The sequence below is a fragment of the Acipenser ruthenus genome, chromosome 1 (genome assembly GCF_902713425.1).
Source record: "Acipenser ruthenus chromosome 1, fAciRut3.2 maternal haplotype, whole genome shotgun sequence".
In the NCBI taxonomy this organism is placed as follows: domain Eukaryota; kingdom Metazoa; phylum Chordata; class Actinopteri; order Acipenseriformes; family Acipenseridae; genus Acipenser; species Acipenser ruthenus.
Genome location: NC_081189.1, coordinates 106,398,958 through 106,522,470, shown reverse-complemented (window position 1 = coordinate 106,522,470; position 123,513 = coordinate 106,398,958). Strand labels below are relative to the sequence as shown.

The 123,513-nt window shown below is 38.6% G+C and overlaps 3 protein-coding genes across 12 annotated transcripts in view; all 3 read left to right on the top strand.

The window, feature by feature from the left end:
* LOC117420682 (huntingtin-like) overlaps positions 1-6,736 on the top strand; it is an 86,714-nt gene extending 79,978 nt beyond the window's left edge. For all 5 annotated transcript variants that reach the window (XM_059033505.1, XM_059033504.1, XM_059033501.1 and 2 more), the window contains 2 exons: positions 165-325; positions 3,351-6,736. In XM_059033505.1, the coding sequence (XP_058889488.1) occupies positions 165-325; positions 3,351-3,564 (375 nt within the window). In that variant the 3' untranslated portion in view covers positions 3,565-6,736. The remainder of the gene's footprint in view (positions 1-164; positions 326-3,350) is intronic.
* A 6,424-nt stretch (positions 6,737-13,160) lies between these two features.
* msantd1 (Myb/SANT-like DNA-binding domain containing 1) lies at positions 13,161-24,537 on the top strand. Its single transcript, XM_034035001.3, has 3 exons — positions 13,161-13,750; positions 21,521-21,805; positions 23,055-24,537. The coding sequence occupies exons 1-3, from the start codon at positions 13,497-13,499 to the stop codon at positions 23,293-23,295; spliced, it is 780 nt and encodes a 259-aa protein (XP_033890892.1). The 5' UTR covers positions 13,161-13,496; the 3' UTR covers positions 23,296-24,537.
* Positions 24,538-28,527: 3,990 nt separating this feature from the next.
* On the top strand, positions 28,528-119,784 carry LOC117421375 (regulator of G-protein signaling 12-like). Of its 6 annotated transcripts, none has more exons than XM_034035691.3 (18): positions 28,528-28,597; positions 31,131-33,161; positions 45,643-45,753; positions 76,468-76,489; positions 93,594-93,763; positions 93,948-94,040; positions 95,020-95,163; positions 95,789-95,968; positions 96,533-96,683; positions 97,656-97,753; positions 100,443-100,643; positions 100,810-100,883; positions 102,325-102,451; positions 103,166-103,262; positions 103,796-103,863; positions 104,503-104,656; positions 105,012-105,611; positions 118,477-119,784. In XM_034035691.3, exons 2-18 carry the CDS (start codon positions 31,272-31,274, stop codon positions 118,794-118,796), a joined length of 4,500 nt encoding a protein of 1,499 aa, XP_033891582.2. In that variant the 5' UTR covers positions 28,528-28,597; positions 31,131-31,271; the 3' UTR covers positions 118,797-119,784. The 6 variants fall into 6 exon arrangements, with proteins under 6 accessions (XP_033891582.2, XP_058889455.1, XP_033891581.2 ...); XM_034035690.3 differs by lacking the exon at positions 28,528-28,597 and adding an exon at positions 29,418-29,555; XM_059033472.1 differs by lacking the exons at positions 28,528-28,597; positions 104,503-104,656; positions 118,477-119,784 and adding an exon at positions 29,416-29,555 and having other exon boundaries at positions 105,012-105,208.
* The last annotated feature ends 3,729 nt before the right edge of the window (positions 119,785-123,513 follow it).

The window sequence follows — 123,513 nt, the reverse complement described above, 5'->3', positions numbered from 1 at the left end:
TGGTATACAGTATAGTTTTTGTAGAAAATAGCTCTGTGTATCTCTACTAATAGCCATACAGCCACATGTTAGTTATTTTAAGCTTGTTTGTTAATTATGAAATTAATATTCAAAGTCAGGTTGTTTTCCTAAAGATCCCTTGTTTTTGCTGTCCTTCCCGGTAGGTATTCCAGACCTTGCATGCTACAGGACAATCTTCCATGGTCCGAGATTGGGTCATGCTTTCTCTCTCCAACTTCACTCAGAGGACACCCGTCTCCATGGCGATGTGGAGTCTTTCCTGTTTCTTTGTCAGCGCTTCAACAAGCCAGTGGATTTCAGCACTGTATCCTTGATAATTCACTATACTATACATTAATTGCTGTCTTAAGATGGTTTTGGAATATTTATTTCACTTTAAACAACAACAAAAGGAAAGGTTAGCACAAAAAGACAACATGCTTCTGAATGGTAAAAATCTTCAGCATTTCAGTATGTGTTAAAACAACATTGCCTTGCCATGTTTCAAGCAAAAACTACGGGTAAATCTGTGGAAAACTCAACTATAAACTGTCTAAATGTAATACTGAACAACAGGATTGAATATTGTTGGAGGTTAATGGAGGGGGGAGGGATATTTCAAAGCTGCACGTAGTGCCAGTGATGCTGTCGCGCCTGCACCTGAGGGCATAAAAAGACTTCTGACACTAACATAGTCATTTTCAGCTTCGGCTGGGGCGTGGTCTAGAGTGGCAGAGGGCGTAGGGCATGTGTAACCCCCATTGTGCACAAATGTACCTACCCTGTGCTACAGGCACCGAACCGCTACCAAACAGCATTGCTTGTCATGTAAGTCTTTAACAAGCTGAGGCCATACGTTGTTTGCTATTTGCATTATGTCTGGGGTTTATCCCTGTGACACATGCAAAACCAGCCTGCCTGTCTAGTACCAAGCAGGCCTTGTTGACAGTCCAGTTACTGTCTTTAACAAGCTGAGGCAGCAACTGTACATTCTTACTGTACATTGCTTGCTGTTTGTATCAAACCTCTTTGTGTTTGTTTCTCCAAGGCGCCCTGCATCTCTAGGAGCTGGCGTTCCCGTCGGAGGACGTGGAATAAGATAGCACATCCCCTGCGGTTAAGCTGTTCCTGTACGGCGGAGCTTATGCCATTGATCAAAAAGGGCCACTGCGGTCTTGCAGGTGCCCAGGTCTACAGAGGGTCTGCCCTGTTGCATTACTGGTTGTGGGCAGCAACAGTATTGTACACTACTGTACCAACCCAGTGCTACCGGTACGAAACTGACCCCGTGCCATTGTGGTACAGTTCTGGTTCTGACCTGCTACCGACTCGGGTTTTACAGTCCCCAATCTGGTACCAAGCAGGCCTTGTTGACAGTCCAGTGCTTATGGTACATTGCTTGTTATTTACATAATGACTGGGTTTTATCCCTGTGACATATGCAAGGCCAGCCTGTCTGTGGACAAGCAGATGCTCTTCCTGCCTGAGGCAGCAGCATGCAAAGGAGGCACTGGTACATGCATTTCTGCGGGTTTTGTGTGCATTCTGCAAGCGTACGTTGGAGAAACGTTTCTCCTGCCGCTCTACAGAGCGGCCTTGTTGACAGTCCTGTTACTGCCTTTAGCAGCTGAGGCAGCAACTGTACATTCTTGCTGTACATTGCATATGCCTGTGTTTTTATCCCTGTGCCTGTGGCCAGACCGCCTCCCGGCACAGAGGCAAGATCCTCAGGCCAAGCCAAAAGGTGAACAGCAGCCCTAGGGGTTTGCAGCCACAGGTCCAAGGCCCCTTCTCAGGGAGCCATCTGGAGTACTGGCGTCGGTGAACCACAGGGCAATTTTTAAAAGGAGCTTGGCAGCTTCGGCCACTTATAAAGGACATTGGCCCTCATTGGAGGCTTAACGTGGTGCTTGAAGCACTTATGAAGTCTCCATTTGAGCCCTTGCATTCAGCTGAAATATTTATCTTTTGAAAGTGGTTTTCTTGCTTGCAATCACATCCACTAAGCGTGTGGGCGAGATGCAAGCATTTTCAATTGCAAAAGCCTGCTTAATTTTTCAGAAGCCAGGACAAAGGTTACGCTTCGTACCAATCCTGCTTTTTTCCCGAACACTATCTCGGCATTCCATGTCAACCAGTCTGGATTTGGAGGCTTCTTCCACCTCCTTGCAGTCTGACGAGGAGCTGTAGCTCCATACGCTGTGCCCAGTGCGGGCCTTGGCGTGCTATGTTGACAGGATAAAAAAGTTGGAGGTAGTCTGCACGATGTGTTGTCTGTTCTGGAACTTGCCCCCTCCAGAAAAGCTCACTGCTCATTCCTTACAGGGGTACGGCAATGTTGTGGGTTTTATTCCAGGGTACATCTGTCAATGACATTTGCAATGCAGTGGTGTGGGCTACTACCCAAAGCTTACTAGGTTCTATCGACTGAATGTCGTGGGTCCACAAAACCTTGGTTTTGGAGCAAGAGTGTTAAGGGTGGCCTCAAGCTCGACCCTTGCACCATAAACACAGAGGTGAGTTCTCCCTCAAGTTTTTAGCCCTCGCTACTTGTACTTGGGTTCCTCAAGGTAACGTGTAATGTGGCCGTTGGCTTAGCCTTGTAGCATTCCATTTGGTCTGCAATATTGCCTTGCGACAGCTTTGGTATTCATACCCATGAGGTAATGGTTACATTTCATACTTGATAGGGAACATTAGCTTATTATTATAACCCTGGTTCCCTGAAATAAAAATGTAACTTAACCTTCAAGGTCGCTGCATTCATTATTGCAGCAAGTCTTGAAGTAAAAATGATGATGATATCAGTGTCAGCAGTCTTTTTATGCCCTCGGGGGCGGGCGCGACTGTGTCACTGGCACTCTGTGCAGCTTTGAAATGTCTATTCAGGTTAGATGGTATCAAAGGATTAATACCCATGAGATAATGGTTACATTTATATTTCAGGGAACCAGGGTTATCATAATAACCCAACGTTCTCTTTCATGCTTTCATATCTTGGCAGCAGAACAATCAGAAATGTATATTCAGTAGTCAAACATTTATTCACACTGTTGAAGGCACTAGCAGAAATGTTTGTCTATTTGACTTTGACAAATTTCCAAAACAATTGCTACGTTGCTTATGTTATTGTTGAGTGTAATTCAAAGGGCATCACAAGAACTGTTTGTTATAGAATGGCTATGTTAAAGCAGAATAAACCAGGAATCCGTTTCTAACTATTTTTAATGTGCAAAATACTCGATATGAGATATGTGCACATACACTGGTGTGTTTGTATGTCAAGTGAATGACCATTTTTTTTTATTATCCATTTATAATTTTTACATTTCCTTAATCCACCACCTTAGCCTTCCTCATGTTATCAGCCGAATGGGGAAATCCGAGCTTGTGGATGTCAGCCTGTTCTGTGTGGTGGGCATGGACTTCTACAAACACCAGATTGATGAGGAGCTGGATCGTCGGGCCTTCCAGTCTGTGTTTGAAGTGGTAGCCTCCCCTGGCAGCCCCTACCACCGCCTGCTCACCTGCCTGCAAACCGTCCCCCAGGTGACTGCCTTCTGAACACTGCCACGTGGAAAGGAATGTCAAAGACTGCTCATGTGAGAGAGACGTTAGAAGTACTTTGCAGCAAGACTCCACTCCACCCCCACCCCCCAAAAGGATTGCCTTTAGTACCATGAAAATATCGGTCTTGGAATATAGCATTGTGCTTGTACTTCTCCCTCCCCCCCCAAGCCATAACCTGCATGGCAAAACAAAAACAAAAAATCAGCACTATACTGTAAATATGGATTTAGTAGATCTTCCGGCACTTTGAATGAAAATACCTTGAAGGTATTTTAGAGCAGAAATAGGACTGATTATCTATGATTTAAAAACAATAATAAATAATAAAAAAAGACTTGGTGTACTACAGTACTTCTATTTTTAGGCAGCTTTTTGTTACAGAGGATGGAACTGACCTTAATTTGTGTTAAGAGAAGGGGCTGTACTGTGTAATATTGTTAAATGATGGATTTGTAGTTTAATATATCTCGCATCAGCAGTGAATAAGATACAGCAGGAAGATTGATTTAACATTCTTTTCAAAGTAAAAAGTTATATATAGCCATAGAAAATCTGTATTTATTTTTTTTAATACAGGCTGGGATTATCTTATGATTTCACTGCAAAATGAAGAAGCGCATTTCCCACTGTTAGCATGTTATAATTATCTCGTCCTGAACCTGCAGTGATGTCATGTACGTGTTTGTATGTAAAATTTAACACACATACTTGTTTAGTTTTTTCTCTTTCTCTCAGGATGTAAGATGTGATAATATTGAATAGAATTGTCTTTTAACTGAATAAGTTCTATATCATGTAAAGTATGTACAATTGTAAAACCTGTGGTGTAGTAGATGTGTGTAAAACAAAGAAAAAAAACTGTACAAGGCCACTTTTTTATGTCTTTCCATCTCCTGTGTTTGCACGTGAAGAGAGAGTGGAGTTGATGATGTGTATTTGGCGTGTTCATGGGTGTGAAAAGTCATCCTGTTAATTCATTCCAGATAAAACTGTTATTTAGCTATTGCCTAATTTAGTACAGCTTGTATTATAACTTGAACAAATGGGGCATATCTTAATCTCATACAGAAATGAGTGAAGGGTGGTTTTAATCAGTGGGCGGGTTACTTTCCTGGGTAAGGTTAAAGAAAAGGCGATTAGAGAAATAAGCATGCTACAGCTATTGCACCAGCTGTTACATTTTAACTGGTTTTTTGGTTTGTTTGTTTGTTAGCTTTTTTTTTTTTTTTAATTTGCAAGCTGAATTATTGCTTCAGTGGCAGTTATATAGAGGCCACAAAATCCAAAGGGAACATTTAACCATTGTAAATTATAAGAGCTATGACACAGTTATTATATTCTTTATGTCCTTTCTCAGAATAGTGACTAATTTTTCCATGTAAGAAGTCTTGCATATCTCACTCACAATAAAAGCACTAAACTCATTTCATAGCAGTGCTCCAAAGCTTTAAATATCTTCATATTTTCTGATGGCAAAAATACACATTCATCTACATTGCAGTGTTTCAGTATAGCAATAACATCAGCAGTAGGGTTTATGCCATTCATCTATAAAGAACTCTATGTGAACAGACATGCTTTTTAGTTTACGCTTTGTTGGAAATAAACACTACAGATTTGATGGCTGTTGAAGACAAATTCAATAACTAGTTCATACTTTCTCTTTCTTAATCCTAAGGACCAGTGCTCTGTTTTACAGTTAACCTTGAAGTCATTAGATCATTTATGTTATGTTAGAAAATGTTTACCTATTTAAAAAATAATCCAAAATCGGTATGGGGCCTGGTTTTGAAGTGACCGTGGACCGTGTACGGAACTTGACATTATCTGATGCATTTTGGAAAGTTTCCATCATTCGAGTGCTACCTGAATTTAAGTAAGCTGGGATAATAAGTTCAGTTGCAAATCATGATAAATATGCAATTAAGGGAAATGCCTTTATTCATACCTGGATGATTGTATAATCTTCATTCGTGTGGATACAGCTACCTTGAGTACATCATGAGAAAACAACTTTTTGTAGTCTTTATACATTTTAGGACCAAACTAGTTATTTATTGTATTCAATATTTCATTCTTAAAGCTGAAGTAAAAATTACAGTTTACCATTGTAAATCTTACCTTTTGAGAAATGTTATCATCTATTTTTTAATGAACTGATTACCCGAGAACAATTAATAGCATTGAAATGGAGACTTTGATATTTTATATAATACATGTTAAAAACCTCACAGGATCCGAGTAGAGTTGTAACTATCCGATGGTTGATGCATTCTTAGCTAACAGAATCTTCTTAAAACTTCCGTGCCCTAAAAAAGCCATAGAACCACATTTAAAAATGCTTTCATACACATACAAATGTCTTCTTTATAACCATGTTAAAGTGTAACAGAACAAGCTGTGGTGTTTAAAAGAAAACACATTACTTACTTGCATTACTCGCCGCATTCTGTGCTGTACGTATTCCTGCAATGACGGTTTGAACTATAATGCGATTTGCAAGTTATCTTGCAGAGGATATAAAGCTTAAATGTTTTACTGATTCCAATCAATAATTCCCTTAAACCTTCTGGTTCATAAGTACTGCATTGGCTACAAGATGTCTTCCTGGTCTTGTATTTGTGCTTAATTGGCATAGTTGGGAACAGAAATATTATATTTCTTCTTCACTTAAATCTAGGTACCTACTCAAGCAGTAAGCTGAGACAAAGTGCCTAAATGTGTCGCCTGTCATCCTATCAGCATTTCTCTGTATGTCATTGTTCATTGCAATAAGTAGTTTGGTTGTTGCTCAGTCCTAATTTTTTTCTGTACAAAGGTATGATGGGCACACTGGAGCCTTTTTGGAATGTGTCCCCTGGTTTTGTTTTCAAAAAACAGATACATGTATAATTTGGATGTGTTATCTTTAACTACTAAGTGATTGAATGATATCACTTTAAAGAATATAACTTTTTAAAGATGTAACTATTTTAGTTTTTTGTGTTTATCATCATATAAGCAATTTAAACCTGAATTATGACACTCCTTTATTCGTGTGTATAAGCTGATTTTTATGTGTTCCTTTGCTTTATTGGTGTACATTTTAACTTGTAACAGTGCAATTTTAAAAGTTTTCAGGAGGTAAATTATACTTTAAAAAAAAGAAATAAAAATGTATGCTTTATATATTTTGTTCCGGTTTTCAAGCTCCCGGATACATTTATTGTTTAATTAGATTTCTCTTTCAAAAGTCATCACACCTGTTAAAAAGCTGTAAGAAAAATGTCTCATTGAAAACCCAGAACTAGTTTATCGGTAAAGCAAGCTTTTTTTTTTTTTTTTGAGACAGACAGCAGAACAATCCTACATCTAGTATACTTTCATACTTCAGTGTTAAACATTACTGATTGGTAAAACGTTTATCCATTAACCTTCATTCATTTTTGACTGTCTAATAAAATGTCATAATCTGCAAAGTCATCTACCGCACCAGGATTTGCACAGTGAATGATTAGAATGCTTAAAGTGCTTGTGAAGAAACTAGCATGCTCTATTGGAATCAGACGAGCCCTGATTTGGGGGATACTGGAGGGATCAGAAATCGGTGAGTCTTAAGGTATCTAGATTAAAGAAATACTGAATTGCCACATTTTATGATTCAGTGTATTGGCTGGTTTCCTAAATCTGGAAAGTGTGTAGGATGTCTAAAGGGTTGTGTAACGTGACAGAAAGAGAAAGGATTTACATGTGTGGGTTGATGAGAGCAGGAGGCTTAGCAACAATGAGGTGATAATGGAGGGTGTGAATTAACATAACAAAGCAAAATAAAATAGAGGCTATCCGATCATTGTATTATTATTATTTATTATTTATTTCTTAGCAGACGCCCTTATCCAGGACGACTTACAATTGTTACAAGATATCACATTATTTTTACATACAGTATTTTACATACAGTTACCCATTTATACAGTTGGGTTTTTACTGGAGCAATCTAGGTAAAGCACCTTGCTCAAGGGTACAGCAGCAGTGTCCCCCACCTGGGATTGAACCCATGACCCTCCGGTCAAGAGTCCAGAGCCCTAACCGCTACTCCAATGGGGCAGCAGTGTGTAGGAGGGAATGCTGTTTTAAACCATGAGTGATAAGAACATAACAAATGAGAGATGGCAAATATAACACAAGACATCTTTTAGAAACTTATCTAAATGATGACTAGTTTCTTATTACTGAATATATAAGGAGTTATAATCCACTGACAGAATTAACACATTGCTGAGCTTCAAAATACATTTTCAAACTGACCAAAATCAGTAACAAATTTTGCAACCTTTCAACCCAAATATCTGTGTAAAAAAATTAATTTTTCATATACACACATATATATATATATATATATATATATATATATATACAGACGTGCTCAAATTTGTTGGTACCCTTACAGCTCATTGAAATAATGCTTCATTCCTCCTGAAATGAAGCATTATACTTGATGAAAGCTATTTTATCAAGTATACTTGCATGCCTTTGGTATGTCATAGAATAAAGCAAAGAAGCTGTGAAAAGAGATGAATTATTGCTTATTCTACAAAGATATTCTATAATGGCCTGGACACGTTTGTTGGTACCCCTTAGAAAAGATAACTAATAATTGGATTATAGTGATATTTCAAACTAATTAGTTTCTTTAATTAGTATCACACATGTCTCCAATCTTGTAATCAGTCATTCAGCCTATTTAAATGGAGAAAAGTAGTCACTGTGCTGTTTGGTATCATTGTGTGCACCACACTGAACATGGACCAGAGAAAGCAAAGGAGAGAGTTGTCTGAGGAGATCAGAAAGAAAATAATAGACAAGCATGGTAAAGGTAAAGGCTACAAGACCATCTCCAAGCAGCTTGATGTTCCTGTGACAACAGTTGCAAATATTATTAAGAAGTTTAAGGTCCATGGAACTGTAGCCAACCTCCCTGGGTGCGGCCGCAAGAGGAAAATCAACCCCAGAGTGAACAGAAGGATAGTGCGAATGGTAGAAAAAGAACCAAGGATAACTGCCAAAGAGATATAAGCTGAACTCCAAGGTGAAGGTACGTCAGTTTCTGATCGCACCATCCGTCGCTTTTTGAGCGAAAGTGGGCTCCATGGAAGAAGACCCAGGAGGACTCCACTTTTGACAGAAAAACATAAAAAAGCCAGACTGGAATTTGCTAAAATGCATATTGACAAGCCACAATCCTTCTGGGAGAATGACCTTTGGACAGATTAGTCAAAACTGGAGCTTTTTGGCAAGTCACATCAGCTCTATAGAAAAAATTAAGCTTTCAAAGAAAAGAACACCATACCTACAGTGAGACATGGAGGAGGCTCGGTTATGTTTTGGGGCTGCTTTGCTGCGCCTGGCACAGGGTGCCTTGAATCTGTGCAGGGCACAATGAAATCTCAAGACAATCAAGGCATTCTGGAGCGAAACGTACTGCCCAGTGTCAGAAAGCTCTGTCTCAGTCGCAGGTCATGGGTCCTCCAACAGGATAATGACCCAAAACACACAGCTAAAAGCACCCAAGAATGGATAAGAACAGAACATTGGACTATTCTGAAGTGGCCTTCTATGAGTCCTGATCTGAATCCTATCGAACATCTATGGAAAGAGCTGAAACTTGCAGTCTGGAGAAGGCACCCATCAACTGAGACAGCTGGAGCAGTTTGCTCAGGAAGAGTGGGCCAAACTACCTGTTAACAGGTGCAGAAGTCTCATTGAGAGCTACAGAAAACGTTTGATTGCAGTGATTGCCTCTAAAGGTTGTGCAACAAAATATTAGGTTAGCGGTCCCATCATTTTTGTCCATGCCATTTTCATTTGTTTTATTATTTACAATATTATGTAATGGAAGTAATCATTAGGGCATCAAAATGGGTAGTAGGAGGAGAGCGCTTGGCTTGCCATTGTTCATTGCAATAAGTAGTTTGGTTGTTGCTCAGTCCTAATTTTTTTCTGTACAAAGGTATGATGGGCACACTGGAGCCTTTTTGGAATGTGTCCCCTGGTTTTGTTTTCAAAAAACAGATACATGTATAATTTGGATGTGTTATCTTTAACTACTAAGTGATTGAATGATATCACTTTAAAGAATATAACTTTTTAAAGATGTAACTATTTTAGTTTTTTGTGTTTATCATCATATAAGCAATTTAAACCTGAATTATGACACTCCTTTATTCGTGTGTATAAGCTGATTTCTATGTGTTCCTTTGCTTTATTGGTGTACATTTTAACTTGTAACAGTGCAATTTTAAAAGTTTTCAGGAGGTAAATTATACTTTAAAAAAAAGAAATAAAAATGTATGCTTTATATATTTTGTTCCGGTTTTCAAGCTCCCGGATACATTTATTGTTTAATTAGATTTCTCTTTCAAAAGTCATCACACCTGTTAAAAAGCTGTAAGAAAAATGTCTCATTGAAAACCCAGAACTAGTTTATCGGTAAAGCAAGCTTTTTTTTTTTTTTTTTTGAGACAGACAGCAGAACAATCCTACATCTAGTATACTTTCATACTTCAGTGTTAAACATTACTGATTGGTAAAACGTTTATCCATTAACCTTCATTCATTTTTGACTGTCTAATAAAATGTCATAATCTGCAAAGTCATCTACCGCACCAGGATTTGCACAGTGAATGATTAGAATGCTTAAAGTGCTTGTGAAGAAACTAGCATGCTCTATTGGAATCAGACGAGCCCTGATTTGGGGGATACTGGAGGGATCAGAAATCGGTGAGTCTTAAGGTATCTAGATTAAAGAAATACTGAATTGCCACATTTTATGATTCAGTGTATTGGCTGGTTTCCTAAATCTGGAAAGTGTGTAGGATGTCTAAAGGGTTGTGTAAGGTGACAGAAAGAGAAAGGATTTACATGTGTGGGTTGATGAGAGCAGGAGGCTTAGCAACAATGAGGTGATAATGGAGGGTGTGAATTAACATAACAAAGCAAAATAAAATAGAGGCTATCTGATCATTGTATTATTATTATTTATTATTTATTTCTTAGCAGACGCCCTTATCTAGGACGACTTACAATTGTTACAAGATATCACATTATTTTTACATACAGTATTTTACATACAGTTACCCATTTATACAGTTGAGTTTTTACTGGAGCAATCTAGGTAAAGCACCTTGCTCAAGGGTACAGCAGCAGTGTCCCCCACCTGGGATTGAACCCACGACCCTCCGGTCAAGAGTCCAGAGCCCTAACCACTACTCCACACTGCTGCCCCATTGTAGGAGGGAATGCTGTTTTAAACCATGAGTGATAAGAACATAACAAATGAGAGATGGCAAATATAACACAAAAGACATCTTTTAGAAACTTATCTAAATGATGACTAGTTTCTTATTACTGAATATAATAGGAGTTATAATCCACTGACATAGAATTAACACATTGCTGAGCTTCAAAATACATTTTCAAACTGACCAAAATCAGTAACAAATTTTGCAACCTTTCAACCCAAATATCTGTGTAAAAAATTAATTTTTCATATATATATATACAGTACTGTGCAAAAGTTTTAGGCAGGTGTGAAAAAATGCTGTAAAGTAAGAATGCTTTCAAAAATAGATATGTTAATAGATTATATTTATCAATTAACTAAATGCAAAGTGAGTGAACAGAAGAAAAATCTAAATCAAATCCATATTTGGTGTGACCAACCTTTGCCTTCAAAACAGCATCAATTCTTCTAGGTACACTTGCACAAAGTCAGGGATTTTGTAGGCATATAGTCAGGTGTATGATTAAACAATTATACCAAACAGGTGCTAATGATCATCAATACAATATGTAGGTTGAAACACAATCATTAACTGAAACAGAAACAGCTGTGTAGGAGGAATAAAACTGGGCGAGGAACAGCCAAACTCGGTTAACAAGGTGAGGTTGCTGAAGACAGTTTACTGTCAAAAGTCATACACCATGGCAAGACTGAGCACAGCAACAAGACACAAGGTAGTTATACTGCATCAGCAAGGTCTCTCCCAGGCAGAAATTTCAAGGCAGACAGGGGTTTCCAGATGTGCTGTCCAAGCTCTTTTGAAGAAGCACAAAGAAACGGGCAACGTTGAGGACCGTAGACGCAGTGGTCGGCCAAGGAAACTTACTGCAGCAGATGAAAGACACATCATGCTTACTTCCCTTTGCAATCAGAAGATGTCCAGCAGTGCCATCAGCTCAGAATTGGCAGAAAACAGTGGGACCCTGGTACACCCATCTACTGTCCGGAGAAGTCTGGGCAGAAGTGGCAGTCATGGAAGACTTGCGGCCAAAAAGCCATACCTCCGACGTGGAAACAAGGCCAAGCGACTCAACTATGCACGAAAACACAGGAACTGGGGTGCAGAAAAATGGCAGCAGGTGCTCTGGACTGATGAGTCAAAATTTGAAATATTTGGCTGTAGCAGAAGGCAGTTTGTTCGCCGAAAGGCTGGAGAGCGGTACACGAATGAGTGTCTGCAGGCAACAGTGAAGCATGGTGGAGGTTCCTTGCAAGTTTGGGGCTGCATTTCTGCAAATGGAGTTGGGGATTTGGTCAGAATTAATGGTCTCCTCAATGCTGAGAAGTACAGGCAGATACTTATCCATCATGCAATACCATCAGGGAGGCATCTGATTGGCCCCAAATTTATTCTGCAGCATGACAACGACCTCAAACATACAGCGAAAGTCATTAAGAACTATCTTCAGCGTAAAGAAGAACAAGGAGTCCTGGAAGTGATGGTATGGCCCCCACAGAGCCCTGATCTCAACATCATCGAGTCTGTCTGGGATTACATGAAGAGAGAGAAGCAACTGAGGCTGCCTAAATCCACAGAAGAACTGTGGTTAGTTGTCCAAGATGTTTGGGCCAACCTACCTGCCAAGTTCCTTCAAAAACTGTGTGCAAGTGTACCTAGAAGAATTGATGCTGTTTTGAAGGCAAAGGGTGGTCACACCAAATATTGATTTGATGTAGATTTTTCTTCTGTTCACTCACTTTGCATTTCGTTAATTGATAAATATAAACTATTCACATGCCTATTTTTGAAAGCATTCTTACTTTACATCATTTTTTCACACCTGCCTAAAACTTTTGCACAGTACTGTGTGTATATATATATATATATATATATATATATATATATATATATATATAAATATATATATATATATATATATATATATATATATATATATATATATATATAAACTTGAAGCGCCTGTATCGGGTAACATAACAATAACAGGGGTAGGGGAGGGGGTGATATTCACAGCACCAAAACAAGAATGAATATATGGTGTTACATGCAGCAGTTTTATTTAGCAGATAAAACTTTACTTTAGAGCTGCAGTCTCTTATTATTTTTTTTCTCCCCATTCAAATATTTAAAATATTTTGTTTTGGAAGGATTTCAATAAATTCCCATGGCAGATGCAGGTTGTCAAGGAAACCAATTCTCTCTCTATCTTTCTCCTCTCTCTCTCTCTCTCTCTCTCTCTCTCCCTCTCTCCCCCCTCCCCCCAGTTAAGAGCTTTAATCTTGATTTCCTGTCAAGTCTGGCCTACTTTATTGGCTTTCAGCTAAAAGCTTTTTGTTGCAGTGGAGAGCTGTTAGGCTGTTACCAAGGCAACTTGACATCATAGTGACGAACTTCCCCACTTAAAAGCTTTTAACCGGATCTCTGAACCACAGAGCTAGGCCCCAATTCCAGGCCTCTTAACTAAAACTATATGGGAAAGACTTTGGAGCTGTGGTGATATAACAGAGCCCTGCAGTCTGGAAAACCTGGAGGCCTGCTCTTTGTGCAGGTCTTAAAAAAAAAAAAAAAAAAAAAAAAAGATTTGCAGTGGCTTATTTTTTGTTTGCATGTAGATTGATTTTAAAAGATTTTGCTGTCTGTAAAATGGCTGATGAAGATAATTTCTGTTATGAAATTTTACCTCAGAATGAAAAACACAGAAGGGCCAGGAACTGGACAGATGCTGAAATGAGGGGTTTGGTGTATGTCTGGGACGAATTTGTTACTGAACTGAAAAAAGCAAAAAGGAATGCTAAAATATATGAAAAAATGTCTAAAAGATTTTTTGAACTTACTGGTGAACACCGTCACAGAGAGGAAATTAAGATGAAAATTACGAACATGACCTTCCAGTACAGGTAAGATGGACACTCTAAATCTTCTGCATGCTTTTTAAACATTGTGTGTGTTTGGATTTTCAGGCAACCCCATGGGCCAGGGCCTATGTTAAATAACTAGATCCTCCTACTACTCTCAAACACATGGTTGGAGGGAGGGGAGTTTCTGCAGAGCAGAGGCAGGAAACATGCTGTTCTGAAATGCAATCTGCAGAAGGTGATGGATAACTTAAGTGGAAGGATTTGTCCAGATTTTTTTTTTTTTTTTTTCTAATGTAAATGTATTTGCACCCAAAATTCAAAATTAAAGTGACAATATTTAAACAATTTTGTGAATGCAAAATGCCCAAAGCCATGTAACATGCACCAGCTAAACCTTCAAAGAAACATCTGAAACAAGGTTTAAAACATTTACTAACAAAATCAGATTTGTTGGAAAAGTGGTTTGTGCAGTATGATGCATGTGTAAATTCTGCTCCATGGTAAGGCAAGCTCCCTCATCAAAGAGTAAGATCAACTTGCATATGTTTTGACAAAACTAATCTTGACAATATCACTTATTTAAAAAAATAAATAAATCCTTAAAACAAGATGCCCACCCAGGTAAATCACATAAGGGATCAATTTAGTTAACTGTTATATATGTCAGTATCAATCTATCTATATTAGAGGACTGTAAAATTATAGCAATCAGTATAATGAGCAAGTAAATATAGATTAACTATAATCTATATTTACAGCATGTAAAGTATGAATTAAAAGCTCATGCAGTTTATTCCAAGTCAGATAAACTGTTCCCAAGGTATGGCATTCAGTAGCTCATTCAATCAGGTGTTACTTCTCTATAAAAGTGGGTCTCCTTTTTATATATATTCACAGTTCTCCCCAATACAATATTATAACACTGTTACTCCAACCAGTTTGCAACCAAATCTGCTGTGTAAGTAAGTCATATGAGGTTCCCTTTCAAGTACGAAATGTAACCATTACCCATGAGTGGCAAGTTAGCGGGGGCAAAGGGGCATTTGCCCCCCCAATATTTATTTTGAGGGGTCACACCCCCCCCCCCAAAGTAAAGCCTATGCACGTGTGTACATTCTACTGTACTAATAGTTGTATAAACATAGCGATGCCATAAACTCCTACAAAGGCACACAACAGTAGCGTGATCATGTGATTATTTGAAGTGAAAAACTTTACCCTGTGAAGAGCCACACGCGAGGAGTAGGCTACAGCATAGCTTTAGCGATCTAATTAAAAAAAAACAAAAAAAACCGTTTCCTTAAGTTATTTATTTTAGTTTTATTTTAATTGAAATGTTATCCAGAAGATAGATAGATAGAAGTGGATAACTCATAAACCTCGGTGAAAAGCTAATGACGGGTCAGTCTCTTCCATGCACTAGCGCTAGTGTTTCTGAAAAGCTAATGACTCGAATGAACCGGGTCAGTCTCTGAAATTTTAGAGGATTCAAAAACAAGTACTGAAATTGCTGCTGCCACTGCCTCCGATGCAACCCAATTAAAAATGCCAATAAAAGCTGTTACCGTGGATGGATTAAAACATACTGGCTCATCTTTGATGAAGGGAAAAATAAAGTTATTCGTAAATCCTGTTCTTTCTGCGAGAAACAGAATATGCTTACATGTTCAACTGTTTTGTTTGTTTCATGGCTTATGAAAAAAAAAAGAGGAAAACTTTGTTAACTTGCTGTACTATTTGTTTTAATGTATAAAGTAGTTTTTGGTCAGATTTGAAAGAATTGTATCGATCTCGGTTAACGCAGGCAGGCGCATTACACAGGGCGAGGCAATCCACACACAGGTGGAGGGCGGGCGCGAACCCGGGACCTCTCGCACTAAAGCATAGCGCCGATGCCGCTGTACAAAGGAGCCGGCTGTTTTGTACAGAGGTATTGGCGCTATGCTTTAGTGTGAGAGGTCCCGGGTTCGCACCCGCACTCCGCCTGTGTGTGTATTGCCTCGTCCTGTGTGATGCGCCTGCCTGTATTAACCGAGATCCCTACAGTATGTATAAATTAACATGACAACACAAATAAGATTCATTCTTATATGGGGGCATAATGTAAAGGGATTTCGAGTAAATACTGCTGTTTTATAAGGATTTCTTTTAACCTGTAGATGGTGGTAATCACATATTCAGTGGAATGGATGGATGGACTAATTTTAAAGACCACCTTAAACTATTACAAGAGGTCCACATGGTAGCATCCTATCGCAACTAAACATGGCGTCGATAAAAAATAAGTTTCATATTTCGACTGGGTTGCGATTGTGGTCCAGTGTTTACAGAAAGGGGCTTGTTAGCAGGAGGTTCCGGGTTCAATCCCAGCTCAGCCACTGACTCACTGTGTGATCCTGAGCAAGTCACTTAATCGCCTTGTGCTCCATCTGAATCAGACATAAAACAAACAACGTCCTATTGTAAGTGACTCTGCAGCAGCAGTTGTGATGCATAAATTCACCCCGAGTCTCTAAGTTGCTTTGGATAAAAGTGTCTGTTAAATGACTAAAATAATTAAATAATAATTTATGTTTATAAAGGAACAACATAAAGGAACTGCGCGCGCAAATCTCGGCGCCATTTTTCCTTTCAAGACTGACCTGCAACAGGAGAGCCTAGTATAGATAAGTACTTGTTACTTTTTTGCCTCTTCGCATTTATTGTGTTTTACACAAAATACATGTGATACTGAGAATAATCACTGTATTAGTTTTACTTATGTGTATTTGTGCACTACAGCCTGTTTGTTACATCCCACTGCAGCCTTGTGCCCCATGTGAAGCCAGTGGTTTGGAAGCCATTTTGGTGACAGCTTTTGCATCACCATTATGAGGGCTGTTTGTTCATTCTAACAAGTAGGCTTCCCTCACTCTCATGTGAGTACTGACTGAGTGGTTTTGTCAGTGGCTTGTACAGGTGGGCGTCCATGTGCATTGCTACCCGTGGTAACTGCGAACCGGTGGACCCGTACAGCACCGAGGTCACCGTACCGACCCGGTGCTAAAGTCACCGAAACGGTACCGAAATGACCCAGTACCGTACTGACCCACGCATGAAGCTATTTTCACGGTCTTCCTCAACTTTCTCTGCCTCTCCTTCTCTTCCCCCGAGGAAGGAGAGACACCATTCCAAGTGATCGATGGACTCAGAGGCAGATGCAAAAGCTCTGGTTTTCCAAGGAAAGGTGCTCGCAGATTTACTGCATGAACATTCAGCACCATCTGCCCCGCCTGTCCGCCTGGGGCCCCAGGGGACTAGGAGTGCTGATTGGCAACAGGAGGATATACTGTCCATCTCCGCCTCTGATGAGTGGGACGAACAGGAGTTGCCGTTCTCATGTCTGAAGGCATGGAGTCAGACAGCACATCTCCTGCGATTAAGCTCTCCCTGTCAGCAGAGCTTTTACCGCTGATCAAGAGGGCCACTGCAGTCTTGCAAGTGCCGTGGCCTAAATAAGGTGAGACAAGGCAGTCGGTCTTTGATGATCAGCCTATCACCTTTCCCATATCCCCCCAGATTTTCTTTTTGAGATCCAGTCATCCTGAGATCCTCCGGCTACAGCTCCTGCTTTTTCCTGGGTTTCCCGGTCGATGGTCACTCTATATAGGGTGCATCTTGCAGAGAAGCTGGGCCTGGCCCAATTTCCACCTGTGGAGGCTTCAATTACTGCTTTGGTAATTGAACAGGCAGTCTGTAGGCAAGAACCTGGCTGCGGTGATAGCTGCATGTAGGCAGCTGGGAAAAAGCACTGCTGTTGGATGCCCCTATTACACCAGACGTCCCAAGTGACCACCCCCAGTGTGCAAATCAATGGCAAACTGGTGCCCTAGGCCCCAGCAGCCTCAAAGACCAGCACAGCCTGCTGAGAGAGGTGGTGTTCAGAACTTTAATAGGTTCCTCTGCCTGGAACAGAGACAGGGGCCTCAAGCTAAGCCATGAGCTATGCAGCAGTTCTAGGAATTTACTGCCACAGGCCCAGGGTCCCTTGTCAGGGAGCCATCTGGATTATTGGCTTCAGTGTACCACAGACATCTGGGTGCTTACTACTGTCCAGACCAGCTACTCATTGCAGTTCAAGCACGGTCCCCCTCATTTTCTTGCCGTTCTACTCCAGGGTTCTATTCCAGGTACTTCCTAGTGCCCAAGCGGGATGGTGGCCTCAGACCGATCCTCAACCTCAGACTGGTCAACCTGTATCTGAGCCAAAGGAGGTTCAAAATGTTGACAGTGCAACAGCTGTTTCAGTCAAATCAGGGAGTTCACCACGGTGGACCTCAATGACGCCTATTTCCACATCCCCATAAAACCAGCGTACAAGAAGTACCTGTGGTTCGCGTATGAGTTCCGTGTCTTGCCATTTGGCCTCTCTCTAGCTCCCAGTGCCTTCTCGAAGTACATGGAAGCTATCCTGACCCCACTGAGACACAAAGGCATCAGAGTGCTCAATTATCTGGACGGCTGACTCGTTTGTGCCAAGTCTCCAGCACAGGCCCACACGAAACTTGTCACCGGCCACCTTCAATGGTTGAGCCTTACGGTGAATCATGTGAAGAGCAGCTCTCACCTTCTCAGACAGCCTTCTATCTAGGAGTGTGCTTGGACTCCAGGTCCATGCTGTCCAATCTGCAGAGAATAGTTGTCTGTTTAGAGTTCTTTCAGCTCAACAGAGCGCTCACGGTAGTGACGTTCCAGAGACTTTTGGGCTTGATGGCAGCAGCTTACCAGACCCTTCCATTGGGTCTCCTGCACATGTGCCCTCTGCAGGCCTGGTTCAACAACAGGGGTTTTCAGCCCGCATTGAACCACTGCCACCTATTGACAGTGTCTCATTCCTGCATCAGCACCCTGTTCTTTGGCAATAGCAGCGAGAGCTTCATGCACCTCTCCAATCTGAAACCGTATTGCTTTGACACTCTCCACTCTGCACTCCCATCGTGTTTCAGAGAGAGGTTTTAACATAAGACCTGATACGTAGTCCTTGAGCAATTTCCAGCAGTGTGTTGACGCAGAAAATAACATGTAAATTCTTAGCAAAACACCAAAATAAGTGCTTCATTGGAGCTCATAGCTGCATTACCAATGACAAGATTCCAACTATGTCATCCACAAGGAATATAGAAAGCCAAAGGGTTCAAGTTCAGAACTCTACGTTGAACACCTAGGTTCTTTCCTTTCATATTGGAGTCTAACCCTAACCTCTACAATCGTCGATGTTTAATCCAAGGCTCACAAGTTCTTGCAGAAATGCTTCTGTAAGACCCCTACCAGTTGTGTCTTCAACAACAAGGAAGCTTAAGAAGTGTTCTTTGATTTGAACACAAGAGTTGCTTACATAAACAAATCTAAAAGTCAGGCATATGCTCTTTGTGACTCAAATCGGGTGTACTATCCAAGATTACAGAAAATTACTTTGCTTTTAAGATGTTTCATCTGGACCAGCTTGTTCTGAATTCCCTTGATCAGGTAGTCTTCACAGATTTCATGTGACATTGCACATCTGATGTGCTCCTGTATTACAGGATCAAATTTAGCAAGAAGCTGAACCAAACCTAGGATGTTGCCATTGCTCGGTTGGTACAGATTGTCACTAGAACCACGGAAAGCAAGATTGTGTTCTGCCAAGAATTGAATGATCGCTACAAGTCTTTCAAACACATTCCGCCACTTTGCTGTTTCTTGGCGAATCAGCCTTTGATTTTGGTCATCGATAGTGTTCAGACATTTCAGGCATAATTCGGCTTCCATCCACTTTTTATATGAGTCAAAGTGACAGGGGGAGCACTCATGTTGACTAAGCAAGGATGATACATTTTTCCAATCTCATAATCCAGAGCCGGTAATATTTATTGTTGTGGTTGAAAATAATTTACAGCAAAAACAGAAGACTGCATTGCTTGAAGAGGAATATACAAGCCATTTCCTGTCCACTTGCTCTCCGTTTCTAAGTACACGCTTATAGTTATTTACTGTAAACCACCAATTGTCATCGGATCAGGGGAAATTGAAATCCATAATTCTAATGAGACCTTTCATAACCAAGTATTCTCGGGTTGCATTATCTATGACTTTTGGCCAGTTTCCAGGGTCACTCACCAATTCAAGTGCTGTGTGGTGTTGTTCTAGCTGTGACCCATCATCATGTACCAGCTGTTTCCTCCAATTGCTGTACATTTTGTGCCACTTCTGATGCTTCTAGATCGTTTTCAGTCACCATCGGTTCTTCACTTTGTATATCACTATTGTACAGTTGCTATAGCTGAATTCGAGTCTGTACTCTCATCTTCCTTGGATTTTTAATAAACTGCACAATTCAACCTTTCAGCCCTTCCAGATACTTTTCCTTTTCCTCTCGTCTTTTACGATTCCGCGAACCGGAAGGTTTTTTAGACTTTTTTTGTTTTGTTATTTATATTTTTGTTCCGTTATTTATACCTAACATATATATATTTGAACAATGTTTTTGTCTGCTATGGGACTAAATCCCACAGTAAAGGCCTGTCTGAGTAGAGGCTGTCCAAATGGATAGCAGATACAGTCAAGACTGCCTATGAGCTAGCGAACTTGCCCCCCAGAAAAGCTCACTGCCCATTCCACCAAGGGCATGAGAACTTCATGGGCTTTATTCCAGGGTGCATCTGTCAAGGACATTTGGAATGCAGAATGTGGACTACTCTCCATACCTTCACTAGGTTCTACAGACTAAATGTTGTGGATCCTCAAAACTCCCTGGCTTTGGAACTAGAATGTTAAGGGCGGCTTTTGAGCCCATCCTTCATGGGCTTTATTCCAGGGTGCATCTGTCAAGGACATTTGGAATGCAGAATGTGGACTACTCTCCATACCTTCACTAGGTTCTACAGACTAAATGTTGTGGATCCTCAAAACTCCCTGGCTTTGGAACTAAAATGTTAAGGGCGGCTTTTGAGCCCATCCTTTCAGCACAGTCAGAGGCGAGTTCTTACTCAATTTTTTAGCCCTAGCTACTTGTTACTGGGGCTCCGAATGGTAGCACTCAAGGCAGCCTCGGCTTAGCCTTGTAGCATTCTGGTTGTCTGAAATCTTGCCCTTGCAACAGCTTGGTTATACTGACCCATTTGGTAATGGTTACATTTCATACTTGAAAGGGAACGTTAGGTTATTATTATAACCTTGGTTTCCAGAAATAGAAATGTAACCGGTCGCCGCATCCATGATTGCAGCAAGCTTTAAGGAAAAATGACATGAGATCTGTGCATGCAGTCCCTTTATGCCCTCGGCAAATAACCTTTTCTATGTAAAAATGTTAATGTGACATGTGCTATGAATTCTATTATTCTCAGTCAAATTACATTACCTAAGTTGTCCATTTCAATGATACAGACCATGCATTGAGATAATGGGGTCTAATGAATTGATTTAAATCTTGCCACCCTTTACATCAATTCAAAAGACCCCTGTGTGTCTTTACAGTATGTACACTGTATGTTAGGATTCACACAATAAAGTTTCATTGCAGGCATTTCCCGGTATGCATCTCAGGTATGTCTTGAACACCTCATCTAATTATGTTTAAAACTTGGTATGGACATTCCACAGCCTTAGTTCTAGAGAATGTCATCTAGGTTTTGATGATCATACGTCCCTGATTGGTTTGATTATTGAAGGCCATACTGTATGTTGAGAACCTCAACTTAATTTATATCCTATGTGGGATGTGTATGCTACTTGATTACCACGTTTGTGTTAGCATGTTTTTGTTACCTTTTTAATTTTGTCCTCCTTCAATAGGAAAATGAAATGCACAAGTGATGGAAAGTCGACCCCTTCTGACTGGCCGTATTTCAACTCCATTGATAATATACTTGCCAAGGGATCAGATCCCAGCAACATGAACAAGTATGACATATTGCACTGTGGACCTTCAACCTCCCACACAAATGCATCGCCATCACTGCCTACCAATTCTCCGCCACCCCACTTGCCTGAATACACAGGGTCCTCTGAAGAAATAGAAAGATACGATGAGGAAGTGGGTTCACAGAGTTCAATCAGCGCTGTGTCTCTGGAGACAAGGTAATAAAAACTAACCTGCTTGATATTTTTGAGGACACAATAATGGATAATTGCAAAGCATATGACAAAGTCCCGCATAAAAGATTACTTCTCAAACTGAATGCAGTAGGGATGCAAGGAAATGCATGCACATGGATTAGGGAGTGGTTAACATGTAGAAAACAGAAAGTACTGATTCGATGAGAAACCTCAAAATGTAGCGAGGTAACCAGTGGAGTACCACAGGGATCAGTATTAGGTCTTATGCTATTCCTAATCTACATTAATGACTTAGATTCTGGTATAGTAAGCAAACTTGTTAAATTTGCAGATGACACTTTGAATGACCTTTGCAGCTGCAAACACTGTTGCAGCAGCAAAGGTCATTCAAAATGATCTAGACAGCATTCAGAACTGGGCAGACACGTGGCAAATGACATTTGATATAGAAAAGTGTAAGGTACTGCACGCAGGCAATAATAATGTCCACTATAAAGATCATATGGGAGATACTAAAATTGAAGAAGGAATCTATGAAAAAGATAGTAGGAGTTTATGTTGACTCAGAAATGTCTTCATCTAGACAATGTGGGGAAGCTATAAAAAAAAAGGTCAACAAAATGTTCAGATACTTAGTGAAAGGTGTTGAATTTAAATCAAGGGAAGTAATGTTAAACACTGTTAATAAATTAATAATCGTATGTAAGGTTGATATTTGAGCTGCAAAGCACAAAGCCTGTATGTTTTGAATGATAATGAATTGTAGTTTCCACTTTTAGAAATGTTTACTATGGTATACCACAAATGATAAAAGCACTGCCAAAGTGTAGTAAAGCATAGTGAAGGCATGTTATACTGAAGGTTAAATGTATTAAAGCACACTAAATGCAAAGTAAAAACATGGCAAAAGCAGGTAAACTGCAAAACCTATTGTGCAAATTTACCCTGCTAATTTCTTACCAGGGTCTGGTGAAGTATTCTTTCACGAAGTATTCTTTCACGTAGCACACATTGCAGACTAAACAACTGCAAATTAACTAACTACAGTCTAAATGCATGCCAAACTTTTTTTTTTTTTTTTTTTTTTTTTACTGGGCAAGCTCCCCAACTAGTTTGTTGATCCGTTGTTGATTTTCTGTAACCTCTACTACTGTTCCCACAATACTCATACACAATACTGACCCCAAGGACCTTTTCTTCTACAGTATATCCCACGTTACTTAACTGTTAATCACAGGATAGATATTTTCATGTCTGTGTATCTTTGCAGATCAGGACCACTCAAGCGAAGGAAAAGGGTCTCCTCCACTCTGAAAAAAAAGAAGCTGAAGGTGATGGAAGCCATGCTGGTTGAGCAGAAGAAGATGAGCAGGGCTGTGGAGGAGACCTGCAGAGAGGTGCGCAGAGTCATGCACCAGCAGAACTTTCTCCAAGTACAGTGTCTGCAGCTCCAAGAGCGCATGATGAACCTTCTAGAGAAAATGATCTCCCCCACCACTCCCCAGAGCTAGCCTCCAACCTCATTATCAGACCGATTTTAATCAAGTGGAGACATCCACATCGATTGTGACTACTTCACTATGCTCACAGAATCCATGTTGGTGGTAGCGTCTCATTTATGTTAGAAGTGACAGATTCAATTTTTTCACCAAGATCTTTGGAAAAAGGGCTGTGCTGAGAAAAGGTGGTTTCAATGCTGTACTGGTTTGAAATGTGTAGTGTTTTTGTTGGTAAGTTGTGAAATGGCTGAAAGCTATTGCACAAGGTGCTGAACATCCCTGTGAGACTTTGAACATACCCTAGGTTTGTCTACTTAGCATAACAAGTACAGTGAGCATGAAGAAATGACATCCTTAACAAATTGTTGGTTTGCTGTAACCCGATTTCTAAAGTTGAGTAGGTAGGTTGGAGAGTCAACTGTTTTGCTGTAATAAAAAAATGATAAACGAGTGCATAGAAGAAATCTTTGGGTAGGGATTAAAAGGATGGGTTAAGGCAAACCAACATTTAAGTTCAAACATAAGAATCAGATTATTTAAAATAAGTTTACAATATAATTTGGTTTCACCTAATTTGTTAGTTCTTATGTGTTTACTTCTTGTTGTAAATAAGATAAAGAATAATAACAAGCCTACCCCTATACTGTAAGTAAATCATGCAATCCTTCAGTCACAGGCCTCTTCTTAATAATGCAATCAATCAGACTACACAGGACAGCAATTTGTTGTCATGCTGTTTTGGAGTGCTACAAATATTTTACTTTTAACGTGAAAAGCATTAGTTTAGCAGGCTATTCTGCTGTTGAATGAGGATCATAGGACTATATATTATTAATCTTAAAACTAAAGACTTATTGCCTAAAAAAAGCCAAAAAAGCTATTTCCGAATGCCAAAGTATTTTAAAAGTTCAACTTCTCTTGATTCTCACTATTCTGGAAATGAAAATAATCCTGCCAGCTATGAGCATGTAAGCAGTTCTGTGTTTGATACTTTGTCTTAAAATAAGTGCATTTTTCAAAATCAAGTGTGTTAGGTACTAATCCCTGCTAGCCATCTACATATAAAAAAAAATGATGCGGTATATATTTTTTTAATACACGAAAACCTGTGCTGTGACTGACTTCTTTCCACTGTGATTGTATTGTATTGCATTTATCACCAGCCAGATTAACACACCTTTTATATCATTAAAATAGACCCCTGTTAAAGGACTGTGTTTATCTAATCCCTACGTAAATTGATAAGACATAAAATATATATATATATATATATATATATATATATATATATATATATATATATATATATATATATACTGTATTTTACCTTGAAGTATGTGATAACACAACAATTTCAGGATGTGTGACCACAACACAGTTTTAAAAAGCCACTTCCACCCATGGAAGTACTATATTGTTTTGTTTTAAAACTGTAAACAAATTTATCAGAAAGTATCGCAACATTCTAATCATAAAGCAACAATGTGGTTTGAGTGTTATTAATAACTTCTGTCATTTGTGTTTAGTTCATGAGAAATGAATAAAATTTAACTTGTCAATTAAACAGTAAAGTTCAGTATTTTACAGCACTGATGTAAGAAGCCTAAATATACAGCCACCTGTTTAATCAAAATGAAATTCCTTTAAGATTGTTACCAGCCACCAGGTGTGATAAATCCTCCCTGTACACGGAAGCTTTTGAGAAAGCTAGCTGCTTTCTCAAATTAATGTTATAATTAATCTTTTTTTTATTACATTTTTCAAGCTATTAAATGTATGAAGTAAAATGTTTTATTAGGTTGGGAAATATTAACGAGTTTATTTAGATAAAAGGCAAAATTCTTAAAACATGAACTACCAGTAGGATTTTGTTGTTGTATAACAGTGAAAACATTCTCACTCTGAACTGCAAACCATTGATTGTACATCATCTTTAGTATTACACAATGCTGTTCATAGATTTAAGATGCTGTTATAATGCTAATGCAACACCAATTTGTTTTTGATTGACTAACGAGTAATTATTAACTACTGGGGAAGGAGTGGTTCTCATCTTAGCTGCACTAATTTGACACCGAAACATGCTACACAGTAAATAAAAATGACATTCCCTTGTACATAATTAAGGAAAGCTGTACATTCCAATAACAGTGTTTTTTTTCTTGAAATCTAGAAAGGATTTCCTTGTGCTGCTTCTGTCTTGCAACATGAAACTGTTCAGCTACTTTGCTCATGGTTCAGTGCTCAACCGCGCTTTTAAGGCCTGCTCACTATTACTGTATTTAATCAGAATTTCTGAATACATGTAGACATTGCTGTCGCCCACATCCTCATCTCCACTGTATCTGAAAACAATCTGGATGTACTTTGAATCTGCCAGTAAGAATGAAATCACCTCACACAAAGCTAATGCCAAGATCTCAGTTCCTTTGCCAAACAAATCTTAAATATAATTGATTTATTTCAAGGATCCATGATAATTCTTTGCTAAATTAACTAACTTCTTACTGCATACTTTACCCTTCTGAGCTCTCTGCTTCATCAGAAACCAGACCTTATTAGCTTTCTTTTTTGTTTCCATTCCACCGTGGTGGTTTTAGCAGCCGATACACAAACATAGCAGCAGGATCTAAGGATGTCTTCTGCAAGTCCTCTGTAGCACAGGGAAGCGAAACGAAAATGTAAGCAAGCATACCTTAACCTCCCCCCTATAGTTTAGTTCTACAGGTAACATTTTACTGGACATACTGACATTTTAAACATAATGCCCAACATTTCAACATTTCTGAAACTAAATGGCCATAGTCTTTTTTTTAGAAATACAAGCTTAAAAAAAAAAAAAAAAAAAAAAACTTAAATCAGGTTTAATTTGATGTTATTTGTATTTGAGGTATCATTTAAATCCATAGTACTGGAATAACTTGATATTTGCCATTAAAATCATACTTTAAAACTGTACTACAGATCGAATACTTGTGCTTGGTTCAGGCCTACAGTATACAGTAACTACTGCAAGTAAAATTATTTAAGTGCAATAAATTAATTAATTCTATTCCAAATTCATATTCTATTATCCTGAAAAAAAAAACTTTTTTAAATAATACATTAGATTTATGAAGTTCTTGTTTATATTGACATTTTTTTCCACTTGATACATTGATCTTATGAGAGTTTGTATGAAGCAAAGATTGATGAGCAGGCCTAAAAGATCACTGATGAAAGTATGGTAATAGTTTTAGTGGTTTTGAACATAGATATTATTTAAAACGTTTGGCACAGGCAATGGCAAATTGTTCAGAGCATATGCACAGAAGTATAACCCTGCATACATTTGTTTTTTAATATCTACTCCTTTATAATATTCTAACTTTGATGTTATTCTCTATAAAAACATGTTGGCCTATGGAGCAATTTAAGTTCAAATAGCAGTATTTGAACTTAAATTTCTTTTGTTAAGTAAAGTTGGCCAATGATAACATTGAGCGCTAAATACAAAATTTGGAAGCTGTTCACCCGGACGCTTGGCTTGGGGGGGCGGGGGGGGGGGGGGGGGGGGGGGTCATATGCTTTATACACATGGGAGGAGTCATATGCAAAAAACACTCATTATCATAATAGACGTATCCCCCCCCTCAACTCAACACGACACGACCATCATGACAGAAAAAATAGACATAAAGAAGCGTTCTTACCTTTGTATAAGTTAGTGATCAGCAGATGTAGTGTCAGCCGCACGAAAAGCACAGCGTGTGGTTTTCACTAACTCTACTGTGCAAAAAAATGAATTTTTTTCTATGGGTAAACATCAGGACGCGGGACATTTGCTAGGAAATCAGGACTGTCCCGATCATATAGGGACTGTTGGCATGTATGATAAACTGCTAAATGTGCTACCATGCAACATAAGCACAAATGACCCATTAGCTGCAAGAATAATGAATAGGGGCCATATGGCAGCTACCATTTCCAGAGAAAGCAGGTAAAGCGTACTTATCTGAGTATTAATTAACTATGCTTGGCAGGACTTCTAAGAATAATGAATATGATTCAAAATAAATAGGACACAAAAGAAAAACATTCAAGAACTTTTTTTGGGGGGTGGGATGGGGGTGGGGGGTTACATCAAGTGAATGTTAGAAAGCCTGTCATTGTGTTGATATTCTCTATGTTACAAAATAACAGCCTCTATGTAGTAGAAATTAAAATCTTGAAGGCTGAGGTACGATCTTTGTTGTTACGGCTCTAATTTCTCTTATTGCTGTCCAGACAGTCTCCTTAAAGTTGGTTTTGAATTTCCTCAGACTGGCGTTGTCTAATTTTGTGTGCCTTTATTGTTTATTTGTAAAAACACAAGAGTGGAGCTTGACACTTTGTGAGCCAGCCACTACATCATCACAAATGTGTGCTTTTGTGCATTATTAGCTACTTAGACCAACCTATTTTCAGTACATTATTTCTTATATTCTGTTATGAGCAAATGACTTTGTTTTTTCAAGGGTTTGGCTGTTTTAGTAAAGGTGTAGTGCCTCAAATGTATTTTACATACTTAAAGATAAAGTGTATTGCTTGTCTCTGTAGGTGTCACCTTTCAAATGCTGTAATAAAAACACCATTTGAAAAAAGGTGCCCCCCCCCCCCCAAAAAAAGATAGTCATACATTCCAGTCCATTCTGTCTCAGATCCACAGTGCCTGTCAAATTGAACATGACTGTGGGGTACTGCAAATGATCTGTTAACATGCACACCAGTTTTTGTCTTATCAGGTAGTCAATTAAAAGTCTGAACAGTAAATACAAAACTAAATACAGTCTGAGTGATCTAAAATGATCACATTTTAATAATACTTAAAATGTGCAAAATACACATCAGCAACAAAATAAAACAGGCTACATATGCTGCAAAATAAGTTGCTACATTAAAAAGACTGATGATGCAATTATTCGTAATTTAGAAAAAGAATCATGTCACTATAACAATATATTTTTCTATTCTAATCTACTGTAAAATGTACAAAAAGCATACAAATGAATAAATAACGATAAATTACTGCTCAACAAATACTAAGGCATCTGTTATTTTTCTGTATCATCTAAATACTATCAACATTTATGAAATATATAATAATCAGGGCACGGAGGAATATAATAAAATTATTTTAAGTAGACTTCTAAAACTGCAGGAATCCCATTCGGTCAACCCACAGTTTTCTGAGGTCACGTGACTGGCACAGTGCAACCGTTGTTGCTCGCTTGTTGCTTCTATTGTTTACTTTGCACGGCGCGCTGGGAGAGACTCTGGATCAGAGATCAATCGGGTATTTGAATTATTAAGACACTAACTACATAGGTGTTTAATTTCTGTGTAAAACAACTGTATTGCCGTAAACGGTTGAGTGAATTTATGTATGACTTTGTTCGATAACTAGTTTATCTTATGGAAAACGATCTTACACTGGCTTAAATTTTTTTTTTTTTTTTTTAAAGAAACTAAAAAAAAAAGAGAGAAAAGGGTACTTGCATCGTGACTTAAGCCTCTTGAATGGACGAAATGCGTGGCTTATTGCTTTGTTTTATGCAATGTAGTTTTTAACAGAATTCCTTTAATTTGTCTACATGAGGTCAGCATACTTTTTAGATGATCACTGCTGGACAACGAATACAATAATTATCTACTTCGTATTTTTGTCAGTTAAAAAAGTATTTTATTGGAGATGTTACACAATACGTAGATAATAACTGTTCCCGATAAAGTTGGGAATTTTGTTATGCTGTCACATGTAAAATAATAATAATAATAATAATAATAATAATAATAATAATAATAATAATAATAAAGCGCATACATATTGCAAGTAGACAAAAACTTGTAAAAAGTCGGTTTTATTAAAAACACATAATTACATTTTATATGCAGTTTTTGCACAGCTGTATGTAACATACCGGTACTTAAACTAAATTATGTGCACACTCAATCTATCTTGATTGTTGACAGAACGAAATTAGACGGTTGAATTTGATCGACATACAGGGTAGCGAATATGATTCTCAAGATACAATGTGGACAATGGCGTTGTTATGGTAACTAGTCAGTGACGCCGTGTGATCCCTACAATGAGAAAGACTAGGCGGGGCAATCGATTTAGCAGGGTAGAGTGAGGTTTTTTCTGGGATTTGGTTTACACAAGAGAAAAAGTTTAGAAAGCTTATATATAAAAATTAAAATCAGCGAAGGTTTAAGCACATTACTCCGAATGCATTTGCATTTAGAACAAGGTAAGACTGCTGTCATTTTGATGTACTATCAGGACTCTGAAATTAGCAAGAAAGCAGATCGAGTAGAAGTAGCAGCTAATTGACGTTAGACTGTTGGAAGTAATTCTTCATAATCGGTATTCTTACCTAATCAAGTTTGAACGCCAACTAAACTGTAATAGAAGTTACATTTTTAATGGTCTGGTATTCGTATCATATGTAGATTTATATATTTATTTATTTGGCTCTTTGAGCTAATATATATATATATATATATATATATATATATATATATATATATACAGAGAGAGAGAGATCGATATCTCTCTCTATATATACATAAATATATATATATATATATATATATATATATATATATATATATATATATATATATGGAGATAGAGATGTATGTGGTTTTATTTGTTTAATACATTTTATGTTTTTATGCGTTTGGCAGAAAACGTATTCTGCCAAGCTTGCGTTTGCTCGTGCACGTCAGTGTACCTGTTGCTGGGCAAAGGTATGTTTGTTTTTGTATTTAGCGCTCAAATTTTTAAAGGTAGACTGCTTATGCCATTGGAGATTATGACATTCCTGGTGTTTACTTACTCCGCTTCTGTCTATTAACTGATTGTCCAGTAAAAGTTGCTGTCTGATCTGAAGTTACTGTCATGCGTGACGTTTTCAGTTTTATTTTACTTTCAGGAATCCCACTTATACAAAGAGTGGTATGATAATGTTACCATAATACTTCTCGCCCGTATCAATGAGTTATGCAAACCAAAAGTGAAGTATGAAAATGTAGGATTGTATAACGCTCAAAATTATATTCACTTACAGTAATAGTAACGACTGGGAGTAGAACATGTACTACATGTTTATGCATGGGCCTAGCTTATTAAATATCTTGCTAATAGATATTTCGATACCACAGTCTCCACAGGCACTATTGCTGGAACACGTTTTTGGGGTTAGATAAACAGGACTCCTACAGTCTGTGTTAATGATGCTTTTAAACTGGTTAGAAAAATCTAAAATCATTTGTATTTGAGCAATGGAATTCCAATATATTTAGATATGAGGTAAAATGGGCAATGCCCTGCACTAGGTGGTTTTACGATCTTGGTAAATGCAAATCCCTAACCCTTTTTTTCCTTTTTAAACTGTCCCAATACTTTTTGGAGGGTAGCTTAGGTAGTTTAGCAAGCAGATTGTTTTAAGATACTCCAGTGTGTTGACATTAAAGTATGCAAACAACATGTTGGACAAATTCCTCCCTGCATGTAACTTAATTTAAAAACTGAACCAGATTTCAAGGGAAATTATATGTAGTTAAATGCATTTTTCTTCAGAATGTGTGTTAACTGTTATAATGGATTTGGTATTTCTCTGAAATTTGAGAATCTAAGAGAAAAAAAGAACTTGAGAATGGAATTTGTATGAAACACAAGGACAGACTGCATTTTTATTAATTTTTTTACAATTTTAAATATAAAAGCTTTAAACATGTAGGTCTATATTTTTTATTTAAGATAGTGTTTTTTTTTTTACCTACCATTAACTAAAATGTTTTTCTCTCTCTTTTCTTTTAAGGTTTTCATTGTGAAAAACATCCTTTCACTGAAAAAATAATGAATATTCAGCGGTTAAGTTGGCACTAGGTGTTGATCTCACAAAGGTGTTAGATTTGGTTGTCCTGCTCTATATTTATAAAGCCCTTGATAGAAAAAAAAAATGTTCAGACCGGGAGAAACAGTGAAGCGGCGACTTAATGTACACACTGCTGCCCGGGTGAGAAGTGTAGAAGTTGCCAGAGGAAGAGCAGGATATGGATTCACACTTTCTGGTCAGGCCCCCTGTCTTCTGAATTGCATTTTGAAAGGAAGTCCTGCAGACTATGTTGGCCTTAGAGCTGGAGATCACGTCCTGAGTGTCAATGAAATCAATGTGTCGAAAGCATCACAAGAAGATGTTGTGAAGTTAATTGGAAAGTGCACCGGGGTGTTGCACATGGTAATTGCAGAAAGTAGCAATCACATTGACTCCTGTTCAAGTGATGAAGAACTCGGTTTCCATGAAACAAAAAACTGGGTAAAGCCTAAGATTGACTCCAAAACTTTGGGGATAAACAGAGCTGAAAGAGTTGTGGCCGAAATGCAGTCTGGAGGAATTTTTAACATGATTTTTGAAAACTCAAGTCATTCTTCTAGTAGCTCTGGGAAGTCTGCCACAAAACCAAGACCATTGTCAGAACCTGACTTTAATTGCAGAAACAGACACGAAAGTGTCAGGAGCAACCCAGACTTACTTTCAGAGGAAGAGATGGCAAAAGTACTGAATGACGATTCAGTATTTGCTGACATGTTTGAAAATCAGGATGATTTTGGATTAGATGCAAGCATTCTTAATGTAGGAATGATTGTCGGATATCTAGGTTCGATTGAACTAGCTTCCACAAGTGCGAACCTAGAGAATGACAGCTTGCAAGCAATCCGTGGCTGCATGAGGCGCTTGCGGGCTGAACAGAAGATCCATTCGCTGGTCATGATGAAGATAATGCATGACTGCATTCAGCTTTGCAATGACAAAGGTGCTGTTATTGCTGTGTACCCTGCTGAGAAGCTCGCATTCAGCGCTGTATGTCCTGATGATAGAAGGTTCTTTGGACTCGTCACCATGCAAGTTACGGATGACCAAAGTTTAGCAAAAGAGGAGGAAAGTGGACTGAGGACTTCATGTCACGTCTTTATGGTGGATGCAGAACTCTGTCATCATAAAATTCACCAGGGCATTGCAAGGCGCTTTCGTTTTGAATGTACGCCTGACCCAGACATAAACGGTTGCTTGGAGTTCCCCCCAACTTCTCAGCCTGTCCTGCAGTTTGTCTCTGTGCTCTACCGCGATATGGGGGAGTCGATTGAAGGGATGCGGGCAAGAGCATTTTTAGATGGAGATAACGATGCCCAGCAGAATAACAGTACCAGTAGCAACAGTGACAGTGGGATTGGAAATTTTCAGCAAGAAGAGAAAAACAACAGAGTTCTTTTGGTTGACTTAGGAAGTAACCCAAGTAGACACGTCCCTAATAGCCTGTGGGAAAATCCACAGGCACGGAATCCAAACCAGGCTGTGTCATCACACTGGAATGGCTATCGTTATGACCAAGATGGAGCAAAATATAATTTATCTGAGCTGTCTCATCCTGGTGCCTCTCACAACCCTGGCGGCAGGCATCTAGGTCCCTCTGCTCGGCTCGAGGTCCCAGTCACTTCCTCCAGACCTAATTATCCCCAGGTTAAAAAAGCAGGCACAATGGGCGCTGTCCAATCTGGCAGTCAGCGTTGGCTGCCTGTTCATGTTCTGCAAGATTGGCAGCAAGGCCACAGCAGTGATCAGGAGTCCTATGCAGAATCTACGGATGGTTGGTCAAGTGCTAACTGCAGTACCCTGCCTCCTCCAATGAGCAAAATCCCAGCAGACAGGTACAGGGTTGCAGGGGAAATCGTCCAGCCCTCGAAACTAATTACTCAGAAAGATGAGTGGGCCAAAAAGTTGTTTGGCGCAGAGAAAACATTGGGAGCTCAGCAGAATGGGAAAAGAAATAAAGAAGATGGAGAAAAAAAGGTAAGATATAGCTATAATTGGGGGGGGGGGGGGAGTGAGAGAAGAGAATAATTTGACACCCAAGTGAAAATTTAGGTACACACTGAAAAATGTAGGCTCATATTTAAAAATAAAAAAGTTAAAAATAATACACAAACTCAATACAGTATTAGTTACTTTTGCTTACAGGCATAATAGACCATTTTTTTCCAACTTCAGTTTGCTTTCTTTTTAGCTGCTGTTTCCAAAACATAGTCTTTTAAAGTAGCATTTTTATTTTAATTTTTTTATATCGGCAACAGAAACTACTGTATTTACTCAGATTTGTCACGCTTTTTTTGACCTAAATAAAAGTTTAAATTTCGGAGGAACGGCTTGGATTCAGGTTTTTTAAGTTAGGGTACCAATATACATTTGAGCATGTCAATTATTGTGGTGCGCTTGAACGAGAGCTCCTGTACACAGTAAAGCCCACTACAGTAATTACTCTTCATACAGTACCGGGATATTAACATGGCTGCACGGTGAATTTCACACATATTTTATAATGCATCTTTTTAAAACAAAAAAAGTTCTTCTCTTTTCTGAAGAAAAGAGAAACCACGCAGCAGAATGTGAATTTGGGGCATCTGAGATGTGTCAGAAGATGGAGACACAATCAAAAGGCTATTGTAATACTAACACAGGTCCGGCTTCAATCATTTATTTATACATCTCTCTTTCTCTATCTGGAAGAGCACAAGAAACAGGAACACTAAGGTATGTACTGCTGGCAGATTCTCCCTCTCTCTCTGATTCTCTAACTAAGTGACTGTTATGATGGTCTGTCTAGTTTAACTACAGGAACCCCACTAGAAGTCCTAACTCAAACCTAAAATAAACTACATATCTGTCTTACACTATTTTTGTTTGTGAACGTGACAAAGTCACTTTGGTCAAATTAAACAAACAAGGACAATAAAACTGATGAAGTTAAAGGTAATTTACCCTTTTCCAGCTACCGTAAACTGCAAGGACTGCTGTTCAATACTGCAAGTACTCTACATATTTTATTTTCCCAATTGTGTTTTTAATATAGTAGGTGACTTACTCTGATGATGTAATTTACGGTAATACATTGTTCTCTGCTGGCACCTAGAAAAGAAAGTAATTTAACCGTAAATTTTTTTTTTTTTTCATTGCTTTAAATGTGACTTGCATTCAGGGTCTTTTTTTTTATCTTCGTATTTGGCGGTGCGACTTGAATTCAGCGGTGACTTAAATTCGAATAAATACGTTATTTCTTTTGGACATTTTTTATAGTATTGTCTACTTGAACTATTTGGTAGGGTCAAATTCTGCATCTCTCAGTGCATCTCTGACTAGGGGCACACTGACAAATATTATAAAAAAAAATCTCCAAAAGCCACGCAATCTTGTAACAAAAAAGTAACTGTTCACTCAAAGTGTAGCCACATGCCTCGCTCTTGAAGCCCAATACAATGCAATCTGCTTATTCAAGTGCACAGACTGGGGCCATTACCTGTTCACAGGGATGCTTTCTGTTTTGTTCACTAACTTGTATTGCTAGTTTTTATGTTTATGTTATGTATAGAATTAGTTTCAAAGACACAGGCAAACTTTCTGTTAGAAATCAATTCAGGCATTAGCTGCCTGAATCTCCAGTGCTTTTGCCTTTGTTAGATGCCAGCCTGGCATGCTTGCCGAAATATACGATATGCTAGGCACATCAGTGAGATTTTAAGTTTTTAGGTTGTTGAAAGGATACAGTATAAGTCAATCACAGCTTATTTATTGTACATGTTTCCTTTTTCTTTAAATTGAATAGTTCAAGGACTTTAAAACTACAATTACAGGACATTTACAGATAGTGTTCATTTATTTTTTAGTTGAGCATTTTAAGTTTCATGAATACAATTTGAACTTAGAAATTACTTCTGAAGTGCATGGGACCCAAGACAGAAGATTTCTGGAGGTGCTGGCCCTCATCGTAGCCAGGCGGCTTTTCCTTGTGCTCCCCTGAGCAGCCTATGCAGGGGCTGCTGAGGACCGTCAGCCTCACGTCCTGGTCCTTCCACTGTTGTAGGTAGAGACAGCTCCTGCTCCTCTCCTCGGGGTGGTGATGGTGGTGGTGGTGGTGGTACCAGCAGGCATTCTCCCTCTGCTGGTGGAGGTGGGAGCGGCAAGCAGTCCTCCCATTGTGGTGAAGGCTGAACCAGCAGGCATTCTCCCTCTGCTGGTGGAGGGAGCAGCAGCAGGCACTTTTCCTGCACTGGTGGAGACTTGGGCTGGGGACTTGCCTTTCTTGGGCTGTGGACGCACCGACTCGACCCTTCTGGGTGCTGGACGTTCGGGCTCTTCCCACTTGGGCGCTAGTTCCTCCTCTTCATACTGCGTGGGTCAGATGGCCAACGTGTGCCCATACGCCCCGCAGCCAGGGCATAACTCCGTCGCAAGGTTCCTTAAATAGGCCTCCCAGCCGTCGTCCCAGACCTCCTGCTGTTGCTGCGGTTGCTGTTGGTGCTGCTTTCCTCTCCCTCTTCTTTCCCTCCCCCTTTTTCCCCCCAAACTCCTCTCTCACAAAAACCCACTTTTCAAAAAAAACGAAAAATCCAGAAAATAAAAATTTTACCTGTAATAACCCTGGTCTGACTCCTGGAGGCGCTGTTATCCCATGCAGGACACCATATGTGATCAGGTGGCTTTGTGTGGCGTGGGGGTGGTGACGTCAGACCAGGGGAGGAAACATAAACATTGGTAGTTACGGGGCAAAACGGCGCTGCTGCGCTTGTATTTTTAATTAAATACAAAATAAAGATTTGAAGAAAGAATACTGCTCCCAGAACGAAAATAAAAAGGTAAACCAAACAAAATATCTAGGTCAGGCTGGGCAGTCGCCTTCACTGATCCTATATGGGTAAGTTTATCCAGTTCTTTCTTTCAGTTTTGTTGTTGCTGTCATTCGCTCCTCTAAAACACCTTCTCCTAGAGCACAGACAGCTGCAGGCTTTTATACAGGTGACCATCTCGCGATTAGCAACAATTAATCAATGAATTAACTCAGGAGATGGTCACCTGCACAAGGTTTTTAAAATACACAAAACAATAACAAACTGCACAGCTTTTCGCCGTCCTATTTTAAACAATAAATCGTAATAATAATACAAAATATGCACAGGGGCGGGGAGTACCCCATTGTAACATATTTAAACAATATATTTTATAGCAGGGCTGTGCCCTGCCCCCTTTTATATGTGCAGGACTTTTCTACCGCCCTGGTACAAGCATCTACTTTGACTTCAATTTGGGTAAAATCTCAGATAATGTATTTATTTTTCACTTTTACACAAAAATGATTATATTTATGTATTTCCCCTTTGTGTAGGTTCATAATGGAATAAACTGTAGTGAAAAAATTAATCTGACAAATGGTTTTTGATTCCAAAACACTTTATATACAAGAAAGGTATACCTCCAATACAATCATATAAGCACGAGAGTTAAACTGACTTTGGATAAGGCCTCTGTACAGCTCAGTGCATATGTTTTTATCAGAAAGCACGGATATCCATAGAGTCAATTCGAAAGAGATGAAAAGACTGACAAAACTTACAATGTTTGGCATTCATACCTTTGTAAGCAATTGTTGACTCCGCTCCCATTTGTCTTACTTCTGTCCAATGATAGGGGTTTCCACTCTATCATTGCACATTCCCTCTGAGGGGGAAAAGGGGGGGGGGGGGGGTTGAATACCACATTGTACCTAGCAGGGTGCATCCATCTTGTCTTTCAGTTCCCCTCCCCCATCTCACACTATCTCTGCTAATATCCAGCCTTTTGGCGTTTAGCTCAGACACCCATCTGTGACTTTGAGTCGTGTTAGGCTATGCAAAACTGCACGTAGCTGGTTTTGCAGATGGGAAATGAAAGAACTCGAAACTTACACAATACTGTATAGAAACTTAATATAACAGCATATTAAAGCACCTGAATTAGTAAAACTTATAATTAATAACATAATTAATACCTCATGCAGAAAGCCATCACTATAAAACAAATGAAGTTCACACAGACAGATTTCTAGGTTGACGCTGCACAGTGTTTTGTTAATATGTTTTTCCTGCATCCATAATAGTTTATTTTCATTTTGGTAAATTAAATGGTATTAAGTTATTTGAGACTTTAGTGCCTAGTTTTACACTGACTTTGTCAGGTGAATTCATTGACGTTGCTTGCAAACAGTGATGGTGTGTGCTGGGAACAAGTGGAGATTAGAAGCAAAGCACAGAATATTTAATCACACAGAGACTTTCTGATATGAATTAAGAAGCTCTAAAAGTATGACTAAATTATATGATTATTCTTTTTTCATTCACCTTTGTTTTCAGTAAACTAAAAATTAAGGTGACCAATGTTCTATTGTTTTCAGTGCGAACAAATAAATGATATTCCAGAGATTTCAGGGAGCTCAGCAAAATTAAATTCCGTATTTTTCAAGAATGCAGTTTTAGAAATGTATTTCTACAGTGTTTAAACTTAGAACACGGTTTAAAGTAGTAAAGAGAAAGGCTCGTTAAAAGCCAAATAATTACTTGCTTGTTTACCATGTTTAAATTATTTATTCCTTATAAAACTTCATGCAAAAGAGGGAAAAAAAAACCAAAGAAAAAACTTGTCTGTGATGGTTGCAGTTGGATTTGTGTTGGTGTTGGTGTTGGTGTTTGGGGGGGGGGGGGGGGCGGGGTTTGTGTTTGCACTACAACCCAACTTGCTTCCAATTTCTTATTCTGGTAGTGGTGGCACTGCCAGCAACAATGTTGATAACTGCGCAAGGCACTCTGATAGTGGCGGCGCTGGTGGCTCTTCCCTCCGGGTGGAGCTGCCTTCTCCAGAGCCATGTTCTGACATTTCCTCCCTTTCCTATTGGAGGGGACAGTTGACCATGCTGTGCCCCCACTTCCCTCAGGCAAGGCACCAACTCAAGGCCTCGAGAGCGATAAGGAAGGAGGAGGAAGGAAACACTGGGAAGGTGGGGAATCCGCTTTTGTTGGTTGGAGAGCCTTGAGGCAGAGCCATTCATCACATGACTCCACCTCTTGGCCAAAGTAGGCCTCATTGAAGAGGGGGTCTGCCCATGGGCACTCCCCATATATGTGCCCAAAGTCCTGACACTCCTCACACCGGTGCAGCTCCTCCTCCATGCTCTTGTCCTGTCCCTTTTTCTTTCTGTTCATATTCCTCTTCGGGGCAGGTGGCTCCTCCTTTCCACCCTGAAAGGGACAGCGCCCGGTATAGTACCCAGGCTCTGCACAGCCGAGGCACTATGGAAGTGAGTCCTCCTTTCAGCTCTTTTGGGCAGATGGCTGGGGTTGGATCCTCTGAAGGAGCCATCCCACCACTGTCCTAACCTCACCCTGATAGTAGCCTTCCTGCCAGAGGGGATCTTCATCTAGGCCCACTTCCTGCCAGTCCCTAAATTCCTCACAAGTGGTGCTCCCGTCGGCTTTATTTCCACTCCGTATTTATTTACTTTTTTTCTTTTTCTTTTAACCTGTAGTCTCTAGGATCGCTCTCCTGCTTCTGACACCATATGTGGCGTGATAGCCTCCTAGTCCAGATGGTATTTACAGGACTTAGACACAGAAAGCTGCAAGGTTAAATGCATTAAAGCACTCTTTAATTACACAAAATAAACAAAAATAACACAGACAAAAATACAAACAAAACACACTTAACTAAACAAAATGGCACAAGGGACAAAACAAAAGGTTCTACAAGCTCACGAAATGCAAACAAACACGAGACGGCACAACACAGACCACCTCTATCACCAACATTAATTCTAATCATTCTAACTAATGCCTGTGAACACCTATTTTATACACCTGTGGCTGGAGCCTTATTATATATTTATTTATTTCTTAGCAGATGCCCTTATCCAGGATGACTTATAATTGTCACATTGTAAAAGATCACATTACAGAATATCACGTTACAGATTAAGAGCAGTTATAAGGTACAGTAAAATCAGTAGAAAATAAGATCAAATTCAAATAAGAGTAAAATAAAGAATACAGTAAATAAGTTCATTTAAGAGCGAGTTCGACTAAGAGCAGTTAAAAAGTTTAGTGCAGGTACAAGCTGTTGCAAGTACTGGAACAATTGAGTGCCATATAGTCCAGTATAGTCAAGGGTTGTGAGGTTTACAGATGCTGTCTAAACAGTTGAACATAAGAACATTTACAAATGAGAGGAGGCCATTCAGCCCATCTTGCTCGTTTGGTTGTTAGTAGCTTATTGATCCCAGAATCTCATCAAGCAGCTTCTTGAAGGATCCCAGGGTGTCAGCTTCAATAACATTACTGGGGAGTTGGTTCCAGACCCTCATAATTCTCTGTAAAAAAGTGCCTCCTATTTTCTGTTCTGAATGCCCCTTTATCTAATCTCCATTTGTGACCCTTGGTCCTTGTTTCTTTTTTCAGGTCAAAAAAGTCCTCTGGGTCGACATTGTCTATACCTTTTAGGATTTTGAATGTTTGAATCAGATCGCCGCGTAATCTTCTTTGTTTAAGACTGAATAGATTCAATTCTTTTAGCCTGTCTGCATACAACATGCCTTTTAAACTCGGGATAATTCTGGTTATTATTATTATTATTATTATTATTTATTTCTTAGCAGACGCCCTTATCCAGGGCGACTTACAATCGCAAGCAAATACAAATACATTCAAGTGTTACAATATAAGTCATACAATAAGAACAAGAAATACAATAATTCTCAAGTGTGACAAACCACAATTCAATAATACAGCAGATAATAGTGAAAGTTACATCAGGATATGATTAAATAGTGATAGTACAAAATACTACAGATTAAACACTTGGCAGATTACAATATTCTGAGGTACAGGATTAAATGCAGTAAAATAGGGGGCAGATAAGAGCAAAATAAAGCATATTTAAATGAAGGGTGATAGTGTCCCAGGATACAACAGAGGAGTTCTACAGGTGCTGTTTGAAGAGGTGAGTCTTAAGGAGAATGTGGTCAGGGACTGGGCAGTCCTGACATCTGTAGGAAGGTCGTTCCACCACTGCGGAGCAAGGGTGGAGAAGGAGCGGGCTCGGGAGGCAGGGGAGCGTAGCGGAGGTAGAGCCAGTCTTCTAGTGCAGGCGGAGCGGAGAGGTCGAGTGGGGGTGTAGGGAGAGATGAGGGTCTGGAGGTAGCTGGGTGCAGTCTGATCAAGGCATCTGTAGGCTAGTACAAGAGTTTTGAACTGGATGCGAGCGGTGATCGGGAGCCAGTGGAGCGAGCGGAGTAGTGGAGTAGCGTGGGCGAAGCGAGGTAGAGAGAACACCAGGCGAGCAGCAGAGTTCTGGATGAGCTGGAGCGGACGGGTGGCGGACACAGGGAGGCCAGCCAGGAGGGAGTTGCAGTAGTCTAGGCGGGAGAGTACCAGGGCCTGGACCAGGAGCAGGGTAGCATAGTTGGTGAGGAAGGGTCAGATTCTTCGGATGTTGCTCAGGAAGAATCGGCAAGTGCGTGCCAGAGTGGAGATGTGCTGGGAATAAGAGAGGCAGGGGTCCAGGGTGACTCCAAGGTTCTTAGCTGAGGAAGAGGGAGAGAGTGTGGTAGATTCCAGAGGAACAGAGATGATCAGAGGAGGGGGAGGAGGAGGGAAAGAAAAGGAGGTCAGATTTGCTCTTCTTTGCGCTCTTTCTAGAGCATCAATATCCTTTTTATAACGAGGTGACCAGAACTGAACACAATATTCTAGGTGAGGTCTTACTAATGCATTGTAAAGTTTTAACATTACTTCCCTTGATTTAAATTCAACACTTCTCACAATATATCCGAGCATCTTGTTGGCCTTTTTTTATAGCTTCCCCACATTGCTAGATGAAGACATTTCTAAGTCAACATAAACTCCTAGGTCTTTTTCATAGTTCCCTTCTTCAATTTCAGTATCTCCTATATGATATTTATAATGCACATTTTTTTGCCTGCATGCAATACTTTACACTTTTCTCTATTAAATGTAATTTGCCATGTGTCTGCCCAGTTCTGATTGCTGTCTAGATCATTTTGAATGACCTTTGCTGCTGCAACAGTGTTTGCCACTCCTCCTATTTTTGTGTCGTCTGCAAATTTAACGAGTTTGCTTACTATACCAGAATCTAAATCATTAATGTAGATTAGGAATAGCAGAGGACCTTATACTGATCCCTGTGGTACAGCACTGGTTACCTCACTCCATTTTGAGGTTTCTCCTCTAATTTCTGTACTTTCTGTTTTCTACATGTTAACCACTCCCTAATCCATGTGCATGCATTTCCTTGAATCCCTACTGCGTTCAGTTTGAGAATTAATCTTTTATGCGGGACTTTGTCAAAAGCTTTCTGGAAATCTAAATAAACCATGTCGTATGCTTTGCAATTATCCAGTTGTGTCTTGAGGAGGTGCCGGAAGGTAGTCAAGGACTGAGCATCTGTTATCTGATATCCGTGGGTAGGTCGTTCCACCACTGAGGGGCAAGGGTGGAGTAGGAGCAGGATCTGGAAGCTGGGGAGCAGAGGAGGGGTACAGTTAATCTGCCATTAGTGGAAGAGCGGAGGGGGGCGAGAGGGGGTGTAGGGAGAAATGATAGTCTGGAGATAGGAGGGAGCAGAAAGGTTGAGACAGCGATAGGCGAGTACAAGTGTTAATCATTTATTCAATTGTTGGCTCCAGCCACGTTCCCACATGTTTTGACAGGGAGAAATGTAACCCCCTCCCTGCCAACCCAATATTCCCCACACAAACACACGCTGCAACAATGCCACAAAGGGTATAATCATTATTACATTGCACCTTGGGACTTTAATTGGGTTCTCTAGGCCACAACTTAATTCATTTTCTTCTTAATAATGCACAATTGCTTTGCAAGTTACCCACAGCAGAGCAGTAGTTAGTGGTACCTACATGGTACCTACATATAAGTTTTATGTAAATCTTTTTTTTTTTTTTTTGACAAGCATAATATACAATTACTGTGGCGATAGCTTTATATGAGATACGCCTATAGTACTGTAGGTCTAAGCTGCTGTATAATGTCATCCCTTCTGCTAGCCCAGAGCAATCAATCTTTTTAAAGTTAAAAGCTGTTTCCTTCATCATTCTTCATTTTGGATTTTGGCAGAATGTTTGAATTTCACTTCCGCTTATTTCACTTCTGCTAACCAAAAACCTATTCTTTCCTCCTTATTGTAATGACATTTGTAACATTATCATGGTCTCAGTGTTTTGCAGATGAAGTTGGTACTACTTGGTACTTCATTAACATAATAAAAGGGAAGAAACTAGATTCTAAAACCTTTGTTACCACACCTTCAAGAGCATTAGTGCAATTAAAACATTCAGGATATTGGTATGCATAAATTCAATTCATAGAAGCATGCACCATTCCGCCACCAGATGGCCCTGAGTACCAAAATAAAATCCCATTAAAAGTGAAGACATGTTTAGTTTACAAATGTATTTCCAGTTTGCTTCCAACATTCCTCCATAATCCAGCCTTTTGCTACTGTATGCACTGTATCATTATATAAAAAAAAAACTGTTCACAGTTGGCTTACATTCCTCAAAGGTAGTTTTAGTGTTTGCCCCCTTGAAACATGCCAGGGCTCTCCAAAACTTTTTTCCCATTGAGGGTCCACGATTCTCAACTTCAGACAACTGAAACCCAGAGGGAATTTTGGGGGTCTCAGTGAAGTATAAAGTCTTCATTTTTTTTTTTTTTTTTTTGCCTTCTTTTATTCAAGTTTTGACAATAACAACTGGGCTGTGTTCAAAGCCCCAGGAATTTGAAACCATTGAAAGTTAGTCAGGTGGCATTTAGGCACTGCCAGTTCTTTTGGTTATTGTTGTTTTACAGCATGGATGGGGTTTCCATTCCCCCTCCAGATAAACTTGTGAGACTGCGTGGTCGGTGGCTAATGATTTATTGACAAATTAGATGTCGACCACGCATATGAGAAACCCTGTGCAGAATGTGGTCAATTAATAAAAGTAATTGACAGCCAGTTAATTCTTCGACTATGATATAAAAACAAGCAGCTTTTGCTGACTGGGGTGGGTTGTTCAGAGGAGGAATGGGAAAGTAAGATTTAGAAAATATAATAATTTTTGGTTCAGTGTATTGTGTTTGTCTGTTTATTTTGCCCACCGTTTGGTTTTGTTTTATTTAAACCATTGATTTATTTTTATTAACCCGCAGTACTTGCCTGTCTCTTCCTGGTCTGTGACGTCACCACCAAGCCACACTGCCAAATAAGCTTACTTGCTTAAATTGCATGTAAAAACTGTTTTTGAAATCATACAGGACACTAAAGATTTTTTAAAGTGAAAGGTTTTTCATTGGCTCTTATTGTACCTGTTTTGAGTGTATTCCAAAGCTGGTAGTGTACAGCATTAAAATCCTGAAAGAAAAGGTCATAGTTGAATTGTGTTCACGGACAGTTTTGTAACGTGGCACTTGTGCATTTGAAAGAGTTCACTGTTCTTTCCTGTTTTTTCTCACCAAAACAAGTGTCCTATTTTTTATTATTATATATTTCTTAGCGGACACCCTTATGCGGGGCGACTTACAGTTGTTACAAAGTATCACATTACACAATATATCACATTTACAGAAACTCATTAACCCATGACAAAAATCTACCAGATGAGGTACTATATGTGGTATAACATCAAACTAGAACTGCTCACTGAACTTAGATTTGAGATGCTATAACTGCTGTGGACTGTTTCATTTAGAACTTGCTGAAGAACATATTTAATGGTAAATATGTTGCAGATGTGTACTGCATAATTGCATTTGTGTGCACACTGTATGATTCCTAAAGCTCTATAAATAAATCCTTCCTTTCCAAATCTGGATCCTCAATAAACTAAAGTACAAGGAACGTTGGTTTATCATAAATTTAACACTACAAATATTTTGTCATCTACAAACATGATCTTGGCTGTTTGTACAGTATGTAGAACATAAAATATTTAAAATACAAAAATCAGTAAACCTCTTAAAACACAGTGCCCTATTTCATATCAAACAGTGCAGTCTCCAGGTAAATATGTGGAGGTGGTTATTGAGATCATTAAAAATAGGTTTATTATTACTGTGATTATTATTACTATGGAAAATACATAGGCCCAAGTATTACATTTATTACGTTTTATATGTTAGTATTGCATCTCATAGTTTTGTTTCTATTTTAAAGTGTCTGTTTAAATGTTTAACCAAAATAAATTTTATTACCTAACAGATATTATTTAAGACATAAATACTCATAAATGAAGGTAGTATGAATACATACATATCTGAAAATGTGCTTGTAGCCTATTCTTATAGTTGTTGTTATTACACATTTGTTTATTTAAATTGAACTTCCCTCGAGACATCTAGCGATCCACTTTTTTATGCCTTCCAATACTGCACTTAAAATAAAAGCTTATTGATCTGGACTGAATAAGGGTAGGTCATATATATTTAACTTGAAAAACAATGTCATGTTACTTTGTTTGAGGTTGTGAAAGCATTGCACGTGTTCATCTGGGGGGGAAAAAAGACAACACTGCTATTATGAGAAATTCTAAGAGATTGTTTTTCCAGCCCTGAAAAAAAAAAAATGCTGCCAACAAAGCAAAAATAAAATCCTTTTTGCAGCATCCATCTGCTCTGAAAGAGGAGTTTCTTGCAGGATGCAAGGGGAATTATTGGGTATTACCCATGGATACCACTGTAATTACTGGCAATTCTTGTTTCACCCATGAAACGTAATGCTTTAACTATCATTTTAATAGCAGGGCTACTTGCAGAATAGGTTTATTATCTTTTGGCGTAGGTTCAAGATGGCAAGATTAAAGGGAAGTGAGATGTTGGATTAAATAAAACAAATGTTGTATCTGGTAACAACATGATTTTTAAGCTTTAAAAGTTTTCATTAAAGAGTATTAATGTGATGCTACTTTAGGCCTGAAGCTTGCCTTCGTATTATAGTAGGAGCCAGCTGGCGACTGAAACGCCTAGCTACAGCAGCTAGCAGTGTTGTGCAAGCTGCGTGGCTGTCTGAGTTCAAGCAGGCCTGATAATCAATAAGAGAGGTAGAAATTCAAATGGAGGATGGGCTAGACAGGGGAACATACTTAGCCTTCAATCCTTTGTCAACAACGCTAGTGTAAATAGTTGGATATTTGTGGTATTGCAATGTAACATGATATGTTATTTTTCTGCCAAATTCTTTCCTAACAGCATGCTTTATGCTGGTTTGTGGTAATAAGTAGATCAAGGTTTTCTTGTGTTTGTTTGTGTTGCACTTGCATTTGACTCAGCATTTTAAAACAATTTTTTGGGGGGTATTTTATGTTAACTATAGAGCAACTGTTTGCTAATTGAAATTTGCTAATACATTTAATACGTCTGTCTCAATATGGTTACTCATTTGCCATTCCTTTTTACATTTCCAGAGCTCAAGGTTCCGTGGAATCTCGGTGGGATTTTCACAGCGGTCCTCTGGCAGACGATCCTATGGAAGATCAAAGCGTTTTAGTCTTGCCCGGTCTTTGGATGATTTGGAGGTAAGGAACGCCTATTCACTGCACGGTTTAACTTCAGGTGAAATGTTTAAAAGTAATAAAAATGTACAAACTATGTATTTATTGTGGGATTCATTTTAGGAACTCACTCAGTTAAATGTAGGCATTGATTAGTTGGAATAAGTACATGAGCAAATCAGCATCACCTGATGTAACTTCTCTATAGTGGTGCAACAATTAATCGATGCATCGATTTATTGATCATCTGTCTTTAAATTTCCTGAGCTTCGGTTACATATTGGTGAATCGATGCATCAAATTAGAACCCAGTTTGAAGCCTCCTGTTGCCGGTTTGCATAAAAATCTTGAGTGCGTTTCTTTTAGTGCTATTCTGGTACATAAACAACGCCAGTGTGTTGCTAGGATACACACTTTAGGCCTCTACATTCACGTTGGATATACCCCAAAATTAGTTGAATTGCTTCACTGTTGAGTCTGCATTTTTTTTTTTGCACTAAAAAGTGACAGGGACACAGCATATACATTTTTTATGTAATCATTTCAAAAGAATGCCAATATTAAATCTACCAATTTTACCTTTTGCTTTCAAAGTATGTTGTGCTTGGATTATATGGCAATATTACATAAAAAGAAGGTGAATTTTTAGTATGGTATTTAAATTAGTCAGGATTTCTGAGATTAATTAAAATGTTTTGCTTTGCTTTGGACTTAAAATGTTAACAATAATGAACAGCCATAGTTCAGATAGAAATGACTTCTGTTAAAATATAGTATTTATTATTATTATTACAATGTTAAAGAAACATCTGATGCGGACGCACGCATATTTTGAGTTGTCCTTTGTATTTCTTTTTTTATAATCAGAAGTGTTCTGATTTGAATGTAAGTCGTGCCTTTTTATTTAACGATTATGCACAAGCGTGTTTTTATTTATTGGATCTTCTGTTAAAGAACAAACAGTTTTTTTTTTTTTTTAATTTTGAAAAATAAAATGCCAATGCATCGATTATCATTGATAAATGTCTATACGATACTCGAATAAGAAATGAGGGTGCCGATTGCACCACTACTTCTCTCACAAGCTGTGGACAGAAGAACATTTCTAAAAAGGCCAAACTACGGAATGCAGCCCATTCAAAATGATTTGGGGACTGTGCAAATGTTTTGGTTTTTTGATAAGATAAAAGAGAAAACATTTAATTTAGTTGTAGACTTAAATAAAGGACAAAGTGATCTGGCAGTATGGGTAAAATGATAAAGCTGCACTTCTACAGTATTTACAGTAAAATGTTCCCCAACTAAAATCTATATATTTTCATCTCTTGTCTGCGAGTATATGCACTAGTGCAATTTTTTTTTAAAACAATGCTGATTGGATAGACTATTGTTATCTATCCACTTGTGGTAGTTTTTTTTGAACATTTGCTTAAAAAAAAAAAAAAAAAAAAAACCTTTGTTCCGAAAAAACTGCAGATTTCATTTAAAGTAAATTATTTCATTAAATGCTTGGATGAAACCATCTTAATCCTATGTTGTATGCTAGGGGTCCAAATGGAAAATAAAGGTCAAAGTATGGTGTTATAGCGTTTAACCAGTTACAAAACTACACTAAATGTAATTTTCATTGACCTAGCTGTCTCATGTAGAATATAATAATTTGTTGTCAGTATTTATTACAGAAATATAGTGTGTTGTACAGTATATTGTTCAAATGTGAGGCACATACAGTAAAGTAGTTTTATTTTATCAATAAATAAATAATTATTAATCATTCACATTCAACTGCAATAATTGGAAGCAGAAATCAGTTATGGTGGACAGAACAGATACAACAACTTGTCAACCAAGCAAGCCTCGACTGTTTTGTCTCTTGTTTCTGCCAACTGGGACCATAATGCAAAAAACAGTATAACTGGCAACTCCATAGCAAACAAGTGTTTCTTTGCTTGATGCGTATGGCATTAAAAATAACGTGGCTCTGTTATTGAAAAAGAGACTCAGCAGATGCTGTTTCATTGTTGTGGGGAACACCACTGAACAATAATTATGTGGATGACAATAAAATTGAGATGCACTACTGTATATCATTACAGTTTAACATAATTACTGTACTTTGCACATAATCTCTGACACTATGAAGGGAAGTGGGTGTATCAGAACCACGACTTGGCAGGCATTAATGCTTTTACAGAACATTCTGTAAAAAACAATATGAAAATCATTACATATGTTATTAAAGTGTGTATTAGCATGAATTGCTCTTATTGGTATTTCTCTACAGTCTACAGTGGCTGTAGAGTCATAACCTTTTAATAGGTGAGGCGTTTCAACTTCAGTTCAGATAATTACGGTATACACTAGCCTTGAACTTGGCTTCCCACATAACACTTTAAAATCAAGTCTACAAACAATATATGCTTTTTTTGTCTAGTTTTATATACTTAGCTGGGTAATCGGCAGATAAGCGATGTGTTGACGGCACCTGCATTAGCTCTGGCATTGGGTTTCAGTGCCCACCTCTTTCAATTGCTTTGTCTTTAGGAAAGTAATTATCCCCTGCTGGGGATGTAGCGGAGGCGGTCGTCCTTTTCATTTTTTGCATATAAAACTGGACACACAACTGGTTTTAACATTATTTAGGTTCTTATTGAGAATTGATTGTGAAGATATACTTGGGGTGTCTATTTGTCTGTACATCTGTCAGTCTCTACGTTACACTTGTTTTGCATATAGGAGAACCGGTTATATAGGAGAACCGCTTATCCAGTTGTCATGAAACTTGATATGGATATGTTATGGGCATCAACTTTTTCTTCATTGTGATGGCTCTGTGGAGAAGTGTGTGTAATATATGGGAATAGGACCCTGAAGCCACTGTCAGACATCTTTTGCAGTTTTTTTTTTTTTTTTTTGTTTAATGGGAAGCCATACTACTTCAGGGCTCTCCAAAACTTTTTCCCATTCAGGGTCCAGGTCTGAAGGACCCAGGGAAAATGTTGGGGGTCCCAATAAAGTACAAAGTCTTAATGTTATGATTACACAAATGTTTTTTTTTTTGTCTTCATTTATTAAAGTTTTTTAAACTTTACAAATAAGGAAGGTCTAAAATAAGGAAGAACAAAAATGCATAGCAATAAAATCCATAAAAGCAGAATTCCATAAAGATCAAAGGACAACCAACCATTCTACTCAACCAGGCATCCCCCACTGCTCTTAATGTTAAAGCAGACCAAATGCTCCAGGTTTTAAATTCATAAATTGTAATAACATTTTTGGTCTGACTTAAAGCGCTTTGTGATGGTGGTCCACTATGAAAGGTGCTATATAAAATAGATTGATTGAGATTGATTGATTATATTTTTTTACTGAGCTGCCTGAACTAAGTTGCGTATTCAGTATTGAAAACCAGGCTCTAGGAAACACGATGAACTAGTAGTAGAGAGATTTAAATGACCGCATTTCTTTCTTTTTCTCTATATTATACCTAGCTATGGTAATTTTGAGAAAAAAAAATGCCATTAATTCTGTCCAGAATTAACAAGCCATCAGCAGACCCTTAAACTTGGCAGTATTGTAACTACAGTGGAACCAAATAGACAGCGAAAAAAAGACATTACACGTCTCTGAGACATTTTTTCTTACAGCAAGTGCCCTATGCCATACTGACCACTAGGGGCACTGTTTCACACTCTAATTTTGAATTTCCAGCCTTGGCGGGGGATGTAAAGTACGTTACTGACCTACTTGTTTGGTCTTATATTTTTGTACAAGCAGACAACTACATCAAAGGAGGCTGTGTGGTCTGGTGGTTAAAGAAAAGGGCTTCTAACCAGGAGGTCCCCGTTTCAAATCCCGGCTCACTCACTATGTGACCTTGAGCAAGTCACTTAACCTCCTTGTGCTCCGTCTTTAGGGTGAGACGTTGCTGTAAGTGAGTCTGCAGCTGATGCATAGTTCACACACCCTAGTCTCTGTAAGACCCCATTCACACTATTGTGCTGGCCCAGGGCCGCCACATATTTAGGTCTGACCCTGTTCACATTTGCGGTTTAAGGCACCTATGCGTGTTCACATTTGTGACTCAAAAGCAATTTTTTTTTTTTTTTTTTTTTTTAATGGAACGATAGAATGGAATGGAAGAGCTACCAGGATATTCAGTAATCACTGATTTAATTTTTTTTCCTTCAAATGTAGCACAGTAGCAGTTTTATGTGTGTGTGTGTGTGTGTGTGTGTGTATATATACACTACCGGTCAAAAGTTTTAGAACACCCCCATTTTTCCAGTTTTTATTGAAATTTAAGCAGTTCAAGTCCAGTGAATAACCTGAAATGGTACAAAGGTAAGCAGTAAACTGCCAGAGGTTAAAAAAAAAAGTTTAGGTTACCAAAAACTGAAAAATAATCTACATTTCAGAGTTATACAAAAAGGCCTTTTTCAGGGAACAAGTAATGGGTTAACAACTTACAGCTGTTCTGCAGCAATGGAAGTAAATTAAGCCTTGAAAGTTGATGCTAACAATTCCTACAGCTGTCCCAACTTTTGTTGATTACTTACAAACCCTCTGTCTGTATAAAAGCAGTGTTGGAACAGACTGTGTTACTACACCCTCTTAAGCATTATTTGGACAGTATTGTACTGCAGGAAGTAGTATATTGCTCTCATAATGGCGAGAAAAAGTCAATTAACAAAGGAAGACAGACAGACCATTATAACCCTTAAAAGTGTAGGTCTTTCCTTTAGAGAAATTGCAAAGAAAGCCAAGGTGTCAGTGAGTACAGTTTCCTACACCATCAAAAGGCACTTGGAAACTGGAGGAAACTCTGACAGGAAGAGGTCTGGCAGACCCAAAGCCACAACAGAATCAGAAGACAAGTTTCTGAGAGTCAACAGCTTGCGTGATAGGCGGCTCACAGGACAACAGCTTCAAGCACAGCTTAACACTGGTCGAAGTAAGCAAGTCTCAGTTTCAACTGTGAAGAGAAGACTTTGAGCTGCAGGTTTGACAGGTTGAGTGGCAGTAAGAAAGCCATTGCTAAGATGGCAAAATAAGAAAAAGAGGCTTGCCTGGGCCATGAAGCACCGCCAGTGGACTACTGAAGACTGGAAGAAGGTCTTATGGACCGATGAATCAAAATTTGAAATCTTCGGTTCATCACGCAGGGTTTTTGTACGCCGTCGAGTAGGCGAAAGGATGGTTCCTCGGTGTGTGACACCAACTGTCAAACATGGAGGAGGAAGCGTGATGGTCTGGGGCTCTTTTGCTGGATCCAGAATCAGCGACTTGCACAGAGTGAGTGGCACCCTGAACCAGAACTGCTACCACAGCATTTTGCAGCGCCATGCAATACCCTCTGGTATACGCCTAGTTGGTCAGGGGTTCATCCTACAGCAAGATAATGACCCAAAACATACCTCCAGGCTATGTCAGAACTACCTTAGAAGAAAAGAACAAGACGGTAGGCTTCAAATCATGGAATGGCCAGCACAGTCTCCAGACTTATACCCCATCGAGCTGGTTTGGGATGAACTGGACAGAAGGGTGAAAGCAAAGCAACCTACAAGTGCAACACATTTGTGGGAACTTCTGCAACAGTGTTGGGAAGAACTTTCCGAACAATATTTGATTTCCATTGTAGAAAGAATGCCACGAGTGTGTTCGGCTGTTATATCTGCAAAAGGTGGCTACTTTGATGAGTCAAAAATTCAGATTAAATTTTGTTAAACAAAACGATTCCATGTTTTCTTTTTTATCTCCAATTATTTGCTTTAATTTCAGAGTACATTGAGACATTAAACTGCGTAAATTTCAATAAAAACTGGAAAAATGGAGGTGTTCTAAAACTTTTGACGGTAGTGTATATATATATATATATATATATATATAATGTAAAAAAACACATATATTATTGCCTATTTTGACTTAATGTTATGGTGTGTAACGGGGTGAAGGTCTGAGCTTACCCCCACCCACAATCACATTATTCTCTCAAGAACACAGAGGTATTTAGAATGCAGGAATAAGCAACTTGGATGTAACCGGTTGTACATACAATGAGTGACATTCACGAGACAAGCTCACGACTGACCACCTAATACTACTGCTCCCTCCTAAGGAAAGACACGGCATTAAATAATAATGAATTAATTATTCAATAACCAGTTACACCTGGAATCATTTTATACAAAAATAAACTATTTAACATTCCTTCCATTTACAATAAACATTCATATATTTTGCATTACATGTGTTTCTTCTCATTTATACGTATTTCTTTAACCTGCATGAATACCATCTTTGTTTACAAACACGATTGTTAAACTATTGTATTGTGTTCGTTATTATTATCATTGTCATTATTATTCTCTAGTCCTGAAGATCAGCATTACCCCTTCTCTTGGAAGATTACCGAACATATGGCTATAACAAAACCTTTGTTCCATATGTAGCTATGGCAACTTCATTAAGGGAAGCACCCTAATCGAAATACAGCAATACACCGTCACATATCAAATACACTTTGCTCAACAGCATGCACGATGCAAACTACTGCTCTATCGCCAGTAGATCACAATAATAATCACAATAACAGGCATTTAAATATTAGTGAAAATACAATGTTTTTACACTTTCAAATTAAAATAATCAAGTTACAAATGTACCAGTGCCATTAATCAATTAAACAAACATTTTTTTTTTACTTCAAATATTACAAATAGTTACTTGTAAAAAATAAAATAAAAAAATATTCATGTTAGTTCAACTCCGAGTTAGTCTTCGTCATCCAGATGGCTATCAAGCTGCAACATTCCAGCCAGATTGTCGTGAGACGCCGGCGTTGAGAACAGAAAAGAATCCCAACTTGCTGTTGTTTATGTTTCCTTTGATTCAGTTTATGTTTAGCGCTTCCCATGTGTTCTACAATGGTCTGCCTACGAGTGTAATCTACAGCCTTGCAAAATAGCACATTGCCATTGACATGAAATCCGTCCTTGACAAACTCGTTGGTCTAATCTTTAGGGGTAATTGTTACTTTTTTTGGCATCTTTGAACAGCTCTGGATACTGACTGAAGTAAACCAAAGCCTCATTCAACACAGAACTTGAATACCGGAAGCAGTTTTATTAGACAGGTATGTTTATGTAAATCTAAAGCAAAGTTGCCTGTATTAATGTTTATATATGGCACGTGTATTGATTTGGTTATTATCAAACAAACAAAAAAAGCCTTGCATGTTTTGGCCCAAAATGTAAAACAAAAAAATCTCCGACATCACAGAAAATCTGCGTTTTTTGTGTTATCATAGAAAAAATATTTGGTAATGTGATATGAAAAGATAACCCTAGTCTGCTTTGCGTTCATACATATGTAAAGGCCGGCCCAGGTCTTGGAATGCAGGCCTGTGACAGGCTAGCTGCAGGGATGACGTCAGGCCAGAAAGAATCACACACAGACAGGCAGTACTCTGGTGAGTGAAACTGAGACGCTGCTGAACAAAAACAGAATACGGCACTTGCGGCCAAAATAAATAGACAAATAAAACAAACAGACACTAACAAACAGGGATGAACACTAAACAAACACGTACCGTGCTGGTTCTCCAGCACCACGTAGCAATTGCTTCTTATAATTTATCTCCTCACTCTCTCCCGTTCCTTCGCCCTGAACACACAACCCCGAGTAAGTGCTTTGTGCATCTATATATACTGTTGTGCCGGGATTCAATTACTAAATAATTATTCACTTGAATCCCAGCACGTGAACTAATTCTGTTCAACCCAGTGCTCACATATTATTACATACTTTAAATGCACGTGAAGTGCAATCCCCGTGCCTAAATACAATTATACATTTTAAACAGTCATGCTCATTACCCGCATTATATCCCCTGTACCAACTACAATACACCAACATTTACACACTACATGCAACATATAGCACACAAATGCACACAGGGGCGGGGCACACTGCCCCAAGGCCCTGGGCCACATCGAAACGATGGCCTAAATCCTGGGCCCATCCTGGGCTGCCTTTTCTTCTTTGGAGTGTTCACATATGAGAAAAGGCAGCCCTGGGCCACCTTAAAAAAAAAAGGGGTCTTAGTCGCCTTGAATAAAGGCATCTGCTAAATAAACAAATAATAATAAACAATCAAACAAGTTCAAAGAAACTTCCAAATCTGTTTGTTTTTCTTGCAATTGCACCCCAGCATTTTTCAATTTAACATGTCTTATAACTCTTTAAAGATCACGGGATATCCTCACATGTGATTAAACAAACTTGTCCAACTCTGGTAAAGGAAATGTATCTAGTGTAATATTGAACCATAAAGGGTACCCTCACCTTATGTTTGTATAAAAGGTGCCGAAGGTGTGGGAAGAACACAACACAAACAGAGATTGGGTAAACTCAATGTTTTATTGACTCTCCAGATAAACAATCAAGTTATGTTAAGCAGTAAGGTATTACCCCAGTCTATAGACGGGAGAGCACAGTGGTAAGCGCCTTCCTTCTCATCTGGAACGGAGGTGGTGGACCAGTGTTCAATTCTTCCCAAGACTCTCCGAGTCTTTCAGTTTTGCTAACTACTCCTTTTATCTCCCAACTCTCTGTCTTAGTTGCACATTCCTCAGGCACTATATTGGCTGGGACAAAGCAACAGGTGGCAGCGGGTTGCACTGACCTTTCAGTTATTTCTCCAGATTCACATTCCCATGATATTAACATTACCTTGAATATGTTCCAGCCTATCTTGACTTGGCAGGCAGTCAGTAGCTCCTTACTTAACCAAGAACAGTTGCCAGCCTTGAAAGTTGAAAGTTCTCAGCACATTTCATGCAGTTCTCAGCAAGAAAGAGTTACACAATTAAAATTATTATTATAAGTATATTAAAATACTACAATGATTAAAAGTTCTAGGTCTTACAATGGTACTTTTTTTCTTTTCTTTTTTTTTTTTTAAAGAAAAAATTATAAAATCGTATTTGTCTTCAGGGAGCAAACAAGGCATGTCTTTCAATACTGTATAGGCTACCTTGCGCAGCTCCTGTTATTACCTCTTATTGAAAAAATATGATTTTATTCTGTGAGTTTAAAATAAAGATGTCTTTCATATATTAGGCTACCAATGTGCAGCCCCTGTTGACTTTTGTAGAATAAATACCTGAGAGAGACGACAGGCAAACTGGAGTAAATGTACTCTACAGGACTTTGAAACTTTGATAACGGTGCTGTTTGGATTGACATTCTTTTGTATTTTACTTTTATTTTATTTTTCAAGGAGCCTGGCTTTCTTTTGTTTTTGTTTTGTTATGTATGCAAGTTGTGTTTTTTTTTTTTTTTTGTCAAAGACTGAAGCTGCTTTTTGCGCAATGCAACTTCATATTGAAGTACAGGTACAGTATATGTTGACAATTTGTTAATTTTTTTACTAGATTTCGTATGTTAAGTTTACATTATAATGTTTATTTTTGTAGTTTTAGATTTGTGTTAGTGGCATTTTAAAAGCGTTTACTGTAGATAGCAATGTTGTTTTTTATTTGTTTTTTTACAAAGTAATACAATGTTTATTTAATACAGAACTATTTAAATAATATAAACCAGTGTTGTGATGGCATTTTGTTTTAATTTATAAGAGAACCATATTTCTGTATGTGGTTTACATTTGCACCTCTTTCCGCCTTCTGTGTGAGCTCAATTATTGCCGCTGACGAAGGGTTAATGTCTAAAGTGTGGTGGAGTCATGGCATAAAGGAAGTGGTATGCTGGATTGAAAATTGGCGTAAGGACAGAAGAGCCAGGGAAGCCATAAATGGATAATTTTTAAATCACTATTGCATTACCGCACGGTCAGGCCCTGCAACCCTTAATATTTGTTTTACTGTGTATATATAGTACTTGGATGTTGGTATGGAAAATGGGGAACTCTAAATTTAATAACACAATTGTAGGCGCGTGGAAATAACATGAGAAAAAGATGTGTGGAGACTCAGCATTGCACTAGAAAATATAAGCAACAATTGCCATTTTTGCATTGGTCAAGAAAAAAATACAAATTAAATAAGGTGATATTACCAAAAGGTTAGACGTTTATAAGATATAATACTGGTTGCCATCAGAAGACACAGCAATGTACTGTAACTGTCCTTCAGAGGATACTTTTAAAGGAGGTAAGTTAATGCTAGATCTCAACGTTTTGAGGAAAGGTAAGGGAATTCTAGACTTGTACCACTTTCACACAAAAATAAAGTTAATGGGCCATCTCGGAGAATTTTAAAATATTCTTTAAAATACCCATTCACAGCACGAGATTGCACAATCTATGTCGGTATAATACTGTCATAACCCTTTCACACAGCCAAAGGGATCATGTGAGTTCAACTTTCAAACCTGTCAGTTAAAAGATAATTTTCATGGCAACGGAAACCAAACAAAATCACAAAATAAAATAACGCCGTCGTTTGTTGAAGACGTAAATCTGGCTGCATTTTGTTTGCTTTTAATTTTCAGTTGTATTATACAATGTGACATCCTGTTAAGTGTCAAATTCCAGGAGCTTCAGGTACAATGTAGGTCACGTATTTTATTGCAAAGAAGGCAATACAGTATATTTAAAACAGAGAGTCCAGCTCTTCAGGCAAAAGCAGAGAGCGAAAATACGCTGGGTGCAGGTATTATTTGCTATATAAAGGATGCTCGTGTGAACGTTCCACTTGGGTAAAGGAATGCCAACATGGTGATGTATTTTGGAACCAAACACTCCCAAGATTTTCGAAGAGTGAGTGTGTAGCAGGGGGAGACCTGTGCTGACTCTTCTGGTGTATTCAAAGTGCTGCAGGAAGAGGGCAGCAGCTGTTCAATATTCGCCTGTTGGTCACGGCAGTGATTTGGAGAGGTGGAAGAGAGGGTGTGTGGGCTTTCCTTCTCTGAGTGGCTGAGAGGTGGGTCTTGGGGGGATTGCTGGCCCTATAAAATAATATTCTGCTGTTCCCTCAGGGCTGCCCTTTTAAGAGACGTGCGGACACTCTGGTCCGGAACTGTGACACGGCCAGGAAGATAAATTCCAAAAGAACACAACGAAAGAGAATAGGAGTAGCGGGGAAAACCGTAGGCAGACCCCATGAGTATTTTTAGCAGGCTGAGGGAGCGGTGAGAGTAGGACGGAGACCTGGGCCGTGCGTGTAGCGACGGTCGGGGTGAAGCTGCCGAGTGCAGCACCTTTTATTTGTAGTTTTGATTACTGTGTTTTATTTTCCTTTTTTCTTTCGCCTTTTGCGTATTCTTTTGTTGAGCACCTGTGAGTGCGCCTGCACCTGAAACCTCCTCTGGTATTACTGTGGTTCTGTCTACCATCATTGGTAGGCAGACCACGGTCAACAGTGCCCTCTGCGGGCTGAAAAGAGGAATTACCCGCCGTTAATAAAACTGGCACCTGTGTGGTGAATAAAAACTTACAGGAGGTATAAAATGTAGCCTTGCAGGTGTTCAGTGCAGCCACTGTGTTGAGGTATGAAGTTGCAGGGGCATCTACTATAGTGTGAACGTGAAGTCACTGATCCTTTTCATTTACAGTGATTGTTGCTGAGTAGTTGTACACAAGTCTCACACAACTTATAAATCCAGTGGAGCACTAACACCTCTTCAATAGGTGCTACAGTAGTTTTAATGTGCGTGTAAATGTTTTATGAAAGGTCTGTCAAACTTTTCTTTATTCTGTAATTGCAGAAGTGTATTTTGGTCGGATAAAGCTGCCGTGCAGTTAAGGGTTCTCCCTCCTTGATTTTTTTTTAATACAGTACAATGTGGCTTACTTTGATTAAGCCATTCTTTACTTGCCTATATCTCTGTGGCTTGCTCTTAGACAGTGGGAAATAATCTGTAACATCCTTATGGCAGATCTGCAAGTGATAAATGCCTGATGGGGCATAAATACAATTATTGCAGTAGTATTAATTGTTTTTATTAAAAAACAAAAAACACAAAAATGTCAATACAAATTAAAACCATTTGTTACACAGTTTTTGGTCCAAGCGATCTTAAATTCATCACATTGACTACAAACACGTTAATTTGCTTGTGTTAGAAATCCAGATTGCTAACATCTTTATATGTGATTCCTTGAGTCTTCATTTTCTAGAGTTTTTGGTTTTCTGAGCAAGAACAAGCAAGATTTTTTAAATGTATTTTTTAGACATTGGTCTACAGTACTGTACCCGATTTTCTTCAAGTAGGGGAATAGTAAACTGATTTATTGCAAGCCCTGAATAATGCTGATGGTGTGTTGCAATGATATGTCAATGTGAAATCTAGAAGCAGCCGATTTGTGGCAGGTGTTTGGACACATTTAAAAACATGAAACCTAATTCCAGCACAATATTAAATAAAAGAAGTGTTACCACAGCAGTTGTCACTTAGGCTACAGCCCAGCACATGGAAAGAGTGTAGATTGCAGTAGTCTGTCAGTGATACTGTAAATACTTACTAGATTTAGCATTTGCAATATGGATTGTGTGGTGCAAAACAGACATTTTTAATTATAATTTTAATCTTGGGTTTAAATACAATAGCTAAGCTACTATACATATATTCCATTCTCACTTGTGCTTGGTTTAAACACTGATATTTAGGCTAACTGGTGTTCTGAATTTATAGGATGATTTCAGTATTAAGGTGCTTTCATATTCCCTCGATATTTTTGTTTTCCTTTTTGTAACCAGAGCTACTTCATTTTTTAATAGAGAGCATGCCATTGCAGCATTGTTTGGGAGCCTGGGGCATAGCAATTGATTTCTCAGTGGGCGGTTATAGGAATTACGTGAAAGCTGGGCGGAGAGTGTTGTCTAGGGAGGGAGGGGAGCATGAGTGGTGCTGTTTGAACACCTACTGGAGCAGCAGCTGGGTATCATTCCAGTAAATACCAGTCATGTGTGCACAGGTACTGCAGCTGCATTTTTTCTGATGGATGTGTTTATGAAGATGAGACAGCTACTGTAATTTACTGAAGGAACTTAGAGACCACTGCAATACATGGAGCAAATGTTAAGCGTCAACACCCCTAACGTAAGTAATTCAGTTTTTGACTGCTTGTGTTTCATTTGTTACTGTACAACCAAAAGGATCAGGTCCTTAAAAACACTTTCTAAATACACTTGTACTTTATGCAGTTCAGATTTTTACAGTGTTTTATGTGTTACTGGATGTGGACATACAAAATACTGTATGTTGTGATTTTTTTTTTTAAATTTAATTTATTATTTTCATATTGAAAAGTGCTTGAAGAACACAGCAGTAGCATTTTCACCTTTCTGTGACACCATTTTTTATAGTTGACAGGTTTTTTTTTAAATCTGTTAAAGCATAGCCTATTTTTGTTGTGTTTTTTTTTTTCATGTTGAGATTTTGGGAAAGGACACTATTTAGTCCAGCAAAGTAATGGAGTCATGGAATAATGTATCATAACTGTCTGTCGCCCACAAGTTAATTGATTAAAGGCCCATTCACAACTTGCCTTCAAGGTGTAAAGGCTCATTATATACCCTAAGCTAGTTAACTGTTTACACTAAATCCCCTTACAAATGTAATCTGTCTGTTGTTTTATTACACAGACAATGTCACCACTTAAGACTCATTTTACCAGATTCTGTTAAATGATGTCTGTGCAATGTTTCCCTTATATTTATTATTTCAGAAGTGTGTATCTATTGTAAGCTGAAAGATAACAAAAAATACACCGTGGTAAACAAATCAGCAGTATAGTGTAATCACATTAGCAATTTTGTTGTGTGTCATGTTGGGTACAGTAAAAGTAGCCTCAGTTTTCAAGCAATATTGTGATTTGACAGCAGAGGGTAGTCTAGGAGAACAGTAGCCTACACAAATGCATTTGCTACTATTCGCAAGTACTGGACTACTGGTTATCTAATTAGCCATATGCCTACAATAACAGTTTAAATTAAGAAATATTATGTCAGTCTTTAATTAATTAGACTTCTCGGTATTGAGCATTTAAAAACGGTATCTTTATTAAGACCCACATATGGTTTAAGTAACAGAAAAAAAATGAAATTCAATGAATCCTTGCTTTCGGTGGCTTGATTACGTAGCTCAAGGCTGACATCCACCAGATCAAACTGCAGCCTTGATTACTGTATGGAATTTACAGCATTGTAAGAGGATACAAATCTAGGGTATTTCATCTAATATGGTCAGCATGGTCAGTTATTTAATGAAATACATGTTCTATCCTATCCTTTTTATATCTGAGTTGAACTATTCTATGAAATACAGATAAAAGCTGGTGGCAGGGAGGCTTTTATTATTTCTTTAAATTTCTACAATAACCTATTCTACTATATACTGGTTGCAGCTGTGTGAATGTGCTGGGGCATAGAGTTGGAATCTATCCAAGAGGTGGGGGTTGTGTTGACTCAGAATATATATTGTGACAATTCTGACACTGGTCGACAGATCGTCAGTCTCGTTCCGGACTTTTAGCTCCGTACTCTAGTGCAAAAGAAGATCCCAGTTATGAATTTGTCTTTTAAACAGGCCTGTGCCTGTATCTTTATTCACAAAAGTTTAACGAAGTAAGCAAAACAAAGCCTATCTACGTCTTGGAGTTACTAACTAAACTGTGATGTTCTACTGTCTAATAACTGGACAGCTAAGCTGCTTACTGGCCGCTTCAAATCAAACAAATCCTTATACTGATTTCATAATATAATGGTTACTTTGTACAAAAGGTTTGTTGGGGTCCTTTCAGCAACTCAGCTTTAGCCTAGCACCAAACAAGAACTGAGCAGGGGTTTTGCTTGGCTTAAATACCAACTTTTTAACACAGGTGAAAACAATTACACAACCCTGGGTAAGTGCAGACTAGCCCTTGTAAGTTCAGGCATTCTGGGAAATGTAGTTAGGCTGGTTGGCTTAACCAGCAGGACTACATTTTCCTTTTGCTATTTTTTTAAACTAGGGTACAGGCTGCGCATTATACGCGGCCCTATATATCTTCCCTCGACCACAGTGCCCAACGCTTTGTCACAATATATATATCATCCAAGGTGGGTCACTGGGTAAAAAGAGTCAGTGACTTATATTGCTTTGCAGTTTACATTAATAGTCTCCAGGCTTCATGAACTGGATATGCAGGATTTTATTTTATTTTTTAGACAAAAATTAGATTAGATTCTTTTTTTTCTTTGTTATATACTAGATCGTTTACATGACGAGACAGGATTCTGAGCACTGTTTGTTGCCTTCATCTACATGTGTTTACATATTTTTTTGTGTTTCAATAACAGCAACAGCTTTGCCATGTCTGTGTCTTTTTAAGTGAAGCTTCTTGAAAATCTGTACATCTGCACGTATATGCTTTTTTTTTTTCACACACACTACAGTACATCTTGCCATTTCGATAAACAAGCCACGGATACAGTACTTAGCTCACATTCAAAATTATAAGAACGTATTTTTTGTTTGTGTTTTTTTTTTCTGCTTTACGACTGCTTTAGTTACTGTAGTACTCGTAGTCAGAAGAAGATGGCTGAGATGCAGATGGGCGATCTTCATGAGAACCCCCTGAAGATGCTGACTGCTTAGGAAAGCTGACTTGCTATCAGTGTACAATCTGCCTGGACATCCCTGTTAAACTAGTGGGGAAAATAACAAAAGCACAACTTTAAATTAGGCGACTGCAAAAATGAAATGCGAGTTAAAAGTAGTATCTGGACAGTCTGGAAATTGGCATCTGTGTCCGGGTTGCAGGAATCAAGCCCAGGGTGGGGGCAAGCAGCTCAGAGCTGTGTTATGGTGTCCTGACATTGAATGAATACACATTGGAATGAGATCTTGCTGCGCTCATCTGTTTCCTGCTTGTTTGTTCCACTGAAACGCTACATTGGTGATCTAAAGTGGGAGGGAACGTAAGCGTTGGGGGCAAAGAGAGGAAGCCAGGGGGAGACCTACCCGGAGCCGGCATTCCATTACTGCTTGAGTGGATGCCAGAAAAGGAATGGAGCGTCTGCGGAGCGCTGTAGCAGGATCGGGTCGCACCAAATGGACTCCGGCGGGCACTAAAGTGTCCAAGGGTCTGGAGCTGTGAACGGAGACAGCAGTGACTCCGACCGGCGTTGAGAAAGTGTACAGGGGTCAAAGCTGGTACAATTGGTTCGATTTCTAGAACTATCAAGAGCACAATACTGTGTATACTGAATGATTATTGATTTGTACCATGATCTGGTGGTATTGTGTTAAACAGTTACAGTATACTGCAGTTTTGATAGACCTAGCCTGACTGAGAAATATATCTGGGTCTGTGGAAAAGATGGGAACCCTAATGGGGATGAACAATTTGTCAGCTCAGTTTGAAGTAAAATTAAAGGGACCAAAATGAGGCTGAGGCAAAATATGAAGGTAAAACAAGATTGTTTTGTAATTAACAGCTTTTTCTGTTAATTACAAAACAATCTTAATTAAGCTGTTAACAGTTTAATTATGAAACCGAAGCAGCTAAATTTGTTTAAGTGGACGTCGCCTTATTAAAAATAAAACCCGAAAACTTCAAGCCCAAAATACGTGTTGTATTTTTCAGCAATATGGGGCATAAAACATTATTTTAAAATAAAATACAGTGCATGGTGGTATACTATCGTATTAATTTCCACTGTTCATTGCGCTGCAAGCAACTAACAGAACTATTTTAATAATAAGAATGTGTGTGCGCATTACGACTAAACATTAAACGGTACTTCAGTGTGGACACTTTGAGCTTGATTAATTATAACGTTTTTGAGTACGGTTCTCAAGATCGGTTATGTAGTGTGGACAGGGCCTAAAAGTAAATATCCTTAATATTACTGCGTAAGCCAATTATGAGGCTTATTGCTGCCACCTACAGGACTGGAGTGTACTTTAATCAATGCTGTTATATTGCAGAACAGTTTTTTTTTTTTAAACAAGCAAGTATTTTACAGTCATTTTGCTGCATGTCTGCATCCCCTGCCCATTCTGTGCGTCCTGTGAATGCAAGACAAAATATTTTTTCCATTGATTTCTTCGCCAAAAACGAAGAAAAGTGTGTGTGTTTTGGAAATTGTGGCTTTCCAGACAATATCATCACCAAAGCTAAATCCTGCATTTCAAATATAAATAGAAAAAATGCTTTATATAATAACAATATACAACACACAGATAATCTGATCCTCATTTACCTCCCGACCAACAGAAAGATACAGGCAAATGTGCAAAGAAACTTTACAATTTTACAACAAGACCCATCTACAGTGCCTGTTTTCAAGATCCCCCTTGATGTCATATAGAAGAGGCAAGAATATAAGAGAATATGTTGTACACAGTGCTATTCGTCCTTCTGGGGAACCTTTGAAAGACACATCTCCATGTATAGACCATGATGTAATACCTGTAAATACATTCATTCTGAAACTGAGATTAGAGGCATTACATCTTCATTCAACATTCATGAACATTTTACATGTACCTCTAAAGGAACAGTCTACTGCATTATCTTCAAGAACTGCAACAAATTGTATATTGGGGAAACTAAAAGGCGTTTAGCAGACAACACTTAGAAGCATTCACATTAACACCACTGCATTTCAAGTAGCCCATCACTTCAACAGTGATGATCACACTGCCTATAGACATCACAGTCTGTGTGATCAATCAGTGCTATGGAACAAATGTTGTTCAGAAAAAAAAGGAACAAGAGTTTATCTTCAAACTGGGAACTTTGGATCCTCTGGGAATGATCATTCTATTCTAATAATCATGACATCATCCATGGAATTTTTGTATAATTACAATTCTTGAATAACAACAAGTTTACTCCACTGTGTTTACTTTTCTTTTTAAACAGCTGAAGAAGGGCTTTTGTCCGAAACGTCCTGAAAATAAAAGATTTTTTTTAAAAACCTTTTCTTTCATATGCCTATATATATATATATATATATATATATATATATATATATATATATATATATATATATATATACATTCACACAGTATATATATATATATATATACTGTATGTATATATATATGTATATATGTATATCTATAATTATATATATATATATATATATATATATATATATATATATATATATATATATATATATATTATAGCTACACTGCAAAAGGTGGCGCAATTGTGATGTAAATGTCAGTAAAATAATTGTATGTCGAGTTAGTATAAGGAGTTATGTTTTAATTCTGTTTTAGAAAAATAGGGTCACATTTGTGTGTTCCTAGGCAAGACAAAGCAGATCTACTGTGCAAGTCCTGTGAGCTGTACCAAAGCTTCGGACACTGACACCTGATCAGAAATCCTGTCTTGTTAAAGAGACTTTTTCATTCCTTCATGTTTATTGTAAATATAGATTGCTTTTTAAAAGACAGTAGTTCTCTTTTTTTTTCTCAGCTCATGCAGTATTCAAATTATTCAAATGTGCATAACACAGCACTCTGCCAGTGTTATCCAATGCAGGCACTAAACGGAAGCTGTATGTATTCATGTACACAGTGAATTGGATTATGCCTAATTCAAAAAAATCTAATTTCATTTGATGTAAATCTGGGGTTGGGCGATCATTCAGGGGCATATGTTCCACACAGCAGGATCTGGTCAATTTAGTTTTGATATGATTTTAAGCTATTTTCTTGTAATGTTTCTCCCAGCACTACATACAGTACAGTAGGCCTACATAGCCTACTTTTGTTTTATTTAAAAAGGTTAATGCCAACTGTAGTAGTACTACTCTAAAAACTATATAAAAAAATAAAAAAACAATCTGACAGTTTAGAAATTTGGGAAGCATAAAATGAGGTTTTTTTTGTACTTTTAGTACATGCCTGTAGACTCTTGCTTGTTATAACTAGTGCCAAACCTTAGAAACACCAGTTGCTATCATAGCGTGCTACCTGTGTTTTTGTTGTAAATGTAGCCAGTGTTTTTCCATAATTTAAAATAAAAATTCTATAATTAAGTTTCCCGAGCCACAATATCTAAACAAGAAATAACTTTAAATAACAATTAACACAGGGTGGTAGTTTGTGATACACTTTCACATTCATTTTTAACAGGAAGACCTGGTTAATGAATTTCGATAAACTGGAAACATATTGGACATTAATGGTTATGTACATCAGAACATGAGAAAATTTATGAATGAGAGGAGGCCCATCTAAGTTTGTCCAGTTCCTAGTAGCATAAACATATATCTAACTCAATGGAATTGATAAAAAATAAAACTGAATTTACTTTGTTCTTATCACCCCTTCTTCATTTGAATGGGACTCTCCTTCTGTCTCTTGCTCCATCAGATTGAGTTGTAGACACTTGATTTCTGCTAGCCTGTAATCCCACTTAGGGCATTAAACTGGTACATGTATGATCTTGGTCATAGAAATGAACAAAACTATTTCAACTCCATGTCAGAAGTCAGTGCTACAAAGGCATCAATGATAGGAGAGTACAGCAACTTATGGACGGTAATGGAAAATGTCTACGTTGTCAAGGGGGTGGCTATCCTTTTTCTCTTTCTTCTCCCTCTCGTGCCTACTTTTACATCCAAAAAGTCATGGAAAGTTGGAAGATAATTTAATGTTCTGTTGTCAAGATTGTTGAGACATGGTTTTAAAAATGAATGAATGAATGATCAAATATTCAAATACATCAGCACAGTAATTTTGGTCAATTGGTGGTTGTGATGGGGTGCTAGCTCGCCCCTATAAATTTGTGTTTTGTTATTGTTGTTATTTTTACTGTTTTCATTATGTTTTTGTGATTCTTGGTTTGTGTTGGATTGGCAGGGAGGGGGTTAAATTCCTCCCTGTAAAAATGCATGTGAGAATGTGGCTGGAGCCTTAAGTGTTTATTTGATTATTTTTTTGTTTAATAAAGATCATTATTTTGCCCCTTCCACTGTCTCTGAGCCTCAAACCTCTGTCATCCTGCCACAGTGGTACTTTGTTATTGCAGGACGTTACACATGCTTCACTCACTCAATACCGTGCAAGTACGGAAATTTGTTTTTTATTGTTAAAAATAACCTAAAAACAAGCAGTTTCTAGTTTACCTTGCAGATGTAATAATCAAAACCGTATTCTTGTTACTATTGTATATGTATTCGTGGCAAAGTGGTTGACAGTTTGCAGGTGCAGGTGATCAATAATCAGACAAACAACAATAATCCAGTTGCAATGATGGTTTATTTTTAAATCCAATGGCCTAATGGCAAACAGCAGTAAACAATAAACAATGATAAGCAATACAGCGGCGTGTATTTCTTTATTTATAATCCGTGGGTTGGCCCCGAAATAACAGTCCTGTTTTAGTTCACCCACACGTAACACATACACAAACACAAACACCAGTCCACAGTGTGTGCTCTATTGCTCGTAGTGAATACACTTCTTTGTGAAACAAAGTGCAGTGATGTTGATCCGGGTTTACTGCTGGCCTTTTGCGACAGCGCCGGATCGTGTTTGCCGTCTAAATAACAGTACAACAGTGTTTTAAATAACGACAACAAAACACTCATGGTTCACAATACAGGTTCTCCTTTTGGTCATGCAATTTAACCCTTTGCGGTCCTATGTCGGACCAGGTCCGACATTACAATTTTCCCTTTGCGGTCAAAAAGACGTAAAACACAGGTCTGTAGTTGATTTTTCTCCGGAAAAAACCGAGAAAAACATTCAATGGCCGAGTGAGACCGATAGGAGCGGAAAAAAAAGGGGGCGGTGGTGAGCAATACACATAACCCCGGCACCACAGAGAAAACACGACCATAAACAAACAAGATAGCTGCTTGTGCATCCAGTGCTCAAAGAATATCACGGACATTTGCAGAGCTTTTTTGAGATGTTATAGTAATAAAATAATGACTTGGATCGCATTATTGAGGAGTTTGGTGATAAACCGAGTGATCAGGAGATTTATCAGTATGCACGACTATGAAGAGGTATGTGAAAAATACAGCGAACAAGGGGTGGGGCGGGGCTGGAGATGCAGTACTGAGTGTCCTGTTGATATGCAGTGCCTTTTAAACCTGCTTTACTGAAAAAAAATACTTTTAAACAGCGCGTCTAAAATAAACTGTGCATGTGAAAATAAATTGGAGCTGACGCGCCTGAGTCACGGTGAATAAATGGGCCGCAAAGGGTTAACCATTCACAAAGGAGCAGATCACACACTGTGTCCCCTTAAATACCGTCAACCATGACCCCTTGGTCAACGAGTGCAGCCACTCCTCCAATCCGCGGATGCCACGTCATTTCCCATCCGGGTCGATGAATTAGTGTATGTATCGTAGTTCCGCCCCTTTCTAGATGGCCAACTTCCGCCTGACACTGGGAATGAACTGTTGGGCTATCCAGTCCAGGGTACTCTGTTCCCTTTACACAACGCCCTCACAGGTCGGGAGGGAGATCTAACACCAAGAATCATTCAACCTCTGTCATAGTATTGCTGCATTTAAAGCAGCAGTAAAATGTCCTCCCACTGCCCTTTGTACTATCTGGTCAGCTACTGTTCCCAAAGCCACAGACATCTGATCATTGGTAAATAATACAACAGGAACCGTATATACAGATGGGACATAATATCACTATTTCTTATTTTCTAAAGTAACAAAATACAGTGGTCATATTTCAGAAGAAAAAAAAAGGCACACTACAGTAAGAGACATAAATGTTATCCAGAGAATTAAAGCAGACCCCAGTGAAAACAGGTGTATAAAAAAGAGAACATCACATGGTATCTACTTCTCTCAAATGCCATTGGCTAACCCAGCCTACCCTATTTGGTTGAACTAGGAACTAGGGATTTGTTGAACTAGGAAATCAACATCAAATAGCACTGAGAGGACTGTTGTCTTAAAATGGCCTGTCTCCAAAAGTGGTGAATCAGTCTGGGGAAAAAGGTTTGGCTGTCTGGTATGCACTTTGTTTGCTCTGTCTAACCAGCAAGACTCATAACCACAGTTTGCTCAAATTGAAATAAAATTTACAGAAGTCTGTGGTGTGCCAAAAGAGGAATTCTCATCTGCTAGATACAGAACTAAAGTTATGCTTGTATCCGAACAAACCAGTGCACACACAGTTCATACAGAACATTCTCAATCTTGCAACTAGAAATGGAAAAAGTGTATAGGTGGTTAAAAGTATAATGTAAAAGTTATCATGTTCACTATGTTTCGTGTGGCTGACCCATGCATAAGGGTTCACATTTTGAAATGTTTAAGAACCAGTATCACATATAGGTTACAACATAAGGGGATTTATTAGACATTTCTGTTTTATTTTTATTCTTCCTATTTCACTTGAAATAACTTCCAGTAAGGTTTCAGAATTATGTAAAAACTTTGGGTAACTCCAGTCTCCTCCCGAAGCTTGGTAGCCTTGTTTACAGAATGACTTCCATACCGGATTTAGCAACATAATTCAGGTAGAAGCACTTACCAATTCTCACTAGAAAGACACTGCCATAGAGTACCACAGGACTGATGAACTTGCTTCCCAGTTTACACACAGGTTTGAACACAAACTGTAGCAAATGTAACCCAAGGGCTCTCTCACCACCACATTGAAGCCCAAAGTGAAAACATGAGAAACTATAAAACTGAATTCACCTGAAGTAGATACAATGGTATGATACAGTGGCTGCAAATAGTTAATTACATGATATTAAACAGTTTAAATCAGTCTTTTACTTTTGTTTTTGCTTAACCAGATTTTTGCATTCTTTTTGAAAAAAGGATCTGAAACAGAGAAACTAACCTGGTTACAGCACCTTTAAACTGTATTTACAGTAAATCATTATCACATGTGTTGTAGATCTGGGGATTTACAGCCTATTGTGTGGAGGCTTGTGGCCAAATGATTTGTGTGTAAAATACCTTTTATATTTATAAAAAATCACATGCTCTAAGACAAAGATTGTGGGATGGAAATGCATGTCTTCAGTTAAAAAAGTGAAACAGTTATTGATTTTTGTAAATTGTTCAATTTTTCAAAAGTTGTAACCACATTTGTATAAACACATATGTGTTTAAGATTATAATTCTGGAAAAGTTATCTTTTTTCCCAGATATATGCATTTATTTCACTTAAACCATCAATGAAAGTGACAAAACCAGGTCAGTGTGACAGGCTATAATGTAATTATTCTTTCTGTATACCTCACACTGCTGAGCAACCTCAATCCCTGGATCTCAGTCCATCTTCAGATCTTCAGGCATATTGTAATAGTTTAATGAAATATAATGTGGATTATCATGCATCTCAATGCTCCCATTTTGATCCCACAAATAGTCAATTTCTTCACTGCAAAAAGGCATGGTAATCACCAGTTTGCCATTATCGCAAATGTACATTTCAAAAGATTGTCTCTCAATAATGACAACATGCTCCTGAATACATTTGGATGAGGTTTTTAAGAAGCAGTGTTTTCTAGTAGCTTGAATGTAGATTGTAAGCTAGGATCAAAGACTGGAGTACCATTTAACAGTTCTGTTCCCTTTAATTACTGTACAGTCACTTTAATAAAAAGCTGTTACAAAACACTACTCAGGTTTTAAAACATACTGATGAAAACAAGTCCAAGAGCAAGTTCTAGCTGTAGATAAACCAGGCACATGTACAGTATACAAAATCGGAGATAATCAACAATATCAAAAGGACTAATAATCCTGATTTCAATAGGAAGGCATCAGAAAAAAAAACAAAACTATTTTTGGAAAAGTAAGGAATATCTAAATATTGTACAATGCAGCTCTGATGAAATCTCTGCCTTTGTCTCTACACCTTCACCTTCTAATAGCTTGTATTTGCTAATGAATATGAATTGATTGTGGGCATAGCACCTGTGGAGTTGTATCAGTTAGGGATGTGAAATATCATTAAAGAGTGCAAGTTGGATGGATGGTGCCATTTAAACAGAAGGTGCTCCTTAAACAATGAGATTATGGTGAAAGTGTAAGACAGTGAGAATGTTAATGAGACAGGGAAAGCTCGGTCATGGTAATAAAATGGCAGCAGCAGTTGAAAACAATATGCTGCCATCTAAAACCTGAACATTTTTTTAGGAAAGTAATTGGTCTTCTTTGAATTCCAGGACCACCCAGAGGTGAACTGAGTATAAAAATATATTATGAAGTTTGAAGCAGCCCTGCAGCAGCTGTTGCCAAAAATAGTAGCAATGAGGCGGATAGGTGCTAAATGTTTTGAGAAAATGACAGGGCTTGGGCAGAAAATTGCAGTAAGTAACACTGGAGCTTTTGACTGGTCCATGACCGTCTGTGAAACACCCTACCCAAGTTAGTAGTGTATGTAGAATTTATTTGAAGTTAACTTGTTTTAAATTCCTATACCTATTTTTTGATAACTGTGTATGTCAATTTGTAATAGAGTATACTCCAATATAAAATGAATAATAGTAGATTCTAATAATAATAATACATTTGATTTATAGCGCTTTTCATTTAAAAATCACAGAACATTTCACAAAGCAGCATAAAAACAGACATTTCAATAGGCAAACAGTAAGAACAACAAATCATTTTTCAGAAAGCCAATCGAAAGAAGTAAGTTTTAAGATTAGATTTAAAACATCAGCTGAGTCACACTTTTTCAAATAGCCCGGCAGGGCGTTCCATAGGCGTGGGGCTAAAGAGCAGAAAGCCCGATCACACATCACAGACAAAAGAACATTGTTACCAGATCTCAGATTTCGTTTAGGTATGTGGTACTGAAGGAGATCCCTAAGATAGGCAGGGCCGTGAGAATGTAAGGGTTTATAAGCTAGTAATAAAACCTTAAAATCAATCCTATATTTGACTAGCAGCCAGTGGAGAGAAGCAAGGACAGGAGATACATGCTCATGGTTCTGATTCGATTCATCACCAATGGGGTTTTTTGGTAGCATTCTTTGCTTGGCTCCTTAGTATACAGCTACAGAACTATTATTGTTCACTGTGGTAATACATGAGTACCGGAGGAAAAAAAATTGATCACATAGTGTTAATAAGCAGCGGAAATGCCATAACATGTTGGTGCAGTACAGTACAGTACAGTGAGTGGAAGGAGAGATGCAGGCTATATGACTTCTGTTACCACTGGCAGTACTGCAACATAAAGTAATATAGTAGTTTAGGCAAAAGGTGGTCAGATTTTAATGTGTTTGTTTTTGAATTTTTAAAAATTCAGCCAGTATTTAAACAAACAAATATTATTGATATTGGGGTAGGTACTGTTGTTTTTACGCAATTTACAGTAAATCCATTCCAGTTTCCTGTAGTGGCTTGTTGCTATAGAAACTGCAGGGGAGTAGCATGGAACTTCCTAGTCAAGTTTGGTGCTGACTTGTACAGGCATGGCTCACACGTATAAAGTATGGGTTTGTCATGTATGATGAATCCAGATAGAAATGTGTTTTCTGAGTGAGGAAACATGAGCTTCAAAAAGAGGCTTTCATTTAAGAAAATAACTACATGGTACCGTAACACGGTAGGTAATGTAATTCATTATTTTGATTTATTTTTTGGTCATACTTGAAAAGATGGAATTATTTGGTTAGCAGTACTTTTGTATTCATCTCACATTCATGGGGACTGATAGTGACCTACTGAACTATTTAGAAAGTCTTTATTTTGTATATTTAATTGAATTTGAGAATAACTAATTGTATGTTGGTCTTTGTTGGAATGCTTCTGTAATTGTTGCTTTTTTTTTATCATGTTTCACTTCTATTTTAATTGAGTTTTTTTTTTACTCACCACAACCAAATACAAATTCAGCTTTTCTTGCTGTAATGTTTGTCCTGAAAACTGAGAATGTTTACTGTAAAAAATGTGTCTTAAATCTTCAGTTTCTTTTCATACAGACTTGTTTATTTAGAAAGAGTGCTAGATCTCAACTCCTTTCTTTCAGTCATGTTGGAACAAATGTCTTCGCCAGAATTTTGGTGAAAGCAAGTTTTATATGATCTGTAATGTTAATGTTCAACATGTGTTGTGATCATGCTAAAGTAAAAAAAAATAAAAACTTTTTTTTTGGTTCAGTCTAAGTTAAACTTCTGGTCTAGACATTGTTAATAATAAAATAATGGTTTCATTGTAGAGTTTAGAGCACATTTGTGAAGCTTAATCACTTAAATGAGGAGGAGGCTGTGTGGTCCAGTGGTTAAAGAAAAGGGCTGTAACCAGGAGGTCCCCGGTTCAAATCCCACCTCAGCCACTGACTCATTGTGTGACCCACAGCAAGTCACTTAACCTCGTGCTCCGTCTTTCAGGTGAGACGTAGTTGTAAGTGACTCTGCAGCTGATGCATAGTTCACACACCATAGTCTCTGTAAGTCGCCTTGGATAAAGGTGTCTGCTAAATAAAGAAATAATAATTAATAATAAATGTAATCAACGGTGTCCCAGGTACTGTGCTTTCAGTAGACATTTCAGTTTCTAAATGTTTGAAAGAGAGCACTCCTGGAAGTATGTTTTTAATCAAAGTAAACACATACTTTTAATTATAGTCTAGTGTGTGATACTGTAGCTCCGCCTGAGTCAATGGCACATAAGGCAACTTTATGGGGTATGAGACATTTTATTATGTTTTTTAACTGGATACTGCAGGCAGATCTCTACAAAGAAGCAGTGGAGTGGTTTCAATATGTGATTTACTTTTGCAATAAGTGAGTGTTTAAAACAGAATGACTTTCATGCAATATTAAGGGTGCTTTGATTACAACCAGATTGTTTTGGTTTGGGACTTCTGTTTGAGAATAACTGACTCAATATAGTGTTCTCAGATGGATATCATACAGTACATAATGTAAAGATTAAACTTTTGACTAGTGTCAATAATTATTGGCTTTGATTACCTGTGACCTAACCATTCTAGTCAAGTGATATGGCTCATAATCCGGTTGATTATATTACCAGTAATTTAATAAATCATCTGCTTTTTGTATTTGTTGAATTTTTCTGCTTATGAGAAAAGGAAGAAATTGACTGGCTTGATTAGAGGTCAAATTCTTAAATCTATTCTAGACTAGAAAATATGTTTTACCTGAGAATGTTAGATGTCATATTCTTTTAGTTAGGATCTGAGTTTCTAAATAGTCATCTGCAAGGCCATTTAGTAGACTTTAGCACAAAAACTTAAAATCTTTGTTTATAGTATTTCATTTAGCCATTTTACATGCCGAATACAGAGCTATACTGTATTACAAATTAAGAGTTTAACAGTAGAATGCCTTGCTTTCAGTTTATAGACTCCACATTAGACCTTGTTATCTAACACTGAAGTGAAAACAAATCCCTGACACTGTCTTCATGATACACTACTTTAAAAGTAATTTCACCTTTCACAGAATGGTTTGTTTGTACTGTACCTTTACTTGGCATTCTTTACATTTTTCACTCCTATATAAAAGGCAATTATGGTAAACCGTTTATTTGAGTTTTTTAGCTGTTGAGGAAAATGTATTGTAGCTCCTCACAGATATTTCTGAAGGAATGTAGTGTAGTGGAATTAAAAACCTGCAGGTAATTTGAAAAGCAGTCACTGGTTACTAAGGAGAGACAACAATATTCAAATTATGTGGACATCAGCAAAACCAAATTTGCATTTAAATTTTATTGTACTGTAAAATAAACACTATTCAGTTAGCAACTTCTGAATCAATTTCAGTACAGTAATAAATGCTAATACCCCATATTTGATCCCTGTACTTAAGTGTAAGTAACCTGAATGCAGTAAGCTAAAATAAACACTGATAAGTTAGTCTGTTAAACATTCACAATACCAGTTAGTGAGGTTTTGCAAAAGTGATTGTCATCTGCCAAATTTACTTTTTTCTTGCTTTGTGGACTTGAGCTGCCAGGAAAAAGCTTACAGTGTTATACACCACATAAAAATACAAAATGCAATATTCCTCACCCTATGCAAAATATTCTCAGGTAAACACCTGCATGTTGTAAAAATATGGGAGAGAAATATCCTCTAATTTGAACAATACCAGTAGTCAGTTTTGTCAGAGTGCGTGTGTGTGTGTTCTTCAGAAGCCATGATGTTAATAGCCAAATGAGAGGTTTATGGGAGGCCAGGGAAATGAATTGCAGCCAGCGATGAAAGGTTAATATTTAGTGCATGTTCATTCATATACAAAAAAGTGACTTTAGAATTTGGTAGTGAACATTTATGACAAATGTCCTGCCATTTTCTTTTTTAAGTACAATTTATATGACTTGATTATGTGCAAACTAACAATCTTATAATGCAAAAGCAGAACCTCTTGAAGGTCAGCCCCAATAGGCCAGGGATTTTCACTGATATATGTATCTCAGGGTCTGGGTTTCAAAGAATAGTGGTAGGTCAAAATATTTTAGTAACAATTATCCAGGAAATTCGGAACGTGTTCATTATCTTGTAATGTACAATTAATGTTAATTTAACTTGCCATAAAACAATCACAGCTACTGTACCTTCATCTCAAGGTTTACAGGTTTGAGGTGAAGAGCAGCCATTCTCAATCTAGGGTCTAAAAAATATATCCAAAGCCACCTGTCAATTAAAATAATTACTACAGTAAGCCTCAGCCAGTCAAACACAAATATCTACCTTATTCAAATAAACCTGTGGATTTCTTGGCCAGACAGTTCTGTTTAGGTTTTATTCACAGAGTCACATGCCCACCCCGTTTTGGCAGATGAGGTCCGGGTATGGCTCTCCTTCGTTATACATATTAGCACTGATTTCCATTTGATCAAAGGTGTAGTTAAGTTCTAATTAATTTCAATATACTAAATTACTCAACACATCAACGCACCTAGTAGCAACAAGAGATTCTGATCATACCAGTTATAATTGTTTCAAGACCAGTAAATTAAATAGTATTATTTAACCAGGCCTACAGATAAAACCTGTAGTTTATTCAGTTCTGGCCTAGTTGTGAAGTAGAGGTCAATGCATTTTTCACATCGTAGGCTACTGATTCACAGATAATAACAAATAATGCATTGTTATAATTGGTTTAATTAAAAACCACTCCAGTAGCTTGTGAAATAAAGCTTGGTGCTTGTGGACAGTATCATATAGAATGAACACTTCATAACAAAAATAATTTCCTTAGTGGCAAGTTTTCAGACCAAGTTTAAACATATCGTGGACAATTCATTTGGTACAATTGTTTCTTATTCAATCAAGCTATTGGGGTTTTTCTGAACCTTTGGCTAGTAAATATTTTTGATAGTATGCTATCCTAAATTAGGACCATTATTTTGTTTATGAAGTTTAACCCAAGCAAATACTTTATATGAACAGGTCAGGAGCAAAAGGTGATGGTCATTTATTGTCCTAAGTTGTGAGGATTTTATATTGTGGTCTTCCAGGTGTCTGGGTGTTGGGCCATTTGCTTTAGACCCACCAAGCGGACTAAACTTGTGGTTTATTTTCAATGTTTTTTTTTATGACTGACAATTTATTGAATTACCCATTGACCCAATACAAATTCAGTTCAGCAATCGGGTGCCAGTGGGGATATGGGAATACTGATTTTGACCTTGGTGTTTGGCGACCTGGAAGCAATACTGTCTTTTTTAATTTTGTGTTTTTACAAGTGTCACAAATGATAGTGGAAACCGATGGAATTTGTCCTTTTACAATCCCTGGATTGTTTTTCTTCCTACAGCCACAGCTACATGCTTGCTGAAGCATGAGGTCATACCCCCGCTTCCAGCATTGGATCACATTGTGTCAAGCGCTCAGGCTGTTTTGAAAATATTGAGACACGTGCTGTAGTTTTTATCCCGTGTAGATGAAAACGAGGAATTGTTTCATGGATTCTAGATTTTAAAATGGGGTCTTGCGCTCTTAAAAATGTTGCCTATAATGAGGATAAAGCACCGTGAACGAATTGGCAGACTAAAACATGCAAACAGATTTGTCTTATGAAGGGTAATGGCAAGACGATTTATCTTTGGACAGCATATACACCCAAGTATTTTCCATCAAATACAACTTTAGAACTGTGAATAAAGGGCTTCCATTTGTTTGTTGTTGCCTATTTTATTAATTTGTATAGTGTACAGTAGTGTCTTCGGTTGAAACAGCATCCGTTTAACATTATATGATGACCATCTGTCATTTTGAGTTTTCATTTAAACAGTGTTCTGGACCTGTAGTACTGTATAATGCAAATCATCTAAACTTTGGAACTAGTTAAGAAAGGGTCTGTTGAAAAGAGGCAAACCTTTTAACAACTATACATACAGCAAACAAACACATTTGAAAACCATACAATTTAGGTAAACTGTCTGACACAAAAGATAATGATATTCAAACAATTTTGGAAACCCATTGAAGCATGAAATAAAATGTGTCTCTTGTCATTGACAGCTCTACAGTGTTTCCATCATGATTGTTTGTTTCCCTAATGGCCTGTTATTTCAGGTCTCAGGACATTAACAATGTTGGTAGGAGTTTTGCAGCGAGGTGCTAACAGCTGTGTGAAAAAAATTGCCTTGGCTTCTAGAATCACATTATCTGGGCCTGGCCATCCTATTGCATCAGTGACAACTGATTGTTTAGTAAACTGCTGCCAGCAGTAATCCGTGTCCCTGAATATGTTTTAAGGGACAGTTTGGCCAAAAAAGTCTTTATCTTTCTGTGTGTTGTCATGAAGCTTTCTGCTCACTCATGTCTCTTTGTGTTCTTTTACAGTCTGCTGCTGCCTCTGATGGTGGTAAGTAACCTTTTTTTAATTTATTTTACTTTTTACTTTGTTAGACTTGCTTAATAGACACATTGATCCTGATTTAATTAAGTGTAAAGATGTCCCATCCATATTTTGCTCATGGAACAGTTGTCAGGCCAAGCCGCAATGACAGTGTTTGAGAAGCAGCTGTTGTGACATCTGGCTGCCATACAAAACAACTGCAGAAAGGTTTTTTGATGGGTCAGTTTTGTTATAGGATGTGATTTAAGACAGAGGTTACTTTCCAAACATATATTCAACATGCTGGATAAGCCAAATATAGCAATTTTAGGTTGTTCCTTTATGTTTGTATATACACATTCATTAAATAAAGTGCTAAATGTTTGTTTTCGAGGGATTTCTGAAGTCTGTCAATTGTTACATACCCTAGTAGCTCTGTTTTTAAACTGAGCAACAATCACAAATCTTATTTTTCACCATTACCTGCATAGGTATCCACAAGCTTTTGATATGGCTACTGTATCTCTCAAAGTTTGGGCACATGTGTGGTTTTTTAAACAGACTTTCAAAATCTGGTCAAATCTTTCACATTGACATACCCCGTGCATGTAAAACAAGATGCATTTGCATTCTTTCTTAAAACACCAGCTATTTTTATGAAAACAGAGGTCAAACTAGTGACTTGCCTTGGTAAATGTCATTGCTTGGTTTGAGACCCCCAAAAACAAGCAAGCAAGACACTGTTCATTGCATGAGGTTACTCAAAGTAGTGTTGGGAATGTAAACTGAAGGCAAGTTCCTCCAACAACATTGAAGGCAGTTATTTTTAAAAGGTGGGTGGGGGGGTGGAACGTAGCTGTTCTTTGTCTTAGCTGCCCTGTAAACCTTTCATTCAGAACATTAGTAAACACTCCAATGACCTTTTGAAATCATTCCCTGTGAACAGAGTAACTGTAAATAGTGTGTTTGGAAAGCCCTTCTTGGTATACGTTAAGTATGCAAACATTTTTGAACAGCTTGGATAAGCTGAGAATGTAAAGCACCCAACATAATTAACATAAGAAATAATGTGTTCCAATAAACCACATTCTTCATGGTTTTTTTGACTCCCAAACGAATTAAGCAGAATGTTAGGCTACAGAAGCCTTACAAGATTACTTAACTATTTTTAACCCCACTAAATGGTTTTGCTGCTAGTGTTATAGTACTGAGATGTTTTTAAGTGTGCAAACTTTGCATTTGCTTCAAAATTAAGCCTTCAAACTCTATTAATTAACTATAAATGTAGTTTAGCTGTTCTATCACATTAACCTCACCTGAAATATAGAGTATAAACCAATTAATCGAAACCTCCAACTGTTAAAGCCGAATCAGGTTTTCTTGTTCATACATGTTTTATAAAGTCTGAGAAAACGAGTTTCCCCTGTCGGGTTTCACCTGTCTGAGCATGTTTATAGATTTAAGTAACGTGGGATTAGTAAACAAGGCACTCTGGTTTCCTTTCCTCTAGCTTTGTTCAATTAAGCTAAAGTGGGACTTGTTAGGTTTACAGTACAACCTGCAAAGTCTCACCAGGAAGCTTCATTTCCATCCATGATTATTCTAATTCTTTATTTAACTAGGCAGGTCATTCCCTGACAAATCAGGACACCTAACTAATTTCAACACTGCACTGTCTCGGGTTGTAAAAAAAAAAATATATTCTGCGGAGATATTTATTTTTATAGGTGTTGACCAGGCCCACTGGCATTCAAATTGCTATAATTATATTATACTCGACTAACTATAACACAATCTGATGCGGTGCTGTGTTCAGGGAGTCATGGTTTGTCATGGAATTACCCAGGTAAAAAAAAACAAAAAAACACCAAATGTTTATTTGAAATGGAAGTGTTATTTTCAAATTAAATTGAATACAGTGAGAACAGTTTTTTTTTTAATATTGTACTTTTGTTCAAAATAACAAGGTACATCAGTTCTCTGATGCAGCACACAAACTTTCTGAAAAAGAGAACATTGTCAGTCAGTGCTGAGAGTAAACAATATTATTCTGTATTCTATTATAAAGCTAATATAAAATGAATATACTGTATAATGTAAACCCCTTTGTATAGGATAATCCATTTCAGTCTTTAATCTCAGTAACTATATTGTTCTCTGTCAAGTACGAAATGTAACCATCATGGGTATTTATCCTTAAATACCCTGTAACCAGAATAGATATAACAAAGACTGCTTATTGGAGCCTGTGACGCAGTCATGCCTGCCCCTGAGGGCATAAATATATTTATATTGTATATATTTATTGCATTTATATAGTGCTTTTTATGCAAAGATATCGCAAAGCACTGTACAGTACATAGCAGGAAAAAAGAACAAACCACAATACATTTGTATAGCATGTCACACATACAACTGCCACAGTCAGACCATTTAAATAACAGTATACTCATAATACAAAAGCAGCAATTTTAAAGTTACATTAAAACCCACTAAGATAGAAAGCCATTTTTATAAAAGTGCATTTTAGTCTTGATTTAAACTGTCACGGTCCCAGCTTCCCTGACAAACGAAGGCAGAGCATTCCATAATTTAGAAGCTCTACAAGAAAAAGCCCTACCTCCCGTGTTGCTTTTGTTGACCCTAGGAATAACCAGCAGCCCCACATCCTGTGATCTCAGAGTGCAGTTTGGAAGATACAGGGTCAGTAACTCCTGCAAATAACTAGGTGCTAATCCGTTCAGGGCTTTGTAAGTTAACAGCAAAATCTTAAAATCAATTCTATACTGCACAGGGAGACAGTGTAAAGAGGCCAAAACAGGGGTGATATGTTCACTTTTCCTGGTTTTAGTAAGAATTCTAGTGGCAGTATTTTGAACAAACTGCAAGCGGGATACCACGCGTTTTGGGGGGCATTACAATAATCAATTCTAGATGAAACAAAGGCATGCATTAGTCTCTCTGCATCAGATACGGAAGTTTGGCTATATTTATTAAATGGTAAAAAGATACTTTAGTAACTTCCCTAATATGAGTTTCAAATGATGGATCGGGATCTAAGATGACCCCCATACTCTTAATTTCTAGTTTAGGTTTTGATGAGAGACTGCAAGGGTCGAGCTCATGTAATCCCACATTTCCTTTTAATTTGTTCTATGGTCCCACTAGCATAACCTCTGTTTTATCTGAATTCAACATTAAAAAATTCTGTGACATCCAATGCTTGATGTCTGTAAGGCAAGTAGCTAATAACACCCAGGCAGAAGAAATTCCTGGTTTTAGGGATAAATGTAGCTGGGTATCATCAGCATAGCAATGGAAGTCCTCTCCGTGTCTGCGGAGAATGTCACCCAACGGTAGCATATATAATGAAAACAGCAAGGGACCTAGAATGGAGTCCTGTGGAACACCACAGACAACTTCCGATAATGCCGATTTACCTCCCCAATGGAGACAAACTGAAACCTATCAGAAAGATAAGATTTGAACCAAGATAGAACAAGGCCAGACAGTCTCACTGTGCTTTCAAGACGATTCAGTAGGAGGGAATGGTCTACAGTATCAAAGGCAGCACAGATCAAGAAGAATCAATACTGATGGAAAGCCCGAGTCAAAGTTTATTAGCAGATCATTCAAAACTCTGACAAGGGCTGTCTCGGTGCTATGTGAAGCACAAAAACCAGACTGAAACTTCTCATATACCATTAAGAGTTAGAAATTTTTGTAATTGAATTGCAACAACTCTCTCTAGAACCTTATCTAAGACCCTATCACGCACAGATCTCATCATCATTTTTCCTTTTATCCGACCTGAGACGAGAGAGACTACAAACACATATGTGTGGAAGGGCAGCAGTGTGGAGTAGTGGTCAGGGCTCTGGACTCTTGACCGGAGGGTTGTGGGTTCAATCCCAGGTGGGGCACACTGCTGCTGTACCAGTGGGCGAGGTACTTTACCTAGATTGCTTCAGTAAAAACCCAACTGTATAAATGGGTAATTGTATGTAAAAATAATGTGATATCTTGTAACAATTGTAAGTCGCCCTGAATAAGGGCATCTGCTAAGAAATAAATAATAATAATAATAATAATAATAATAATAATAATAATAATAATAATAATAATAATAATAATAATAATAATAATAATATCTGCTTATTCGCTTGTGTAATTCAGGGATGGAAATAAGACCCTTGTTGCGTAGCAGTTTGATCCATTCCTGGTTTTACTATGAGGTTAATCAGCCACACCAGAGCTTGTTTCCTATACACTGGGGCTAATCAAGCTCATAACAAAACCTGGAATGGGTAAAACTGCTATGCAATAGGAGTCTTATTTCCATCCTTGGTAATTTACACTATTAATGCCTTGTGCCCCACGCGAAGCAGGTGGTTCTCTTGCCGCTTCCCCGGGATCGAACAACTTTAAGTCGACTACTTCTGTTTTCTCTCAGGCTGCTAGCTTCGTTGTGTATTTTTCACAGAAATACAAACAAGCCTGCTGGACCGAAACTGTTTGCAGTTTTTTCCCACAGTGTCTCATTGCCAAATTTACTCTGCTTGCAGAATTATTGTGGAGACTGTTAGGGCTCTAATAGTAGGTTTCCTCAGTTTTCGGACTGTCGGATTAACCAAGAGTGCTGTAGGTGGGCATCCCTATAGATCGCTCCCGTGGTAACTGCGGGTCCAGACCTGCTCCTGTTCCTGCCGGTACACTGTACATCGAACAAGGTTACCATTCCGATTCACTAGCATTTGCTGGGCTCAGCTCTGCTTCGGGTCTGGCTGTCTGCAGCCCCTCCCATATTTCGTTGCCGCCCTGGTCTCTGCTTGCAGTGCCATTGTGAACGCTGTCACAGCTCTCACAGCAGACTTTCCCCGGTCAGGGATGTGTTGGTTTGCCTGAAGCTATATTGGTGGGCACCCCTATTGATTGCTTCTGCAGTAACTGTGGGTCACAAGCCTGCTCCGTTCCCAACCCGGTACACATACCAAACAGAGAATGAGGTTACCCGAATTGTACCACCGAACCGTACCATCACTGAGTGGTGAACCACCACCGGGTGAACCACCACCGGGTGTACCACCATACTGTACCAAAGTTATCGTATCGAGTGTAGCACCACTGAGTGTAACCACCCACCGAACCGTGCCTTGCAAGGTACTGCACAGTACAGCACTAGGCACCGTGCGGCTGTGAACCGATCGGTTCATCTCGGTATTGCGGTACAAAACAGTGATACCATCCCTGGTCCAGGACCAGTGGACCGGTTTGAGTCTTAACTGTTTTATATATTTTTTGAATACAGTACTTTTGCCTGCAGCACTGCTGGTGGTGTGGCGAGGCCTGGGCCAGTCTATTTTCTTTTTTCGGCACTTGCCTGCGTCCAATCGGGCGAATGTAGATTGGCCCAGAACTTGAAAAAGACGACTGGGCAAAACAGTTTTTTCAACAGTTTTCACTGAATTTCGGGGCTAGCCCGGGCGAGTCTAGTTTCGTCCAACGCTTCAAAATTGATGCTGGGCGAATCTGGTTCACTCATGCAATTAATTTGGGCGAGTCTAGTTGCTGCGCCAATCTAGTTTTGCCTATGCCAATTATTTGGGCGAGTCTAGTTTTGCATTTCTACACTCTCCTGCCAGGTTCCAAATGTGTGCTGGGGTACCTGCCTTACCTCCACTTCTGATAACAATGTAGTGACTGTGTGCTGGGTTTTCAGTGGCGGTGCAGAAAAGGCAGGATACCAGGGCTGGTTTTAATAGCGATTAAAACAACTCTTTTTATTAGCTCTCTCTCCCAAAAAGTTAAAAGTCAAAAAGTCTCGCTCCTCCATACGTGCAGGCAAACTCGCCACACACACAAGAGAGAGCTAGAGAGAGAGAGATAAACAGAAACAGTAAAGTGCAGGCAAACTCACCACACACACACACACACACACAACAGAGAGATAAATAATATGTTAATTGTTTATGTTCAGATCTTCTTTTGTTTCATCTTCATTAAAAGATAGTTAAGATTGTAACTATATTTCACGTATTTTTCACTTGTGTGTTTTATTTTTATAATTGTACACTTTGATTGGATTAATAAATGTTTTTTATATATTGTCTACTAGCACTTTGTAATTCTAGTAGTATCTCCACTCCTTGTAATACCTTATTGGGCACCGAGTAATTGAGTTGTTTTACCCGCCTGTGTGTGGTGAGTTTTCCTGCGTGTATGGAGGAGCGAGACTTTTTGACTTTTAACTTTTTGGGAGAGAGCTATTAAAACCAGCCCTGGTGTCCTGCCACTGGAAACCCAGCACACAGTCGCTACATTGTTTTCAGAAGTGGAGGCGAGGCAGGTACCCTGGCATGCACTTGGAAGCTGGCAGAGGAGAGTGTAGAAATGCAAAACTAGACTTGCCCAAATAATTGGCATAGGCAAAACTAGATTAGCCCAGCGTCGATGTTAAAGCTTTGGATGAAACTAGACTTGTAGTGATGGCTTTCTGCATGAGGTATTAACTATGTTGTTAATTATAAGTTGTGTATGTGTGTGTCTTTTATGGTTAAGTTGTTTTTGATCACTATATTTAAATTGTGTGCAAATGTGTTTTTATAGTCGTTTTAATGTGCTTACTAATTCAGTTGCTTTATATTAAGTTTCTATACAGTATTGTGTAAGTTTCAAGTTCTTTAATTTCCCATCGGCAAAACCAGCTACGTGCGGTTTTGCATAGCCTAACACGACTCGAAGTCACAGATGGGTGTCTGAGTTAAACGCCAAAAGGCTGGATATTAGCAGAGATAGTGTGAGATGGGGGAGGGGAACTGAAAGACAAGATGGATGCACCCTGCTAAGTACAACGTGGTATGCAACCCCCCTTTCCCCCCCTGCAGAGGGAATGTGCAATGAGAGTGGAAAACCCTGTCATTGGACAGAAGTAAGACAAATGGGAGTGGAGTCAACAATTGTTTACAAAGGTATAAATATCAAACATCGTAAAGTTTTATCAGTCTTTTCATCTCTTTCGAATTGACTCCATGGATATCCATACTTTCTGATACAAACATATGTACTGAGCTGTACTGAGGCCTGGCCCAAAGTCAGTTTAAATCTCGTGCTTATATGATTGTATTGGAGGTATACCTTTATTGTATATAAAGTGTTTTTGAATCAAAAAACATTTGTCAGCTTAATTTCTTTCACTACAGACTCGCCCAAATTAATGGCGTGTGCGAACCAGATTCGGCCAGCATCGATTTATAAGCATTGGACTAAACTAGACTGGCCTGGGCTAGCCCCGAAATTCAGTGAAACAGATTTCGTCCAGTCATCTTTTTCAAGTCCTGTGTCAATCTAGATTCGCCCGATTGGACGTGGGCGAGTGCCAAAAAAAAGTGGTAACTTCGGGATTCGCCCTGAAGCCCTTGACGAAACTAGACTCGCCAGACCACAGGGTTTTGCCCTTTATATATATATATATATATATATATATATATATATATATATATATATATATATATATATATATTATTAGGCTTCCAAGCTGGCTTGGGAAGCCTATTGTTATTGTACTTTTTTTTTATTGTCGTTTTTCCTCACAAACTTTTCAACTGCTTCTGTTCGCACACGGTGTAACCTTGCCGGCGACCTATGACCTCTCCTTAAGTTAAAATGTAAAACTAGGTTATAACTCCTTACAGAGTGTATATCGGTTAATGGTTACTATAGAACGCAGATAGGAACCCATATTTACTCTATCCAAAAATCACCTTGCCTGTGACCTTTGACCTCTCTAAGATCAAATGTAAAACTAGCTTATTACAATTTACAGTGCACATAGGGTTATGGTTAGTATACAACACATTTAGAAACCCATATATGATCCATTCCAAAATTACCTTGATTGTGACCTTTTGACCTCTCCTTAAGGTTAAATGTAAAATGAGCTTATAACTCCTTACAATGTGTAGATAGGATCATGGTTACTATGGTGTTTAAAGTTATAAAGCATTGTGAGATAATGAACTAATGCAGTATTTTGAATTGAAACTGCTCCATAAAACGGATCTGTTGCAGACACTTGTGCTGCAATGCTACAGCTTACCAACATTTCCAACTGGTACTGAGCTTGGAAGCCATAAAACTGCCTGGCAGTTCTAGTTTATTATTATTATTATTATTATTATTATTATTATTATTATTATTATTATTATTATTATTATTATTATTATTATTTATTTATTACCAGATGCCCTTATCCAGGGTGACTTAAAATTGTTACAAAATATCACAGTACGTAAGAATATATAAAGTACAAACAATATATAGTAGCGCCAGCTTGAGCAAATTGAGGTAGCAGTTGTCACATAGTGCACTGTGACATCTGCAAGGCCAGTCCCCCAGTAGAGGATTAGCACGGCAGGTGCTCTTTCTGTTTGGGACCAGAGCATGCAAAGGGGGCACTCACAGACCGTGGTTTCTGTGAGTTCTGCGCATCCTTCTCAAAGCGTACGCTAGAGAAACAGGTGTCTCGCAGCTCTGTCTATACCACCTGGACAGGGCTCCCCAGCATCATCCCTTAAAGGGATGGCTGCATGCTCCTCTGAGGTCGCTGTGCCAAGGCAGAGCAGGAGAGTCCTGTTTCTAAGAAGAGGAGGAGAGAGTCACCGGTTTCATAGATCAGTGGACTGAAAAGCTGGACAAGCTCTGGGAAGCTGTTTCCCAGCAAGGCACGGTATTGGCTAAACTGTTGCATGAACGCAGTGCTCCACCAGCCCCCAAGTGCAGGCTCGCAATAAGACGATCTGCTTTCCATCGCCATCTCCGAGATGGGCGATCCAGAGTCACCCTCTGAGGAAGTGGTCGCACAGTGCAGTGTCGGTGGCTCACCTTTCTCTGTCAGCAGAACTTCTGCCTCTGATTAAGAGGGCTACTGTAGCCTTACAAGTCCCGTGGCCTGTTGATGAGACACGGAAGCAGTCCTTTTTTGAGGACGAGTTTACTTCCTCGAAGTTATCTGGATGACTGGCTTATTTGTGCTCAGTCTCCAGTGCAGGCAGAGGCACTCACGGAACATGTCACAGACCACCTTCATCGGTTGGGCCTGTCAGTGAATCGTGCAAAAAGCCAGCTCTCACCCTCACAGATAGCCTCCTATTTAGGAGTGTGCCTGGACTCCAGGTCCATGCTGTCGACTCTGTCTGATGACAGAGTGCAGAGAATAGCCGCTTGCCTGGAACATTTTCAGCTCAACAAAAAGCTCACAGTAGTGACATTCCAGAGGCTCCTGGGCTTGATGGCAGCAGCTTCCCAGACCCTTCCTTTGGGTCTTTTCCTTTGGGTCTTTTGTGTGAAAAACCCTGGCTTAACAGCAGGGTTTTTCAGCCCGTATTGAACTGCGGCCGTCTGTTAACAGTGTCTCGGCACTGTCTGGAGGCTCTTTCCTGGTGGACACAGTCTGCTCACCAGCGCTTAGGTGTGGCGTTGGCAGTGTCACCAGAAGTGAGGTCACCACCATGGACGTGTCCAGTCTCGGCTGGGGTGCGATGTGGAATGACAGGGGAGCGCTAGGTGTATGGAACCCCCCATGGCAGGGACTCCATAACAATATTTTGGAGTTGCAGGCAGTGTTTCTAGCCTTGGAGATTTTACAGGAAGTTCAAGGGAGACATGTACAGTGCAGAGAAAAGTTTCTGAACCCCAATGATAATTATGGAAATTCCATAGTTTTACCATGATAGCCTTCTTGAATCAAAACCAGTCTTTTCTTAAATATCCAATAGGGTTTATATTAACCAATACCATGTCTTTTGAAACAAAATGATGTATTAGACAAACAATGAGTAATTAAAATTCAGGGTATGTGAAAAAGTAAGCAAACCCCTGGTTTTATCAGCTCAATAAAGCAGATAATTAGAATCAGGTGTTTAAATAATTAGGTAGATCTTCAGGGGTGAGTTTGGGAGGCCCCACCCTATGTAAAGATAAGAAACTTTGTGAGTTTGGTCTTCACCATACAGGTGTGTGGAAACACATCATGCCACGATCAAAAGAAATCTCTTAGGACCTCAGAAAAACAGTTATTGATGCTCATCAGTCTAGAAAGGGTTACAAAACCATTTCTAAGAATATGGGGCTCCACCAATCCACTGTCAGAAAGTTCAAGACCATAGTCACTCTACCCAGGAGCGGTCGTCCTACCAAAATCTCTCCAAGAACAAACTGGAAAATCATCAAGGAAGTCACAAAGAACCCCAGAATAACATCCAAGAATATGCAGGCCACTTTCGCCTTGGCTAATGTGAGTGTTCATGACTCAACTATCAGAAAAAGACTGAACAGGAATGGTGTTCATTATAGGATAGCCAGGAGGAAACCACTGCTCTCTAAAAAGAACATTGCTGCCCATCTGAAGTTCGCCAAAGAGCATATAAATGATCCACAAGACTTCTGGAACAATATTCTCTGGACAGATGAGTCAAAGGTAGAACCTTTTGGCCTCAATTTGAAACGTTATGTTTGGCGAAAACCAAACACTGCATTCGAACAGAAGAACCTCATCCCAGCTGTCAAGCATGGTGGTGGGAGTGTGATGGTTTGGGGCTGCTTTGCTGCCTCAGGACCTGGACGGTTTGCCATCATTGACACAACCATAAATTCTGCATTGTATCAGAAGATTCTAGAGGAGAATGTCAGGCCATCTGTCCGTGAGCTGGAGCTGAAGCTGAACCGCAGCAAGACAATGATCCTAAACATACAAGCAGATCTACAAAAGAATGGCTGCAGAAGAAGAAATTCCACGTTTTAGAATGGCCTAGTCAAAGTCCGGACCTAAACCCCATCGAAATGTTGTGGAAAGGACCTGAAGCGAGCTGTCCATGCAAGGAAGCCCTCACATTTCACAGAGTTGAAGCAGTTCTGTAAGGAGGAGTGGGCCAAAATTCCTCAAAACCGATGTGAGAGACTGACCAACAGTTACAGGAAACACTTAGTTGAAGTCATTGCTGCTCAAGGGGGTGCCACCAGTTACTGAGTCTAAAGGTTCACATACTTTTTCACACATGCATATTGAATGTTAAATTATTTGTGGATAAATAAATGTTGAAAAAGTATCATGTTTTTGTGTCATTTGTTTAATCAGGTTACCTTTATCTGGTATTAAGACTTAGATTAAGATCTAATAACATTTTAGGTTTGAAATATGTGAAAATCCTAAGGGGTTCACAAACCTTTTCTCGGCACTGTACTTGTCCGGACGGACAACACTACTGTGGTGGCTTATATAAACCACCAGGGCGGCCTCAGGTCTCCCATTGAGTAGCCCGCAAGCTGTTGCTCTGGGCGCATCATCACCTCTTCTCCCTGCGAGCAGTACACCTGCCTGGGGTGATAAACTGGGCAGCGGACCTCCTCTCAAAGGGAGTCCCCAGTGCCTCAGAGTGGAGGCTTCACCCAGAGGTGGTGAGTCTCATTTAGCAACGGTTCGAGACAGCAGATAGACCTCTTTGCCACCCAGGAATCGACCCATTGTCCCCTCTGGTTCTCCATAACAGGAGCCGGGGACCCGCTGGCAGTAGATGCCTTGGCACACCAGTGCCTGTAGCAGCTGCAGTATGCCTTTCCACCACTCGCCATGCTCTCCCTGTACCTGGAAAAGTTCAGGCAGGACTGGGCCAGGGTGCTATTAGTAGCCCCTTTTTGGCCCAGGAGACCTGTAGTTTTCCATCTCAATGCAGTTTCTGAGCGGCCAACCATGGAGCCTGTCCGAACACCACGACCTGCTAAGTCAGGCACAGGGGACATTGTGGCATACCAACCAATCATGCCTGCGGCTCTGGGTCTGGCCCCTGAACGGCAACATTTGAGCCATCTGGGATTATCTAATAGGGTCATTGACACCTTGCAGAATACTAGAGCAGGTTTTGACCCTATGACCTGTCCCATGGCATTTATACTGCAATTGTTACAGGACCTATTTGATGAGGGGAAACCCCCCCTCTACATTAAAGGTCTATTTGGCAGCCATTTCAGCTTGCCATATTAAAATTGATTCAGTCTCCCCAGGAGCTCATTTCCTGGAAGGGCAATTTTTAAAAGGAGCTTGGCGGCTTCGGCCACGTATGAAGGACATTGTCCCTCGTTGGAGGCTTAACATGGTGCTTGAAGCACTTATGAAGTCTCCATCTGAGCCCTTGCATTCAGCTGAGCTGAGATATTTATCTTTGAAAGTTGCTTTCTTGCTTGCAATCACATCCGCTAAGCATGTGGGTAAGATGCAATTGTTTTCGATTGCGAAAGCCTGCTTAATTTTTGTAAATGCCAGGACAAAGGTTTACACTTCGTACCAATCCTACTTTTTTCCGAACACTGACTCAGTATTCCACACTAACCAGACTGTGGAATTGGAGGCTTTTGATCCGCCTCCTTTCCAGTCTGACAGGGAGCAGCAGCTCCATACGCTTTGTCCGGTGCGGGCATTAGTGTATTATGTGGACAGAACACAGAGTTGAAGGCAGTCAGAACAGTTCTTTGTCTGTTATGGGGCTAAGTCCCATGGTAAAGCCCTGTCTAAGCAGAGGCTATCCAAAAGGATCACAGACACATTCAAGACTGCATATGAGCGAGCTGACTTTCCCCCTCCAGAAAAGCTCAATGTCCATTCCACCAGGGGCATTGGCAACTTTGTGGGCTTTATTCCAGGGTGCATCTGTCAAAGACATTTGCAATGCAGTGTGGGCCACTCCCTATACCTTTACGCGTTTCTCTCGGCTGAATGTCATAGATCCACAAAACCCTGGTTTTGGAACAAGAGTGTTGAGGTTGGCTTCCGGGTCGACCCTTCCAACAAAAACATAGAGGTGAGTTCTTCCCAAATTTTTTAGCCCTAGCTGCTAGTATTGAGGTTCCACATGGTAACGCGCAAGGTGGCCTTGGCCGAACCTTGTGGCATTCCAGTTGTCTGAAATAATTGCCTAGCGATAGCTTTGGTATTTCTACTAGGTAATGGTTACATTTTCTAATTGATAGTGAATGTTAGGTTATTATTATAACCCTGGTTCCCTGAAATAGTAATGTAACCATTAACCTTCAAGGTCGCTGCCTGTATGATTGCAGCATTCTTGAAGGAAAAATGATGATGAGATCTGTGCGTGCAGTCTATTTATGCCCTCGGGATCAGGCATGACTGTGTCACAGGCTCTGATCAGTCTTTGTTATATCTATTCAGGTTACAGGGTTTTTAAGGATAAATATCCATGTAATGATTACATTTCTATTTCAGGAAACCAGGGTTATGATAATAACCTAACGTTATGCTACTTTGCAAATCATAGTTGTGTTTATTAAGATGTGATAATGTTAAACAGTACAACATTTTGTACTGTTAAAAGGTGCTATGAAAGCAGCATAGGCTTAGAGGTCTTGTACTATTACATTCTTTGTTAATCTTTACACTGTTGACATTTTCCAAACTGATTTCTGGATTATACTTAATTCTATCAGTAAATACATTCTATGTATATTTGCCAGCATGAAATTATCCACGCTTTTAATTACTGGAGTAATGATATGCACATTCCTCTCAAACTGGACAGAGTAAACTTGCTACTGGGATGGTGGATACATTGGGGGGGAAAAAAGAATAGAGAACATTCATCACCATGTTGATTTACTTCAAACTTTGGAGAATAATTTAAATGTTCCATTCAGACTTACTGGCATTTTCCAGATCATTAGTTATCATTAGTTATCAATTCACATGACTTTTGTGGTTTTCAATTGCGAAAGCCTGCTTAATTTTTGTAGATGCCAGGACAAAGGTTTACGCTTCGTACGGAGTAGGGACTCAAGGAAATGCATGCACATGGATTAGGGAGTGGTTAACAGGTAGAAAACAGAAAGTACTGATTAGAGGAGAAACCTCAAAATGGAGTGAGGTAACAAGTGGTGTACCACAGGGATCAGTATTAGGTCCTCTGCTGTTCCTAATCTACATTAATGATTTAGATTCTGGTATAGTAAGCAAACTTGTTAAATTTGCAGACGACACAAAAATAGGAGGAGTGGCAAACACTGTTGCAGCAGCAAAGGTCATTCAAAATGATCTAGACAGCATTCAGAATTGGGCAGACACATGGCAAATGACATTTAATAGAGAAAAGTGTAAAGTATTGCATGCAGGAAACAAAAATGTGCATTATAAATATCATATGGGAGATACTGAAATTGAAGAAGGGAACTATGAAAAAGACCTAGGAGTTTATGTTGACTCAGAAATGTCTTCATCTAGACAATGTGGGGAAGCTATTAAAAAGGCTAACAAGATGCTCGGACATATTGTGAGAAGTGTTGAATTTAAATCAAGGGAAGTAATGTTAAAACTCTACAATGCATTAGTAAGACCTCACCTAGAATATTGTGTTCAGTTTTGGTCACCTCGTTACAAAAAGGATATTGCTGCTGTAGAAAGAGTGCAAAGAGGAGCAATCAGAATTGTCCTGGGTTTAAAAGGCATGTCGTATGCAGACGCGGCGATCTGATTCAAACATTCAAAATCCTAAAATGTATAGACAATGTCAACCCAGGGGACTTCTTTGACCTGAAAAAAGAAACAAGGACCAGGGGTCACAAATGGAGATTAGATAAAGGGGCATTCAGAACAGAAAATAGGAGGCACTTTTTTACACAGAGAATTGTGAGGGTCTGGAACCAACTCCCCAGTAATGTTGTTGAAGCTGACACCCTGGGATCCTTCAAGAAGCTGCTTGATGAGATTCTGGGATCAATAAGCTACTAACAACCAAACGAGCAGGATGGGCTGAATGGCCTCCTCTCGTTTGTAAACTTTCTTATGTTCTTATGTTCTTATGTGATACACTTTTAGTTATTTGCCTCAACCACAAAGTATTGTTAATTTGACTTGACCTTTGATCTGCCAATACGTGCTGTTTTTTAAAAAATATTCTTGGTGAAATGCTATTGTTATGTGGACAGAAGTGGCTTTAATGTTTCACGTTGGATTAACCATTACTTGGCTGGAAGAAATCACTTCCTGTTTTAATGCGGTTGTCGGAGTCCATAATTAGGAGACCGTGTTATTTGTGTTCCGCCCTATAATGAATATTGGCATGTTTGTTCCCGAAATGAAGGAAGGAGACACACACGATTTGCAGGTACTCGAAACCACGGTTTATTGGGACAATTATTACTGGTCCCTGTTAGCCTGGCCCACACCAAAAACAACAGTCTTGCACTTGTCTCACTTTTTGGAGTCAATCTTATCAAGAAATCCTTAGTTTTTCTTTGTCTTTTAGCCATTCACCCAATGTAGATTCTGCAACATTTATATATTTTGAAACTGCTGCTTGAGTTTCATCTTTTCTTATTCTGTCCACCGCATCAAGTTTCATTTTAACAGAAAAAGATTTTTGTTTTTTGCTGTCTGCCATGCTTCATACTGTATATCTGGAACGTTCACCCAATGTTTGCGAGTCAAATTGCATTAAGGGGGAAATGGAGCCACGACCTTACCGTGTTATAACAGGTTGCGTTATAACAGGCTAGCACTATATCAGTAAAAGACAGAATCACGTTTTAAATCTTAATATCCAAATAGTTAAGATTATATATATATATATATATATATATATATATATATATATATATATATATATATATATATATATATATATAGATATAGATAGATATATATAATTTGTTTTTTTGTTTTGTTTACAGTGTCTTGGAGAACAGTATAACACCAAAATGTCTTCCCCACTGTTTCAATTCTTAAACAGGAATGCTTATTTTTTCCCTCTGAGTGGCTCAACGAGTGTGTTTTTTTTTTTTTTTTTCCACCAGGGTATTAATAATACAGGTTCCTGTGGCAACAGCAATCTCTAGGTCCCCCTCCTCTTCCACGAATAATTTATCTTGCACTCTTAAGAGCTTTGTCTTGGTCACCTTAGATCTGTTTCCTCTGCTGGAGGCCGCAGGGTTGAGAATCAATGTGTTTAAGCTGCGTGACTGCCGGCGCTCAACTAAAAGAATGCGCTAGCCTGCTGCTAGTAGAAAAGAAGATAATGTCAGCCGGCCTGGAGGGAAGCTTTTCCCTCTTTGTTGTGGGGGTTTTAAGATCTTTGGTATGGATTCAGGGTCATGGTTTCCAGTGAATGACTTGAGGTATTTGGTGAGGTGGCACAACACTGGGTCCTACCAACTTTACCCAGGTAAGCTTAACAGGCTTACAGCACTGGAGAGTTCTTTCAAAGATTTAGATCATTCATTTCTATCGTGATTGTTTTTAAAAGTGGATTTTTAATAAAAAAGTAGAAAAACTATTAAAAAAAATATTTAAAAACCTGTTCAATTTAATTTTCTTTTTTACAAGTAGGCCAGCAGACCTGGGTCTCGTATACATACACATACTGTAGCATCTCCTTTGGTTTTTCCTTTACAAAATAACTCCATTTAATTACTTTCTCATTTTATTGTATTTTTCCTCAGAATTGCAAAAGGGCTGGTTGTGTACAGATCTGTCGCCATGATGGCTTTATGTAATGTCTGTAAAAAAAGGGTCCCTTTTATTAATGACAGAAGTTAATTGCTGTGGTTAATTTCAAAATACCGACTTCTTTATAGTTGTCTGTCTTGTTCTCCACAGCGTTTGGTATGCATTAAAAGCATTGTAAATCAGTTGTGCTTAATTTGTTGACTAGTAATTAAAACAAATGGGGGGGGGGGGGGGGTGCCAAGCACTCGCTTATATGATACTTGGGGGGTGGTGTCATATTAATTTTTTTCATTTAAATTGACATGTTACTTTGATCATTTCTTTAAGAAAAAAAAGCATAATTTGATTGTTGTTATTATTGTCATTTGTAACTGAGCTTCTGTATGCTATAGAAACTAAGACTAGTTTGAGTCCACTGTATAATTTTAGTAGTCATCTGTCAATCTGATATTAAACTTTATTTGATAATACCATACAAACAAGTGAATCTTTTAAAGGCCACCCATCACTTTTAGTGCATAACAAACACATTTGTTTGAGCAAAATTACTGTGTTTTATGCCCTTTTAGTATAAGCCCTAAAAATATCTGTTTAATTTGGCTTTTTAACTGGTTGATCTTTATCTTTCAGAGATACATGGTGTAGATCGGAAGGGCTGTGGCAGTGAGATCAGCCTGAACAGTAATGCCAGTCTTCCAAGTGTACAGAGCTGTCGAAGACACACCGAGCGACGGGTGCCAAGCTGGGCTGTGTCCTTTGAACGACTACTGCAAGACCCCGTTGGCGTTAGATATTTCTCGGTAACGTTTGACATTTTATGATGTGTTCTGTTCCCTTCTGACTGCTTGTAAATTATCTGGAATTTAGCGGTACAGCCTATCAGGAGTAGAGAACAAAGTCTATGAAATATTACACTCCGTAACCAGTTGCTAATTATTAAGAGGCAAACATATTTGAATGAATAGATTTGATATTGTTTTGTAGGAGTTTCTTAAGAAGGAGTTCAGTGAAGAAAACATCTTATTCTGGCAGGCCTGTGAAATCTTCAGCCATGTTCCTGAAAAGGACAAGAAACAGGTAAAGGCAATTTTGTAACTCAAAGTTATATCAACAGCATTGATAAGAATGGCAAAATAATACCTGCACACAAACCTTACTTAATCCGTCAGGCTTTCAAAAACATTATTTAAATAACTTGTGTTTGAAAGTTTTGTTCATTTGAAGTTTAGAGCTTTATTATTATGTTATTTGTATGATCATAGTAATATTTTGTTGACGTTTTTCCCTGATGGCAGCATAAGGAAGAAACAGTACTACTGCAGTCTTTTTAACATATTCACAGTACTGTTTAAACAAATTACAAACCTTACCATGAAGTTACGTGCATTAGACATAGCTTTTGTTAACCCTTTGCGGTCCATTTATTAAATGTGCGTCAGGCACGTCAGGTCTAATTAATTTTCACACGCGCAGTTAATTTTAGACGCGCTGTTTAAAAGTATTTTTTTTCACAGTCAAACGGGTTTAAATGGCCCTGCATATCAACAAAGCACTCACTAGGCATCTCCAGCCCCGCCCCACCCTTTTGTTCGCTATAGCTTTCACCTATGTAGGAAATAAATAATAATAATAATAATAGTCGTACATACCGATCGATCATCTCCTGATCACTCGTTTTATCACCAAACTCCTCAATAATGCGATCCAAGTCATTATTTTATTACTATAACATCTCAAAAAAGCTCTGCAAATGTCTGTGTTCTCTGTGCGCTGATTCAGTCAGCCAGCTTGTTTACTTACGACCGCCCCGTTATCTGATACCAGATACCATGTATGACTATTCATGAATGGTTTTCTCGGCTTTTTCTGGAGAAAAAACGACTAGACACCCGTTTATTGCGTTGCTATAATGATGTCGGACCCAGTCCGACAAAGGACCTGTAAGGAATAATTGCAATGTCGGACCCAGTCAGACAATGGACCGCAAAGGATTAAAAGTGAAAATACTTTGTTTTGTTTTATAGTACACATATTCATTAAATGTTGTTATCTGCAGCTTTCACAGAGAGCCAGGGAGATCTACAATAGCTTTTTGTCCAGTAAGGCAACCACCCCAGTTAACATTGACAGTCAGGCCCAACTTGCTGATGATATTCTCAATGCTCCTCGCCCAGATATGTTCAAAGTGCAGCAGCTTCAGGTGAGTAACCTCAAAAATGTGAAAATGCATTGCCTTCTTACAGGCCTTTTACATTTGAATTGTATATAAAAAATGAATCTCTCCGTTAAAAAAGTGTGCAGTTGTTTATCAGGTCAGATAAGATGCTATTAATTTCCAGTGGAACTCCTGCTTGTACTGGTAGATGATAATTTGGAATGAAGCACAACTATGTAGGGTAACTTGTACTAAAAGTTACAAGATGCATTAGATTAGATTAGCACAAATGTTTTACAGCCTCCAGATATGAGAATTAATTATCTGTGTCTGATGAGCATATGATGCAGGGTTGAGCATACCTGAGGTAATATAACCAAGTTGAAACCCACAGATTTTAAAAGTAGATGTAAGATTTTTAATCTTTGTGTTATATTGTTATTGCATATGCTCTGAATGTTTGAAACAGAACATGAATGAGTTATGTGTAAATAGTATCATATCAAAAAACACATATTAAATACATTAAAGGAAAGCATTGTCTATCCTTTTGGGCTATTTATTAATTTCCCCCTGTCATTGCCTTGGCTGTTTAATGATGATTGAATCAGTGTAGAACCAATGTATAAAATGTTACATTTACACGTTATGCCATGTTTTCCCCCTTCAGATCTTCAATCTGATGAAGTTTGACAGCTACACCCGATTTCTGAAGTCTCCACTCTACCAGGAATGTATGCTGGCAGAAGTGGAAGGTCGGCCTTTGCCTGACCCCTACCAGGTTCCCAGCAGCCCTGCTTCTAAGCACAGTATCAACTCTGACCGATCCAATCTCTCCACGCCTAAAAAGGTGGGTGGCTGTCGTTGTATCGTACTAGTGTTAGGAGCTATCATTTTAAGACCATGAATGTGCTTGTCTTTTACTCTAGCCATGGGTATAAAAAACAGTGATTGAAGCCTCTTACTAACATTGCTGTTAAAATTGTAATGTTAATTAGACATCAGCTGTAGTATACTGCACGTCAGCCATAGTTTCTGGAACACTCAACACTTGTAAGAACCACAGGGTGTTGCAATGTTACCGAATGTAAAGTACCATATATGCTAGCGGTGATGTAAAGAGATGCTGTCAGACACTGTGACAGTGAGTTTAAAAATAATGTGTGCAAGTCATTTAGATTTCCATGTGCTGTGCTTTCACACCTCTATTTAAACATGTTGTGAAATTGGTTCCAACACCACTGGATTGTATCTGGAGAGGTAACATAATTCAAGTGTGCCCAATTAAAATATGTGAAATAAATAAACACCAACATGCATCAAATTATTAAGAGCGTAATCACTTTTCTTTATTTAGTTATAATATTACAAATTAATTATTTATTTTTTTTGTCTTTTTGTTATTGGATTTCAGTCAAGTAAAAAGTCCAAGTCTGGGAGGTCATTAAATGAAGACAATGGAGAGGATCATGCTGATAACAAAAAGAAAGGAACTTTTTTTTCATGGACTCGAAACAAGAGCTTTGGGAAGGGTACCAAGAAGAGAGAGAATGGATTCCTCAATGGTAATTGTAAACAATAATATAAATGGATTTTGAATTTCACAATTGATTACTTAGTAAAGGTGATTATGGTGAAGTGGTGAACAGTTAAAGAGTAAGTAGCGGGGCTCTGAAAATATAGCGTTATACATCCCCACATGTTGCTACAACTGTTTAAATAGCGTACCTGTCATTTTTTTCTTTTCATTGTTAACATCCTGACAACTTTTTACACTTTTATAACTTTAAAGTCTGTTTCAAAGCTCTTTTCAAAATGGCCGCTCTAGTGCACTGATAGTGTAAGGATTATTGCCCACATTGTCAAACAGGTAACACAGCAATAACGATCAATGATGTGCTAAGGAACAGAAAAGCCAGAGCACATGTTTGTTTTGTTTTTTATTGCCCTTCCTGCAGTTATTTAGAGGACAGATCTCAAACCCTGGTGTACTAGAGCGGCCATTTTGAAACAGACTTTAAAGTTATAAGTGTAAAAAGTTGTCAAGATGTTAACAATGAAAATAAAAATGACAGGTACATTATTTAAACAGTTGTAGCAACACGTGGGGACATGTTGTACTATATTTTTTGGAACCCCGCTTACTCTTTAAGCTGAGAGGCATAGTGACCTGGCAATAGAATATAAAGCCACTATTTCAACTATAGCACAGGCCACTCTCACTGATGATTACATGTCAACTCCAGTCCCTTTTCAGTTATGGTAGGATGGAAGCCACATCTTACTGATATCGAATGAATTATGTATGATTTGGATATGTGGGTTTTTAGGTTGTGTATGTAGTTGTTTGTAGTTTTTTTTTAACACATTAGCATACCACTGTTTCATTTCAGAAGGACTACACATCTATTTAATCATGACAACTTGCTAATATTTTGATAATTCTTTAACACAAGCGTATATGTTTTAAGCAGTACAGACTAAACTGTATATTTTAAACTTTAACAAAATCATGCATTTATCCCCTTCTTTCACAGATTGCTCAGAAAGTAACAGCCGGCATGAATCACAAGACTCTTTGTCTTCTGGTGCTAGCCTGGAACTGCTCACTTCCAACTCCATAAGCAAGAATGAGGTAAAACAACACATAGTAGATTTCAATTATTCTTATGGGTCATTCTACACCAAATGAATGCATTTTACAATTCTCATTTAGATATTTTATTTAACATCATGTAATCAAAGAAACTACAAAATTGTATTGCAAACGTCTGCCAGAAGCCATAACAGTACTACAGTATTTCATATATACAGTGGCTCTCAAAAGTACTCACTCCCCTTGGACTTTTCCACATTTTATTGTGTTACAACATGGAATCAAAATGGATTTAATTAGGAGTTTTTGCCACTGATCAACACAAAAAAAGTCCATAATGTCAAAGTGAAAAATAAAATCTACAAATTGTTCTAAATTAATTACAAATACAAAACAGAAAATAATTGATTGCATAAGTATTTACCCCCTTGAGTCTATTTGGATAAGTCTTTACCAGCTTTGCACATCTGGACACTGCAATTTTTGCCCATTCTTCTTTGCAAAATTGCTCAAGCTCCGTCAAGTTGGATGGGGACCTTTGGTGAACAGCAATTTTCAACTCTTTCCACATATTCTCAATTGGATTGAGGTCCAGGCTTTGACTGGGCCACTCCAGGACATTGACCTTTTTGTTTTTAAGCCCCTCAAGTGTGGCTTTGGCTGTATGTTTGGGGTCATTGTCCTGCTGGAAGATGAATCTTCTCCCAAGACTTCAGCAGGTTTTCCTCCAGGATTTCTCTGTACTTTGCTGCATCCATTTTGCTCTCTATCTTCACGAGCTTTCCAGGCTCTGACGCAGAGAAGCATCCCCATAGCATGATGCTGCCACCACCATGCTTCACGGTAGGGATGGTGTTCTCAGGATGATGTGCGGTGTTAGGCTTGTTCCAAACATAGCGCTTAGCGTTGAGGCCAAAAAGCTCTATTTTGGTCTCATCAGACCATAGAATCTTCTTCCACTTGGTCTCAGAGTCTCCCACATGCCTTCTGGCAAACTCTAGCTGAGATTTGATGTGAGTTTTTTTCAACAATGGCTTTCTTTTTGCCACTCTCCCGTAAAGGCCAGTGTTGCGAAACATCCAGGTTAATGTTGACGTATGCACAGTGTCTCCCAGCTCAGCCGTGGAAGACTGTAACTCCTTTAGAGTTGCCGTAGGCCTCTTGGTGGCCTCCATGACTAGTGCCCTTCTTGCCCGGATACTCAGTTTTTGAGGACGGCCTGTTCTAGGCAGATTCACAGTTGTGCCATATTCTCTCCATTTCTTAATAATGGACTTTACTGTGCTCCAAGGGATATTCAATGCCTTGGAAATGTACTTATATCCTACCCTTGATTGGTGCTTTTGAAGAACCTTATTCCGGATTTGCTTTGAATTTCCCTTCATCTTCACGATGTAGTTTTTGTTAGGAAATGTACTAACCAACTGTGGGACCTCCCAGAAACAGGTGTATTTAACCTGAGATCATGTAACACTTTAATTGCACACAGGTGGAATCCATTCAACTAATTATGTGACTTCTAAAGACAATTGGTTGCACCAGAGCTTATTTAGGTGTGTCATAGCAAAGGGGGTGAATACTTATGCAATCAATTATTTTCTGTTTTATATTTGTAATTAATTTAGAAAAATTTGTAGATTTTATTTTTCACTTTGACATTATGGACTTTTTTGTGTTGATCAGTGGCAAAAACTCCTAATTAATTCCATTTTGATTCCATGTTGTAACACAATAAAATGTGGAAAACTCCAAGGGGGGTGAATACTTTTGAGAGCCACTGTAATCTTTGTTGTTAGATAACCTGTAGTAACTACAGGGAAGAAAATAAGTACAGGGGCTCAGGAGTTCTCACAAGTATAATAAAGCATGTTGTTTCACTTTGTTCTACATTTGCCTCCATTGCATTAACATCCATGGTCACCAATAGGTAATAATCTTATTAAACAAGAAGAGCAATCAAGAGGGTATCTTGATGAGAGTTGAGAGCTAATATTTTGGGTACTTCCATATGTGATATCATAAGAATCTGAGGCAAAGGTGGAGATCATTGGGATTACCAATTGATCGGCATTATATGATATGTGTGTATAGGGAATAAGCCATGGCTCAGCAGAAGATATTGGATTTGTTTTATGTGTTAGGCATGACCTTGTGACTTGATGTCACAAGTCCAGTAGTTTCAGTTGGACCATGGCATGTTCAATTTATACAATGTTACCACTACTTAAGTGAGAGGGAAAGAAGACAAACAACATAATTCTAAAGGACAACTATATAATCCAAAGACACTTAAAGAAAATTAGCATATGGGCAACCCAGCAGCCACAGTGTGAGTGTATTCAATAACAGTGTTAAGATAGAGAGAGAAAGACTCTTGATTTGATTGTTTTGATTGGATTGCATGTATGTTTTAGGATTTCTGAACATTCTATATTATTATTATTATTATTATTATTATTATTATTATTATTATTATTATTATTATTATTATTTATTTCTTAGCAGACGCCCTTATCCAGGGCGACTTACATTTGTTACAAGATATCACATTATATAAATTACAGATCCAGAGACTGGTGTTCTGCTTTGTAATTTTGAAATAACAGTACAAGTATTGATTTATAAAATGTGGTGGTGTCATGAATTTTCTAGGCTTTTTGAAACTGTTCACATTTGTGTATTTTGTGACTGTACAGTGCATATATCATTTCCTAATCTTCTCCTAAAGTGTGATGTTTCCCGAGTGCCCCTGCTGGTCCCTGAGAAGGAGAAGTCATTAAAGCACTGTTATATAAATCTTCCAGACGGCTCGACTTGTGCATTGCCCCTCCGCCCAGGAGTCTCCATTAGGGAGTTGCTGTTAGGCCTCTGTGCAAAGCTCTGCTTTAACCTGGCAGCAGTAGACCTCTTCTTAGTAGGTGGTGAAAAGGTATAGCTACATTGTTTTATTTTTTTACTTTAATTTGCATGTCATACCTGGGTTGCATTGTGTTTTGTTGTACTGAAACAGGAATTTGCGTACATTTTAATTGGATTATAGTGATATTTGCAGATTCTAACCAATTTCCCCCCCCCCCCCCTTTGTTTCCTTAAAGCCTCTTGTATTGGATCAAGACTGCATGACCCTGAGTTCAAGAGATTTAAGATTAGAAAAACGCACTTTGTTCAGGTAACCCCTTATTTACAACAGCTTTATTGATGATTTCCCTCCAACAGTACAAGTGGGTTTTATAGAACGGTAATAGATATGACCAGGTGCTGCGATGTTTGGCCTTAGCATTGGAAGACAAGCGTATCATGACCAATAAGTTGCCACCAGTTCACACAACATTACACACAAAAGACAACATTCCTCCGCCCAGGAGAGCAACCACCAAGAAAAGGTGTTAAAACCAAGCCTCGCCCAGGACAACTGGATGCTGCTAGAGACTGGAAAAATGCTGGCTTATTTTTCCACCGGAGATTGCCACCACTAACCTTCGACCAGATATTGTCTTGTGGTCTGGATCAGCATGCCTTGTTCACCTGGTAGAGTTAACAGTGCCAAGGGAGGATGCTGTAGGTGAGGCGTATGAGAGGAAGAAACTGCGGTATGCTCAACTAGCCGCTGAAGCGGAATAGCAAGGATGGAGAGTCTGGGTTTACCCAGTGGAGGTGGGTTGTCGAGGATTTGTGGCACACTGTACAACCCGTTTCTCAGAGACGTCGGATTCAGTGGCCAGGAGTTGCGTTGCACAGTGAAGAACTTATCTGAAACAGCAGAGAGGAGCAGCAACTGACTGTGGTTGAGATGGAAAGTCTGGTTAGGTATCTCAAGCACAATAGAAAGAAAGCAACCCTGATGTACGGGTAAGTAAGCTGGGCTGAGTTGAGTGGGGGACGGAGGGGGGGATGCTGGGACGCCAGAATCACCGTTGAGCCCTCTTGAGGTGTCGTGGGCTAGTCGTCGAAACACTGAGGATGGAAGGTGCCCACTTGAAGACCCCAGAGATGTACCCTACTTAGCCCAATCCAGATGGTTGTCATGCTGATGTGCTGGGGAGACCGCACTGTGGTTGATCCCCAGAGCCAGCATCGCAGCCGTTGTGTGTGCTGATGCACTAGGGAGGCAAATAAGCTGATCCCTGGAGCCAGCATTACATTTCAGCCATCAACACCAGACAGAAGGATATCTACATTATCATATGGAAGGAAACGCAAATGGATGGAGACACAGATGGATCACATTAGTTTACTGTAAAGTTACGTCTTAGTTGGTGCTTATCTTGGCGAGAGCCGAGTTCAAATCAGCATGAAGTTTTAACATCTACTCTCGTGTAATGGAAATCATGACATTATTTAGTTAGCAAGTTCAATTCTAATATAAAATGTTAATGTGTTGTTTGGCTTCCTTCGATGTTCACTTTGCTCATTTTAGACATAAATATATTTGAGACCATTATATTCCCCAGGTTATCCTGGTTGAAGTTAGGTATAGAATGAGTAATCAGGGACAAACTGGCAACCTGCATGCAGGTTAGACAAATAGCTTTAGGCACCACAGCTGCCAGAACTTAAATTAGGATCATGTCATGCTTAATGTAATCAGTTTCTTAATTTCAAATATTCAGATTGGACCTTGTACCTATCAACCGCTCTGTTGGATTAAAAGCCAAACCCACTAAACCGGTTACAGAAGTTCTGCGGCCTGTTGTGGCCAAGTATGGCTTACATTTAAGCAACTTGGTTGCAAAAATTGTAAGTAATCTTTTGATTTATGTGTTGCAATTGTTCCCTGTGTTCTCATTGGTATCTCAAACCCAGGAGAAATAAAGAAGCTTGCTCTGAGACATATTTGTTAAGGAAATGAAAGTGGAATTAGATTTGGATGATTAGTTCCTCAGGTTTGAGTGATTCAGACTGGTTATGACTGAAATGTAATTTAGACAAAACAGCTGCTTGTAGGAGATAAATGAAAAGACATCATACCCATATATCTCACAAGATTGAAGAATCTTTTACATTTGATAAAAAGTAGTTTTTATTGCTATGTATTTGTATTTAATAATTGTAACATGACAAGCTTTGTATTCGTGCCAACTTAATCGTTTTACAAAAATAACAACACATTGAATGTGCATCTAGTGAAGTTGTTTCTCCCACTGGTAAACGTTTAGCAGAATGGTGAGACAGATTCTAAGTTCTAGTGTCAAAGAAACACAACAATGCATTTTTAGTGGAAGGGTTTGTCTTTATAGAAATAAGAACAACCAAAATATCTAAGAAAAATAGGTCAAAGGGCATTGCTCTTGAAGACAGTCACTTGATTATTTAATGTGAAAAATGTGGACCGTGTTTTTATTTTATTTTATTACATTCTAAAGGTTATATAGTTGCATGGATTCAAACATAGTGTTGGTCTGAATGATTAGATAAATAAATAACTGATCAACATCTGCTTAATTTATACAGAGTGGAGAGAAAGAACCTCTGGACCTTGGTGTACCCATCTCAAGTCTAGATGGACTGAGAGTTGTACTGGATGTGGCCGATCAGAGTACTGTGAAAGGTAAATACAATTCACAAGAAACTCAAATAAAACTGACGACTAAAATGTTAACTGAAAAAAATGCAAATGAGATAACTTTGGGTGTGTCACTACTTAAATGTAGGCATAATGGGAAACTTAGTATGTAACATTCTGTCCCTAGTGGATGTAAGAAATATCACATTTGCTATTCCTTACATCAACTAGTAGAAGACTGGGTGTACCTGATGTAATGAGAAGCATACCTTACTTTTAGATAGTTTTGATATTTTATACCAATACCAAGTTGATTTTTTTAAATGTATGCAATTTAGCTGTGCAGTTGACTCTGGGATAATGCAATAACAGTTTTAAATTCAAAGTCACCATAGCACTTCAGAGCACTGTACAATAAGTATAAAGAATCTGTTTCCAAAATTCACAACAAATGTGAAAATGCAATAGACATGTCAGCCTGAACCCAAATGATATCAGTAATAATTATATAAATTAGCGAAATCAAAGTAGGAATCAGTTTTCATATAATTTCCATTGCTTCTTTTTTTCTCTTACAGACAAACAACAAAGCTCTTCTGTAATGCAAAGCCATGCACCGCCCTTAAGTAAAAGAAGCTATTCAACAGTAAGAATTGTATTTTACTGGATTTAAAAATAATAATTTGTGTACATGACTTGTACACAGATGGAAGTCCATTTGCAGTTAAATCAAGTATTGTGTTTTTATTTTATTTATTATTGCAAAGTGTCTACTACTGGGATTTCTTTATCTCCCTGCTTACATAACTGCACACTTCTCATCTATGATTCTGTGTGATTTGTGTTGCTAAAAGCCTGATTTGAATTTAGCTTGCATAGCTTGCTGTAACTGTTTTAACCCTTCTCTGTCTTAACTGCAACTTCTGCCACTGACATTGACAAATCAACCAACAACAGTTTCTGCTAGCTGTTCTGCGGTAAACCGTTTCTTTGGACACACATTTCTGTTGCTCCTATTTTTAAAGGGGATTCAGAAGTTAGGGCATGGAATCTGTAAAAGCTAATGGAAATATTATCTGGCTAAAAACATTTTCGGGACACACACACACACACATTTCATGTTAGTGGTTGGAGTTTTTCGTCATTCTTCTTGATTCTCATGCTTCACAAGACTTGGCTCAGGGCTTCGTCATCCAAAGGGTGGGCGTTTGGTAATCTCCCCAAACCAGTCTCAGCACCACCACCCACCAACCTTAATTGGTGCCTTCTCGTTGTTGTAATCTAGGGAGATGAAAAAACACCTGGAAAATCCTTTTCTGTGAAAGCCAGAGGGGAAAGTGGAAAAGCTACCAGGGAGGTACGGCCTTTGAGAAAAGAAGAATCAGTTGATAAACTGGACAAAAGAAAACAGAAAAAAATTAATATAGATGAAGCTGAAGGTAATTTCAAGAAAAACCTTTCCCTTTAATGCAGCATTTTAAGCAATAGTTTCATTTGTGGTCATTTTTAAAGTACAAGCATGGCACTGCAACATATTAACAATTTCTTTCTTTCTGTTATGACTCTTGTGTGAAATCTTCACTGCTTAAGCCAATAGAAATGTTTAACCATACTAATATTATTTTTATTTTTGTATTATTTGATTGAGAATGGTAAGTCCTACCGGCAATATGGCTAACACCTTTTTTTTTTTTAACAAATTAATCTGTTTTTTGCATGCAACCTGGCTTCAAAATCCATATTGTTAACAGTCAGTGCTCATATTGATTTTTCCATATCATTCCTTTACCACAGAGTTCTTCGAACTCCTGTCCAAAGCTCAGAACAAACGAGCAAACGACCAGCGAGGTCTGCTGAAGAAAGAAGACCTGGTCCTGCCTGACTTCCTTCGCCTGATACCTGAGCCCACTTCATCCACCCCTTCATCCCATCAACCAGGCTACAGGAGAGGCAAAGAAAACGCAGGGAAGGACATGGCCGGCAGCTCCCTAAATACATCCCGCAATTCAAGAGGACTAGACTCCACATTGAACTATAGTGAAGATTGCAGTAACACTAAAACACCATCTTCAAGTCAATGCAGGTCGGCTTCGATGCCACCCAACAATCAGAAATCTGAGCGTAAAGAACACGCCCCCTTTGCTGCAGCGCTTTCCCCCATCCCCCATGTGCAGGACACAAGGCAACCAGAGACCATACAGACCGTCGATGATGAGAATGTAGCAGACTTGACTCTGGTTGGAGAGGGAGATATCACCAGCCCAAACAGCACATTGTTGCCACAGTCACCCACGGCACCCTTTCATGCAAGTAATCGTTCAGAAGCCAGCTTCTCCTCACCCGCCCTGTGTGCTAACAGTGAGGAGCCCTATGTTTTCATCAGATCCAGCTCAGGTATTTCCGGAGTATGATGTCTTTCCTGTTATTGCCTGGGATTGCTGTGGTTTGACGAACAGTAAAACCATAGTTTTATGTAACAAGGTCAAGTTTAGCTATTTAAATGCACTTTTCTTTATAATACTCATTCAGATAAAGTCAAACTACAATTCCTTCTACAATCTACAATTGTCATACATACTTATTGTCCAAAGACCAGTAAATAAGACATTTAACCATTCATAGATTATTTTAGAAAATTATCCTAAAATAAATACATTTTGTTTTTAATGTTAATTTGAATATTCAAGAGACCCAGACAATCTGCCTGTGGTACAAAGTTTGTATTACCATACTGTTTAGATGTTGCTAATTGTTTACTTTCATGCAAACCCAGTTACGTAAAACCAGCAAATTATTCACAGTATTTTTCTATCTGGTGGTTTAAGAGCTGAATAAAATAAGGTTCTTTATTCCAAGGTGCGGAGTACATGAAGGCATTATAAAACGCATTCAAAGCCTATTTGGTAACTGGTAGTTGAGGGACTTCACTCATGATTTCACTTTGTGCGTGCGTGTGTGTGTGTGTGTGTGTGTGTGTGCTTGTGTGTACATCAAATTCATATGATTAGAATATGAAGGTTGAAAGCTTTTGCATTTTGTAAATACTTGAGTAACTTTTCCTGGGGTTTTACACAAAAGATACAAGGATATAGTAGAGACTGAATTGAACAGGAACTCGCTTTGCAAACATTTTTTATTTTATTTTATTTTACATGGGTATCTGCAACTATATTGATTCTGTAAACTGTATTCTGAATTCTACTATAAATTATGTTTATAGTAGAATATTCAACATTCTTGTTAATCCATGTCTGTTAAATGAAAATAACCTTTTCCTGTCTGTCCTGTCTCCTGCAGTTCAATGATGATTTAATTCAGTGACCAAAAATGAAAATCAGTTACCAGTGGCTTGAAACAATACTATTTCCAAGCCTCAGACGTTGAATAGTAGGGTTTTTTTTATTTTTAATATAGATATCCTAATTTATCCCTGATACTTTCTAAATTGCTGTAAAATAATATCCAAATTAAATGTATGTGCAGATTGCTGTTTTTTCATGAATATCATGATTGAATTGCAAACCTCTTTCCTGATCATTCTTGGTTGTCTTCTGTAGATGTCTCTTGTAGATACCTTAATGCTGATTTAATTTTGTATCTGTGTTCTATTAGTTTTAATAAATGTTAGAAATGAAATCACACGTTTTGTCTTTTAAATGTTTGTGCTTTTAATTCATGTCCATCTCGTTCTCCATCTGTCCTTATCACCCTTTGCTCCGTAGTCAGCAAGTGATCAGACTTGAACCTGACATAAAGTCTATGGGTGTGGGTTAAGCATACCGATTTTCTCTGTGTTGTATACACTTTATCATTTTCCTACTAGAATGTCCAAACAAAAAACACCTTTAAATACATAGCCTTTCTTATCTGATTTTCAGTGACACTGTTCCCTGTGCTTTTTCAACAAGAGCTAATGGAAACTGTGTAAGCCACTTTTCCCTTTCAAATAGGAAATGTAACCATTACTGTATGAGTATTTGCCTCTTAAAGACCCGAAACCTGATTTTAAGATATATCAAAGCCGCTCAACGGGCCTGTGACATAATTTATGCGATATTACATTTATGCTGTAATAGTTTTTACCCTGTTTTTACCATGTGTGTTGCGTGAAGCCAGCGGCTTGAGTCGCTCCTTCCTAGGGATCAAGCAACATAAGTCAGCTGACTGTGCTCCCCCCAGGCTGCCTTGTGTGTTTTTTTTTTTTTTTTATATACAAAAATGCATGCACAGCTGCTGGGCTCAGCAGCGCTGCACCAGACCAAGATACGCGTTTCGGTTGAGATTGCTTGCAGTCTCACCCACAGTATCTTGCTGCCGTTTTGATGACTGCTTTTGCATCACCATTACGAAGGCTGTTGGTACCCCTAACAAGCAGACTTCCCTCAGTCTCGTGTGAGTACTGACTGAATGGTTTTGTCAGTGGCTTGTACAGGTGGGCATCCCTGTACATTGCTACCTGTGGTAACTGCGAACCAGTGGACCCGTACCAGTACCAAGATCACCGACCCGCTCCTTTCCCAACCCGGTACCGTACAGAACCGGGACCAAGGTTACCACACCGGTACTGTGCTGTCCTTGTAAGCGTACCCGTACCGTACTGTACTTCTGATGCCGTTTTGGTGACAGCTTTAGCATCACCATTCCGAAGGCTGTTAGTTCATTCTAACAAGCAGGCTTCCCTCAGTCTTGTGTTGGAAGTGACGGAGTGGTTTTGCCAGTGGCTTTTACAGGTGGGCATCCCTGTACATTGCTACCCGCGGTGACTGTGAACCGGTGGACCTGTACCATACCAATACTGAGGTCACCGACCCGGTACTGAACTGGTGTGGTGCTGTCCTTGTAACTGTACTGTATCATAACGTACAGTACTCGTTTTTGCTTTTAGCACCATACAAGATGTTTTTATATTATTCATGTAATTGTTTCATTACTGTTTTTTGTTGAGAACGTATTTTCGCAATTTCTCTTATTGCGAAGGTTGTTGGTTCATTCTAACAAGCAGGCTTCCCTCAGTCTCGTGTTGGTAGTGACTGAGTGGTTTTGCCAGTACTGCGCACCAGTAGCAACCAGGTGCTAAAGCCACCGATCCAGTACCAAACAGACCCGGTGCAATTCCGGTTATTTTATTGCTCGTTTTTGCTTTCATTACCATACGAGATGTTTTTATATTATTTATGTAATTGTTTAATTACTGTTTTTTGTTGAGAAAGTATTTTCTCTTGTGTCTACGCGCAGAATTTTTTTGAAAGGATAGAACATTTAAAATAATGTGTGCTAAAAAAAGGGGGGACACATTTAAAAAGTTTGTGCACCACTGCTTTAAACTAGTTCAACTATAGTGTCATGATGCCGTTTTGGTGACAGCTTTAACATCACTGTTGCGAAGGCTGTTAGTCCATTCTAACAAGCAGGCTTTCTCAGTCTCATGTGAGTACTGACTGAGTGGTTTTGCCAGTGGCCTTGTACGGTACCATCCGCGGTAACTGCAAACTGGTGGACCTGTACCGTACCGGTACCGAGGTCACCGACCCACTCCGTTTCCGAGCCGTACCGAACCAGGACAGAGTTTGCCGCATCAGTACCGTCATGGTGCCATTCTTGTACCGACTCGGTGCTAAAAGTCACCACACCGGTACCGAACCGACCTGGTACTGTCCCAGCTCACCGATCCAGCCCCGCTCGGGTCTTGACCTGCCTGGTTGATACCTACAGGCAGATTGAGGCAGCAACTGTAAAACTGTGTACGCTGCATTGCTTGCCACTTGTAACATGCTTGGGTTTTATCCCCGTGAGACATGCAAGACCAGTCTTATTGAGGACAACAATGGCAGGTGCCCCTTTTTCAAAGCGCACACTTGAGAAATGGCTATCCCGCACCACTAAGACGTGGCGTCTTGACCCCACAACCTGTCCCATGGCAGTTATACTGCAGTTTTTTCAGGACCTGTTTGACGAGAGGGGAAATCCTGCTGTACATTTAAAGGTCTATCTGGCAGCTGTTTAAGCTTGCCATGTCAAAAATTGACTCTCTCTCCCCAGGAGCTCACTTCCTGGTGGGGCAATTTTTTAAAGGGACTCTGCGGCTTCGGCCACCTATGAAGGACAAAGGACAGCTTTGTCCTTCATATGCCTCCGAAACATAAAATTATTTTCGTTTCGGAGGCATAGTTATACCGCATGTGCTTTTTATTAAGACAAAACACTTGACTTCACTGCAGAGGTGGCATCCCGTGCGTACAGACCAGGATGTTGACAGTGTGTGTTTATATTATCTTTTTATTATTTTTTATTTGGGGTCCAGGGGCCTGGTTCATTATAACCAAATGTTTGCTATAATGAAGGGCGTTATAGCGAGGGTGTGCTGTATCTTACTCAGGTTTTGGGTCTTTAAGAGGTAAATACCCATATGGTAATGGTTACATTTGTAATTCATGGAACCAGGGTTAAGATAATAACCTAATGTTATCTTAATACTGTATCAATAAATGGCGGAAAAACAGTGAGACAAAATATAGTATTGTCTCAGAATAATTACTAGATAGCACGGAAAGCATGTATGATACTCATGCTTATAATTTGTTACTGTAAGGTTTAACAGGCATGACACTTATCCAACACATTTATTAAAGCTGCTATTATATCTTTTTTTGTCATGTGACCTGAACATGTTTGTGGCATATAAGCATATGACTAAGGTTTCTTTCATTTCTTTGATCTCTTGCTTTTTTTAAAACCCAGAAAAGAGCAAAACAAATATGACGTGAGGAAATTGTGATTTTATTCATAACTTTTTTTTTTTTTTAATGTATTGATTGATCTATAAAGGGGCAGCTGTTTTTACGTCTAACTTTTCAATATTCAGGATCTTGGCAATCCAAAATAAATTTGTACATTTTAAAGCAAAATTTAAATTATAGTTAATTCTAGTGTTATATAACCTTTACAATAAATAAAACCTCTTCTGTCAACAATAATTAAAACATTATATTGTCATCTTTTAAAATTAGATCTCCAGCCATACAAGGCTCTAATAAAGGGCACATTGATTCGAAAGTGTTGTGATTGATGACTGCACAAATCACTACGAACAAGACACCCACAACATAGTATATGTTTCCAATTTTAGATAACTCAGTACATCGTACTCCGTTTGGATGGGCGTTACCTTGTTTTCTGAGCTCATTCGCGCATTCCCAGGCAAGCGCAGTACACGGCATAAAACGTTTTAACGCGTACTGCAAAATAACACCACACCGCTACCACACTAGTATCACCTAGCTTTCCCTTCATAACTCCAATCGCTTCTATTGTAAATGTAGTACCGATGTTAATTGCAAGTGTGGTTTCAGCCGCTACAATGTAATAAAAACACATCTAAGAAATCAGCTTAAAGTGACGTGTAAACCTGGTAATGCAAATGTCTGTGGACACGCCAAATCTTGACAACATTTCTGAATTTGCCTTTGAGAAGGCTTTCCAATATTGTTGCGGTGACAACTAGCACAAGGTTATAGTTTGAATGTATCGCAGAGATGTTGAAAAGGTGAAGCAAATGTATACTGTGCAGACAGTGTGTTGCTCAAAACAAATGTTATACAGTACTGTGCAAAAGTTTTAGGCAGGTGTGAAAAAATGCTGTAAAGTAAGAATGCTTTCAAAAATAGACATGTTAATAGTTTATATTTATCAATTAACAAAATGCAAAGTGAGTGAACAGAAGAAAAATCTACATCAAATCAATATTTGGTGTGACCACCCTTTGCCTTCAAAACAGCATCAATTCTTCTAGGTACACTTGCACACAGTTTTTGAAGGAACTCGGCAGGTAGGTTGGCCCAAACATCTTGGAGAACTAACCACAGTTCTTCTGTGGATTTAGGCAGCTTCAGTTGCTTCTCTCTCTTCATGTAATCCCAGACAGACTCGATGATGTTGAGATCACGGCTCTGTGGGGGCCATACCATCACTTCCAGGACTCCTTGTTCCAGGACTCCTTGTTCTTCTTTTCAGCTGTCCTGAACCCTGCCATGGACTGTTGTTCCCCAAAATCTCTTTCACCATCTAGTTCTGCTAATGCCATCCGTACTGTCCTCTGTTCGATCCTGTTCTTATCACAGCATCGTTATATCTGACCATGCCTCCTTGTTACTGGAGCTTGCACTTCCCAATCAAATTCCGTCCCATTCATATCCTCTCAATTTGACCTCTTTTTGGACACCAATACTACTGAAGAAGTTTCGTCTACGCTCCTATGGGAGACTCTTAAAGCTTCCCTACGTGGGAAAATAGTTTAATACACAACAAAAAATAAATAAACTGTGCTGGATGCCTCTCAGAGCTGACTATCCTTATTCTGATCTTTACAAAAAACGGCTTGCCTTACAGAGAGAATTCAACCTCTTAGCTACGCACCATGCAGACAAACTCTTGACTAAGTCCCGCCATGTTATATATGAGCATGGTGACAAAGCAACCAATCAGTTCTGACAGTCAACTGCAGCATGCTGGATTACTGAAGTCTGCACAAAATCAGGTTCAACTACGGCTGGCCAGAGGGAGATCAATATTGAATTCCAAAACTTCTCTTTGTCCTTTTATAAATCTAAATCTCTTAAACACCCCTGCTTATTTGACTCCTTTTTTGAGAAGCTTCCCATCCCTATGATTGACCACCAGTCCAAACCGTCTTTGGAAGAGCCAGTGTTTTCAGAATCTTTCAGGTCCAGATCTCTGCCAGGCATCTATATCACTTTTATTTAAAAAAAAAAAAAGAATCCTCTTGATTGTGGTTCACATCAACCTATTTTCCTCCTCAGTGCAGATCTCAAGATTCTAGCTAAAGCCCTTGCATGCCGCCTTGAGTCAATTTGTCCCTCTATTTAGACCAGACGGGGTTCATTCACAGTAGGCAGTCATTTTTTATTTTTCGACATCTGTACAATGTTATATACTCTCCATCAACTTCACCACTCCCTGAGGTCCTTATTTCGCTTGATGCAGAAAAAGCTTTTGATCGTGTTGAATGGGAGTATCTCTTCGCTGTGCTTCAGAAATTTGGTTTTGGCCCCAATTTTATCTCATGGATTAAATTACTATATTCTTCACCTCTGGCTTCCGTCCATACCAATAATATACAATCCAAATATTTTTCACTAGTCTGTGGTATTAGGCAGGGCTGCCCTCTGCCCCCATTTATATTTACCTGCATACTAACCAGGACATACAGGGTGTGACACGGGGAGGGCATGAGCAAAGGGTCACACTATATCCAGATGACCTCCTTCTCTATGTTACGGATCTTATATCTTCCCTCCCTCATGTCCTTAATACATTAGAGCAGTTTGGTAAATCCTCAGGATATAAACTGAATCTTCACAAAAGTGAAATTTTCCCTATTAATTCAGTGGTGCAACACCACCCCTTTACCAACCTCCCCTTCCAAATAGCCCCTGTCAAATGGAGTTATTTAGGAATTTCAATTACCTGGTCTTTCAATAACCTTTTCAAGTCTAACTTCACCCCCTTAATAGAACGTATAAAGCAGGACTACACCCGTTGGTCAGCCCTGCCCCTTTCACTTGCTGGCTGCATTCACTCTGTAAAGATGAACACACTTCCTACATTTCTGTCTGTTTCAGTGCATCCCAGTCTTTATCCCTAAAGCCTTTTTCAATTCCTTAGACCAAAGAATCTCCATTTATTTGGAACGAAAAAAATTTGCAAGGTCTTTCTCCAAAGATCCAAACCCTTATGGGGCTTTATTATTGGTCATTCAACTTCTGTAGCATTTCCTTTTGGCTACAACCTGACCAGGACATCCCAGCTTGATTAGATATGGAAGCAGTCTTGTGTCAATCATGTCTGCACAGCTGTGATCTGTTCTCCCTCTGGCCAAATCTTGTTTAAGTGCTAATCCTTTCAAGTATGAAATGTAACCATTACCTCATGGGTATTTACCTTCAAAAGACCTGAAACCTGAATAAGATGTACCAAAGCTGCTCGTAGAGCCTGTGATGCAGTCATGGCCTAACCCAGAGGTCACAAAAGCACAGACCTCAACGCCACTTTTCCTGACAGGAGAGCTGGTTCATATAAGTACTAAATGCGATATTTCACATTTATTGTGTTTTTACACAAGTTATATGTAATATTAAAAATAATAGCTGTATTAGTTTTACTAATTACGCATATTTTTATGCACTACAGCCTGTTGTTTGTTACATCCCACTGCGGCCTTGTACCCCTAGTGAAGCCAGAGTCTTGAGTCGCTCCTTTCCAGGGATCGGCTGACTTTGTGCTCTCCCCCAGGCTGCAATAGCTCCAGTTGGAGTTATTTATTTCTCGTTTTGGCTTTGGTTAAAATTACAAGACACTTTCTGTTATTTATGTAATTGTTAAATTACTGTATTTTGTTGAGAAAAGTTTGTTCTTTTTCTCATTGTGTTTTTTCTGTTTTTACAGAGACTAAGTGCAGGCCTGTCTGCAACGTGGTGCTACGGCACCCATGTAGTGAGAGCAGCTGCTGGGTTCAGCAGCACTGCGCAGGACCAAGATACTTGCTTCGGTTGTGGTTGCTTGCAATCTCTCCCACAGCATCTTGATGCCGTTTTGGGGACAACTTTAGCATCACTATTACGAAGGCTGTCAGTTCATTCTAACAAGCAGCCTTCCCTCAGTCTCGTGTGAGTACTGACTGGGTGGTTTTGCCAGTGGCTTGTACAGGTGGGTGTCCTTGTACATTGCAAACTGGTGGACCCGTACTGTACGGTACCGAGGTCACTAACCCGCTCCGTTCCTGACCCGGAACCGTACCGAGCCGGTGCTAAAGTCACTGAACTGGTACAGAACCAACCCTGTACCATCCCAGTTCTGACCCCATACCGTACCTACCCGGTGCTAAAGTCACTGAACCGGTACAGAACCGACCCTGTACCATCCCAGTTCTGACCCCGTACCATACCGTACCTACCCGGTGCCAAAGTCACCAACCCGGTACTGTACCGTACCGACCTAGTGCTAAAGTCACCGTATATGTCTGATGATAAATCCCCTGTAATCTACATACAGCCCAGCCACACTGAAAGATACAGCACTCCTTTATAAACCTAAATAGGTTTTGACATCCCTTTAATGGGGTATTTGTTTGTCGGTTAACTTTCTTCTTTCTGCTTTCGCATTAAATTAGCACAGCTCAGTTGAGGAGATAAAACAAGTCTGTTGTAGGAAGTTTAGCCTTCATTTTTGTGAAAAAGCTCCCTTTTATATTATGCTTGAACACACTTTCCAAACACAATTATTCTGAGATCTATATTAATAATAGAAGTTGAGATATTATTACGCCCTGGTAGTCCTTGGATAAAACTGTTTATCTCTACATTGATTCTTGCATCACAGTGCAGTAAATTATCAAACTTTTATCAAATCTAGCAAGCTGTCTTAGGTCTGCAGCTACACTTTTTCCTTTGTGGTCCTCCAGTTGTGTGTTAAGTTTTAATTCCTTCTCTCTTTGTTGATGGGGCCAGTCTATCATTTCACTTGTGAAAGAATATAACAAAGCAAACTGTAGACTTTTTCTTCCTCGTCCACAAATAAAACAATTTGAAACAATATAAATCCCCTTTCTAATGGAAACGTCCCATAGTATTGAAATTCTTTGTTTTGAGTGAGAGGAACTATGTTTTAGTAGTTTGCCAGCCTGCAGCGACATCTGTTGGTTGGAAAATATATTATTTTTATATGCAGTTCTGTGTTTGAATCAATACTGTCACAGAGAAAAAATCTGCACTAAAAACAGAAAAGAAACAAAAGAAATCCAGCTTTGACTCGAGCCCCTAATGCAAGATAATTGGATTCATTGTTTAATTAAAGACCACCTTTGACTGTAGTTGTAATTGTTTTATAATGAGGCCTGAATTTTGATGGTCACAATTCTCTTTGACTGTTTTATAGGTACCTAAAATGATTTTGCCAAGCTAAATAATATTCTAAATAATCTCTTCATACTTTCTAGTATACAAGTGATGACTGGAAACTAAATACTAAACAAAATGGGTAGCAATACTGTATAATGTAGAATATATAATACAGATGGGTACATAGTGATTTGCTTAGTGATTCCACTAAGGGGTATCACAGAATCATTTTTTGCTGCCTATGTGTTGTTTATTTATGATACATGGATTTTCTACTATACAAAGAAAGTGATTGTCAATGGAAAGAAAAAAGGAAAATCAGAATTAAAAACAAAAACTATGTATTTGATTAACTTTTATAGAACTCTCACACCACTATTTTTTAAACCCCAATTGTATTTGTTTATTTTTTTATTTGTATTCATGATTAACCTGATAGGCTAAAGATAAAATCAATCTGGAAAAAAAAAAAAAAAGTGTACAGGCAGACCAATACTATTGGATGAGTAAGCTATAAACCTGGCTATAGATCCAAAAGAACAGGTACTGTTCAGAAGTTTAAAGCATTCTAAATCACAGATGATGTCACCCCATAAAATGTACTTTCAAAAATTAGGCTTTAACAATGTTTTAAAACAAGCTTAATGGATGCCATAAACGGTGTTTACTTGTAATTGCTATTGGGGAACACAGGATCCATCAAGGCACACAACTACAGTTACATGTTTCAGTTCAGACCTTCAACTGGCTTTAAATTGCCACAGCAATCATCCTTCTTGTCCACGTCTGTCATTAATCTACATTTTGTTGTAGGCCTGCTGAGAGTTTACACGGTATTGTTTAGGAGAGAGGAGAGAATGATTAATCATTACTGGCATGTCTCTTAAGCACTAGAATAGATATCATTTGGAATTCTTAATAACAGAAGCTAAATGGATGGTCGAAAGAACTTCAATATACATTACAGATTTAACTGTTGGTCATCAATAAAAATGCATTACATATGTTATAAATACAGGCCTACAGGCCTAGTATTTAATACAAATAAAATAAGGTTAACAGGAGGGGACACATGTGAAGAAAATATGTGACACAAAGAACACTGTATAGTGAACATTTGAATAGCTCTAGGGAAAGGTCAGGGACAAGAAGCTGGCAGAAACCTGATGCAAGAGTATTACAGCTATTGGAATGAGCAGCTTCTAACCATGGCAAGCCAAATTATCATTTAGAGATATCTCAAATTGCATTTTAATATATCTTGAAATATTTAAAAGATATCTGTAAATCATTTGCAGATATATTAAATGAATATGAGATATCTGTAAATAAACCCTTTTAAAGATCTCTTAATTTCATTTTGAAATATCTAAAAATGAAATACAGATATATCAAATTGATTTACAGATATCTTTAAATAATGTTTTACTAACATGGCACGCTAAACTTTCATTTAGAGATATCTTGAAATAACTTCCCATTCATTTAGAGATATCTGTAAATCATTTCTATTATCTTATTATCTAAATAATTTAAAGATGTGATTTAAAGATATCTGAAAGTGCATTTTAGATATCTCATTTAAAGCTCCATTTAAAGATATCTGGAAATAATGTTGAGATATCGCTAAATGTATTTTAGATGTTGTAAAATGATAATTTGGCTTGCCATATCAAACTGCTTTATTCTGTGTGAGCATTGTTCATGGACGCTCTTACAAGCCGTGTGTATAACACAGCAGGGTTTCTAACTTGAGATCATTAGAGAACATTTCAACAGACTATGCCAAGCGGGGCAGACTGCAGTAAACCATTACATGTACAGAAATTAAGTTTCCCTGTGAATTGTTGCTTTCACATCACTAAAATTAAAAAAACAATAAAAAAAAAACAGAAAAGAGAAAAATAATAAAAGCATAAAAGCAAGCTCTTAGCCTTTTTAATACCAGATGGTGCATTTCATTACTTAGTGAAGGAGTGCTTTTGTTATTTCTGGTATAAAAAAACCCCACAAGATGGCACTGTGTTCTTTGCTAAATGTTTCTAAAATGAATTATATTTTTTTCATGAAGAGCTATCTTTTCCTACATGACAAAGTGCCATCGTGATTGCTGTCAGATCCATTCTGTTATATCATGGGTGTTATATCTCACTTGCAAAAAAAAAAAAAGAAAAAGAAAGCATATAATTGGCTTAATTGGCTAGTCCTGGCTGCTTTATCTGCTTTTAGAAGACACCTATTGCCTCAGTTCATGTGAAATAATGACCTGGTGTTTCATCCTGTTAGAATATATTTTCATACTTGTAGTTTTATTTTATTTTTGTATTTGGTACTGTGTTTTATGTTTTACTATTTTATTCTACAGTAATGTATCTGTTTAACTTCTGTGCTGTACACACGGCAATGGAGTATAGTATTCTGCAGTATTTAGTTTGGTTAGTATAGATTACTGCACTGTTTTATAAAATACAGCAGCAACTGTGGTATACTGCAGTAAATGACTATTTCCCTTTCAATTATGTATTTACAGTTTATAGCATACTGCATTAAACTACACTTTGCAGACTATACCACCTGGCAAAGCACTGAACTGAAGTATATAGCAGGTTACTGCATTTTACTGCAAAATGTGCTGCCTCCTTTAATTTATTAATTTACATACCTAATTTGCATTTTTGAAGAACACACTATTTCCCAATTTAAGTGCTACAAATTACGCTAAGTGCATTTGAAATGGCTAAAGGTTTAAAGATATTAGATTGATGTAGGCATAGTCTACTGTAGCGTGCTAATCTTCCACACTGTCTGATATGATACAGTATCTGAGCAGTAAAGTAAATCAAATACAAATCTACTCCTCTCACAGTGCTGAACCAGGATCATGAAAAAAAGTTTATTTTTAAAGAGCTGAAGTGAATGAGAAATTATGCAGAAATTACTAAATGCCCTGAGTGTCAGTCAAGGACTTGGAACACAAAGTATAAACAGGAAAATCATGTTGTACACAAAGCTTCTTTCAGCCCTGAAAAAGTATGACATGTTTTACTTTACAGCCAGAACTGCTATTATAGAGTATGCTGCCTGTAAGTGACTAGTTACAGTATGTGTCAGATTATTTTTGAACTTGCTGCAATCTAGACATGTTTGTTCTAAGAAGCCTAATGATTTAAGGAATTACGCAAGTCAAGTATGATATACAAGACTAAGGGCCCAATTTAGTTTACGTTTTAGCAGGAGGAAACATGGAGAGAAAAGATATTGTCAAATTGAATCTAAGCAAATATTGGTCCTAACTACAAATAATACTTTAGTTTGAATATTTTCTTTTTTTCTCATTTTATTTGCAGAGAACAGGCAAAGGGAAATTATGAAGACTCCAGTAAATATCCACAGTGGCTCAACAATAATGTCAAGTGCACGCAAAGGGAACCTCCCTGTGAACAGAACCATTGACGTGGACGCTGTCAAACTGGAGGACACCTCGCTGAAACCCAGCACCGATCCAGATTTAAACCTCAGCTTTGAGGGCTACGTTTCTGAACTCAGGTCCTGTCAGGGAAGGATGAGGACTGGAGTGTACAAGACTTCTGACCTGCCGTCTCTCTTCAGTGTAAAGAATGACAAAAGCAAGGCTTCTGAGACCAAGTACACAGCCACGTTTGTCTAGAGTTCAAAAGGTACAATAGACCTGAAATAGTGTGGTTTATTGTGGAACTTTAGAAGACTGACATACTGTTAATGTTGGAATGTATTTTGTAAATACAACTTGTTATTTCTGTTGCTAAAATGTGTACATTGTAAAACAGTTGGGTTAAAGGTGAGGTTTTTATGTAATAGATGGAATTAATATAAAGATTTTTAAAAGCACTGACTGAATGTTAGGGGCAACACGGTGAAAAAATAAGTGTAAATACAATGTTTTTACTATAGGTAAATTTAAAAAGAATGTACTAAACCATGTCATTTATTTGTGAAAACTGAGCCTGAACCACACGTTTTTAAAGAGATGTTATTCATTTGAAACATTATAGTTATTATGTTATGTTTTTTGTCACTTCGGATACTTGGGCTGAAATATTCGAAGACAGTCCTTCACACAACCATACAGTTTAATAGTAGGGTGATACACAATCGCATGTAAAAAAAAAATAATAAAAAAACATTACGAAGAACATGTCTTTTCCTTTTTGTTTCAGGTTTACAAGTAGACAGTCGTGGTGGACAGGATCATGTGCAGTGTTGATGCTTGGACTTGATTTTGGCCTGTCTGGACAGTTATCATGGAAAGCCTCTTCCACACTACAAGCACTTTGACTTGCGAACATAAAAACTAAGTCCATATGTTTCATCAACACTGTATGTGTTCCTGTCCACCAAGACCGTCTACAACAGAGAGACATTTTCTGGAATAATGTTTTCCTCCTATTGTGCATACATTATTAATCACCATGGATACCAGATAGCACACTTCAGATCAAGTGAAATATAAAAGCTATTCGAACCTTTGGTTAAAGAATTGTTGCGTAATGTCTAACTACATTAAATAATATTCATGTGTTCTACAAAACCCCAAGGGGAGTATGCGTTAATGTTTATCTGCTGTGATTGCTGTATTGTAATGAACTTGTTAATAAAATCTACTAAATGCATTATAAGGCCCTGTGAAAATTGTGGATTTTTTTTTTTTTTTAATTCAACAGTGTTGTATTTCGCAGAATGTGCACAGAACTATTTTATAAATGGTGTACAGATTTTTTCAAAAACAGCAAATAGAGAGATAAATGCACTGACATCATCAAAATTAACTTCAAAGTTATTCAAGCACTTTACAATAGCTTGTGAAACGGTGTTGTAATTAACAGCCTGACAAGACCACTGACAAGCACCCAGACTGTTTTACCAATTCCATAATCTCCTGCTTGTGATATTCGGCAACTTTAGGTAAGTATTCACGTCTCAGCTGGGCTGATGAAGGAATCACTCCACCATCTGCTCCACTCAGTCTGAAGAATTTACCTAACTTTTGGTTGTCCAATTTTTCAATAATTGCGCAAACAAACACCTCTGGTCAAAACTGAATGTGTTTTGTGCTGCACAGTTTTCAGTGGACTTTTGGGACATGGAAGTCACAGTTTTTTGTTTCTTTGCAAGTAAAGCTGTCTCCGTACTGCTCTGAATTTCTGCCTTTGTCTTTCGGTCAATACTTGTGTCAGGTTGATTTGACGCAAGGCAATGTCTTGTCTAATTAACTGAGTTTTATTTATAACAACAACTGTGCAGCTAAACTGCATGAAGTAGAACTCCTGTCTTTATGTCTCTGCTCTCGTGGGGGTTGTCACCCCTCACCTTTAGCTAACTCCCTCCGCCACTCACTGGTCACATGCTCTTAAAGGTACAGTGAACAATTCATCTCCCCCCCCACCCCTTTTTTCTTTTTTTTTTTTTTTTTTACAAATCTAAACGAATCATTGGTCGAACTTTTTGTCCAGACTGTAATTATCAGTCCATCTTGAGGTGTGTGTGTCATGGAAACCCTTCTAGGGGAAACAGTCCCTTCTGGAGTTGGCTCTAGTGTCCTTGAATCTTGGCTTAGGACATGGTTGTCACCATGTCACCATTTCTGGAGTGTGGGGTACATCTAGGCGGTGGGGTGAGCCCTCTGCTTTCATTAGCTGTAGGTGACGATGGTTTCATCTGAACTGGGTTCCTTGCTGGGTCTTGATGATGTAAGATCTTGGAGTGGAGCTATGTCCAGTAACAACAGCTGGAGTCCAAGTCTTCTGTCCATCCAACTTCATGCGAACCGCATCCCCCGCCTTCAATAGAGATAAGTTTCTTGCTGCATGGCGATGATTAAAGAAGAATGCTTGACTTTGTTTGGCTTTAGCATCTCTTTTTCTAACTTCCTTCAAATTTGGTCATCTAGGATAAAGGTTTTTCATCAAGATTGGCAGAGGTGTCCTAATTTGACGTCCCATTCGAAGCTCAGCAGGACCGACACCGGTCACGGTGGAGGGTGTAGATCTGTAGCTCATAAATGCAAATAATGGATCTTTTTGTTGCTCACTCAGCTTGACCATTACTCTGTGGATGATGTGGGCTGGACGTAATGTGTCTGAAATCAAACTCTGCCCCAAAGTCTTGAAACTGAGCTTGCGAATTAAGGACCGTTATCTGTCACGATTTCTTCTGGAATGCCAAAACATGCGAAGACAGTCAGTATTTCAATGACTCTTGAAAAATAATCAGTAATAACTAAATAGGCTTCCATGGCCTCTCTGGTAGCTCTGTGGAAATTAGTGGTTCCTTCTGCTGTGTTCTTTTTGTCTCACAACAGAACTCACAGGTTTGCACTTTGTTTTTTATGTCCGTTGCTATGTTCGGCCACCAAACTGGCATTTTGGCTCTCTCTGTATTTGTTCAAACCTTGATGACCATCATGTATTTTGATTTCTTTCCTCAGGGCTGATGGAATGACAATGCGGTTTCCTTTTGTTATGAAGCCATCGATTTCAGACAGCTGACTTCTCTCTGGAAAGTAGTCTGTAGCATCGCTGGGAATTTGTTTTATATATTCAGGCCATCCCTTCTTTATGAACTGTAGCACTGTCTGTAACTGGCTATCTGTTGCTGTGGCTGTTCTTATTCTTGTCAGCTTCTGTGGTGAAGCAGGCAGAATGCTTACTAGTGCAGCAATGTGAGCTTCCACATCTTCATGGGTGTCAACACGGTCAGAGTTACTCACTGGGCTTCTGGATACAGGGTCTGCAAACTCAGCTGTAGGTTTGAAGCGCATTAAGTGCATTGAGCAGTCTTTGTCATCTCAGCGGAATGTTGTCCAGATGTCTGGTATTTATTAGTGGCACAAGAGGCTTGTGATCAGTTACCAGCTTGAAATTGTCTAAACCATACAGGTATTTGTTGAACCTCTCACACGCCCACACGCTTGCAAGGCACTCTTTCTCAATTTGAGCATACCTAGTATCAGCATCTGTGAGGTGTCTGGAACAATATGCTACTGGTTTCCAGTCCTCTCCCTGCTGCTGAAGTAATACTCCACCAACCCCATAACTGCTGGCATCTGCAGAGACAGCTGTGGACTTCAACACATCATAGAATGTTAGCACTGGTGAGGTGATTAGTAGTTTTTTTCAGGTTTTTAAAGGCCTGTTCTTGTTCATGGTCCCACATCCATGTCGTGTCTGATTTCAAGAGTTCATAGAGTGGCTGACCAATGGCAGAGAGGTTGGGTATGTACTTGCCCAAGTAGTTAATCATGCCCAGGACTCGTTTCAGCTCCAAGACATTCACTTGCGAAGGTAATTCTTCGATTGCCTTTACTTTCTCTGGATCAGGTCTAACACCCTTCTCATCTATCAGGTGTCCTAGAAAGTGAAGTTCTTTTTGTTTCAGCGCACACTTCCCCCGATTTAGTTTCAGTCCTGCAGACTCAGCGTCTTGTAAAACTCTGTCAAGTCGTTTGTCATGTTCTTCTATGGAGTTTCCATATACAAGTATATCATCCATATATACTGCGACTCCTACCCCATGTAGTGTCATTTTCCTCTGAAAGATCTCTGGGGCGCTTGTAATGCCAAAAGGCAAGCGGTGGAAGCAGTATCACCCGAATCAGGTAATTAACGTAGTCAGTCTAGTGCTATCACAGTGCCGGGGAACTTGCCAAAAGCCACTAGCAGCGTCTAGTGAAGAGAAGACTGTTGCTCCTGGCAGCTTGGAAATAATCTCTTCTATGGTAGGCAATATGAATCTCTCCCTCTTCACTGTTTCATTTAGCTTTTTTAGATCCACACAAATGCAGATTTCCACGTTATTTTTCATGACTGGCACACCACTCTGCTGGTTCTGTTATTTTCTCAATTATGCCATTTTCTTTCATTCGTTGTCGTTCTTCTTTAACTTTTTCCAACAATGGAATAGACACTCGTGCGGGCTGTGTGGACTGCATATGGCTGGGAACCTTCTTTCACAGAGATTTTAACTGGTTCAATTTCAAGCAAACCATTTTCTCCAAACACACCACAAACTTTTACACGTCTCACTAATCCAATTTCGGCAGCTGTAGAACAACTTAACAGGTTGTTTAAACTTGGTCCACGAATGACGAACAGGAATAGTCCTTATTTTTGTATGTGGAGCGTGCCTGGAACTGTCCTAAGCAATTTCATTTGTCTCCTGGGCTATTTAGCGCAATATTTGTGTGCTGCAAATGTTTTTTCTAGGAGAAATTTTGGTGAAAGTCTCCTCACTCATCACAGTGGCATCAGCTCCTGTATCAATTTTAAATTTTATTCGTCATATTTGTAGCATTGTTGACTGAACCCAGGAAATATGAGCTGCCCTCTGCTTCTCCAGTAATCTCTGTA

What these genes read in the sequence shown, in the direction of transcription:
- LOC117421375 (XM_034035691.3), top strand. Translation starts at nt 31,272, where the DNA reads ATGTTCAGACCGGGAGAAACAGTGAAGCGGCGACTTAATGTACACACT. An exon ending in TCAAAGTGCAGCAGCTTCAG is followed by an intron (nt 95,164 to 95,788) that starts GTGAGTAACCTC and finishes TTCCCCCTTCAG; the next exon opens with ATCTTCAATCTGATGAAGTT. An exon ending in AGAGAATGGATTCCTCAATG is followed by an intron (nt 96,684 to 97,655) that starts GTAATTGTAAAC and finishes CTTCTTTCACAG; the next exon opens with ATTGCTCAGAAAGTAACAGC.
- msantd1 (XM_034035001.3), top strand. Translation starts at nt 13,497, where the DNA reads ATGGCTGATGAAGATAATTTCTGTTATGAAATTTTACCTCAGAATGAA. An exon ending in AACATGACCTTCCAGTACAG is followed by an intron (nt 13,751 to 21,520) that starts GTAAGATGGACA and finishes CTCCTTCAATAG; the next exon opens with GAAAATGAAATGCACAAGTG. An exon ending in GCTGTGTCTCTGGAGACAAG is followed by an intron (nt 21,806 to 23,054) that starts GTAATAAAAACT and finishes GTATCTTTGCAG; the next exon opens with ATCAGGACCACTCAAGCGAA.